This window comes from Trachemys scripta, chromosome 9 (assembly GCF_013100865.1).
Source record: "Trachemys scripta elegans isolate TJP31775 chromosome 9, CAS_Tse_1.0, whole genome shotgun sequence".
In the NCBI taxonomy this organism is placed as follows: Eukaryota; Metazoa; Chordata; order Testudines; family Emydidae; genus Trachemys; species Trachemys scripta.
The window spans coordinates 9,546,377-9,690,555 of record NC_048306.1 but is presented as its reverse complement, the minus strand read 5'-3'; the positions used below and the strand labels follow the sequence as shown (position 1 = coordinate 9,690,555).

At 41.0% G+C, this 144,179-nt stretch overlaps 1 protein-coding gene across 3 annotated transcripts; it reads right to left on the bottom strand.

The window, feature by feature from the left end:
• Positions 1-65,087: 65,087 nt before the first annotated feature.
• Positions 65,088-113,634, bottom strand: FMR1 (FMRP translational regulator 1). 3 transcript variants are annotated; one of them, XM_034781011.1, is made up of 16 exons: positions 113,250-113,631; positions 103,129-103,181; positions 101,476-101,569; positions 99,318-99,389; positions 98,870-99,018; positions 96,367-96,460; positions 96,163-96,279; positions 91,053-91,223; positions 90,885-90,963; positions 87,383-87,492; positions 85,832-85,894; positions 80,252-80,338; positions 78,691-78,886; positions 74,932-75,111; positions 73,158-73,240; positions 65,088-67,638 (listed from the first exon to the last, which is right to left on the bottom strand). In XM_034781011.1, the coding sequence occupies exons 1-16, from the start codon at positions 113,298-113,300 to the stop codon at positions 67,477-67,479; spliced, it is 1,761 nt and encodes a 586-aa protein (XP_034636902.1). In that variant the 5' UTR covers positions 113,301-113,631; the 3' UTR covers positions 65,088-67,476. The 3 variants fall into 3 exon arrangements, with proteins under 3 accessions (XP_034636902.1, XP_034636903.1, XP_034636904.1); XM_034781013.1 differs by having other exon boundaries at positions 67,499-67,633; positions 113,250-113,634; XM_034781012.1 differs by lacking the exon at positions 85,832-85,894 and having other exon boundaries at positions 113,250-113,630.
• Between the last annotated feature and the right edge of the window lie 30,545 nt (positions 113,635-144,179).

Sequence of the window (144,179 nt, the reverse complement as noted above, 5' to 3'; positions counted from 1 at the left end):
TATTTCTTTGAATAGGTAAGAGCTAATTATACTTTTTCCAGCAGGGGTCATGGAAAATGTAATATGGAATAATGCAAGTAACCTCAATTTTTTCATGCAGTGTTTTAATAGACAGCTCCCTCTTTGAAATATACAGATATCTTAAAAGACTGGAAAGGATTCAAATAAGAATAAACTCTTACCCCATGACAACTATGGAGGAATGATAAAGAGGGACAAAACCAGATTAGCTACAAATTTTCCAATCTCATTGTTTCCTGAAAAAAATAAAATGTTATAATGAACACACTCCATACAAGCTGTGCAGAGCAGGTCTCTCTTCCAAAGATGCACAGAGCAGTAGTAAAAATCAGGCCTGGACTCAAGGACATCTGCTGTGGCATTGTTATCAAATGCCATCATTTTTTGTCACAGATCTATAATAGTCTCAACTTTTTCAAAAAATATTAGTTTGTCTGCGGCATCTCAAAGCTGGCACACAACGACTGACAGATGCTTTAGTTTTACCTCATCTTCAACTTACATGGCTTCTCATTACACTAGCTACAGCTCGGCAAATTAGTCTTCTGCTTTGGAAAGTGGACAAAACGCCATCTGTCTCTGCATGGTTATCAAAACTAATACTGTAATGTGGAAAAACTATGATCTGAAATGGTACCTGGCAACTAGACAGTGAGATCAGTTATCCCATTAGAGTATACACATATATACAATTTTCAAGCTAACATATACCGAGCTATTGTATTGTGTGTATATCCTAAGTAATAGCCAGTCTCTGACCTTTGTGTATGTGTGTCTCTGATGCCACTGACACCTATTAATTATAGACTAGAATGAAAAACAAGGTGGTTTCTCAACAGCAGAGACTCCAAGGTCACTATGAGTCAAGAGTAGGTGGGGTTTTGGTTTTGTGTGTGTGTGTGTGTGTGTGTGTTATTAAAGGAAGATGGTTGGGTAAAAGGAGTTGAAAAGGGAAGGGAAAGAAGACAAGTTTCTTCTTTGCGGTTCAAAATGTAAACTGGTTGGTCCAACAGGAATAAAATCTTTCATTAAGGGAGTTTCCTCCCAAATCTTCAAAAAGAGAAAGAAACAATAACATTATTATATAAATAGAAAAGGGGTACAAAAAGGACAAGCTAGTCCTGCCCTTAAACTGCCAGGCATGGAGATTTGCCTCAGAGTCTCTTCCCAGCCCTCAAATAACATGGTTTGTTCTGACTGCCAGTGAGCGGATTGCAAGAGACCTGCTTTTACTCTTAACCCAACATACATACAGATACACAACAGACAGAACCCATTTTCTGCGTTGCATTCAGCATCCACACACCCACTCAAGAATGAGGTTTGGCTGACCACAAACTTGAGTATGCATTTCAAACAAACATTTCTTCCTCTGTTGACTAGCATGAAACTAAGTCTCCATATTGACTGCGCACTCTGAATCACTAGGGAAAGAAAAATTGGCCTTCTTCAATGTGCACAGGAATTTGTATCTGTTTTCATTGCCTGGGGTACAAAAGCACTGTCCATTTATGACAAGAGTATCGTTGCCACTTTCACTGCTACTTTACAACCTCAACAGTGAGAAAGTGTACACTGGAGTCTGGACTACGGCATTACTGTTGTACAGTGAGAAACGACAATGTTCAAACATCCAATTGAGCAAGTAGACACAAAGCTGATTGAGCAGGGTGTGCATCACTAAATTTTAAACCACATAAAACTATCAAAAGAATGTCACATTCCCTCTATTTAAAAGATATGTGGTGTCAAGTGTTCCTTCATTCATTCCAAAATGGCCTACAGTTAACAATACTTCATGTCAGAAAGACCCTGAGTCCATTTCTCCTGATGAACTTGGAGTTGATGACTTCGGTGGCTTTACTCCTGATTTGCCCTAGTGAGGACAATGTTAATGTTGGCAGAAGTGTTAAAACTCTCCAGGGCTGTCAAAACCTTAACATGAGAAATTACTACAATGGATTGAATTTTTTCAGTCCAGAAATATTTTAGACAAAAATGGACTTATGTTTTGGAGATGAATTTTTTTTAAATGGAAATTGTTTTTCTAAAATTTTTGGAAAAAAAAAAACCTCAAAAAACAAAAACAAAACCAGAAACAGAAAGCCAACAAGTTTTCTGGGATTTCTTAAAAACTGAAAAATTCCATTCCCGTTTTTCCATGAAATTGTCTCTTTTATTATGAATTTTTTCATAAAAATTTTTCACTTTCCATACAGCTCGAGAAGTGGATGCCAATGAGAAGGAATCTTCATGCTGTATGGAGCATCACTTTGGTGAAGGCCTTGGAAATGATTTTTCTTTAGGATATGTTCTGCTACCTTTTAGTGCCTGATTGTGGTCAATCCTATGCACCAGCATAAGGGAGTAAGGAGTCATAAGTCGCCCCTTTGCACCTCTGAAGCAGTGCACCGTGCCATTCGCTGCACACGAGAGTAGAAGCAGAGACTACAAAGCAGCTACATCCCCATCTCAAGCAGATGGGTAGGAAAGGGCAGGAAGGATGGGAGAGGGTGAAGCTTCTTCTCCCTTTCCTTCCAGGTTGGTTCCTTGACAGCACAACAACTTGCTGCCCCTTATTCGTGACTAGATTGTAACATCACAATCTATCCTCTAGACGGGGTTCTCAAACTGCATTGTACTGCAACCCCCTTCTGACAACAAAAATTACTACATGACCCCAAGAGGAAGGACTGAAGCCTGAGTCCACCCAAGCCCCACCACTCCAAGCTGGGGGGTGGTGGCAAAACCAAAGGGCTTCAGCCCCAGGCGGGGGTTAGTAACCTGAGCCCCATCACCCACGGCTGAATCCCTCAGGCTTGGGCCCCTGGCGGTGGGGCTCGGGCTTCAGCTTTGACCCTGGGCCCCAGCTAGTCTAACGCCAGCCCTGGTGAACCCATTAAAATGAGGTCCTGACCCACAGTTTGAGAACTGCTGCCTTAGACTAAGATCTTTGCGACAGGCACCTTGCCTTCCCACCGCTCTGTATAGCACTAGAACACAGGTAGTGCTACATAAATAATTCTTATTAACAGTAATTACATTTGGTCCTATAAATTGAATGAGATCCGTGTCAGAGTCTTTTGTGTTATTCCCTTGTATTTCACAAGCATGGGGGACATGGGGCTGTTTGGAGATATAGTATCTTATATCAGTTAGCACAGTGTGAAGTTAGACTGATTTTTGGTAATGAAAGCATCCTCCAAACTACAAATGAGGTTATCAACTAGCATGACTCCAGGCGACAGTCTTTCTGACCTTAACCAGACAAAGTAGCCAGGATTAAAGAAAACTTCTAAAGTAGTAGGCTAGGAAATACAAATCCAATTTAAATGTTGTGGAAAGCAAGACTTCACTCAGCTGTGGAACCAGGGTGCATAAGCAATCAAGATAAACAGACTCCGAGACCCAGCTATCCAATCCATAAACCAGTAACAGTCTATTATAGAAAAGCCAAGCACAAATAGCGAGGAAAAGGATGTATTAAGAATAACCCACCCCCCACGCATTGACAATTTTGCTCACTTTTGCTGACCATCACAGGCAAGCCAGTGCCAGTTACAACTGTATCTCAGCTACATGCATATAGCACTTCAGCTTGCACTGCTTGAGGGAAGAACCTACAGGACCACCAGCCAGAGGCTGAAGCTAGGACAGCAGCACATGGGGAAGGAAGTAAAATGGCTGGGGCCACCTCCTCCCAGTATCCCCTGGACCCAGAACCATGCATGCGAGATGCCCTGTCTGTCCTCCTCCCAAGCCTCCTTTCTTCTGAGCTGGGTTGATTCCTTTTCAAACCTTTCTCCAGGTGGAGAATGTTCGGCAGGGCTGGAGGAGCAGAGCTATCTGGGCCCAGGCCTGTCCTTTAATCCCTTCTGACCCAGTGTGGGGTTTGTACACCCCATCACAACCCTCCTAACATAACCCTACTGAAAGGATTTGAACAAACAAAAATTGTGGAACTAACATGAGCTTTGTGAGCCATCACATTGGTCACTCTGCTTGTGTGGTCTACCCCTTTCCCTACCATGTGTCGGTCTTGTCTATTTAGATTGTAAACTCTTTGGAACAGGAATTGTCTATTATTATGCATTTGTACTGTATCTAACAGCAGGAATTCAAAAAAACAAAAAAACCCAACACTTTTAAGATGGCTTCCCACATGCCTTAAAGCCACAAATCAAAAACAAATGAAATCCTCCAAAACATTATTTGCTTTTCAGGCCCTCAGTATTCATGCTTCACTAAGCATTTGTCAATCTCCTTTAAAACCTAAAATCCTCCAAATACAAAAGGCTGCAAAAAATGGCTTTACTCGAATAAATGAAACCTAACCATTGCAGTTGGGCTAGAACTTTGAGAGCAGACAAAATAGTGAAGCCATTGACTCTAGAAACAAAAACAGCCCTTAAAACTTTAGAGAGTGTGAGTGTGAGGTGTGGGGAACAGGGAGAAAGCAACACAATCTGAAACTGTTTGCATTGTTATAGCCATGCTGGTGCTAGGATACGAGAGAGAGTGGATAAGGTAATCTCTCTTATTGGATCAACTTCTGTTGGTGAATGAGACAAGCTTTGAGCTTACAGAGCTCTTCTGCAGGTCTGAAGCTTTAAAAGCTGTTGGTCTCTTTCACCAACAGAAGTTGGTCCAATAAGAGGTATTGCCTCATGCACCTTGTCACTCAACCTGAAAGACAAGACGTGTGTCTATGGTACTTATATGGTCCCACTACTATATAGTATTCCTTGAAGTATCTGAACACTTCACAGTCTATAATGTATTATCTTACATGTTGATGGTGATCTAAGACCCATTTCCAGTCATAAATAGGATGAAGCAAGAATGCGTCCTTGCTCCTAGCCTTTTTGGTCTTTTCTTCTCTATGATGCTAGAAGACGCTCTCCATGACTTTTTCCAATGCTGTCTATATTTTCACACTGGCAAGCTCTTTAATCAATCACTTTAATATTGCATGTAAACGAGAAAAGTGTTGATCCAGGAACTGCTCTATACATGGATGACCATGACTTGGTGGCACACCCTGAAGCAACACAAGATCTTACAAACTGCTTTGCTGTGGGCGCTCATAATTTTTGCCTTACTGTCAGCTGAACAAAAACTGAGACTATGTACCAGCCAGCTAATTAGAAAAAACTTACCAAGATCCATCAATAAGCTTGGAAGATACCATGCTCCAAGCCATCAAACAATTTACTTATCATGGCAGCACGTTAAACAATGAAGTGACAAGCCACAAAACAAATGCACAAATTAAGAGAGCTAGCCCAGGACAACGCTTTTATCACTGAATTTGGAAGCTGTTGTCCTCCTGACATTGCTTCAGGGGTGTGAAACGTGGACCCATTACCAATGGCACACTAAAATTCTTGACAGTTTCCATTTGCAACACCTATAAAGACTGCTGGGCATCAATTGGCAGGACTGGGTCTGCAACATGGAAGTCTTGGCAAAAGCCGGTTTGATTGAGATTGAGGCTCATTTGATTTGTGCCCAGGTAAGATGGACTGGACATGTAATTTGTATATATATGAGACCTATCAAAACAAAACTCTGTATTCTGAATTAAGCCCCAGCAACCATGGCAGACAGTTGAAAAGCTTCAAAAGATTCTCTGAAACAAGATCTGTGCAAGATGAATATTTCTAACTGTCTTCAGACAGCTGGCAACTGAGCATGGTGCCACGCCTTAAGGGTGGGTGCCCAGGACGTGAAGAACCACGTTGTACAGCTGGAAGCACAGTGCCAGGTACAGAAACAATACCCAGCTCAGTCAACACAGCCAGGCAAATGGCTCTGTAGTCAGTGCTGTAAATGTTGTTCTTCCTGAGTTGGTCTAGGGAGCCATGCAAAGGCCCATTTGTCCTGAAAATGGGGATGACTATTATTGCCTCAAGGCCCATGAGTTAGGGAAGAGCTATTATCTGTAGTATATAGCTGGGGAAATGAGGCACAGAGATTAAGTGACTTGCCCAAGATCATGTGGGAAGTCTGTGGCACAGAGGGAATTGAATTCCTGAATCTGACACAAGCGTCTTAACCAATAGACAGCCTTCCTTTATATTGACTGATCCTCCCCACTCTAAGAGTTAGCAAACCCTAGAAAAAACAGACAGCAGAACCGCTCCTGAAGACAGAGTTTAATATGGGTCAAACTTTCTGTACAGATGCCCTTTATGGCTCCCGTCAAGCCAGCAACACTTTAACATGGAAGTCAATGGAGCCAGGACGTCACACGAACATGAACATGGACCTCAGGCCTCCTTTGAAAATTGGGCCCCAAATCCAAAGCAGACTCTCCTCGAAAGTAGTTTTCTCCTTTTCCAAAAGCCTCCCTCAAAAAACAAAACGAACACACATCTACTGAAGATGGTGCCCATCCCATTAATAACGATGCCCCCTTCTCCCCCCGGTCAAGGAGGGAGGACTGTGTCAATGGCCAAACGAGTGCCAGAGGAGCTACGCTTCCTGCCTGCTGCTGTATGCTAACATGGAAATAAGTTTTCCAATTTTCAGAACACATTGCCATGTTCAACTGTCAGAAGGTGTTGATCTCCATGGTAACTGTATGGTTCTCATTATAATACTGGGACCATCTCCTTTTTTAGAAGCCTTATTCGTCAGGCTCTCTCTAACTACTAAAGAAGAAACCTAGTGAATCAAAGAATGATTTGGATTTTGCCTTTAGACTATCATCAGGCATTTATCTGGTTTTGTCCCTGGAGTTCTTTAGACTGCAATAAATCTATTGTGGGACTTGTGAGTAATTCCCTCTTCTCCCTCCCTTCCATCCCAATACTCTGATTTTCTCATTTTTACAAATAAGCAGAACCATAAATAAAATGACAAAAAGCATGGAACAAAAGCTTAGCTGAATCAGCTTGTTGAGAATCAGTTATCAGCTAGACCGCAGGAAGTTAGCTCTTTCATATTGGCTCCTTATAATGAAGGGGTAACATAATTAGCCATAAAGTGTGTGAGGGGGGTTAAGTCAGGACTCCTGGGTTCAGTTTCCCATCTTGCTGCTGATTTGCAATGGTCATAGGCAAGTTATTCAACCTTTTTGTATTTGAATGCATGCTTCTGCAAGATAGGTATAAAAATACCCATCTTACAAGGGTATTGAGAGACTTAATACATCAATACCGGTAAATTTGTTCTGAACTCTTTGCATGAAAGACACAATTATATAGTGTGTCTAACTACAAAGTTATGGGTCAATATATATCTGACTTGTATTCTGATTTATTGATCCCTCAATAAGTCCAGTTTACTTTGGGAGGCTGATTTCCTGTTATAGTGTGTGCTTGGGCACTTACAAAGCCCTACCACATTACTGCACTCCGATCATACAGAATGATAGAGCAATTTAATCAATTAACAGGAGGATTGGACTCGGTGCGTTCAGCTGCCACTGATTAGCTACAGATTTATATTAATCCAAAACAGTCACCTGATATTTGAACAAAGAATAACCAGAGATTTCAATGGCATTCCATAAAAAAAATTGGAATAGATCTGGTTTCGTAGACCACAGAGGCTCTAAAGGCTGCATGCTTTCAATATGTCTAGAAAATCTTAAAGATGTATTTGTTACATAAAATTCCATAGTTTCCAAAAGATATTCAATGACTTGACCTAAAAAGGGAGGTAAAAATGATAACGTTTCAAGAATCAATACTATCAAATCCATGGTTGGCTGGAGAAAGTTTCTAAAAACATCTTGAGAAGACCGGATTTTTTTACTATTTTAAAAATACATGTTGTCTAGCCCATGAAATAATTAATTAGACATCCTTAATGGCATAAGGATCTACCGGAGATATTCACTGAGCAGTAACTATGCCTTTCAGAATAAAAGAATCAGGGATAGTTCAGCTAATAAGGGCTGGGTTGAAGCCACAAGAATATTTGGTCAGACGACATCAGGGAGTACCCAGACCTTCCAAAGGGCTGTACCCTGAATATGGGGCAGCTAGCTCATACTTAGGCCTCAGGAGCAGACCAAAGGACTGAATCATGGTTCATTTATAATTAGCTCCATACTCCCCCCACTCATGCCAGCACAGCTGCACCAGTTGGGGTGAATCGCAGGTCTGTCTGCTCCCCACTCCTTCCCTCCACGCCCCACCCACCTGCACCGGAAAGATGGAATCTCTCTCCCTCCATGCTGCTACCCAAGCTACAGGTGGCCCATGCAGGGGATAAAGGGTCTCCTTCCCTCCCCCTGAGTGGGAGCCAGGGTCATGGTCTTTCCCTAAGTAAGTGCAATTTTGACTCAGTGCCCCACTTAGAGACACTTTCTCACTGTGCTCTGAGGAAACTAAGCAGAAGGCTTGGCTTACCAACAATCGCATTTCCCATTTCTCAGCAAGTTATGGACATGGAGTCAAGTTTTGTAATAATCAGAACAAATGAAACACAATAGTAGGAAAAGAATGATGACTGAACAGTCACAACACAGCTATAGTGCACACAAGCAACCCAACAACAAAGACTAATAATTATCAATCAATCCACATGCAGCTGCTCCCTGGAAAAATGCAGGGGGAGAAGCTCTATTTCCACAGATGAACATACCCACCTGCCTGTTAAGGGTCTGCTTAGACTGAAGAAAATGGAGTGTAATGGAAAGAGTCTTCTGGAAACCTAAGCAATGGTCTCACATCTCCCTTCCCTCCAGTTTTTGTTCATTTCTGGCACATGCCAGCTAGTTTCCCACTGCAGTGGTGGCTACACACGTTAGGTGCTCACTTTTTGAGGTAAAGATGGCAGCCAATCCAGAAAGACTGCCCTTATGTCCTCTTCTCTCTGCCAAATCTCCTGCTAGCACGGCAGATGCTTCTAATGCCAGCAGTGGGGCAGGGTTTCTCTTTTCTCATAGGGTGAAGAGCCTGTCAGTCAGTGAAAACGGGATGGCCAAAGCCCAACTCACCAAGAGATGATCTTCCAGTGCCACTTGTTGCTTAGTGCCTTAAAATGTGCTGTTACAAGATCCACTGTAACAGGGCTATTGATGTTCTAGAACGATGCAGCTTTTGAGAATTTTGCAGAAAGCGGGGAAGGCTTTCTCTCAGACATATTGCTGCAATAAGTACCCTAATAGATCAGCCCAAAGGACATGTACAAGGATGCTGGGATACTCAGAATACCCTATCATGGTTACTGCATAATATAAAGTCATACTCCTCCCCCCGATGATCATGCCACTGCATTTTCAATAGAAACCACTATCAAGGTCACCAGTACTTCGTAGGCACATGCTCATGTAACAGACCATGTTCACACATTCAGCACCCTGGCCAGCACTCACCATTTAACACATCAGCCCAGATGCATAGCACACAAATCACACCTAGCCCCAGAGTCACATTATTCTGTTCACACTAATACTATATAGCAAATATACTGTGTAATTCATATATACATTTCTCAGATGTTCCTGCAAGCTTTTTCTTTGCTAGTGGAGGGCCTCCACTTGTGCTCCATTGGCTGGGAGTGGCTTCTCTATCCCTTGTTGGGAGCACTTATAGTACAGTAGTACCTACAGATCAGGATCCCATTGTGTTAGGTGCTATACAAACACATAGTAGGAGACAATCCCAATCCCAAAGAAGACAAGGTAGGGGAGTGGAGAACAGAGAGAGGAGATGACTTGTCCAAGGTCACCCAGCAGGTTAGTGCCAGAGCTGAGAAGAGACCATAGATCTCCCTAGGCCCAGTCCAATACCCTGTTCACTTGACCACAGTCTCTCAAAGATTCTCTGCAAAGGTTCTTAGCTGGCAGGAATTCAATTTTACTAGTTAATACCACGGCAGGTGGAATGAGAAATTGGTAATGACGTGTATCACTCTTCTCCTTAAATTCAATGACTGAAGTTGTACATACCTGTGGTGGAATGGGCCGGAGGCCAGAGCCTAACCCTGACAGGGGAGGAGGTGTTTTTTTCCACTGCTGCACTCAAACAGCTATAAACAACTAAAATACCCTGCAATGTGACTGAAGAGTGTACAACAGAAAGGATTAAGTGAAGCTGGCAATAGACTCTGATTCCTGAAACGGGGAAAGAAACCAGAGGAAAGTGGATGTTTGATTTCCCCAGATTATTGGTCCCTGGACCACAACATAATGCTTCTGTGTCATCTTTGCAGAGGGAGACACAGCAGTGCAGGACAATAAACCACAAGACTCCTTGAGAGAAAGGCTATCAGCACTTCACAGCAACATAGACTTCCCGCAAAAATCTATCAGCTGAAGAGAGGGTAGAGACTTTGTTTGAGAAATTAACTGTGCGGGACAGCAGAGACAGTAAGAGAACTCCATCTGATCCTAAAATAAGCAGCAATAAAGAAAAGTCTGGAGAGTTAACCAAGCTCACCAAAAAAAGTTATAAGGCAATATACTGACAGAAAAAAAGTTATAAACACTGCAGAATCTGGTGATAGTAAGTAATGTACCAGTGTTGGGAATCCCTAATGGAAAAGGTACTGGAGGAATTGTCTGGATTTATGGAAGAATGCATTCTGAGTACAAGCTCTTTAAATGGAATTTCCTTCAATATTCTGTTTTTATAAAAAGGAACTTCAGAATTAATGTATTTAAAGTTCTATAGGAAGATAGAGGACAACACAATAATAGTGACTTTATTCAGCAGCAAAGAGAAGAAGAGGATGTTAAATATGGCCATAGCCACTGAGGGAAACAATCCTGTTTTTGTATTTTTTTTTTTTTGTATTTTCCCCAGATCTCAGTATGATGTCCAAAGCAAGGGGAAAATTCTTTAATTAAGTTTTCGAAGTTGGGTGCCTATATCTGTGTTTAACCAGCAGTAAAAGCAATAGACCCATTTTCTTTTATATTTATTGCACAACAACAAAAAAAAAAGATTTAATTTTAGTTTGTATGTAGATGATACATTTAATCTAATTAGAAATATTTTTTGTTCTTCCTGGAGAAGAAACATCACTTATTTTACAGACTATTAAGCATAGAGAATTTTTAGCACCTCATAGTTATTCAATTGCTAAGAAGGAGTTGAACTTTACATAACTAATTCTTGAATGTCTGCATTTGAATTCAATCATGCCTCTAACTTTGTTTGATTGACTCCTGTCCACGCAGAGGTTGCCCAGAGTATGTCACAAGAACCTGTCATTCAACATCAAGAATTTCCAAGAGACCCAAGGAAAGAACATCAGAAAGGCCAAACCCCAAGGGACATTTGAAAGGTTGAAAACAAAAGAGCCTGAACAGAAGGAAGAAAATTCCAACCTAACTTTGATTAAAGTATTCAAAGACTGCTGGCCTGCAAGGCAAAACTAAATAATTAGTTGTGTATTAGTTGAGAGAAGTTTTCTTAATTGGATGTTTTTGAAAAGATAATTTAAAGTCACTACAAGCTAGATGATGTCATTTGGGCACAGTCCTGCTTCGGGTGGGAATGCCTCCCAGAATCCCCAGTGAGCGAGGGAGCGCATAAACTTTGGCAGCCTTTAAGGGCTAATCTCCATGGAAGAAATAACACTGTAGTGTCACGGTTAATAATGCATCACCCTGGGGTGGGTCACAACCAGCGGACAGGGATTTAAATACTCCATGCTCTGTCTACACAGGGTGCTAAGCTGTATTCAACATGAGGTTAGGTAACATGTACTAGAACACAGTATCTTTTTCGAGGACAGACAAGCCTGTTGTGGTGTGGTTTACTCTCCTCCACTGGTTATGTATACATGGGGCGGAGCCATGACGCCTGCTAGTCCCCACCTCCTCCGGGACACCATGCTCCCCCACAGGAATCAGTCTGAGTAACAGCCCTACAATTCGCCCAAGCAGAGGGGCTGCTATTCTGACCAGCCCTTATGTACACCATACAAAGTAGGGAAACATCCTTACACCCCACCCCACAAGCACTGCAAGACACATGCCAGGTAGAGCTTGGCCCTCTCTTGGCAAAACAAAACAAAAAGTCATGGCAGTAGAGTTACACATACATCTAACCCTTGAAATAAGGTGCACTGTGCCAAAGTAGGCCCCAATCCAGAAATGGCCTCTGCACAGGCAGCCCCTTGTGTCTGCATGAAGGCTCATTGACTTCATGTCCTCCCTCACCACGTGACTTGTGAGAGGTCGTCCCTCCGCCTTCTGAGGCCCTTAAGCCTAGTCACCCTGTGTTCTGTCTTCTTGCAATTGACTTAGCTTTACGGCAGGGGCTGTGTCCTATTTTAGTCCATGGGGCTACATTCAATGTTCGATAATAGAAAAAAAAAACCCTTTAATAATAGAAACAGCTGCTATTCTTGGAAGAGGAAACTTGGTGTAAGCGTGGGATTAGCAGTCCAGAGACCTCTCCTCTGCCATTATTTCACTTTGATCTTAGCCAAATCACTTAACCTCTCTGGGCTTCCGTTTCCCCCTCTGCCTCGTTTTAAAATGCTTCCTTGTCTCACAAGGAAGTTGGGAGGCTTAATCCATTAGTGTTTGTGAAGGGCTGAGAGATCTTCTCGTGAAGAGCACCTAGGAAAAAGCAACTGATTAAATTAAGGGTTTACAGAAAATCCTTGCGACGAGGGGTGGGAGATGTGTAGAATTTCACGGAGGAATACCCTGAATAGGATGGGGAGTGTGGGTCAGTGGGAATCACTGGAGAACGTCAGAATACCGATGGATGGACTCAGCTAGAGCAGAGGGAACAGAAGGCATCTGGTTCAGAGGCCAGAGAGAGGAACTTAGCCAAAGGAGGGAGGAGTTAGTAAGAACCATTAGAAAGATTTAGGCTGGGGGAAGTATGTCTTCAGTGATACAGGAAAGAGGCTGCAGGGAAATGGCAATCACAGGTATTTCTTTCTTGGTCAGGTTACAAGTTCCTATGGAAAATTCCCTACAGGTCTGAGCTTAACGTGCTGTGACAATGAAGAAACCCATCCCAATTTAAAGCTACTAGAAGGAATACAAGAGCCACCAGGAAAGGAGGCATTCATGTTTCCTGTGAGTTACCAGTTATCGTACCCAGTATTTGTCACAATACCTTAGAAAGCATATAATTGTTCTAACAGGGCTTCTGCATAGTGCATTCTGAATGAGTGGGTTTTAAGGGAAGGGAAGAGATTGTTTCATGGCCGACATCAAGGATTCTTACATTTCAAAAGGAGTCAGTTTAACTGAGTCAAATAAACTTTTTGTACTTGGAATAGACACAAGGACAGCCCAGCTTATCTTTAGGTTTAGGAGTGTAGTCAGAGCCCTTGTACGCTTTTATATCCAGGGTAGTGGACAGAAACTCACAAAGGGATGGGTTAATTGTGGCTGCTCACGGTCAAATTACAGAGACTGGCCAATGGTGTGAACTTTGCAGGAGCACACTCAGTCACTCTGTGAGAGGAGCTTAGACGTATAAAGAAGAAATAAGGGATCCAGAATAAATGGATAAAAAACACAGTGTGAACCAGGCTGCTGGTCAGGGCCTAGAGCAGGGAGGAAAATCATGTGTTTTACTTAGAATGTAAGTTCTTTGGGGCTGGGACAATCTTCTTTGTTCTGGGTTTGTACAGCACCTAGCACAATGGAGTTCAGGTGCACGCCTAGGGCTCTCAGGGGTGACAACAAATAACAATTGTGTTTGCATAAATGTGGGGAGGGGAGACACACTCAGACACAGAAAATACAGGGGAAACATAGAACAAAAGAGATATGGCAGCTGCAGAAAGGTGCGCTCCCCACATGGGCAACACATCAAGGCTGCATATGGCAAAGCAATGATCTTCTCTCTAGCATCCCCTGGCATTGCTCTGGTCCTGGAGCGGTCTGCCTCCAGCCAGGTCACATTTTAGTCCTCCCCTTTTCAGGTGGAGAAAGAGTCCAATAAATAGCCCAACATTCCTTACAAAAGGTCTCAACCCCAGCTCCGGGCCCCATGTTCCTCAGTCCCTTCTCTCATGGCTCTTTGTTGTCCTTATCCCTCTCTCAGGGGGAACCCAGTCCCTCCTACTACACCAGGGACCCTATAACCACCAGCCAAGGTCTGCTCCTCCAGGCTCCTTATTGCTGCCTCCCTGGACTTCTCCCTACCATAGCCTATCAGCTGGTCTCTCTACATTCCCCTACTCTCAGAACCACAATTCTCAGGGCTCTCCCCCTGGAACCCACCAATAAATCTTGTTTAAAAAGTATAAACTTAACCTAATAAAAGGGCACAGAAAAGCCCTGGGACTGGAGGAACAGCAAGGGGAACTTAAAAGGTATGAAAAGTCAAGCCTCAGGAGGACAGAATTGGTTTTTCTCTCCACTGAGCCTGCTCCATCCCTAATGGCTTCTCTGCAGCTCTCCTGCCCTCCTGCCAGCCTTCTCTACTTAGGAGAAGATCCCAGAGCCAACTCTCCTATTGAGTGTCCTCTTTGGAGCTCCTGGTCTCTCTCGCTCTAAAGAATGACTGCAGAGTTTCTTCCTCCAGCCCAGCCCACTCCACTCCACAGACACTCAATTCTTTTCTTTAAGTCAGCAGCCAGCTCTTTCCCAAGCTGGGCTTCATCTTTAACTAATCCTGGCCACTCTCCAGGTGCAGCCAGGTAGCATAATTGACCTCCCCGGCTACCCTTAATCCTTTCATCTCATCACAGGAGCCTAAACCTAAAACCATGCAGAAGACTTCAGGCATTTTTCCCCACAGAAAAAGCAGGAGATAATATTGAATGAGTAGTTGCTGGGGCAGTGAATAGCTGATGAGATAGATAACAGGTCAAGTAGTGGTCTAGCAGGTTGAGCACTCAGGACTGAGAGCCAAGACCCTTTATGTGCTAACCCCAGCTCTGGAATCTTTGTGCGGCTTTTGCCAAATCTCTTAACCTTGTGTGGATCTCATTTGTGGACTAAAATAACCCTTGACAGACTCAGCTATGTCTTTACAGTGCGGTGACAAAGCTATAGATACTTGGTGATGAGTCCATTATAAAGACATCTAATAGAGCTATGGTATTACTCTCAAGGAGTTGTTAAATATTCCAAGTGGGAGCAGATTTAATGAACAAATAAAAAGGGGAAGGAAAGTAAAACTCGTGATGAACCTAGTGAATTCTCTTGTCTTTAAGGCTGGTTATGTTTTAAAAAACTCCATTCCAATGTTGCTCAGTGCTTTCTGCCGCACACTGCACCATCCCCTGTGATTGACACTCAGACATTTCACAGGGCAGTTTTGTCAGCAGGAACTCAGAGAAAAAGTGAAGCTGGACACCTCTGAATAAGTGTGCGCTTCTGAAAATGGCCATAATTTCCTCAAGCTTCTTCTATTGATACTGATAGGAGCAAAATTTTGAGATAAGCCTATAGGAAAAAACTGTAATTTTCTGGTTCTAAAAAAACCTTGCTTCATTCCCTACTGCTTTTGTGAGATGAGGAAGCCCCAGGCATCTGACTGCCAGCTCTCAGTCATCTTGTGACTTTGACCTACAATACATAATGCAGAGCAATCACACCTCCGTGGGGTAGCTATTCAGAGACATTCAAGCTGGTACAGGTGAGTTGGGTTCCTTAGCATTTTTTGAATCCCTCAGTCTGGGCCAAAGTGTTTCTCCTTTTTCATCTACTCTTCTCGTCCGCCCCCTCACATCTACATCAATCACTATCGCCAGTCAGAGCTGGCGAATCAAGGCTCCTTCAAGGTCAGTGTGTAAAAGGACCCACTTCTTGTCAGTACCACAGAATGGAACGCAGTCCTGTTTCTATCCATTCCTAGGGGTAACTCCATGTGTCATAGGAGGGAAGAGGGAGTCTGCATTGGGAGCTGGGTGTCTAAAAGGAGGTGGGATGTACATACAGGAACTCATAGATATGTTAATATTTAAGAGGGAACATTTGTCTGTATGCCGAAGAGAAGATGAATATGAATGAGGGAGACATGGAGGAGGCAGAGAGGATTCTGTAAGAGAAAGCAGGCCTCTAGAAGCCAGCTAACAATGATGCCACAGTCTGGGAAGGAGATAGCCCCAGAGAAAGTTAGCTCTAGTATATATTTCCTTCCTGGAAGTACAGTACTCCATTATAATGCACCAATCGTAAGTCTATAGTGCATTAACAACCCTAAATATACAAAAACATCACACCTTCCCTGTCCCAACTCAAGCCACACCTTCCAGAAAAGGCCTAAGTAAATAAACAAGCACTGGTAGTTAATAAATACTATGCCATCCTGTCACTAAAGGCTATGTTATAATGCATACGCACAAGGGACAGAGTAAAGGTTACATTTGTCATTTTCGGTCTTAACGGTGCAAACTCAATGTTCTCTTAGCACAGGGGGATTTTTTTGTATGAAATATTAGCTATAGATATGACATTTTATATTAAGTTTTACAATGTTTTTGGAGATGTAGACTTCAGAATTGACTGCACTTTCAAACTAGGGGACAATTGTTTCCCTGACAAGCTGAAGAGTCTGGTATATACTTGATTAATTTTTTTTTCTTTATCACTGTTCAGTAAGAAACCTGTTTTCAAAACACTAGTATAAATGCTCCATTGCACTACAAGGTGCGGAGGGGCGCAAAGGAGGAGGAAAACAGGCTACAAGGGCCTTTACCTTGTAGGAATAATGGCCACACAGCATGATCCTCCTTTCTCCATGAGCCCACAGTGCCTCTCCACATGAATAGTGAATATTTAACCATGCACTAACTTGAGGGATCATGTTGGGACAGAGCTGAAGAGCAGTTGCTACATATGGCATGCTTCTCTGACAATAATAATAATAGTAAATACGTCTGAAAACTGATGCTGGTAAAATATTAATATTTATTATTTTTGTCGCCTTAAGACATAGTCGCCTTAGTCATGGACTAAATTCCCATTGTGCCAGGTGCTGTACAGACGGTGGTGGGGGAAGACAGGCCCTACCCAAAAGAGTTTATCATCTTAGTTCCCTGTATAAGATGGAGGGGGAAAACGTTTCAACCCCCTCTCCCCGCAATACCAGATTTAAAAACCAAGTTCCTTCCTACAAACATTCTCATTTTATTGCACGTATAAATGTTTGTGCATCAGGATCAAGCTTTCCTGTTGGTGCCCTGAGCGCCCCACACCCATTAAAAAGCAAAGGAAAAAGTGCTGTTGTACACGGCTTTATTTTTTTAAATATATAAATGTAAAAGTCCAGGCACAGCACCAGAAAGGCCGGATTATTTGTGTTGCAAAGAGAAACAAAACAATGAGTGATTAATGACATGAAGACTCCTGAGCTTTTCATTTCCTCTTTAGTAATGTGATGTTTACTTTTTGTTTCCAAATTATTTTTACATTAGGCCATCACCGCAAGCCTCTCGTCTTTAATTTCGCAATCGTGAGGTAAAACATCTTCCAGCCAAGATAAGGAGTGTAAGCGCAGCCTGATGCCCCACTGGCCTCTATTTTAGGGAGTCTGTGCAGAGACGCCACCACCACAAGAGAGCTAAAAACAACAACACTGGAACCTGAGATATCAGCACTGAGAAAAATAGCAACTACATATTCTCATGGGATGAGGCTTGGCTGATGCTAAAGCAAGAAATACATGAAAGAAACAAGTGAACCGCACCCAAGAAATGACAGCTTCTGTTCAGTGATAAAGACTCAGATAGGCTTCTGCAAGCTTTCTCTCTGGCTCAGTTATTTATATCATTTAAGAGCTCTCAACTAGGAAAATGTTCTAATAAAACAAACAATAATAAAGCCTGGATGCAACAAGTGATTGGCAATTATTAATTTAATCTTCCTTTTAATATATACAGAATGTGCACGCTATTAGGAAATACTGGGGAAGGGTAAGAGTCCCTCTGTCAATCCAGTTTATACATAAATCCAAAGATAAGCACACCGGTACAAGGTTAAGGCCATACAGGTCAAATTAAAACAGGTCAGGGAATGTTAAAATGAGAGTTTCTTTCAGCATTGCTAACTCTGCCACATAGCACTTTTGGGGGTACTGTGTGCAAAGAAACAGTGCTGTATTACGCGTACCTTTTATAAATGATCGATGTAATAAGAAAGCCAGGAAGAGACGGTTTGATATATGCACAGTGTTGCCGTATGAGAGTGCTGTAAGAAACCGTGATAAGGCCAAGCCATGAACTGCACCTCTGGATCTGGATTTCTCCCAAACGAGGCGGTGTTGAGGTCTGAGCCTCTCTCTAACATGACCCTCAATGTTCACATTTTCTTTCTATGTGAACTGCGCTCCCTAATACCAGCAAGCGTACGTTAATTTTAATTTCCTGGATGTGATTTAAGACAATTAAAAAGAAGAATAAAAAACACATGGCTCTGACTTGTGCATTTCTTTAACTGGTGTTTATGTTATTTCATGGACTGCTGTATACAGAAGCCACTGGTAGCATGAAGATTTAATATACTGTGCACCTGATTCACATTTACCCAAAGTCTCCTCTTGCAACTCTGGCACCAGAAAGGAATTTTAAAGTGAGCTTTAATTCACTTAGCTTGAGACCCTTTTACACTGCCAGAGTGGTGTAAAAGGGACTTTGTGTAAAGAGCGAATCAGGCCCTCTATGTGCAAACACACCATTGTTTTCAAGACTAAATTATTCAACGTTGGAGAAATTGTCAGTGCCCATAATTTAACTTTGGCGAAAGCAAATTGCTTTAGAACTCTTGGGGTTGAGTAAAATTTGACCAAACCCAGAACTTTGTTGGAGTGGCGTTTTTACTAGCCTCAAATGACATAACAAATTGACTGTGGATAGACTGTTGGAGGAAAGAGTCATGCTGATTGTTCATACACTAATGAGAGTGCATTCGGTAGATGCCCGCTCTTTGCTTTACCACCCTTCTCATTTGTCCTACTCCCGGGCTTCTGAATAACCCCTATGAAACTGCCCCTTCCTCCCTCTCATATAACTAAACATAACCATTACCCTTTGCTGTTATTAAAGAGATCTATGTTTTAATTGGGATTTTTCCTATTTAGTGGATTCTATAGTGAAATTATGATGAGATAATACCACCTCATTCTCCAAATGATCAGTGAGGGTAGGACAAAGTCAACACGATGACTATATTGCAAGATGAAATAGAAAACAAAATGGGATTTGAAAGTGTCAGCTCTTATTTAAACACCAAAAGCTTACAGTAATTTGCAAATCTGGTGAAAAAAATATAACATGGACATGATTCCAATTCTGCTGCACTTCGAAGTTGCTCTTTAATATGTAGATTAATTTATTATGAACAGGAGGAGATTGAAAGTCAATACTTCAGTTTACTAATTTTGTGCAATGATTAGTATTTACTGGATCTTAAATGCTATGCATGGAGTTCCTGATGGAAAGTAGGCTTTATGTTTCTAATCTGAAAATTAATAAAAATAATTTAAGTAAACCGAAATGAAGGCAGCAATATAATGCTGTACTTGCTGTTAAAACCTGTTTTATACATTTGTTCTCAGATACAAGATCAGAAAGAAAAGTCAATGCCACACATTGTAAACTTTATTTACAACAGCTGCTCTTTTAAAGCAAGACATAAAGGGGAAAAATGCAAGATTAAATATTATCTGTGGTATTCAAACCTTTTTAAATTAAACTACATCTAGTGTTGTCAATTTTTAATTTTTAGATTACATGCAAATGCAAGTTTGAAATGTGTGCTCTCTAAAGAATCAATTGACAAAAATAAGCTACTTTTACAAGTACATATCATGCTTGCTTAAAATCAATCAATTTAATTCCACACTGTGTAATGTATTTGTGGTGCAGACATAATCCTTTCCTCATGGAAGACCTGCTATTAATTCTAATCTCATAGTGCTCTCTACTGGTAATAATTTATGTTAAAACGCATTAAATAGACACAGTACTAGAGCAATACCAAGGTCTGTACCTAATCTATGAATGAGTATGGGGATGGGAACCTTAAGGAGACAATATGGAGCCAAACTGATGGCTAAGTATAAATGCTAAGCGCAAGAGGCAATTTCGTTTAACGTTACATTTCACATGATGCAGGGAATGACAATCTAACTAGATCACGGACCCATTCCCACTCCCACTGAATTCAGTGCCAAAACACACAGCTTGACCTGGTTCCATATGCTATTTTGTATAGGCACAATCCTGCACACCTAGTGCATCTATATACTTTCCTCTGAACTCTATAATATTTGGGGTTTGCATGAAATATGCAATCTATTTCTAGATAAATTTCCACCTATTCTCTCTCTTTGTACTGCTCTCAACTGTCCAACTACAAAAACCAAGGGTAGTGATTTATTTATATACATAAATATTCAGTTATCAGGTACATAATGATCCACCAATTTGGTTTCACCATTTGACACTTTGACAAATTATTCTGCAATAACATAAGAATGGCCATATCGGGTCAGACCAATGGTCCATGGCCATATCGGGTCAGATCAATGGTCCATCTAGCCCAGTATCCTGTTTTCCGACAGCGGCCAGTGCCAGGTCCCCCAGAGGGAATGAACAGAACAGGTAACCATCAAGTGATCCATCCCATGTCGCCCATCCCAACTTTGGCAGTATAAGCCTACAACGTAGGCTAACTACCACGCGTTCTAGCAGTGGCATTTTTCTTTTCCAAGCAGCAGCTATGTAGTATGTTCAGTAACAACAGTATATTATGTTGTTCTAGGCATGACCTTGTTTTCACTGAAGTCAGTGGCAGAACACTCGTGCCCTTCAATGGGAAATGCACATGCTCAGTGTCAGAATTGCCAGGTGCCTGCTGAAGCAGGAGCAAATACAGGCTGGAGCAGGGGCCAGCTAGCATGGAAATAGGCCTCGGCTAGAACCGGAGCAGTCTGTCAGAACTACCAGTCAACAGAAGTGTTCCCAGCCAGGTAGTGATGTGGAGCAGACTGGAGAGACTACTTCCCTTAGGAGCGTATATACCTGCCTTGGGATCATCGGGGTGGGTCCTCACCTCTGGATTGGCTGAACTCTGGTTGAATGGCATGGACTCTATCACAACATCTGCAAGTCATTGCACATGCTCAGGCTCAGGGACAATTGATCAGGCTTAGGCAGTCTCAGAGGTAATTCAGGAGTGACTCATCATGGTGGAAAAAAATCAGGTCCCTTACGTAGGTGCCTATCTTCAGGCATTTCTATTTGAAAATTGGGTTCCAGTTTCTAGCCTTGTTGTTCATGAGATGTCAGACCTTAAAGTGGTCTCTGGTCCACCAAAACAAGCAAAAATATAGACCACACGAGCCAGGCTGATTTTCTGAATCTGTTCCTAGATCAGACTCTAATCCCTTGGTCCTACCACCTTCTAGCCCTTTTCCTTTGGCTCTCCTTTGCCTACGTGGCTGTTTCATCATCTCTTTCCATTCCTGCTCAAAGCTTTCCTCCTCCCACCCTTTTTCCACTTCATTTTCAATGCACTCTTCAATCATCCATCAGACCTAACTCTGACCCCTCTTCATCTTCCTGACATAGCTAAGTGGCCTAACTTTTTTGCCCTATTCTTTTCACACTTCTTTTGGGGCTAAATTAGCCCATTCAATTGGGGCTGATAGCTAAAATATACACTATTGTGTCAGTCTCCAATGTCTGAACCTATTTCAAATCATTTAAAAATATGATCTGAAATGAAAAACAGTGAACACTAACTTTAGCCTCAAAACAAATTAAAGGCAGAGAGTAAATAACTCATAATCAAGGTTACAATAGAAGTGCTGACAGATTCTTATTTGCTGCCCCTCTTATCATTGCTGTCAACATGCCAAATTAATCTGGTGTGTTAATTGCTTGTCAACATATGAATCACAGAAGGCCTAAACCTTTCTTAAACCCTCATACGGCAAAGGGGACCACTTACCTGGACCCCTTACTCTCCCTGAATTAAACTCATTGGGTGAGATTCACTGCCACATCTTTTAGAGAGCTAGCTCTCAGTCCAGTGATTACTTTAAGCCTGGGCTGCACCAATCCATGGTCCTTGAGTAATTTAGACAGCCCTAGGGGCCTGTCCAAGCCTAGCCTCCTCCAGCTCTACCCTCAACACATCCTCTTCCATCCACATCCCGCCTGGTATGCCACCCATGTTGGGCCTTATAAGGGGGCCCTCAAAGGCAGCCTTACTATTTGCCTTCCTCAATTCCTGTGTCAGAGGCATCCTCCCCAGGTGTAAACAGGGCTTTTAGAGCCGTTTTATGATACTCTGGCCCTTTTAGGTGGAGAAAAAGGGACCATAGTAGGGTGAAGGCCTCACCCATTAAGTTCAATAGGGCTCCCCACAGGAGATATGGTCCACACTTATGGATCCTTTTGCAGGCTCACACTCCTTCCCCACCATCAGTCCTTCTCCATATAGTTAGCCATCGGGGGGAGGGGGAGAGGTGCTATATTTCTTTCAACTCCAAGAGAAGAATAACTCAATATTCTTGTTGAACAATTGCATTCCCTGACCAGGAATCAAACCCAGGCTATAGCAATAAGAGCACTGACTCCTAACCACTAGACCACCAGTCCTCCTCAATCAATGAATTCCACAATCCTCCAACGTGTGCCCCAGAAGTTAATGGAACGAGCGTGATTTACACCAGCTGAGTATCTGGCCCTCACACTGTTAAGGCATTCCTGTCTCCAAACACTTCTTCCTCAGGGAAGCACTGGATTCATTCTGAAAACAATATAGGTGTTTAAACATCTCAGGCAATGTATTATTTTGCAAGGAGCTGTTTAAATGCCATTCAGAAAACCTGACAATGTGTAACTAAACATCAGTCACACAACAACCCGTGGTGCTACCAGTACATGGAACGTGATACATGATCTGGGAAATTTAAAACACATTAAAAAACACTACCACTAGGAAAACAATTCAGGTTGGGGGAATTTACTGCCCAATTATTATGCGACCAATTATTGGATAGAGTCGACAAATATTTCCTTCCCTTTCTTCCGCTCTTGTGTTGGCACGGCTACCCTGGGCTTGGAGAAGTTGGAATTCCTGCCAGGCTGCTTGGCACTTCTTTAATTGACAATTTTAGGGCAGTAAATTAGCAGGGTTTTTCATGTTGTTTTACTTCTAATTTTATCAGACATACAGCCACTTGGCACACTCAACTGCACTCTCTCTTCCATGCAAGTTCACAGTGCCTCCATAAAAATGCCCTCATTGAAATGTAACTTAACTTTAAAAGAGTTACATAAAGCAATGTGCTGACTAAATGTGCTAGTACAGCGCATTGAGAGACTGTGAATTCCAATTTCAGCCATGCCAGTCATTTGGCATTAAAATATGCACCAGCTGTGAGTGTTTGGATCTCGATAAGTCAGAGAGTGCTGGAAAGCTGACAAGATACTGCTGTGAAAATGTTTTCAGCCCCCTAATCTCTGCTCCGTCTCTCCTTTTTCATATTTTGCTACCCATGTTGGTGTATAATGTATGAAAAAATAAATGCGAAATCCCAGGAGGATGTGACACTGAGTGTTTATAGGGCTTGTGAGATAGAGTCCAGAACTGTGCAAGCAGCAACGCTGCTTTGATGGGTTCTCTATGGTCATCCTTTATAAATTGCTAATTTATTTTCTCACAAGAGAGAGACTTCCTATGAGCAAAACTGGGAGATGTAACAATGTCAAGGGGAGCAGAAGTGAAATTCCAAGCAGGGTCCTGCAGATTGGACTACACAGGTATAAACTGCAATTAGGTGGTCTGTAGGAAATTGTTCATACAGAAAAGGAAAAATGTTTTAATTTTATTGATTTATCAGTAAAACAAATAATCCTGTAAACTGTTTTGAGCGAAGACTCTCTCTCTCTTTCTGACATTAACTCTCCATATTCATAGCCACATTAACTCTCCTACACAAGCAGCCAGATTCTAACCTGCTGAGGAGGGCATAGCTGTATGCTTTCCATCTGTTCTACTTAGTCAACAAGATGCTCTGGGCCTTACTCTGCTGTTCTAGAATCAAATCTTCCTTTCCTATGGCAACTGTCCTCCCAGCTACGCAAGGGGGGTAAGCGAGAGGGGAAAACCTGCAACTGCAACTTCACAGCACAGCCTGAGCCTTCAGTAGCAGAAGCCAAATAGGGGCTGTTTATATGGCATGAACCACTGTGCTCTTCATGGTGTTTTATGCTGTTTTGGGGTTTAACACATCCCAGTGCAGAGGAGACGTACAAGGCTGTCCACACCATTTATCCCTTACGGTTAAATTCTGTACACTCCTTTGCCAGTTTGGAGAGCAGGACATATATGGTCCCACTGGGCTGACAGGAGGCAGCATTCCTTGATCTCACCACAGGAATACAACTTCTTTCCTAGGTAATCTTGCCCAGGTACTCTTTATATGCCAGCATGCATGGGAGTTTTAGGAGCTGGCCAATAGAGAACCAGGAGTTTGGTGACTACACAGGTCATTCCATCCTTCTCTCAACAAAGGGAAAGAATGATGTAGAAGGACCAGTTGGTGGGAATAGCTGCTGTGGATTCTGCAGCCAAGGAAGTGAAGACCACTGCAGAGTTCCTTAACATCCAGATGAGTTTCTTGGGGGGGGGTGAGGATTGGGGAGAGGATTTTGGCCATAATACAGGGCTCCCCTGAACTGGAGAGAATGCCATCCTTTAATGTGAACTACATAAGGATAAAAAATATGAGTGCATCCAAAAGGAGCAAATATATACCCACCTATTTATAACAACTCCATGTTATTTCTGTGAATGCAGCTTTGGCTAGCAAGACACTATTTTGATACAATATTATCTGATACTAAGTAGTAGGAGGATACTAATTACAGACCCTGGCATGAAAGAGAATCTGTCACAGTATGTCCTTGTTCTCAGATGAGCTACACGGGGTAAAAATACAAATAAAATAAATTAAAATATACACCCAGAATTGTCGGTCAGCAAAAGCACTGTTTTGAAATCAAAGCACCATGCCACCAATGCAAAGGTCATTTTGCATAAAACTGTGAGCAAAACTAGATGGAAGTTATTTTATCTGTCACGAACAGGAAACGATTTGTGTTTCTATGGAAGGAAAGAAAATATCTAACAGTCACCATTTAGAAGCAAAAATGTAATAAATTGCCACGGTTAGATCCAGAATAGTTTCCAATTTCAAGCCAAGGTCGTGCAGCCTTATATGGTAATCAGAGCAGACTAATGATGACGTAAATCCACAACGAAGGATGATGATGTTGTGTGCAAGGAAAACAATTACTTGGGACTTTCACATTTATATCAGCAGTGATCTGTTTTATACACTCCAGAAGTATGAAATTTAGAAATTATAACTCTGATATTCATGAGAACCCTTCACCTGTTAATCAGAGAGTGCATTATAGCATTTTCAGAAGCATGCCAGCCTCATTAATTAGTCCTCTTAAAAATGTAATAGATGAGTACATACATTTGTCTCTTACTTCGGACTGTAATTTCCATACCTAAAAAATAATATTATATTATTGTAGATGGGGCTGGCAGCATTACCTTCTGTTAAGGTTGTCTGATACTTTCCCATTATAAGTCCCTGTTTTCAATAGCTTAGAATTTTGCCATACAAACTGTTTGGGGTTAAATTTTCCAAGCTGGATGTTTGCCTCAGGCTGAATTGTTTTAGCAAATTAAGCTGAAAAGGGTCAACAGTTTCTAAGAACAAGGCTAAGGGATAATACATTATTTTGCCCACATTAAAAAATTCTGGTGACCTTTTTTTCCTGAAAAGCTCTAGCACTTCCATTCAGAGACTTGAAATTTGGCAGCTGGGTGGCCTTTATGTCAGGGATGCCACTTTTGTCAACCCTGTGAAAATCCACCCAAATTTGGCCAAGTTATAAGCCTTTTTTAAAAAAACAAATCACAATTTGCACATGCTCAGTAGAATTTAGATAGAGTTTTGCAACTTAAATCCCTGAAGATTCCTTATACAAAGGATTCCTGAGTCTCACCATTACTCTGCTGACAGCAAACAGGTGTACTCTGTGTACACGTCTAGCAAAGTATTCCATCCCTCTCTAGTGATGGTCCAAATAGTGGATGACAACCTACTACTGCCATCAGATACTCCATTAGCACAAGTGGCAGACATGTCTATAGTGAATCTAAAGGTTCCAACCCCGCTGATGACTCATGTGCATGTCAATATGAAGCCACATCTTGAAATGTCTGATTTTTCAGTTTTGTTATACCTAGGAAATGACACCCAAAAAATTACATTAACAGAACATTATTAAAGTTGCAAAATCAAGCATTCAAAAGTTAGAAAATGCCAGAACTAGGTTGGGTATGCAACTTTAATTCAGCCCCTTGTGTGTATGCATTGTGAGAGTCTTTCATTACACAATCACACCCTATTTTTTCCACTAATAGTGTCTTTTTGTGTCTATTATATATTAAGGGACAATCAGGCTTTACTCATAGTTAAAACTATATGAATACTGCAAATAAGTGGCCCTAGATGTCTAACGATTTGTTTGCATTCACAAATCAGGGAGTTATATCAATATCTAAGTGTTCCATTTGTACCCACAATTAACTGTAAGTGCAAGGATATGGGTACAGTTAATTGCAGACACTAAATAAAATGATAAGGAAAGTTCTGTGTCAAATCTAGAGGCCTGCTCTTTAGACCCCAGCCACCTCCTGAGTGTACACAAGTTTGCACAGACTCTTTTACAGCACTAATGTCTATTATTGCTGGGAAAAGGCGTGTGTAGGTGCTGCTACTCTAACAGGGTGTGCCAAGTTGAATGTGCACAAGGGCAGGCTGAAGGAGACATTTCCATGTGTACGTGCATACCCTGGGCGAGCTCCTCAGCTGCGCTATGCTGATTGACACCAGCTGAGGATCTGACCCAGTGGCAGCTCTAGGTGAAAGTGTTGGATGTGTTGTTTTAGCTCCATATGTACACAGTTAATTCAGGACACTTGAAAGCGTCCCGCTTTATTCTGCTAGGGCTGCCAGGTTTTAAACAAAGTCGTGCCACTGCTTTGGAGCCCCCTACTGGACTGTGAGGAAATGCACACTACAGACTGAAGGGCTGGAGCAGCGATCCTTTCCATGAGGAAAGGTAATTCCATTCAACTAACAGCTGTGACTGGTGCAGAGAATTTACTTTTCTCTGACTGTATATTCTGTGACAATATTCACTTACCTTTATTGAATACATTTATTTTACGTGGATTTTATTGTCTCATTCTGAAAGGGAGGGAGTTCCAGGTGCCCCAGTTGGAAGAGTCCTTATTGTACGTGTATATCTCAGATATTTATGAAAACCAAAGATCCAGCCTTAGATTTCTTGGTTCTAAATCAAACAAGGGAGTTCTTCTGCGGGGATAAACCATCACAGCAAGGGCCAGTTAGTTTGTAATAACATTAGTATCATAGATTAACTGACAACAGCGATACCCCCCAGTCCATTGTTAATATACACGGCACATATAAACATTCAGCATTTAGAAGTCAGAATACACAGTGCACTGCTGTGATATAATGCACTGGCTCCTTGTATGCTGTCAACACCGTCCCACTTACTACCTGCTGACAAGGGAGTAGCAACTGTAACACTGTGACACAGACGTGTCAAGATCACTGAAATTAATACTAGCAGGAATAGTATTTAGCTGGTTGACTCAGGTGTGTGTTATACGATCAGTGGAGTAAGGCAGTATGGCCAGTATTATTTACCATCGAAGAGAAGATATATTTATTCGGTAAGGTGTCAGGCTTTTATACAAGTATCTATACTTTACACTTACCATTCATCTGACGATCTCAAGTTCCTTTACAAAGGTGCACCTGTTACTATTCCCAGTTTTACAGATGGGAAAGAATGCGACAAAGTGAGATTAGGTGACTTAACCAAGATCAGACTGTGGAAAGTTGCTGATTTTGGAACACACCTGAGGATTCTTGACTCCCAGGCCCCCTGTTCTGACCACTACACACCTAGATGCCCAAAACAAAACCATTTTAATACTGTAACAAACCTGTGGCCATTTAGGGCTTCTCAGTTGTCAGTCTGCTGGATAACATGACCACTCAGAACATGATTGCGAGGTTGGGGAGATTCCACATCCTCCTGCACCAAAACCCCATGCTTCTATTGCTTAACTGAAAGGGAGAATCTTCCAAAGCCATTATAAGGCTTGTGACACAGCTGAGGAGTTCTGATTCCATCCAGGAGAGGCCAGTAATAGCCATTTATACCCTCCAGTTCTTCACAATACTTTTATCTACCAGATTGCTACGGCTTCTTTGGGCAAACACAGATGTGGTCTGCATAAGCTATAAAGGCACTTTATAGGAAGGTGGAGGTGACTAAATGAGATGATACTCTTATTCAAATATGTTTTTTTTTAAATAAAATGACATCACTTAATCGGATGTTCAAAATTCCTTGGGTATCCGCAGGTCAGTAAGTATACAGAGGTGACAGGGCCACTACGTAACTACAGACCAAATCATCCTTTCTCGAATTACTCCTATGTAGGGGAGAATAACCTGAGAAAATCTGGACTTGAAGTTTTTAAGATGATCATTTTCAAGGGAGCAGGTTGCCCCTCCCAGCAAAGAATTGCCCCTGAATTTGGCTCTCAAAACTCATGAATCTCTTGAGACCTGTGATGGATCTTGGGAAGCCTGCAGTAAGGCAGGGCCATCCGCACAAATTCTGTGTGTCTCTTGCAGAAGCTCTGCTCCCTGAGTGCTGAGTCCCAGACATCACCCTGAGGTACAGGGCGGGGTGGGGGGATCACATAGTAGTGGGGAAACTGGAATACGTTAATTCTGACAGGGTCAGCATTCATGTACTCCAAGGATTCCTTATGAGGCTGGAGGGTGAGTTGTGCTGCTACAAAGGATAGTCAAATCCTTTTGCCCCATCCCAATCTCCCTCCTTACCCACAAGGCACCAGTGGAGGGGTTTCCACAAGGCCAGAAGGGAAGGGTGCAGCTTACAACTGGGCTGTCGCTATTCCCATCTAACGACATAGGCTGCAAGTTCTCATGAAAACAGAAACCCCCGACAACTCAAAACGGTGTCTCTGGGCCTCGGGGCTCAGTTATCTGTTGGAGGAACTTACACGCTCCCCCATCACCATCACCACCACAATAGCTGAGTGACTCACAATTGTTGGTCACACAGGAAGTCTGCGGTGGAGCAGAGCATTGCACGCAGGTCGCACAAGTCCTAGGATAGTGCCCTAACCACCGGGTCATCCATTCCAAGAGCCTGACTCACTGTGTTGGAGAAAGAGAGAGAGAGAGAGAGAGCGCACCCATGCACAGTACCCAAGGGAGTGCCTGGAGGCATTTAGTGCAGGAAGCTTCTAAGCGGTGCTGGAAGAAGCAGACTTACTGCAGCAGCTACCTCTCCACACAGCCCTGCAGTTGCTTGCATAGAAGGAGGACCATACCCACACTCTACCCCTCCAAGACACTCCCCCATTGCTGCCAAGGAGAGTCACCGCTCCAAGTGGCTCTGAGGGCCTCATCCAAAGCTCGTTGGATTCAATGGCAGTTTTTCCCTGGATTGATGGACAATGGGTGTGGAAGCAGCCACGTTATAACTGTCTCCTATGCAGAACCATTAACAAGGGCTACCTGCTCCTAACTTCACCCTGCCTGACCTTCACAGCCTGACTCTGCATGCTTTGGAGCCAATGGCAAAACTCCCATTGGCCTCAGTGGGGGCCATTGTAATCTCGATATACTGCAATAGGATTGAAGTGGGACAACTGACCAAATCATAGAATATCAGGGTTGGAAGGGACCTCAGGAGGTCATCTAGTCCAACCTTCTACTCAAAGCAGGACCAATCCCCAGACAGATTTCTGCCCCAGTTCCCTAAATGGCCCCCTCAAGGATTGACCTCACAACCCTGGGTTTAGCAGGCCAATGCTCAAACCACTGAGCTATCGCTCCCCCACTATGAGGGAAGCACTAGCCATAAGAAGCATACCTCATTGCTGTTCAAGAAATCAAGTGGGAGTGGCACTGAACTGATTCACGGTAAATTGTGAGCATGTTTGTTTTTACATCAGAGACGAATTCAGAGTGCAAGGTTTTCACAGCTGCCGCTGCTGTTGCTTGTCGCTTGGAGAAAAGCTGTTCCACTTAACTCAATTTTTGGTTGTTGCTTAGTCCTGTCTCCAAAAAATTACCTCTGGTATTAAAATTTCTCATGAACAGCCTGAGCGAAAACGTAATTTGGAGCAGGCTGCAATCCCCATTCTTATCCCGGGCAGTACCTTGCTCCTATTAAAGCCAATGGGAATAAACCTGGTGTAAGAAACTGCTTAATATGGCCAAAATGTCAGAATCTTGTCCACAGGGTTTTGTTAAATAAAGTCTTATTAAAGGCTACTAGGACATTTTTAAGTTAACCAGACATAAAAGAAGCAATATGGGGTATTTTTCACTTGGTAGGGAATTGGTTCATTTCATGTTTCTTTCTTGCATCGATAAAGACCAGGATTTTTTTTTCCAGTTTCATCCTGGATCCCCCACCCCCCACACCTTTTTCTACTGCTAATGATAGAGCAGTGGGATATTTTAAAAAGAAAAAAACGCTAAAGCTTCTTAGTATCCCAGACAGACAAGACTAGGCACCTGTATTAGCCTTATCCTAGCATGTGCTTATGTTCAATGCGCCAGAAAAGTCACGTTTTGGTTTTAAGTACGTCTCTCTCATGGACAAAATCTGAGGTTGTCAGTTATTGTACATTCATGCTACCTGAACATCTTGCTTTTTGCTAAAGTTTTGATGCACAAGCAATATCAACATCTGTTTCAAGGATCTCTGCTGGAATTGCATGTTCATGCAGCCAAATTGCCTATGCTTCCACTGAGGAAACGGCTATTTATTTTATGCCGCCATCTGGGTTCTAAATAGTCTGTTTTGTCATTTGGTGGTCTTGTTTTCAAAGCTTATTTTTAAGTATAAAATTTGATGCCTACATAAGTAATTTCTTCTGTAAATGGCATATGGGTTTTTTATAATCAAACTCGTGAATAAATGTTTCAGAAGTGGTTTGCAATGTCAGAGTCAAGTCATAAATATTTTGGAACTAAATTTAATCCCCCAATTGCAATAGCTTGGATGTTTTACATTTACACTTTGTAGAAAAGCAACTTAAAGTCTACAGGGGACATCTGTAGTTGCCTACAGACTTATTGCAAGAATTTGCTTCCATAAAGAGAAGGGGTGTTCCAAAATATATTATGGTAGTGATGACCATGGTCAGGTCATCGGCAGGACTGAACCCAGGACCTCTGGGTCTAAAAAAAGCCTGGACTTTCTGAACTAAAGGGCCAGGGTCAGCAGCATGAAGGCAGTAGCAGACTCAAATCTTCCTGTGTGGCCTAGCTACTAGAGAAGAAAGGAGAGGGGAATCACATTGTTAGCTTGAGTTCCACTAGCAATGCATCTATGCTAACGTGACACGTGTATTCACCGCATCAAATCTGCTCATCAAATTGCTTCCAAAAACGCTACATCCCAGAGTCAAATATCCCAATTCTGGAAGCATCAGGAATCTTTCAAGGCCATTTACAGATGGCGGGAAGTGCAAAATCACAAATGAGAAGGGTGGAATCCCCCTAGTCCCTTCTTGGTTACACTCATAAATCCCGTCATACAGCCGGTAGCCACAGCACCAAAGGCCTACCCTCTGCATCCTCAAACCCACTCCCCCCTGCCTCACCACCGAGTTCCCAAACTCTTATGTGTGTTTGAGGGTGAGTGTCCCTTCTCACCATGACCCTCCCCTGCCCCCACATCTCCCTATCTCCTATGTGTGTGAGATGGGGTGGGGGTGTCTGTCCTCACCTCAACTTCAACCTTCCCCTGATGAGGTGCATTCTCTCTCTCCACCCTGCTGCAGTTCTCTGAAGGATGCTCTATCACTGCCCCCGCTGCTCAGTTGGGGCTCATTCTCTCCCCATATTTACCTGCTCTGTCGGTGACTCCCTGGGGAAGAGGAGGCAAGTCAGGAATCAGCCAGTGCTGTACAGGTTGGTTCCTCTCTGATTAATGGGGCAAGCAGCTGGCTAGACTAGAAGCAGAGGATTGCTATGGAGGAGTCAGTGGCTGATGGAGCTCTGCAGTATGGGTGGGACGGCTGTGGTAGCTTTTCCTGCCCCATCTCCTCCCACCCACAGCCAGTGACAGACAGGAGAAGCTGTGGTAGATTTGTTTTGGCTCCTTTTCCACAGCACTGGCTGTTCCCTGCTGTGCCCCCTCACAATTATAGACCTTCAACATGGGGGGGGCACGCAGGGACATGTTATCCCCAGACTATGTCCATCCCTGTGCCAAGGCCCTTTATCACGCTTGCCTTTTACTTCAATTTCAAGCTCTCTCTCCTCACTGACAAGCTCTGCTCAGCTCAGGCCTGACTCTCTGCATGCCCCTTGTTCACTCCACCCAATCCTCATGCCTAACTGCCACTTTATCCTCCTTCTTCCATGCCTTCGCCTGTGCAGCCCCCTACACCTTGAACTCCCTTTCGGACCACCACATTCCTCCTCAAAACATACTTTTTCCATGAAAGCCTTATGTCCTACTCGGCCCTCCAACAATCATTTGAAAACCTCAAGCCTATGGAATTGAGGGCACAGGCCAAAAATAATCTCCCGGTCACTTTGCTTCCCGCTGCCTCAGCTTTGTCCTAACTTTGCCTGTTCAGACAACGTTCCTTAGAGCAAGGGATTGTTCCTTCATCCATGTCAGTAATGCATCAAGCATATAGCATCAATGTATCTGAATAAAAAAAGGTGAGGGCACAGTACAAGGGGATCTCAAACAACACCCACCTGGTGGAGAGGGGGGAACCCACTACAAACCTGCAGTGCTGTAATAACTAGATGAGGATCCGGTAGTTTGTTGACAGCGCTGCATGGAGGGGCGTATATGACACCTGCCTGCATATCTCCAGGCTCAAGCACCAGCCAAAAGCCCTTCTTTCATTTTCATGAAAACTAAATTCCCTCTGAAACACCAAAAGTTCCCTGAAAGAACAGGTAAAAAAGAATGGAAGGGCAAATGTTTGGGTGCTTCCCCGTCAGTTGCTTATGTAACGGCAGCAGAATCAGATGGCCCCTTCATTAATCTCCAGTGATGAGGAAAACAAGGTTTCATTATTGATTAGACAATGTTTATAAAGCACTCTGACGAGGTAATGTGCCGTAGAAGGGCTAAGTATTGTTATGATCCACCCAGTCTATCCTTCCTTGTCATCAAGCTGCTGTACACTCAATAGGCCTGATAATGTGACTGGCTGTGAATTTGCTTCCCCAGTCTTTGATGGAAGAGAAAAAGTAGTAAATCACATACCCAACTCATAGGAGACAGCTAATGTCTACATGTGAGCAAGTCCCTCCCTGCCTGGAGAGATACTATTCAACTACAGAAGATTACATTAAAGTATCTGTAAGTGTCCTGACTTAAACCCATAAAAAGGAAATTCTGAGTTATAGATGAACCTAGCTGTATACCCGTTAACTCTAATTTTAAATGACACCAGCTGATATGTGGAAAGCCCATGTACCATGTGTATTGTAAATATCTTAGCACAATATGGTGAACTAAGGATGGCGTTTTAGATCCAACTTTGAATTTTCAGGTTCGTGTGGTCTTGACAGACTCTTAATATATCTTTACGTAGCCATTGTGGTTTACTTTCATTTTTTTTTTAACTGAATAAAAGAGAAAGGAGGATTTTTTTTTGTTAAATGTAGATTATTTTATTGAAGTAACTGAACATGAGAATTGCCACAATAGATCAAAGAAACTCCTGTGGGTTTACCCTGTGCATTCTTTACTATTCATATTGTTTAACCAATAGACCATAACAGCTCGTTTGGAGCCATTAGGTCTATTGTGTAAATATCTGGTTAGGGGCTCTTTAACGTGTGTTATCGACACTACAGATCGTAATGGCTGCTTTGGAGCTGTTCGTCTCTTTCATTTTTAATCTGTAAAGTCCTGACTGTTTTTGAAGGCACTTTATGGGCCCAGTAGGCTGTTTGAGCCTATGGTTTAGGGGTATTTGGGAATTGCTTATGAGAATTTGTGACATCATAGGCCATAAAGGACAAGATGCAAATATTTTTAGAACTATAATAGTTAGGGGACCAGATTTTCAGAGGTACGAGTCACATGTATAGGGGACAACTGGGCTAGAAGGGAGCTGTGAGGGGTTAGGACAGGAAGAGAGAAAAGGATGCCTATATCTTACACTTCTTGATGCAGTTCTGCAAAAGTCTACCATCCACTTTCCCGGGGTGAAAAATAAACACACAGCTGTGATGTCTTTGTTGGGGGGTGGAGAGGGGGCAGGGCTGGTGCTACCATTAAGGCGAACTAGGCGGTTGCCTAGAGTGCCAAGATTTGAGGGCGCCAAAAAGCGGTGCCCCCAATTTTTTTTTTTTTTTTACAGCGTTCCTCCCCGAGCGCACGGTCGCCGCTCCACTTCTCCCGCCTCCCAGGCTTGCAGCGCCAATCAGCTGTTTGGCGCCGCAAGCCTGGTAGGAGAATTAGAGCGGGGGCGGCGTGCTCGGGGAGGAGGCAGAGCAGAGGTGAGCTGGGGTGGGGAGATGCTGCACGGCTTCCCGGGCCAGGGGGATGGGGAGCTGCCATGGGGGTGCCTCAGGACGGGGGTGAGCTGCCGTAGGGCTCGCCACCCCTGCTAACCTCTGCTACGCCCCCTCCCCGAGCAGGCCGTCACCGCTCCACTTCTCCCACCTCCCAGGCTTGCAGCGCCAATCAGCTGTTCGGCGCCACAAGCCTGGGAGGGGAGGAGAATTAAAGCGGGGCTGGCATGCTGGGGGGAGGAGGTGGAGCAGAGGTGAGCTGGGGTGGGGAGCTGCTGCATGGCTCCCTGGGCGGGGCAGCTGCCGTGGGGGGGAGGCGCCTCAGGGCGGGGGGGGGGGGGCGGCCGCGGGGGGGGGGGGGGCGCAAGGTGGAAGTTTCGCCTAGGGCATGAAACTTCCTTGCACCGGCCCTGGGAGGGGGAGGATGTTGAGTTATTTCTCAAACAGAGGAAGGCTCCCCTCACCCAGGCAAGCAGCTAGCCCTTTCAAGGTAAGACCTTATAACTGATGATTTGAAAAGTTTTTCCTCCTGCCATGCTGTTCCGCTCCTGCATTCCTGTGGAGCCGACAGATGAAGCTGTAAGCCTGCTTGCCTCCCTGCATCTAATCTTGATACTCCTCAGCAGCAGGGAAGGCGGGCAAATGTTCGCTAGCAGTTGCTGGCAAAGAAGCGCAGCTTGATCTAAACTGGATGACGCCATTGCATGTGTAAAACAACCATTTGAGCAACTGCTAGTGTGGTAGGATTTTGAGTTGCTTTTAAGCTTTTGCTAGAGAACTAGCTGCAGTGGCTGGCTGGGATTCCGTGTGGCTCTGGTGTTTGACCAGTCTATTGCTAGGAATGACTAGCTCTATCTCATAGCTTATTGCAAGTTAGCAAGTGAGGTTTGAATGTCACCTTAACAAATAAGCAAAGTTCTGCCTCACTCTGCATGAGCATTAAATATCTCCTTACATTTTTTTTTAAGAGTAAGGATTTCTCCCTGTGGTTTTGGGCCAACATTTTTCTCTGTACGGTTGTGCAGCATGCCAATTATTGGAGGGTCTCCAGCCCAGAAATCACTGCATTTCTGCAGGTGCTACAGTAGTTTTCACGCAGTTCGGGAACTTGCACATCAAAGAACCAGTTCTTGAGAAAGCAGCTGGAAGCTGCTGGTCTGTCTCCTCAGCCCAGGAAGGACTAAACCCCACAACCGGCATCCATTCAGGTCCTTTCTTCACAGGTCCTTTGTTCGTTTGTGGCACCAACTATCCTTAGCAAACCCCAAAATAAAACCATTTGATATACTTCCAACAGCTACTTTCCCCGACCCAAGGCCTTCCTTGGGTCAATCTCCCTCCTTCTAGAAGTTTCTTCCTAGAGACAGTCTGTCTAGATACCAACATCTGCTTTCTGTAGCTCCCCTCCTCAATCTGAGTTCTTCCAATCTTTATGGGAATCAGGCACTCCTTGGGCAATCATCCGAACCCTTCCCAGCTATGTCTGAACATTCCCTCTTCCAGGCCCAAAGACTTGTTCTTAAAGGGGCTACATGTCAGGACAGGGCTGGCTGGCCCAAGACCCTTAATGGGACAAAGCACCCTGCTACAGGGCCTAAGTGAAATGATCTCCTAAATGGAAATGTCATAGAATTATCATGCAGGTGAAAGTCATCTGCATTTTCAGCAAAGGATTCCCCACACACAGAGACGTAGTGAACGCCCTCGGTACCCTCCGACCGGAGGGGGCCCCGCAAGGAAGGGGGCCCCTAAAAGTGGCAAAATAAATACCGCATTCCAGTTTCTGCATTGTAAGGGGCCCCGCCTGGACATATGTTTGGAGGGGGCCACGTTCTTTGTTGCTACGGCCCTGCCCACACATGTACATGTGATCTCTCCATCACCCTCTTTCCAGCTTAGAGGGGATGCGGAGAAAAATCTTGCTTGCTTGAGTAGTCCCATTAGCCAGATCTTCAAAAGTATTTAGGCATTGGGAGTGGGAGATAGGAGCCTAAATATATTTTGAGGATTTGGGCCATTGTCTTCACCAGTATTATTCACATGGGCATGCTGAGCAGGATTTAGCCAGTTACTTATACAAAAGTGGCAGGCCCAGTTGGGTCCTCAGTTTCATTCACATCCTCCTTGGCAGACATTGTCCTTTCTTCTACTGCCCACCACTCCCTCATGGGACCAGCCATCACAATTTATCAAACCCCATTTAATTCAGGAGACTGCCTTATATTAAAGCGACCAGCCCCCTTTAAAATAACATGAAGATAGAGTTTCTTAGGGCCTGTCTACATTAAAGAAAATTGCACTGGGGTAGCCATACAAAGTAATGTAGATACATTGGTTTAAACGCCTAATGTAGACAAGGCTTGCAGCAGCACAATTTACTCCAGCAACCATTTTACACCAGTGCAACATGTTCAATTTCACTGCTGCAGATTTCCCAATTATGCCCGGGTCCTTAGTGCAAAACATTATCTCTACTTTTGGAGTCTTGCCTTCTTTATTTTGCATTTAGAGCTTATGTGCAAGGGCTAGATCTTATGCATTGAATAAGAAAATGGAAAAATCTCCAAGAGTCAATAAGAATTGGCGCTAGTGTCTGGAGGCGGGCACAGTGGTAAGTGGTGGAGCAGACAGATGTATCAACCAAATATCTTTTTTTAAAGTCTGATCATTGTATTCGTTTCTTTTCATCTCAGCTGATGATGCAGCAGGACCTCTTATAAGAATTATAGCAAACTCCTAGTTTGGAGGGCAGCCCTCTGTCTAAGTTGCCATCAGCATAACGTGAGTGCCTTTGGTCACTACAGAGTCAAGCCTGTGCTGGAGCAGGTGAAGCAAAGCCACTGGCTGCAGAATGCTGCTCTACCCTGCATGGCTTCTTTTCCACACAGCACCTGCAAAACATCCACGTGGCTTGTTGGGCACACAGGAAAAGCAAGTCGGACAAGGGCCAAGTTGCTGAGATGGGAGCACACTCATCAGGAAGCTCTTACTGAAGAGACGTGGAAGATGTGTAGTAAAACTCACATAGCACCGCCATGGGCAGGGAACCAATGGCTGCATGGCTACTGGCCTTGTCCTGCTACCAAGGCAAGGTGGTGAGGTATTGCAGGAGAGCATGAATGGAAAATTCCTCTACATAAGTAGCCACGATCTATAGGAACAGGGCCCAGTGACTTGCAGATCCCCAAGACCATGCTTTATTCTCTGGTCCTAGCCTACTAGCACCATGGACCGAGGGGGGAAAATGAACAGATCCTGAAGCTGAGTTAAGGCCTGGAAGCTGTTTCTCCCCCTGGCTGTGCAGAAGGGAGCACAGGGCCTCTCTTCTCTTGGGCTGTGATTATTGGGTGGCTTGCTTTGCCAAGATGAAAAATGGGTCAGCTCGTTAGCAGGATTGATTGAGGTCCTGGACAAAAACTATGACATCTCATGAGAGCATGTCAATGCTCACAAGCTACTTTGCTGGACAACAAAAGTCTAGGGCCTCTGTGGACTTGGGTTCCAGCAGTTCCCGAGTGAGAGCCTGCAGCGTGCATCCTCCCTCTTCGGCGGTCCGCCCTGACTGAACTGGGCTGCTCCCTTTTATACTGATGCTCCAGTTGGAGTATGCCCAGCAGGGGCGAGGTGGCATGGCTTTCTCTGACCAAAGAACGGGGTTAACCCCTCCTTGTCCAGTGCAGTGCAAGTACACCCCATCACAGGAACATTCGGGCAATCGAGTTTCACTGGCACAAACGATCAGGAAAAGCAAATTTTAGTTTGGCACACCTACATTCTTTCTATGAACATTCACAAAAAGAACATGATTGTTATGCTCACCCAATCAGAGAATAGAAACAATATCATGTGTCTTAAGTGACCAATCACAATTAAGCAACACATCACTTCTCCTAAATAGTGAGTCATAGAATTAATAAAAAAAATTGGGAAACGTTTAATCAAACTAATAACCTTGAGACAACTGGAGTCCTTAGAAAAACAGGCAAATTCAAATAAATTGTAATGAATTATTTTTTTGTGCTATAGTTAATAAAAATGAAGGGCCACATCCTGAAAGGGGAGGAACCCTGCAACTCCCCTGGGATCAATATTTTGTTTGAGTTCAGTAGGTACTGCAGGAGCTCAGCACCTCTCCAGGTTTGGCACTATTACAGAGGACAATCCAATCGGACTAGCAATCTGTAAAATGGAGAGTCTTGTCTTCTTGAAATAACGTTATCTTCTTTTAAAGAGATACCGCACGGCTTTGGTGGTGAAATTAGAAACGACCTTTCTAAGATACCACAGCAGCCACAAAATACACACAGACAAATCTAGTTACATTTTCAGACTAGTTAACTCCGAATCAATATACAATATCAATGTACAGTTCTGATATCAGGGATTGGGGAGGACTGAAACGTGAAAATGCCATGTTGGATCAAATTATGAGTCAATGTCTGGTCTCCAATTTTGTACATAAGGCTAGATCCTGGCTGAGGGTTTTTTTTTTTTTTTTAACACCATATTTTGTCACAGATTGTCAATTTATTAGCCCATTGAGTTCAGTTAGACACAAACACCACATTTATAAAAAGAGATTGTGGGATCAACTGACGCAGATATGGCAAAGGAAGACATTGTTACTCAATTAGCCTTTTACATTAATATCTTCTCCATCCTGCCACTGTTCTCCAAGCCTCACAAGAACCCTGAGAATACCCACATTTCCCCATATTCTTCCACCTACCCATAGAGGCGTACGGCAGGTTGACAGTCTGCTCATTGTAACCAACAAGAGCTCAGCACGCCTGCCTCTAGAAATTAACGCCATTCTGGAACCTGCCAGCAAGGTTTTTGTAGAGGAACATTAAGCACTTCCTTCCCGCAAGGACCAAGCATCCCACCTCTGCATTGCTCTCAGTTTGTGCCAGAAAAGATCAAAGGACAGGTAGCATTTCAACCTTGTATCCCTGGCATGGTAACAAGATGGAAATAAGTATTTATTGTGTCTTTATACTGTGCCACTAATTATGTTCTTCTCTCTTCTCCGCTCTTTCTAAATTCACACGCAATCCAGTTAGGTGAAATTAACTAAGCAAAGCATCCTTTTCTCAGTATTGTCTACCTCATGCTTTCAACAATAACAAAAAAAAATCACAAATCAGGTCCCCAAAATCATGAGATTGGCTTAAAAATCATGAGGCTGTTTTTAAAAATGGAGTCTTATTTGCCTTTGAGTTTTTGTGCCTTTTTGGTTCATGTCTTCCAGGTTTTCTCTGCCACCCTCAGAGCAATGAGTTAGCCCTCATTTTTAAAAAACTGAAATGCTCATGACTCCAGGATCTGGGCCGTAAAGAAAAGCATCAAATACTGTGAGAGTTGGCATCACTGTTTATATTAGAAAGTCATAACTTGACTTTGCCCTCAACATTCCTTTTAACAAATGATTTGCAAAATCTTTTCAATTCTCTACATTAACATTAAAAAAATGAGGAGTCATTGAGTAGACTTGGTTATTGTAAAGTTAGGCAGCTGGCTTAGCTGTATATTTACATTAGCTTTATGAAGATGAGGAAACAATTAAGAGATGGTTTGGTTTGGTTCGGTTCACCTCCATAGAACAGACAGCAGACTTGATGCCACAAGCACGCATTTGCAAGTCTCCTAAAGCCTTGTCATCATATGCTGTATTAGGCTGTCTTTTTTTACTGCGTAACCATTGCTCTCCTGTACCATTTCTGCCTTCTTGTGACTTGATGAACCACGGTGTAAAAGCTAAAGATCAATAGAGATTTTCTTTTAAAGAGAGCAGCAGCAACTGCATTATACCCAGCAAAAGTAAAGCCTCAGAGAAAAGGTTTTCCTACAGTGCCATCTTGTGGCTCTTGATTATTCTAACATCTAAGACGTTTTCTAAGTGCCTGTAAATTCACTTGATGGAAGCTCTGTTCTTGAGGATGACACACGATTGTATCTGGGGAACTGTGCACACAATGTTTTACAGCTTCCGTCACATTCCACCACCGAGGTGTGGTGGGGGAAAATGTGTGTTGGAGGGATGGAGAAAACATTTCCAATCAATATGCATGCTTTGATTGCCTCCTAATCTATGCCATACCCCCTTCTTTGAGCAAAAAGGGGATTCAAGGCTGGTTCAACCCCATGCAGAATGGCTGGTATTGTTACGAATAGTTCTGTATTGCACAGAGGGAGACTCAGGGATACCAAGATGGTTTAGGGTAATAAGTAAGGTCAGAATCAGGCCCAGACAGGTTTACCGTGTTTACAGAAATGACCCTTACAAAATAGAATTGTAAATTTTTGATAGTCCGGATAATTAGCAAATGTGGGTGATCAATTTTTGTGACATATAACAACTGATCTAAGTATTTCTCTGTATGAGACTGCACTTAGGACAGGTACCATCACTGTCGTGGCTGTGAATGAATGTTGTGTAATGTGACATTCAAGTGACAGACCTGACCCTGGATAATAGTGAAACGGACATCATGACATGTTTGATACCGAAAGCAATTATCTGATTTCATTTTAACATATCTGAGAGCACAATATTGGTACTGGATAACTACTGATCCAATGTGGTCAAAGGAATCAAACTCGTGATTCGCTTTTTGAGAATGTTAGCCTTCCCCAGTTGGAAAGCAAAGGACCTTTTCAGAGCCAATTTGTAGCAAAAAGCCTTAAACTGTGTGAACGGCACAGAGAAACACGGTGTTTGTACAGTATCTAGCACAATCGGGTCCAGGTTCATGACTAGGGCTTCTATGTGCTACCACAATACAACTAATGAATTATAATACTAAAAACATGAATGATTAAGATAACACTAAACCACTAAGAGCCCGAGTCTACAGATATTTCCTACCAAGTATAGCGTTTAGTAGCCTGAAGGGGCATGCAACCTCAATGTCATTTTCAAAATGTGTTGCTATTTGAACTCACCCGTATTACAAAGCAAAGTTGTGAACAAGGGGGAAAAAAATCTTCTCCCAAACAAAGATTTTGAGCTTGTGATAAGTTGATGTCACTGAAGCATGGCCAAGTCCTAAGACTTTACTCTCCTACATGAGGTATTTGAGAGGAAGGAGGTTTAAATACAAATTCCCTTGTAAATCTACAGGAATCATTTTACACCTCCCATAAGTTCACAAGACCAAAACTTGAACAAAAAAGAAAAGTTGTTGCAAATTGTACTTGATAAAAGTAGGAAGTATTCAGCCAGTGCATGTGGGAAATGGCGAATCATCAACAAGCCAAAAGTAAACAGGCATCCTGCAACTCAAGAGGCTGTGACAGCCTGACAAATCTAAGGGCCATAAAAACCTAAAAATGGCCATAATGGGTCAGACTAATGGTCCCTCTAGCTCAGTTTCCTGTCTTCCAACAGTGGCCGGTGTCAGATGCTTCAGAGGGAATGAACAGAACAGAGCAATTATCAAGTGAGCCATCTCCCATCATCCAGTCCCAACTTCTGGCAGTCAGAGGTTTAGAGCCAAAATGTAAAGAAGCAGGACTGACTTCTTTTTAGAGCTAGATAAAGAAGAGAACGGTGAGAGTGATAGAGAAGATTAGAAGAATCTGAAGAGACAGATAACTTTTTGGGGGTGGGGGGGGAGGAATCAAAGCTGACTAGGGGATTTAGCTGCACAACTTTCAATTTCAGTGGGAGTTGTGCGGCTAAATTCCCTATGTGGCTTTGAAAATTCCAACTAAGATGTTTATGGTCCATCATGATAGGTGAAGCTTTTGAAGCAATGAGGGAATACATTCACCTTGGCTAAGATGAGACAGCAGGAGCAATAAAGAATTTATGCAGACAATGTGCCATTCACAAGTTCTGCAGCATGTACCTCACTCATGTGACAACTCCACAGGTTGGGCTGTCACATCTTTTCCTTGCACTCCTAGTTAATGCACTCTACACCAGACTAGTCAGACCAGGGAGAACAGAAACCCAACTGTACCACATTTCCATTCGTTGTTGTATCTGCCAGTGGCCTATATTTTTTGCTTCCATTCATTTGGGTATGGTGCTGCCAGACAGTTACTGCAGCTCCGCTGCTTGTTTGATGTTAAATAAAGTTGTTTCAACAGCGTGGCTCTTGTTCTCAAGACATTATGTGATACTGAAAGCAGCCGTACTGTCAATGATATGTAAACAAAAGGAATGTATTACTCTTCAAATCAAAATCATGATGCACCAAATGAAAGCCTAACTTTCTCCAAAGCACAGCTCTCTCCCCCATAATCAGCAACCATCAGGGTATATTTGATCTGTCACATGCATATTTCAGCAATGACAGTGCCCCTAAGTTCAGGAACAAAGAAATTCTTCTTCATTTTAGTCTAAATGCATTTTGCCAGACATCACAATTCATGAAAACAACATCTAGAACCAGCAAATACACCATATAGAAGTCAGCTCTAAAATGCAAACACTAGTCACTATCCTCCCCTGCGCAACATCAAAAGCATCACCAGCTCGTTTGTTTGCAAAATTAATACCTAAAGCAGCTCTGCCAAAGGTCCCTCACCTGGTACTGGCAATAGATGCAATATCAAGCTTTAAAGGGTCTGGGTACAGGTGTGCATAATCAGCAGCAAGGTCACGGATTGCACTCTCATTGCTTTGTAGCAGGCTACTTTCCCTTACCATAAGCTACCCAAATGCGTACGCCCACCCCACTCCCCGTCCAGCCACACACAAACTATTTTCCACCTGCTGCCTCTGCAGTTAAAGTGGTGTCTGTCTGTCATGACTGCTGTGATAATGGTATGATTTCAAGTCCCAGGAATCAATAGGTATGCAGTCTCCAAGAATCACGGTAAGGACGGAGACCACATTAATAGTTATTCTCTGGCTTGTGAAGAGTGCCCCATGCTGTCCTCTCCTGAAAAGAGCTGAGTTCTTCAAAATTCTGGCATTGTGCATTTTACGCACACCAAATGATGAAAATCTCCAAAAACTGGTTATGAGGGTCCACCAGTGCTTGCATCACCAGGGAGCAGTAATCCCTGATGTTCCCATCTTCTTTGGACTGACATGGCTGGCTCAGAATGGGCTTGGGGTTATTTCTCAATGTCACTTGCACATATGGGCAACTTAAGTGTTCAAAGCCCTCCAGTCACCTTAATCACACCTCTAGCAGCACCTGAAGTTTTGCCAGGCACACCTCCAGCACAACACCCTGAAGAATGAACTTCCCAACCCACAACTGGTGTCCAGTAAGCATCCAAGGTAGCCAGTTTCCATGGGGTGATCACCACGCTCATTTCCATTGTGATCAGAGTCCTCGTGCTGTAATATGGTTGAAAGTTCCTCAAATAGGCACAGAAATGTCTCCCATGCCTTGGAAATCCTGCAGTCGGTGTTACTCATTCCAAGTCCCAAGAACAACTTGCTCTACCAGTCAATGAGTCGTGGTCATGGCCCCCAAAGTATTGCTCTGCCTGGAGCTGGCTAGCATGAGGCAGAGAGAGCAAAGACTCCATCCAAGAGCTGTAGCTTGAAGTCCATGAACCCACGTGCTCTACACTGTTGCCTTTGGAACTCCTTGGACAATCTGTGCTGACCTTTAAGGTCTGCAGTCACCAAATGTGCTCACTTAGCAGAGAGCGAGCTCTGATCACTCCAGCCTGAGCTCCCTTTTTGGAATAAATTGCCAAAATGCTGGCAATTCTCCAGGAATTAAGGGACTTCCTTCCACAAATCCTTTAGGATGTCAGAACACCGTGCATGACTCCCCACAATTCAGTGCTTTAAGGAGCTGTGTCAAAATCCATAGGGTAAGTACCCAGGTGACTGTGCAATTGCATCACTTGATTCGGGTGCTGTGTCTGAACACAGGCGAGAACTGCACCTAAAGCAGGGTGGCCTTGTACACTGCACCACAGCTACTCACACTAGTTCAATCACATCAGTGCAACTTCTAATGGCACAATTCTCTAGGGTAGACATGGTGATTTAAGTTACTAGGCCACTGCTACCTCTAGTGGAGGTGAAATGTTAAGAAAAAATGTCGAGCATAGACACAACAGAAGCTGGTTCCAACTATTACACTTGGACATCTAGCAATACCTGCCCCTCAGGACACACGGGGCTTAATTAATTAATTATGCTAATCCAAAACCCAGGCCACATCAGCTGATTTGTCCTTCTAAATCTCCTGATTCCAGGGAAATTTTACATGTAGATTTTATACCTTCCAGTAAAGGATCATGAATTTAGCTGGCTATGTAAGTGTCTTAATTTAACTCTTCGTTGGGACAGTTGCTTAATTAGAGCTCTTACTTGCCTTGCTCAGGGGTATTACAGTTAAGAGGATTCTAGTATATTATTAATGGAGGACAGGCTTTAACATTGACTGAGGAACTGCCCCCCAGTAGAGTAAGCCTTCTTAGCAATGACGGTGCTCCTCCCAGGAGATATTTAAATGAAATGGAGGTGAATACGCTGATGAAGATGTAAGTTTATCAAATATTACGAATTTCTGGTGCAAAAACTCAGCATCGGTTATCACAGGATGTTGACACTAATAAAAAACAACTCGTTTTCTGACATACACTCAGGTTACACTGGCATCCTTGTCTTGCCCAGGCTGTTCAAGATCAGCTGGCATTTTCTCTATAAAGGAAAAAGAAATATCAAACACAGTGTAAAGGCAGAGTTAGGGTAGTGTTTAAAATCTCCTTTGCTCTAAGCTTTCAAGTTTTATCATGGCCCTTTTCACTCCATTGTTAAATGTTACTTATTAAGGGCCAGATTATGGTATCCTCACACAGGGGGAGCAGCGCTTTACTCCACCATCAGTCCCATTCATTTCAATGAGGCTACTCGTGAAGTAAAGTGCTTCTCCGTGCAAGATAGGGTGGCAGAATCTGACCCTATGTGATCATGCAGAGACCACAGAGCTAAATCCTGTCATCCTTCTCCATACTGGCCGGGCAGGATAGGATTTCTCAGGTCTTTGCAATGGATCCTCACCTCCTGTGAGCAGGTTAACCTGACTCTTCGGTTGGTTCCTCCATGCACCTAACACAATAGAGTTTTTCAGAGGTGGGGCTGACTGGAAGGAGCGGGGCCAGGGTCAGTGGATCCACCAGTGCACAGATCCATTTGAAGGAGCAGTGGGGGCTATTGCAAACTCAGGGCTGCAGTATGGGCCATTCCCTTTCATCCTAGGGAAGAGGAAAGGATTTTTCCTTCTCACCGTGCAGATCCCCTACTTCTCCCATGCCAAAAAATTGGGGTGATACCTAATAAATTGGGCCTGTTGACATAGTTTATTGATCTAGAGGCTGGCTGCCAGTGTTTATTACTATACAGTTAAGGAATAGGTACTAAGGCAGGGGTCGGCAACGTTTGGCACGCGGCTCGCCAGGGTAAGCACCCTAGCGGGCCGGGCCAGTTTATTTACCTGCTGATGTGGCAGGTTCGGCCGATCGCAGCCCCCTCTCGCCGCGGTTCACCGTCCCGGGCCAATGGGGTCGGTGGGAAGTGGCGCGGGCGAGGGATGTGCTGGCCGCGGCTTCCCACTGCCCCTATTGGCCCAGGACGGCGAACCTGCCGCGTCAGCAGGTAAATAAACTGGCCCGGCCCGCTAGGGTGCTTACCCTGGCGAGCCGTGTACCAAACGTTGCCGACCCCTGTACTAAGGCAACAACACTAACTGAAATACCGAGGTAATACTCAAACAATAGTTTAGGTTAACTTTTAAATCAAATCCCTACCTTTCTTCTTGTGCTTGCTTCTTTCCTTAGCATCTTCTCTAAGAAACTCCAGTAAATAGGCACCAATGTTTTCACTCGCATCTGTTTGCTTCTGAACAATTTGCTCAACTTCTTTGTTTGCTCTTAGCAAAGGGTTGGCACACTTACTGCAACACATTAAAACTGCAACTGAAATCGAGTCCTATCCAAAGGAGGAAAGATCACAAAGACCTAGGGTGAAATCCTGACTGGCAAAACTCCCATTGACTTGAGTAGGGCCAGGATTTCAGCCCTAGAAGTTAAAGGAGTTTCAGGCTAGGAAAAGCACCTGGATACACTTTGCCATCTCTGAGATTTTCTTCCAAGGACTTCTCTGCTTTTTCACCATATATTCCAAACCTCTTTCCTATTCTTCTCTAAAATCCATTTGCATCAACTACTTTAGTTACCATATTATCTTTGAACTAGAGATGGTCATATTTATCTTGCATAATTTTGAACCAGCTGGAACAATGTGAGTTCAGATGTTTCACTCAAATTTATTGGCTTCATATTTTACTAAGAAGAGATTGAACAATGGAAGCAAAAAGGAAGAAAGGAAAAAAATCTAATGAAAATGTTGATACTGTGGATCAAATCCTTGGTCCCATTAAATCTGTTTAAGTGGCCATCTGGGATCCCCCTTGTGTAGATCACATGGCCAAGGAAACGACCATGGAATTGCACTCTAACAGTCCCTGGTTGCTGGAATGACCCCTGAGGGGCTGTTGTAGCCAATGCAACTTAGACCAGCCCTGATGATCTGGCCTTCTGGTGTTAGCTTAGCATTTGGGGATTTTTCTATCCTTAACCACAGTATAGGTTTCCCCTTTAGCTAAATTAATTTTTGTATTTGATCACCCTTGATAAAACATGGCTATTACATGGGGGTGGGGGAGAGTCTCAACCTGGAGCTAATTTTGGGAGTTCCCAAAGATAGTTCATGAGGTTTGCAAAATTATGAACTCCACAAGGCTCAACCATCCCCAGTATGAATGAATGATTCTAGTAGGGCAAAAATGGCCAGCAAGTTCCTCCATAGCTACAAAACACCAAACCCTATCTTATAGCACCCCTTTAGGAATTCTGAAGTATGAAATGAAAGGTGCTCATTAAAGATCTATACCAGTAGGACTCAGCTGTAGACCATCCATGTATTTTTCAAGTATCTGCCCATTGGGTCACCTTTCCCACTAATTCTTGGCAGGAGGTGGGGTGGGTAAGCCAGAAGAGGAAACATCAGGGCAACAAAAGAGAGAAGCTCAGATACCATGGCAATGGGCATGGCATAAGAATCAGAACTCAAGGAAAGGAAAAATTATGTGAAATGGGGATGGGAACATCAAAAAAAGCCCTGGAGAGGGACAACAGAAAGGAGAGGAAAACAAAGTAGGGGAGAAATAACAGAAGTGTATCCTGTGTAGCTCAAATTTCCCACATGAGAGAAGGCAGAGACAGAGACCATTAGTGAGGAAGTATGAGCAACAAAAACCTATTGACTGTAGTGACTAATTAAAGCATTGACTAGAATGAGACATACTGTGGGCAAAAGCTCGGCAAGTATCTTAGCTATGTGCTGGGCATCTCCTGAGTAGACAAGCCATCGTCTCTAACTATGCCCAAATGTATGGTGGTCTGGAGAGATGTCTAGAACTAGGAAGACAACCAGAAAATTGGTGACCTGAGCTAGAACTGGGCCAGAGGAGAAGGCTAGAGTGCATATAAAGAAATCCAACCCCTCCCTTCTGCCTGTAGATGTGGAGGTCCCTAGATGCAGAACTGGTGCAAGCTCTGCTGTGCAAAATGGCATAATTAGTGGCAGCTGATGAGGAGCTCAGCTCTGCAGGGGCACTCTATGTACTCTTTTACTGGGAGGTTTGAGGCAGGCCTAGGAGAAGCATGGTGTTTTTGGTGAATCCACTGCCCGATGCCAGTTTTGCCAGCAGTCACAGAAGCCAATTTTTTGTAGCTCTAGAACATAATTATAACTCCCACCCCACCAGCTATATTACACACAGCATGCATGTTGAAGGCAGGACTCCACTGACAACCATTCTGCCATGTCTCTGGGATGCTGATGCAGCCATCAGAAATTCTTCCCAGGTACCCAGGTATGGCCCATTAGGAGAATGTTTGTTGAGGCCCCCTCCTCTATCAGCAGCCTTCTCAAACTACCAAAACTCTATCAAAGTTACTATGTTATAGATTTGCTTCTTTCCTACAATTCCAATATATGATGCTGAAAATTAAAACCATTTAGCATCTGGTTAATCACCACATTACAAAAAGCCCTCTTAGCAAAAGAGCAATATTCCTAGTTAAACTGTATAATGAAAAAAAACGCAAAAATGAGCATTTAAACTTTAACGCGAGTTCTCTCAAAAAGAACAAACATTAATTCATTTTCAAGCAATTTTTTGAAGATCATTTTATGCTAATTTTTTGCCTCCTGGTTCCAGAGTCACTGATAGCTCAGTGTGTCTCTCAGCATTCTGAACATCAGCTGTTGAGCACAGTGTAAGTTGTAATGTAGCAATTCGCACAGCAGGATGTCTAAATGTGGAACTCTCCAGCAAATAGCCATCTGGCGAGCCACAGCATTAACGGGAGGAGAGAGAGAGAGAGAGAGAGAGAGAGAGTGTGTGTGCGCGCGCGCCCTGACACAGCCTCCTGGTATCTTTTTAGTACAGCAAATTGCACACATGGAAAATATTCTTAAGAAAAAAATGGCAGTTTTGTCACCTTAACTGAGCCATTCATGTTATATGAAGTGTTATCCATTCAATATGAATGTCCACCTTAGGAGAATAAACCTTTCCCTATTATCATAACAGCATATATATTCTGAACGGCACCATAATATCAATACTGTAAACCATTCATATAACACTCACAATGTTTCATACCTTTCTGATCCATAGTTGCATGTCATTGCCTGTGCAGTAGCCATTTTTCTGCCATAAATAACTTCACCATTTTGCAGAAGTGCCCTCTAAGATTGAGGTGAAAGAAAAGGTTTTGCCCTCCCTCTACCGGTGAGGGGCAAATATGGGGCTGTTTTCTTGTTTCCTTCCACTTACCCTTATATTACAAAGAGCCATCAATCGCTCTTAACACTGGGGGAATATTCCCCCCCACCTTCACTGCTGTTTCTGAGTTTTCTCTGGATCGAGGATACCTGCCAGTGGACACCATGGTGGACCACCATCTAGACACCAGCCCAAGTTGGGTTGGGCAAGTGCTGGGTGAGTTACCAGAGCTGCTATTCATGCCCTCACCCCAGCTGGGTATGAAGCACTGCAGCTTCCCCTTGAAATAACTGAGGCACTGCCAGACTAAGATCGAGAGTGACAAAATTATTTAGGCACTTAACTCCATTGATTTCAATGGAAGTTAGGCGCCTACGTATCTGGCCCAAAGTGGTCATTTGGTTTGTTCTACTTCTTGTTTGTCAGCTTTGTGTTCACGACTGGTATGCGTTGGTGCCCTTTTACTCCGGGTTAGGGGAGGGTAATGGGGGAAAATAAGAACACAAGAACGGCCATACTGGGTCAGACCAATGGTCCATCTAGCCCAGTATCCTGTCTTCCAACGATGGCCAATGTCAGGTGCCCCAGAGGGAATGAACAGAACAGGTAATCATCAAGTGATCCATCCCCTATCCCCAGCTTCTGGCAAACAGAAATTCTGGCAAATTTCTTTTAATGGTTAAAACAATGGGGTACTGGGAAGGGCCTAGGTGGGTTGCTCCCCACTCACTCCCACCCCTGCATGTGTCCTGGAAGCACTCCCCCTGCCGTGCTCTCACTTCTGCTGGGCCAGGACAGCAGGCACTGGTATGAGGAGCAAGATCAAGGTAGTAGCAGCGTGGAGGAAGTTTCCGGAGCTAGTGAGCCAGCAGAGAGCAGGGAGAGGCTGGCTGGGGCTGCAGGAGGGGGCAAAGCTGGGAGAGCAAGTGCACTTGGTGGAGCCGAGCAGGGGTTGATGAGCTGAGAAGGGGAGGGGGAGCAGAGGGCTGGGGTAGGGAAAGGGGAAAGCAGGGGTTGGAATACCTCCTGCTCCAAGCAATCCTGCACAAAAGTCCTTGCAGGCAGATCTCTATGCCTACTTAAAACCCCATTAAAGTAAATGGGTTTCTGCACTGGTGCATGGGTCCTCCCAAGCAAAGACAGTTGCAAGATTAGGCTGTAAGGCTACAAACCTGGGTCTTTGGAAGGGGTGACTGTGTACAGACATAGTACCTGGAATTTGTTACCTGAACATTTTCCAAGTCAAATTATTTTTTACTTTTTATGGGGGATTTTAATATAAAAACATTCTTTTTTGATGTCTATACAATAGACTTGACTGCTTTCTGCCCTCTTCCCCCTTAATGGCTTTCAACAAGTCTACAGTCCACACGTCCAAGTTACTGCGGTAGTGTGATATGTGTTCAGTTTAGTGTCACACAATATTTTCCTACCTTCCCTGTAAATATGTACAGCAGAAAAGTGGCAGACACCCCAAAATAATCATTCCTCCTATTCCAAGTGCAAACAGTCGCAGTGTCAGCTGAAGTCCTGTTGGTTCAATAGAAGTATATATTAATTGGGTGTGATCTAGAGAGCTAGATTCAAACATACTTGACTGACGCAATAAAGAAAACAACATCTAAGAAAGCCAGATGTATTGAAATAGTCCTGTTATATGAGCAAAATAAGCAGATGTTAGAAATGAATCCAGATTTAAAAGTTCAAATCTGGAATCTAATCTGATTCCAAACATCACAGATATTTGATAGGTTCAGCTGGAAGCCTCAGTTTTTTTTAGAAGTAACTTGCAATTGTGTATGCCCAGAGCCTAAAAATGAGGCTCCTGTAAAGGTATTTTAAATTGGGCACCCAAAAATTAAGACACGTAAAATCACCAGCCAGTCATGAAAATTTAGGCTGCTGTTCCAGTTCCGAACCACCTCCCGGGGTGCTGGAACAATTTTTATAGTGGGGGTGCTGGAGACATTGAATCAAGCTGTAAACTCTGTATATAATGGAAACCACTTCAAGCCAGAGAGTGCGGCAGCACCCCCAAGACCCTTAGTTCCAGCACCTATGGCCACCTCTGCTAGAAATTACTTTTCACCGTTGCAGCATTGATGTCTCTAGTTTTTGCAACATTTTCTTAGGGACTGAGCTTGTTCCCATTAAAGTCAATGGCGAAACTCTCAAGATCAAGCCCTTGAGTCGCTTACAGAAATGTGAGTGCCCTGGGTCTAATGTCTGTTAAGTGTTTGTCTTTTGTCAACAGATTGATCTCTGCTGTTATGATGCACACAGCATGTGTTCCCAGGGCCATAAGCGTGTGTGTTTTCGTTGGACATATGTTGTACATCCTGGAATATTCACATAGCCAATTAATTTACAAACAGATAACTAGGTAAAATATTAGGCCCTTGATGTTTACTTCCAAACAATAAAAGCTTAAATTAAATGAGGAATCAAGCAGTTGCTGCTAAATAAGCATATTTAATGTTAACGTTGATTTCAGTCTGTGTCCTGAACTGAACTAGAGAGCTGTAATTCACTGTACATCTTTGCTCTCCACTATGGTGAACAGTCTTTTTACACATAACATAGCCAAATCATAGACAGAATATTATTAAAGACTTTATGACTGTGGCATGCCTCTCTCTAATTTAAAGATTCTGGTAGCTTGACTCACAATGAACAGTACCTTACTCTGTGAATAGTTCCCCCTCAAGCCAGTGGAATCGCTCCTGGAATAAGATGCTACTAAACTGGAGTAAAAGTATCAGAATTTGGTCTTACTTTGGGTTGCTGTTTCCATTATTAGTGCTGTGTGCTCAAATAAATGGAAATCGAATAGCAAAAATGTTAACCTATGAATATTTCTTTGGGGTTTCATGGAAATATGAGGCCAGATCTTAATATCAATACAGACACCCCAACTAAGGAAGACATCATTCAAGCCATCAAATCCTTAAAAAATGGGAAAGCTCCTGGCAAGGATAACTTTCATGCAGAATTGTTCAAGATAAATCCCAAGTTAGCTGCATCTATCCTGGCCCAGTCTGGGAAAGGGAAAAAGTGCCTGGTGAGAGGACCAATGGGGTTATAAGTGAAGTTAACAAAGAAAGGAACTCTCAGTGATAGTAACTGGCATGGTATCACACTTTTATCTGTGCCAAGCAAAATAATGTGTAAGATCACAGTCCAGCATATATCAGAGGCAGCCAATAGCGTTCTCAGAAGAGAGCAAGCCAGTTTTCAGAAAGGGCGTGGATGCACAGAGCAGATCTTCACTCTATGAAACATAATAGAACAATGCTTACAACGGCAACTCTACCTAAACTTCATAGGCTTTGAGAAGGCTTTTGATAGCATTCATAGGACCAGCCTATGGTGCATTCTGTGGCCATCAGGAATCCCTCTCCGTATAATCAACATCATTCAAAGCTTCTGTTCCCACTTTACATGCAGTGTTGATCACAGTGAGCTCAGTTTTGAAGTCAAATCAGGAGTACATCAGGGGTGTGTCATGTCTGAATCCTCTTCAACATTGCCATCGACTGGGTAATGTGGCATACAACAGAAGACATGCCAAGAGGCATTAAATGGACACCTTTCTCATCCCTTGAAGACCTGGGCTTTGCAGATGATCTTGCTCTCCTATTACATACTCAATACCATATACAAGAAAAAACAACTCGACTCAACACATTCAGCTAGCAAATTGGACTGAAAATCAGCAGCAATGAGACAGATGTCATGACCTTTAATATTGCCTCACCATCACCAGTACGGATAGAGGATTATGTTCTCACCAATGCAGAAACATTCACATATTTGGGCAGCACCATCAGCCAGGACGGTGGGACAAGCCAGGACATCTGAACAGAATCAATAAAGCCAGGAACACCGTCGGAGCTTAAATACAGTCTGGAAATCATCAAAATAAAACACCAAAAGCCAAATTCAAGATTTATCAGAGCTGTGTACTTTCAATATTACTTTATAGTGCAGAATGCTTGGGCATGAGAAAGTATGACCTGTCCAAACCAGTCTCAAAAATCCTCTGTATCTTTTGGCCCAGAACAATCTCAAACCAAGAATCAATGGCAAATCTCTCAGAACCACTGTAGTCTAGTATCTTGTCTTTGACAGTGCTCTGGATATAAACCCATATCCATTAGGGTTGTCAATTAATCACAATTAACTCACGCGATTAACTCAAAAAAATTAATCGTGATTAAAAAATTAGTCATGATTAATCACAGTTTTAAATCGCACTGTTAAACAATAAAATACCAATTGAAATGTATTAAATATTCTGGATATTTTTCTACATTTTCAAATATATTGATTTCAATTACAACACAGAATACAAAGTGTACAATGCTCACTTTATATTATTTTTATTACAAATATTTGCACTGTAAAAATGACAACCAAAGAAATAGTATTTTTCACTTCACCTCATACAAGAACTGTAGTGCAATCTCTTTATCAGGAAAGTGCAACTTAAAAATATAGATTTTTTTTTGGTTACATAACTGCACTCAAAAACAAAATAATGTAAAACTTTAGAGCCTACAAGTCCACTCAATCCTACTTCTTCAGCCAATCACTAAGAAAAACAAGTTTGTTTACATATACGGGAGATAATGCTGCCTGCTTATTTACAATGTAACCTGAAAGTGAGAACAGACATTCACATAGCACTTCTGTAGCCTGCACTACAAAGTATTTACGTGCCAGATATGAAGGGGCATACAAATTTTTAGCACATCTGGCATGTAAATATCTTGCAACGCCGGTGACAACAGTGCCATGCGAATGCCTGTTCTCACTTTCAGGTGACATTGTAAACAAGAAGCAGGCAGCATTATCTCCCGTAAATGTAAACAAACTTGTTTGTCTGAGCGATTGGCTGAATGAGAAGTAGGACTGAGTGGACTGGCAGGCTCTACATTTTTACATAGTTTTATTTTTGAATGCAAGTATTTTCATACATAATTCTACATTTGTAAGTTCAACCTTCATGATAAAGATATTGAACTACAGTACCTGTATTACGTGAATTGAAAAATATAATTTCTTGTTTTTTTACAGTGCAAATATTTTTAATCCAAAAATAATTATAAAGTGAGCACTATACCCTTTGTATTCTGTGTTGTAATTGAAGTAAATATATTTGAAAATGTAGAAAACATCCAAAATATTTAAATAAATGGTATTCTATTATTGTTTAAAGGTGTGATTAATCATGATTAATTGCAATTAACTTTTTTAATCGTGTGATTAATCACAGTTTTTTTAAATCACTTGACAGCCCTAATATCCATATAAATGTCCAATATTCTCTGAAGAAATAAGAGTATCCAATTTCCAGTAACTTTCATGTATAAGTGAAAGTTAGATTGATGAAGATGAAAAGTAACAACTATTGATTTCAATAGGAGTTAAGTGCCTAAATACCTTTGAGGATCACTCCCCCTGAGTCTTTCACTATAAGGTATGTTTTCCAGTCATTTAATCATTCCTGTGGCTTTTCTGTGAATTCTCTCAATTTTTCAATATCTTTCTTGAATTGTGGACACCAGAACTGGACACAGTATTCAATTAGTGGTCACACAAGTGACTAATACAGAGAGGCAATATAACCTCTCTATTCTTTCTTAATCTTCTCATTTATACTTCCAAGGGTTTATACATTAACCCTTTTGGCCACAGGGTCACACTAAGAGCTCATGTTTAGCTGATTACCCCCATGAACCCTCAATCTTTTTCAGATTGCTTCCCAGGATAGAATTCCCCATTCTGCAAATATGGTCTGCATTCTTTGTTCTTCGATGTATGCTCTTACATTTAGTTGTACTGAAACACACATTATTTGCTTGTGCCCAGCTTATCAAGCAAATCTAGATCATGCTGTATCAGTGATCTGACCTGTCTATTAACATTATATGCAACCAGGACAACAAGCTATAGCTTACCTGTCAGAGTGGTACACTGAAAAGTTAAGGTAATAAACAGAACAGAAGAACACAGGATCTGAGCAGATGATGCATTTGGCTAAGAGAATTCTGCAACAACTCACAGGACTTACTTACGGTCTTTGAGTGGGGTATAGCACTTCAGTTGACTGCTTTTTTTGGAAGAGTGACAACATCTATTTTTCAGACAAGTAGTCTTGTTAATATTCTCTCCTGCGTGGCAAGCAACTACTGTTTGATCTTCTTTGGGACGACATGCTTTTAAAAATTAAATAAAGCATGATGTTTCAGTTCTACGAACAATGCTCAAATAATTACACAATTATAATTTTATTGAATAATTATACATTTGTATATTTTATAATATGATAATTATATATATTCAGCATGTTTTGATGGGGAAAACATTCAAGGGAATGGTATAATCAATTTTTGGATATGGAACAATCACTCCATATTAGACTGTAAACTTCCTAGGGGCAGGTATCATCTCTTTGTTCTGTGTTTGTACAGCACCGAGCACAGTTCAGTACTGGCCCATGATTAGGATTTCTATGCGCTGTCGTGGTGATTAATAAATAAATAAATAAAACAACTAAAGCTAAATGGAAGCTTAGATCATATAACCTAAGACACCTTGAAAGAATTGTTGCTGTTTCAGGAACAGAAACATTTATAATATATTTAAGAAAAGTTTAATCTAAATAGCACAGTGTTGTGTGTTTCTCATTTTTAAAGTTTTGAAAAAGAACTAGAAATGGAGATTTTGTTTTCTAATCAGAGATCTTCTCAAAGAAAATTCAACACAAAAACCCTCACAAGTTTTAATTCTAGTGCAGGGGTCGGCAACGTTTGGCACGCGGCTCGCCAGGGTAAGCACCCTAGTGGGCCGGGCTAGTTTATTTACCTGCTGACGCGACAGGTTCGGCCGATCACGGCCCCCACTGGCCGCGATTCGCCGTGCCGGGCCAATGGGGGCAGCGGGAAGCTGTTGCCAGCACATCCCTCATCCGCGCCGCTTCTCACTGCCCCCATTGGCCTGGGACGGCAAACCGCGGCGAGTGGGGGGCCGCGATCAGCCGAACCTGCCGCGTCAGCAGGTAAATAAACTGGCCCGGCCCGCTAGGGTGCTTGCCCTGGCGAGATGTATGCCAAACGTTGCCGACCCCTGTTGTAGTGTATGGTTTTCTGAAAGACCCACCACACGGTATGCTGCATCTACCTATATATCTCTTTGCCTGATACTTAATGGTATGCTCCTACTGGGAAGTCATTTTCAGCCTGCAGGGACAAAAACCTAAGAAAATATCATCCAAATGGCTACAGTACATTTGAAATATATTTAAATTTGCTGTTTAATAATGAATTTATTCAGAAACTCTGTATAAAGGTCTTAAATGTATAAAATATTTATGAATAATGAGACATCTCCAACATGTTATCTGCAGTTTACTTTTCTGTAAAACTGGTATTTTCAGTGTTCAAGAGAGTAACTGTATTTCCCAAACAAAGCATATATACTTTTACATAAAAGAGTTAGATACCAATATAAACATTAGAAATTGTTAAAGGGGGCATGGGGAGAAGAGGGCATTCAATAAAACTACGACTACATACCTTCCCTTGGTTATATGACACTTACACAGCAATTGTGGGACATCATATAGATCCTACTAAATTCACTTACTGCATCCTCAATCCTGTACCCATTGAAGTAAATGGCTAGTTCAGTTAAATAATACAGGATCAGGCATTTAGATCAGTTACTCTATCACAGGGGTCGGCAACATTCGGCACGTGACTCGCTAGGGTAAGCACCCTGGGGGGCCGGGCCAGTTTTATTTACCTGCTGACGTGACAGGTTCGGCCGATCGCAGCGACCACTGGCCGCGGTTCACCGTCCTGGGCCAATGGGGGCGGCGAGAAGCAGCGCGGGCGAGCGATGTGCTGGCTGCAGCTTCCTGCCGCCTCCATTGGCCCAGGACGGCAAACCGCGGCCAGTGGGGGCTGCGATCAGCCGAATCTGCCGCATCAGCAGGTAAATAAAACTGGCCCGGACCGCCATGGTGCTTACCCTGGCGAGCCGCGTGCCGAACGTTGCCGACCCCTGGTCTACCATATCTATGGGGCTAGATCTTCAGCTGGTATAAATTGGTGTAGTGCTAATGACTTCCAGTGAGGTTATGCAGATTGACACCAGCTGAGGATCTGCATATCTATAGTGCTGCCCATAACAATTTTCCTTTTCCTTATTGCTCTCAGATCTCATTAGGGAACTACGCTTGCATTCCTTGCACATCTGAAAGTCCCATACTGAAATCAAAGGAGTACTGGGTGAGTGAAGACTGCAGAATCAGACCTTTTAGCATCAAGTATCTCATAATTAAGGTCTATAGCAATATTCATGGATAAATCACATCAACCATTTCCTTTCATGCACTGCTCTGCAAGTATCCAGTGTTACGTGGCATGTATATAACACTGCAAACATGAATATAACGTCATTTAGAGTGAAGGACCTTACAGCAGGCAATAATCATTCAACAATTAAAGCAAATCTATGTTCCAAATGTGGATATAGTGTCACATGGATATAATGCCACTTTTAATGAAACCTGCTAAATGACATTATAAAAAGGTTTTATAGATTGGGTTGAATGTTTCAAATACATTGAATGCAGGAAAAAAGAGAGATAACAATACAATGATCACAGCAACACTTACTCACTGGATTGAAGAAATTTAATAGAGCTTCCGATATATCTTCTAGCTTCGTTTTAGGTTTGTTGGGTGACACTTCACTTCTTTTTACAACATGCTGAAGTAGTGAAGCAAAACCTGAAAGCTCATAACGATTAGCTCATTACTATCAATATATGCATAATTAATTACATGCAATGACATTTTCATACTGATTATCTTTTATTACAAAGGCATTTATAGTCATTATGAATTGTGCCTACTGATAGCTAGCAGGGTTAAGTATAAATGTCTTTTTTGGCCGTATTCAATTATATTATTTCAATTTGCTTCATGAACCAGGATGAACAAGAACTATAGCTGTGAAATTTAAATTATACTAAAGAATCCTTTCAACCAGAAATTGTCAAGATCTAAAGCATTACTGTTCATATACAAGCTGTAGATTACTTAAAACCTGCACCATATAACAATAGATGTATTTCCTTTTCATTATTTATCTAACAGCAGCCCGTTAAGGCCTCACCTGAGATCAGAATCTCTTTGTGCACTGGACCAACACACCATAAGAACCAGTCTCTGCCCCACAGAGGTCACACTTTTAACAGCCATGTCTATACTTACAGCTAGATTGGCATTGCTGCAATCGATGTCGATTTAGTGGGTCTGGTAAAGACCTGCTAAGCCGATGGCAGAGCACTCTCCCGTTGACTTCTGTACTCCAGCTCCCCGAGAAGCATAAGGTAAGTTGGCAGCAAAGCATCTCCCGGTGACACAGTGCAGTGTAGTCACCGCTGTAAGTCTACCTAACTTATGTCGACTTCAGTTATGTAACTTAAGTAACTGAAGTAACGTAACTAAGGTCGACTTATAACTGTAGTGTAGACCAGTCCAAAAGGAAGTATCATCACTATCCACATTTGACAAGCAGTGAAATGAAGCACAGAGAGATTGCCAAGGCCACACAGGAAAGGCAGTGGTTGAATTCAGACTCCCTATGTCTCAGGCCAGGTTCTTAACCACACGACAATCCTCTTTCTTGGTACAACAAATAATTGAAAATGAAGAAATTCATTACACTATACCGCTAAGGCAATATCAACAACAGATGGATTAAAAGGAGAAGTGATGAAACCTGAGAAACAAAATGTAATGAATCACCAGGACTCATGAGTCAACACAAGGTTGAGTTCCAGCATTTCATAGCTGAGATATTAGTGGCAGATACTGCGGAAATGTTGGTTGGCTAGCAGTCATCTTACTTTTCAATAAAATTATTGGCCATATCTTGGAAAAACTGTGAAGTTACACGTTCCCCTCCAAAGGCTGGGCCACATAAGAGGATAAGATCCTACTATTACTAGCAGCTTATGGAGTTACTCCTTTAATCAAGTGGCAGGGGCAACTGCTTATACTGCTGATGGTCCTGGTCAAGCCCAGGTTTCCCCTTCTTCTGGAGAACTATCCAATCCTATTAAAGGAACATGCATGTGGCTCCATACTAAGAACAGAGAGCTGCGAAGCTGGAACTGCCCTGCACACAAATAGATCCCTGCACGGATACAAAATTTGGATTTGCATCCACCCGCAATCCACAAAAATGGTCTGTGAATATCTGCATTCGCATCCATAGCTGTAGATATAAAGCAGGTATCTGCAGTTTGGCAGGGCTCTACGCACAAACATAGCGGGTCCTATGGAAATTCTGAATGTGTGTATACATGGCTGGATGTAAACTCTCCATAGACTATTAGTTGAAGGTGATTAAAAAGTAATTTCCCCTCATGTTAGAGCAACGGGCTCTTCCAGATGTGTCTGAACCCTTTCAATATCACTCCTGAAAAGTACTCACAGCAGAGCAACCAGTGGCTCTTCATCTCCCCGCAGGCAAAGCGTGCTGCATTTGTGGTGTGGCATCTCAAGGAGCAAAGGGTGAAATGTGAGCGTGGATCCCTCATGTGTGCGTTGTTCTGTTACGCATGTTTGACGTTACAGGGTTTGCTTCTATTCATACCACACATTGCCTGACAACTTGGCTTGCCAAAAGTCCCCTTAACCCTTCTGTGCTACTCGCTGTGCAGGTCCCAAATACGTCACTTCTTAACAGGCTTTCTGGCTCTCCTGATTTCACCCTTTGACAGGCTGAGTCAGATTGTAAAATGGGAACACTATAAATTATTTCTTTAGGGTGGAAAAAAGAACTTATAAAAAAGGTAAAAAAAAGAATAAAATTCAGTACGAGGTATAAGACAACAGACAACTATTTCCCATCTAATGCCAGGACAGATAGGCAAAAGAGATGGGCTACAATTTGGGGGAGAGAAATACTTAATTTTTTAAAGTTTAACATAAATCAATTTGTAGCTTCCTGTGCAATTTGAAACACTGGAATTTCAATAGCACTTGGTGTATTGCAGCCAAAAATAACGTCGATGAGCCGATATTTTCTTTCCCAATAGTAAAATTACTTGCTATTTCTATTAAAATACTTTTCTCTTTGCAATACTCACTTGGACAGATGCTAGGAGACATCACCAAAATCACATAGTTCCCCCAAAACTGACTGCCAGTCGCCATTTGCATCATTACTGCAATAAATCAGAGTTATACGTTCATTTAAGTCAGCATACCTCAAAAGCCTTTCTGGAGTTTTCCTTTTTGCAGGTTTGTAAAAATCCAGCATAGGAAGTTGGACAGAGAGCTGCAGTAGAAGGAACCGTATCTTCCTCCATTAAAGAAACAGAAACAAACAAAGCATCTCCAAAACCTGATGGTCAGGGGTTTTGAAAAGTGACTAGAGATTTTGGGTGTCTGAAATGTTGGATGCTTAATGTGAGACATCTTAAAAGGGGACTGATTTTCAGAGGGAGGGCAGGGCACTCAGCACTTTTGGAAAACAGACTCTCTTTGAGGGAATCTCAGGGTGACTGTCTAAAACCGAGATAAACCCAATCTCTAGTCATTTTTAAAAATCGTGGCTTGGAGTTTTAGTCCAGGCTAAGAGGCCAAGATTGAAAAAGCAAAACCTTTGGGTCTTAAGATTCTAGTCAGAGCTCAGACGGTTAAAGCTTTTCATCCTTCCAAGCTTGGTCAACGAAGATCCAGTCAGAGTATGAGGTGCTTTCGGATGAAGGCATAAAAACTGAGGCCTTGTCCATCCTGCCTATTCATGAAAGATCTCATGGAACTTTAACAGTTGGTTTGGCCTGGTATCTTTAGACAACATTTTTCCTCCCCACTGCTCCATAGGTTGCTGTGCAACAGTTGGTCTGTCTGTTACCTATTTTCTCCCCTGCTGATGGCTCTCTCTTCAATTAATGCCATACAGATTAAGATTTTAAAGCATGCTGGGATCCTGAGGATGAAAGGCACATCATGATTATTATTTGTACTGTGGTAAAACCTAGGAGCTCCAGTCAAGGAGATCAGGACCCCATTGTGTTAGGTGCTGGAGAAACTGATATAAAAGTAAGATGGCATTTTATTCAGAGAGTCCCCCTTAAAATGGTTTTCTTTTCATTGATCAAGGAAACCCAGTGAGAAGCTGCTAAAGGAGAAGAAAAACACTTGTGCAGTGGGATGGATTAGTACTGTAGAATACTACAGAAATACATAAAAAATACATAGGTGGCCATTTTCTGGAAGCTCAGTAAAAAGTTCCACCAAGATTTGTGTGTGAATTCCTTACTTAGGGACAGATCAGGAAAGGCCTCAAAGGTGAATTGAGTGTTGTAACAAATTCATGAAAATACAATGGAAATTGCAGGACAGAGGGGAAAGAAAGAAAAGCATTCCCTGGGATTGGTGTCAGAACAGAAACGAAAGAGCCAGATTTCCCTGCTATAGACACATCTCTGCTCCCTATGTACCTTCTCCGCAGTCATTATAGCAGAAACAGGCAGATGTGTGAGGTTATGTCTCAGCCAAGAAGTCCTTGTGCAGGTATAATCACTGCAAAGCTGTCCAGGCCAGGTGAGGAAGGATAGTAAGGCAGCAATGTCCATGACAATAGGAACCTCTGTTACCAATGGGATAGGTCACAATAGAGACTACACTGGCAATTGCTGTGCCCCAGAGTGTTTTGTCAGAGATCTGGGGGAAGGGAGAAGTCAAGTCAGATGTGGGATAGGGAATTTTATTCCCCCAAGAAGCCAGTACCAACAGGAACAGAGTAAGTTATGGCCTTCTAATAACTTAAGACTGCTCCTGTCCTTGTGCTAGACTTAGAGGCACAGACCTTACCCTCACCCACCCCCGCAGCACCAACATTGGAAACAGCAGAACATAATCTGATAGTTTCAACTTCATTGTAAAAAGACTATATCTGAGCACTCCCAAACTCATGTATCAGTGGAGACCTGAGAGAGGACTTAACAGATATGAGTGAATTGAACTAAAACACAAATCCTTCTTTATTTTCTGAAGCCGTCTGACTAAAAGTGCCTTTCTGGAGCCTTTAAGATTGTAGGAGTTTCACCGTGGGCTGTAGGATTAGGGACATCTGCGTTTACCTGAAAACTTCCTTTCTTTGTGTAATAAGGTCCACAGACCATTTACAATAGGTACTGCAGCTTGCTTGCAGCTTGGAGGCAGCCGGACCTGTCAGTCCCTGAGACCAGTGAAATGCCCGAGCTCCTGAAGTTCCCTTCAGTTGAGAAAACTTCCATGGTCAGGCTAATTCAAATCTACTTTCCTACATTACAGATTGGTCACCAGCCCACCAAACTGATTTACAGTGAGTGATCTATTTCTGGGTGTTGGGGCCATTCTGCTAAACTGACTTCTGCCAGGCAAATCTTGGGTGATCATCTCCACTTGAGTGCGCTGTGCGCAGAGACATAGGACACTTTGCTCCATCCCTCAGGACAGGAGAATCATTGTGTTCCAACTGGTGAACACGGTGCTCTCTTTCTGGCACCCATTCCCATATCACCGTGTTTGACCGTTAGCTCTCTGTACAATACCCTAATCAAAACATTTATCCTGGAAGAGAGAAATGAATTCCCTTCTTCCCTAACAGCCAATATTATTGCTATCGTGATCCTGTACAGATGTCCTAGGGGCACGTGCAAGATCAAAAAAGTAATGATCAAAGTTGGGAAAATTAAAAAGGCTGCCATCCCATCCAGCTGCAAAGCATGGAAGGTCTGAGGCTGGTAAACTGGGAATGCTTTGAAGACAAGCCTCCTTTAGGAACTTTAGATGTTTCTGCTAGTCTCATTCTCTGAGGCTAGAAATAAGATTAGGAGCAGATTAAAATGCTCTGAAGTAGATGATGGATGATTTCATTCATGTTGTGACCTTTCCATGGGTTAAGAGGGGAATGGGACAAAGCTGTTCCTGAAATTCTTGCACAGCTGCACAGGGTACTCTCTGGATTATACCCAGGGACCTCATTTGATCAAAGCTATAGGTAGCCCTTTTGTTGCCCGACAGCCTGGCACTGACCATGGTTCTAACTCCAGCTCTGGGGTAAGAGTGCAGTTACTGATCCCACATTTGCCTTAGTGCCACATGTATAGTAGTATTTTCTATTGTTGTTCTTCACACACTGCTTCAAACTTGTCCAATCCCCTCTAATCCTTTTTATAAAGTCTGGCAAGGGTCAGGACTATAAGTTGACTTCTCTGATGACTGAATAGCCTCAGCTTTCCATAAAGCTTCCCACAGTATCACAAAGCTAGCTGGGAACTGATATCCTAGAACACCAGATCCCAAGGATCAAAGCCTCGTATACATGCATGAATCTGAATTGAATCCCATTATTCCTCCCCTCCCCCGTCTCTTTAGACCACGTGATTTTTAAGATTGAGACAGACCATACCTTGCAATGCCATCCACTCAAGTTAGCATTGCTTCTGAAAGGATCCCTGGGGCACTTGGGATATCAGCTGACTGTTCATATTTTTGTTGTTGTTCCCACTTCAGAGCTTTCATGGCCAAAAGAAGCATCTGAGATGACACCTTCCAGGCTGTAGCTACCGGGCAGAAGGGGCTCTGAATAGCAACTCTTTCAGTTAAAGTTCTCCCCTGCATAGTCCCTGGCCACCAGAGAAGATGGCCACATTTATCTTCAGTTGTGATACCACATTAAATTTTGACTCCTGCACAGTGAGGAACATCTTGGCCTTATAAAATGGAGACTGGCACAGAAATAAATAAATGGTATGCCAAAAGGACCCTTACTGCTTGCCTCTTCCACATCTGGGCTGCTGTCCCTCTCATGACTCCAGAGTCATCTGCTGGGGGGTGGAGGTGGTTGTCAGACATGGTAACCTGCAACAGAAACTGGGAACAATATGCTGTACATTGGGGCATGGTGACCCACAACATCTAGGGATGACAGCCTGATACTTCTCCAATCTTAAGTGTGGCAGGAAATCAGTCTCACACCTTCCCAGGCTGCATAAGGAGGAATATGTAACTATAGCTAGTCCAGGACAGCTGCAGACCTAATACTATATTGAGTACTCTCTTACCTGACAGTCTATCCTCTGGTGGTTTATATTTAAATATATTTTACTATTGGTTTCTCTAAATCTGATTTGGACTGCTGGCCTTCCTCTCCTGAGTAGAGAATTCCCTTTGTGTGGGTGTGTCGGTGCAAGCCCTGAGTACTCAGCATATCCCTAGTGCCTGGCAGTGATTCATCTGCCAGGTTGCACCCCGTGAGGGTAAACGGGGGAACGGAAAACTAAGGATTATACCCCAAGATGCACTCCGTGAAGGTGAGCAGGAGAACAGTGTTAGTTTTATTAGTCATTTGTTTTCCCTTTGGGGAATTTCCCCCGTCAATCTGCTAAGGGGGTGGTGGTGGTAAATCCTGTTTTACTAGGTTGAGTATGAGCAATAAATAGAACATCTATTCTCCTTGATAAGGCCACACACTAACTTTCATAATTTTTTAATCTCCCTCCCAATAAAAAACAGCTGGGGAGCGAAGAAAGGAAAAGTGATTTTCTCCTTATTTTTGAAGATACATTTGTTATTTTAGAGGGTTTGTGTTTAATCCTATTGAGCTTAAATCTTTGGCATCATTCACAAATACCTTTCACTGTTTAAAAAAAACTTTATTTTTTTAAAATAATTTTAATTCATTAGACCATACTTTATAAGTTACCAGTAGGACCTGAACCCAAGCATCAGACATGTTGCACTTTCAAGCTTTGTAACAATGCATGATTTTTCAAAATAAAATTTACATTTAGATTTACAATTTATGTTTCTGAAATTTACTAACACTTAAAAACATTGAAATTTGAAGGGAAAGGGATACATGTTTAACTTTAGCACACAGAAATACTGTAAAATATGCCATTACCCCAAAATGCATTTGAAAATGGAATGTGATTAGCCCATCAAATTGAAGTTTTAGTAATTAGTAATTCGCATATAACCTAGTTAGCACCTTATTGAACTCAGCCTTTGAGTGTAAAAAAATCTAGTGCATATTATAATAGCTCAACATGTATTGTACCATTTCACCAAAGAGGTTCTGTTTTTTAGCATTATCTGCCAATTTTTGAAAACTGGTAACGTTTCAGAAGCTTTCTACAACATATGGAACAATGGCTACAGTTAAACTTTAACAGAGAAATATAGGCTCTCTCTACTTGTTATAAGTTGACTGTTTTTAAAAGCAATCATTTATAAGGATTGCATCAACATCAGTTAGCAGAGGAAGATCAAACTTTATTGAAACTGCTTGCATACAAAATATATTGCACTATAACCAAACAAATGTCAACATAAAATCCAATCTGTTGTAGCTAATATGTACAGAGAATATTGCCCAAGAGCAGTTACATTACAAGGTCAGTCTACCTTGGTTAATTATCTACAGTATTTTAAACCAAACAGTTTACAGATGATGTGTGCAAGGTACCAATTTCTGTTTTCAAATACTATACATTCCCAAAATAAATAACTAGAAATCAACATTAATGTTTGGCAATACTTTTTAAGACATTTTTATATGTGTTAAATCATGTGCAGTTTGTTGCCATTTTTATATGCGTACTTGTATGCAAGGAAAAACAGTGGAATGAAAAAAGCAAAGAAACAAAACTCACAAAATACATCAGAGGCAAGATCATGTTTGTACAGTTCTGTACATAATCAGTGGCACTCCTACTGGAGTAATTTTAATAAAAATAGAATAGATTAAAATGAAAGTCCTCACACAGTTTTACCCAGTAAATTTAATTCATGATCAGAAATAAAAGAAAAAAGTACGTTTAATTCCCCCTTTATGTACTTTGCATCAAGTTCCCTAACTCCTTCCAAACCTGCTTGTGAATCAGACCTTGTACCTGAAAAAATTATGAATCTGTCCTGCCTCCAATGTTAGTTAGTTAAACTACTCCCTGCACTTAACAGGTTATCACATGTGGGAATGTTGTTCTTATCTCTCTTGAGATAAGCTCCAAATTAAAATTTTAAACCATTTCAAAAAACTTTTGGGAGGATGAAAAAAGGTTATTTTTAATTGGTCATCTGGCCAAAAAGCAGGCACACATTTCTAGCTTGTGAACAAGTTACATTTGTTCCCTCAGTAACGATGAATTTTAAGTTTCCCAGAAATGGAAAGATTTTTTTTTTAAACTTCTTGTACTGTCTACAAAAAAATTACACCCCCGTCTCAATAACACTATTTGCCAAATCTTCAGTGCAAAAGAAATTTCCTATTCTTATAACTGCCTAACCTGATGCTTATGTAAGGAAAAAATTATGGAAAGCATGCATTCTTCTATAAAGTACTAATGTCTGACAAGGTTTGCTACATATATTTTACATTTAGTGTTTCCAACTCATCTTCCCTGATTTCTGCATTCAAATATAATATTCCTACCTGCCAAGATATAAAAAAGGCACAGATCATACAACTTTTTTTGCTAATGAAAATGACAATTGTTACATCACACATATTTCAGAGTCCACTAAAATACTGAAAAAGTGGACCAAAACGTGAACTGACACAGGACATAAAACGACATAGCATTTCATGAAGAACTTGTAAGTTAGATTGAAAACAGAAGCCCAATTTATTACTGCAAACACTATTTATTCTGAAAATTGAAATTGAGCAGTGATTTTTGACCCAATGCGTTAAAATGGTACAACTGAACAAAAAGTATACCAATGCACAGCTCAGTATTTTTAAAACAAACAAAAAGAATCTTTCATTGTTTGAAGTGCAAGATGTACTTGAAAGCATTTTTCAGAAGTTCAGATATTTTTATGTAAATATTTGTATAACTTCTTATTCTGAAAACAACTGCATACTGCTGATGTTAAAAAAGGCTAACAGAACGTTTATGTTCATTTCATGCCCTGCGCCATTTTGCCTACTATTTGTCTTTGGCCTAACAAGTTTCTCTAACGTGGAATAAGAATCACTGAAACAGTATAGGAAATATGACTTTAGAATTATGCAGTTTAGGGTACTCCATTCACCAATGGTTGCTGACCATCCACACTGTCTGATTTCTCTTTCTTCTGATTACGATCTTTACCCGTGCGCAGTCGACTACCTTCATTGGAGGTATTCTGTAATGTTTTAGCGTGGACGCTCCTTTCATTATTGCAGTCAATTCTGATCTGAAACAAGTTACAGTTATATAAAGCATACCCTTTAAATATTCCTGAAGTTAACTGTTAAAATGGGGCGGTGTCAAATAATTTAGGTGCCATCTTTAAGATTTTATTTAAAAAGGAAGCTAGCTTTACAGAAGTAGGAAACAAAATGCCTTTATGATTTTAAAAAAAATATTTAAATGAACACCTGCTACTTTTAAAAACATATACATTTAATTAAGTGTTGGAAAGTCGATCATAATGCACCATATTAGTATAGGAGAACCAGAAAGTAAAATTGATCAGTCTACTATAAATTTGTTGTTCATGCAGAATTGAAAATATATATACATATATTGAAAGGTTTTAAACTTGTTTCAGTTTTAATAAATCAAGATATTCCTAGTCATACAGTTAAAGAAGCATTTTTGAAAATCAACATTGCAAAACTGTGATGCACCTATACTACTACTAATAAAATCCACTCTGCCACCCTTTGTCAAGATTGAATTTAATTAATCAAAAAGAGTTGTGGCTTTTGAAGTGGGCAAGAAGAATGTTACGTTTTAAATGCAAGATTTTTAGCTTGATAATAGCACACCTTTAAATCCATTTTTGGCATACTGTTTATTTGAAACTTTACACATTATTTACCTCCTGATTAGCCAGTAATTATCGAGGATTCATCAACATTCTGAAGCACTTATTTTATTTAAGAGTATCATCTCATACAGCTCTCAGAAGAGTAAGAATTCCTGATATGTTGATAAAATGGAGGCTACCTACCTGTAACTGGAGGTTCTTCAAGATGTGTGGTCCCTATTTGTATTTGACACGTGGGTCCGCATTTGCACAGTATGCCTGAATCTTGAGATATCTAGCAAGTAGTGTCTCTTGGTCCACACATGTGCACTTGTTCTCCTTGTGCTCCGGACTGAGGGTATAAAAGGCAGTGTGGACTGGTGTCTTTAGTTTCTCTTCTTACTGCAAATCCAGTCATGATCGGCAGCAGAGGGGATGGAGGGAGGGTAGTGGAATTAACTTATATTTCTTCTCTGAGTGCTAGTCCCTATATGTATTCTATATGTAGGAGATTGTTAAGCAGTAGTCAAACAGGAAGGAGTGCAAGGATACAATTGGTACAGAGATCTGCAGTACTGGCAGCAATATCAGCAGCAGCCTCTGCAACCTAAAGAGATGTTTTTGCTATTAGTTAGTTTTCCCTGATCAATAAGGGCTTAACATTGAGACTGTCCTCCTAGAGGAGTTTGTCCTTGAAGTCTTAACATTTGGCATAGTTGATTAAATCATATTTTGCTAACAGGGCCAGGCAGTTATCAATTCTAAATTGAAGACCTGTTGAAGAAAAAATGCGTCTCCCCAAGAAATCAAGGAGTTTGGTGCCCTTGTCTGAATGTGTTGCCTTGGGATGTAGCAGCCTAGATCTCTCAGTGGTTGCTTGTCAAGTGCTGGCTGAGAAAACAGGAACTTCTCTTCTTTGGCTGGAACAAACTAATGGCTCTCAGCCCTGAAGGTTGCAAAATGTCCAGCAGTTTATGCGGATGAGACCGCGCTTGGGACTGTCGGATCTGTCTCAGCTTTCTTCCTCATACTCAAACGGAGTTAGTAGGTGTTGGCTAGGAGAGGGTAAAGTTCATGCACGGATCCTACGGGCACCAATAATGCTAGTATGCCGGACTGATCCATTGGGGAGGACCCCGGGGCATGGGAAACCACTGGTTCGCTAGGAAGTTATATCTAGGTGGACGATGGAACCCAGATCTTCTAGAGCTCCTATCCAAACTAGTCTCCCTATGTGGGGATGATGGTTCACAGAATCACAGGACCGGAAGGGACCTTGAGAGGTCATCTAGTCCAGTCCCCTGCACTCATGGCAGGACTAAGTAGTATCTAGGCCATCCTGACAGGTGTTTGTGTTCATCTGGAACCTTCGAGAAGTCCAATGAGAAGGCAGGTTCCTGTTCAATTGATGGAGCTACCGGTCAAATGCTCTGGCTCATGGAGGGAACAGGGTGGTGACCCAGGGTTCTTGAATAATCTGCTTCAGGAACATTGACACACCAAAGGAACAAAGTCAGACCAGAGAGGAGAGGAGACTGAGAATAGAATGAAGGTCTCTGGGTACTGGTGAATGAGACTGTTGGATCTGACACTTCCCTGGTTATAGTGGACACTGGGTCCTTTTGGGAACATGCCTATACTGGCACAGAGTCTACTCTGGATCTCGTAGACTGTGCCCAGTGGGAGCCTATCCTCAGGTTTATGTGACTGAACTGAGACTGGTTACAATGGATCCTTACTTCTTCATGTTACACTCACATAAAGGAGGTTTAAGCGGGCCTAGGTCCTTAGGATCCACATACAAGGACTCACCGGACTTGGATGGAGTCACGGAAGGATCTTTACTTCTGGGAGAAGATTTTGAAGATCTGTCCTTGCCTGAGTGCCCCTTACTCTCATGAGACACCCCTGAGAGGGATTCTTAAGGTTTAGAACTTGTAGCCTTAGCTCCTGAACTCATACTTGCCTATCAACTGAGCTCGGTGTACAGGGGGGTCTCCCCACCCCAGATCCGACTGGGGTCACATGGTCTTTACCATGGGATGTTTACTCAGCTGGAGCTCTTGAACCTCACACGTTTGGGAAGGGAAGGAGTGGCAGATGCTGCACTTAGCGGAGATATGAGCCTTGCCAAGGCAATAAAGGCAACACTGATGTTTGTTGCCTACTGAAAAGAACTGTGTGGGGGGTGGGGCAGGATATGCAGTGTTTAAACCCCAAGACTCTCGGGTCCTCTCCACAGGGAAAAGCTTTCCAAGGTGGGGAAAAGCTAGCTAAGCTATACTAACTATGCTAAATAGAGTAATAAGGAACTGAAAAGACGATGGTCCACAGTGCCCCTTATAACCTTGGTTTGGAGCAAGAGGAGAACAGCTGTGCATGTGTATTCTAACAGAGGCTACTTGCTAGAAATCTCTGGACTTGGACCATGGTGCATATGCATACCAAAGTGTTGAATATCCAGAGGGACCAGCACTTGAACAGGTTAAGTGTCTTCCTGACAGAAAATTTCTCAGTTTTATTTCCTTCAAAAATATTATTTAGCAAAGAGAAAATGCACATTTGTAAATCATATATCATTGCAAAATTCCGCAAACAAATGTTTTATTCTTCATGTTTGTGTGGGGGAGAAGGCACCAACTCTACCAACTCCACTTCTCCCCATCCAGGAAATAGCTTTTTGGCCCCGGCTTCCCAAAACCTATTCACCTCACTCAGGAGTGGGAGCCTCTCAGAAATGGCTTTTTATTTCTTCAGAAGGGCCTTCCCAAGCAAAGTTGCCACAAACTCTCCAAGCAGAGACTTCACATATCGCCATGCAGGAGGAAGTAGAAGCAGTTCATCTTTTCCTTCTATTGGGGCAGCTCTTACTAAGTGGCAGAAGACTCTCTGCACATGCCTTAGGCCTGAAGTACACTGGAGGTGCTTCCAGAGAGGACACTACATACACAGGAAAATACACATTCGCAAGCTGGTGTTTTGTCAAACACCAGAAAGGGAACATTTACTTATCATAAAAGATTTGAAACAAAATTAAGTGTAGAGAGATTTTCTTAAATACTAAATATGAATTCAGTGTCCCTTTATGCGGATTTTAATTTGTTTTCTAAACAGTTACTCACTTCTTGACTAGTTCATTACAAATGTTTCATTTAATACTGTAACTAAATTTAAAGATCTACCTTGTCCCCTCTAGAAAGCTATACTGGTTTCTTACCACAGGGTACTAATTTTTCATGCATTCAATAATGCTTTTTCTAATTTTTTATAGTTCCTTCTCTTCTCCCCCGGTTATAGTACTTGTGTTCTAAGTAATAAGACACAAAGAGACAAAAGGTATTGATGAAAATTAGGAAAAGCCAAGAAAACTAAACTGAATTTAAAATGAAGAATGAGTTACAATTTTTTTTTTTTTTTAAAAGTACATCACAAACAGAAAGCCTGCCAAACAATCAGTGGGGCCACTGGATGATCAAGGCGCTAAAGTAGCACTCAAGGAAGACAAGGCCATTGCGGAGAAGCTAAATGAATTCTTTGCATCAGTCTTCACTGCAAAAGATATGAGGGAGATTCCCTCAGCCATTCTTTTTAGGTGACAAATCTGAGGAACTCTCCCAGATTGAGGTTTCCACAGAGGTGGTTTTGGAACCAAGTGATAAATTCAACAGTAATAAGTCACCAGGACCAGATGGTATTCACTCATGAGTTCTGAAGGAACTCAAGTATGAAACTGAAGAACTAATAATTGTGGTATGTTACCTATTATTTAAATGAGCTTCTTTACCAGATAACAGGAGGATAGCTAATGAGAGACCAATTTTGTAAAAAAGGCAACCCTGGCAATTATAGGCCAGTAAGCCTAACTTCAGTACCAGGCAAATTGGTTGAAACTGTAGCAAGGAACAGAATTATCAGACACAGATGAACACGATTTGTTGACAAAGAGTCAACATGGCTTTTGTAAAGGGAAATCATGCTTCACCAACCTATTAGAATTCTCTGAGGGGGTCAACAAACATGTGGACATGGGTGATCCAGTGGACATAGTGTACTTGGACTGTCAGAAAGCCTTTGACAAGGTCCCTCACCAAAGGCTCTTAAGCAAACTAAGCAGTCATAGGATAAGAGGGAATGTCCTCTCATGGATCAGTAACTGGTTAAAATACAGGAAACAAAGGAGAGGAATAAACGGTCAGTTTTCACAATAGAGAGAGGTTAATACTGGGGTGCTCCAAGGATCTGTACTGGGACCAGCGTTGTTCAACATATTCATAAATGATCTTGAAAAAGGGATAAAATAGTGTGATGGCAAAGCTTGCAGACTGTACAAAATTACTCAGGAGAGTTAAATCCAAAGCCAAGTGTTACAAAGGGATCTCATAAAACTGGGTGACTGGGCAAGAAAACAGAAGATAAAATTCAGTGTAGATAAATGCAAAGTAATGCACACTGGAAAACAAATCCAACTGTACATACAAAATTATGGGGTCTAAAGTAACTTACCACTCAAGAAATCTTGGAGTCACTGTAAATAGTTCTCTAAAAACATCTGCTCAATGTGCAGTGTCCGCCAAAAATAGCTAACTATGTTAGGAACCATTAGGAAACAGATAGATAATAAGACAGTAAATATTATAATGCCACTATATAAATCCAACACCTTGACTATTGAGAGTGGCTCTGGTCACCCATCTCAAAAAAGATACATTAGAAATGGAACAGAGAAGGGCAACAAACATGATTAAGGGGGTATGGAACAGCTTCCATATGAGTAGAGATTAAAAAGACCGACTATTCAGCTTGGAAAAGAGAAGACTGAGAGGGGATATGATAGAGGTCTATAAAATCATGAATGGTGTAGAAAAAGCAAATAGGCAAGAGTTATTTACCCCTTCACATAACCAGGGGTCACACAATGAAATTAATAGGCAGCAGGTTTTAAACAAAGGAAGAAAATTTACCTGAAGTGATCCATCTGCTGTTCTCCCTTTAGAATCTCTTGAATTACGTTGACGGTTATCTGTTCGTGACTGTTCATCATTTCCTATAAAGAGAACTTAATATTCAGCAAAGTTGCTTCTCAGCACTGATTTTGTAAATTTTCCCCCCTGATTTTTCTCTAAGCAGTTAAAAGTACACAGTCAGTATGGAGTTACTTTAAAGCTAAATAGCATGAAAAATATTCTTATTGCTTAGATAAAGTAGAGCAGAAGTTTGCAAACTATGGCCCATCATTGGTTCCCAGAATCTTTTGTGGAGATCTGTAAAATGGAAGAAAGAACCATCCCATGGATTGGGAAAGTGATACATAGAATGAGAAAGATGAAGAATCAATTTTTGTAGGGTATTCCCTATTTAATTTTTTCTACTGACTATTTATGTATTTTCCAAGCTCAGCTTTATTGTTCCCAAAAATATCATTATATGTGGCATGATTCCCTGCTCTTGATATGTCAAAGTAAACAAAAAGTAGCCCATGGAAAAGAAATATAAGAAAATCTCTATTCTAAAGACTTCAAGTTGTATGGTACATAACCAGAATGCTAAATTTATCAAACATTATTTAAAAGTGAGAATTCAAGTTAAGGTTTAGATTTCAAGTTTGTTTCTCGCACTTCACTCCTGCTAATTCTTTCCTACTGCATATATAAAGTACAACACTAAGTTTTAGTCATAGAAGGATATAAGAAGAAAAGACGGGCGTAGGGATCTCTCAGGCAATTGCTGCAAGATTACTGTATGTATTAGTGTTACATGGCCAAGAGTAGGACAAACATTGATTGACTCAAAAGGCTTGATCCAAATCCCATTGAAGTCTATTGGAATATTTCCACTAATTGCAATGTGCTTTGGATCAGATTTTCACTGGGAAGGTGAAGGATATACAGTGGAGTCCCTAGACAACTGAGTGGGGGAGGGAAGCCATGTGTGATATGTGGAATGTATAAGACTGAGATAATGTGATGTGTGGTCCATTAATGAGTATGTGAGATTGTGAGCCAATACGTGGCATTCGTTTTGGGTAGCAGTATTCAATATTCAAATGTTGGATGGAGAGTTATAAATTAGATTCTGCAACTTTTCAGTAAACTCCAGTACAGTCCGGAGAACAACTGTATTCTTACTTTTCACCTTCAAAATGATTTACGAACACTAAATAATCAGAGTACATCAAGTCCCCTTCAATGTTTTAGGTCTGAAACAAGGTGTTGCAATATATAAGCTGAACTGTCAGGAGAGCAACAAACTATAATCCAAGCTATTTATTAAAGGGGATAATTAACTTCTATAAATCAAACTACAGGGGAGTCGCATCTTACGCGGGAGTTAGGTTCTGAAGTCAGTGCGTAAGGCGAAAATCGTGTATAGTCAAACGCTCATTGAGTGGAATGGCGGGCAGAATCGCCCGCACTACAGGTACAGTATTTAAATTGTTATTTTTCTCTTTTTTGTTTTGTTTTGCCAAGTGCATATAGTTAAAACTGTGTAAGTTAAATGCGCCTATGATGCGACTCCACTGTATTGCAATCAGTGGGTCTCTAAAACAGTGGTTCTCATTTGTTTAGTAAAGCTAGTTTAATTAAATTATTTGGCAACCAGAACATGCCATATTTCACAATTCAGGAATACTACACAAAAGAATGATGAAATGAAGAAGTGAATGGAGCAGAATTCTTTATTCAAAAATCCAATATTGAATTACTTTTCTTTTTTGAAAACTAAATCTCAATTTACCTTTGAAACCTCCACGACCCCGCCCACCTTGGCCTCGTGCACCACCTCCACGTCTTCGTCCATCTCCTCTGCGAAGGTAATTGTCTCGTTCTTCTTCTGCTGGAGCTAACGACCAATCACTAAGCTCATCTCTGTGATCAGATTCTGTTTCAGAAGCATTTGATGCTTCAGAATTAGTTCCTATCAAGAGTTAAAAAAAGTAATTGTCTATTTTCATTAATGGACTATTGTAGAAATATCAACCAACTAACATTGCAACAAGATTCCTTTTATGAGTGAATTTAAAATTCTTGCTCTACTATCAGTAGAATTTGGTTGACAGAAATAAAGCTCTTAGTTACAGAGTTTATGTACCAATTTACCTAGGTAACATGAATGTCAACCTCAGAAGAAAATCTTCCAGTTCCCAGGGGCAAGTCATGTTCTATATTTACCCACCAGGCAGGGATAATTAAATTCAATTATCTTTAATGGTAAACTTATGAAGTTCAAAATTAAAGATCACACTCTGAACAGACAAAGCCAAGTTTGAATACAGCACTCATTTTTATCAAAAGGCTTTTGGGGTCCCAATATTTTGTATGTTATATTCATAATACATAAAATATACTCCAGTGAAGTTCAGTGGCACATTGCAGTAGCCATATTAAAAGTGACCTTAAAATGTAGAACTTTGGAGAAGTACTAAAAACTAGCTCATTCACTTTTTATCTGATATTGTACTGCTGAAGCTAGATTTTCAAACTTGACAAAAAGCATACCACTGCTGAATAAAGACTCAAATTAGCGGATGGGTGGAAATTCCATAAATCCACTTCAATTTCTCCCTGCCATGATATCCTCCATTTAAAATGAACTTGAATTCAGTTGGAGCTGATGAGTGCTCTGCACTTCTGAATATCAGACCATTTTTTTAGGTGTGGGTTTTAGGAGCCTACCTTTAGATTCCTATTTTTGAACTTCTTGGCCTATTAACCCCTGAATGGAGAAAGTAAAAAGAAGACAATGTGTGGTGGCCTGATGTGGGAAGCAGAAGTGGGTAAAGGACTAAAAGGAGTTTCTTAATCATATTTGCTGTTATTTTTTCCAACCCCCAAACACTGACCGTCTTGTATCCTCCCAACCCAGAAAATAGTAAAAAACCCAAAGAACCTCCCGCCCCAAAGCCTGAAAGGTATTATTAAATGAAACACAACAGTATATAATTCACTTCACTAGTGTATTTTTTCTTTGAACTGAAAAAAAGCACAAATCATCCAAAGTGAAAAGCTTGTAATTCTAAACACAATAGCAACATAAAGAGTACCGTTAGTTAAATCTTGGATAATATGCTTTTATCAACTTATTTGCTTTTTCCTCCCCCCCATTACCTAGCACAGTGGTTCTCAAACTTGGGCCGCCGCTTGTTCAGGGAAAGCCCCTGACGGTTTGTTTACCTGCCGCATCTGCAGGTCCGGCCGATCGTGGCGCCCAGTGGCCACGGTTCGCCGCTCCAGGCCAACAGGGGCTGCGGGAAGTGGCACGGGCTAAGGGACGTGCTGGTTGCCCTTCCCGCCACCCCCATTGGCCTGGAGTGGCGAACCACGGCCAATGGGAGCCGCAATCGGCCGAACCTGCAGACATGGCAGGAAAACAAACCGGCCCGGCCTGCCAGGTGCTTTCCCTGAACAAGCGGTGGCCCAAGTTTGAGAACCACTGACGTAGCATATTATGCAATTTTGACCAAACCATCTTAAATGTGCTAAGAACACACATGACTAATGCTTTGATGGCTGGACAAAAATGGAGGTCATTTAAAAAAATTTAGAAAATTCTGAATTAAACTCTCCTATCTTCCATGACTGTACTTTCACTTTTCTACCATTTTGAGGCAAACTAACAGTCTTCTTCAAAAACAGACTGAGCAGAAATCTGGATCTTGGATTCTAAATGCTACAAGGGAAGGAACAAACTCCAGACAGCTGTCCAGGTGCTATGTTCTGCCTCTTCCTATTCTGTGTTCAATATATGATCTCCATTTGCATTTAGAATCTGTAATGCTGGTTAAGCAACTGTAAAGTTCTATTAGAAAAGTGGTTATTACACACACACACACACACACACACACACAATATATATATATAACACACACACACACACCCCTATATCTATCTAACTAGATATATACAGGTTATAGATAAAAATTATCTCTGTGAGGTTATAGTTCTTTAATGAGAACAAGCCAAACTTCTTCAGAGACTACAACCAGCAGCCACCAGCCTGGAATCTGTCTAATCACACTGAACTTTCCCTTCTGTTGCTTTTATAAACTTAGGTACCTATCCATTCAAGCAAGTGTCATTGGGAAACTGGGACATCAATCCCTCTTTTTCAATCAACTAATTATGAGGCTGAAGATATGGAATATCTTCTCTCTCAAGAGCTTTTAAAGAGCATGCTGAACTTCCATATACCAAAAGTTTGGAATGATTTCACCTCAGAAGTTCTTCTCTTTTTCATTTTCTGTTACTTGTCCAAGTAAACGGCAAAGAGCTGTATTATACTTTTACTTGCATTCTTGGTAGAACCTTCTGCTACCTGGAATAATATTCCGCAGTTTTCTTTTCAGATGAACAATCAATATTAAGTAGGAAAAAAGTTTTCCTTGTATGGATGGTTGTAGGTATCATAAGGTCATTTATCGTGTTAACTAACCATTTGCACTAGTGTCAATGTTGATTCTTTTATTTATTTACCCCCGTTTATTTCTTCACTTGCAGCTTATAACAGTGGACTTGTGAGCATATCAGTCTAGCGTAGTATTAACCAGGGCAAAGTGCTTCAGTAATTGATTTTAAAAGTTAGTTCTGTGCTCCACTGAAGATGTTAGTATAAAAGAAGGCTGCAATGGTCTTATCAATTTCAAGTCTTTACCTTTCAGTTGTTATGGCATAATTACCAATTGATCTATGCTATTTTCTGGGTATGAAATGAACAGATTGCTTCTGAATGAACAAGATATTAAAGAGCTGCTGGGAGATGTGGCATGTGAGCTTTAAGTATCATTGTAGTTTCACTTTGAAGATTACACTTTTCCACTGAACACACAAGAGTTCCATTCAGTGGCACATTTGATCGTAAACAATCTGAAGAAAACACTTTTCTGTGCTTCTTGAGATAAGAACAAATTTGATGCCTATCTGATTAATATTTATATTATGGTAGTGCCTAAAACCCAAAATGAGAACTGGAGTCTCATTATCCTGGGTGCTGTACAAACACAAATACAAACACAGTTCCTGCCCTGGAAAGTTTACAATCTAAAGGACACAGACAATTGAAAGGTTAGGGATAGGAAAAACATATATAAGCAAATGAGCATGATGATGAATTACACAGTTTTGTTAGTTACCTGTAAAATCTTAAAGTTTACATTTTACTTTAGAAGGTTTCTGTTTTCAGTACTTCAGTCCATTTAATTGCTTCTTTTCTATTACTACCCTTCAACATATTAAGATAGATAACAGATATACAAGTTTGGTAATCACTGAACAATAATTACATGTTTTTTCCATGTAGGATATTGGGCAGCCTTCCTATAATTAGTACTCTTGATGAATAACAATTTTAGTCTAATTTTAAAAGCTCCACTACTAATCCCCGGAAACATCCAGTGCTCAAGCACTATGTTTTACTAGATTACAATTTCAGAAAATTATGACAACAAAGTCACTGTCCAGAAGACCAATCTTAAATTACAGACATACTGGTAGTTACTACCTGAAGCATAGCCTGGACCACGTCTGCTGTGCCCTCTGTTTCTGTAGGGTCGACTACCTCGCCCAAGTCCTGGACCATCATCAGTCATGTATCCTTTTTCCTTGTCAGTACGATTTGGTGGTGGTCTAGAAGTAGCTCCAATCTGTCGGAGCTGTTCATCGATTTGCAATCTTTCCAAACGCAGTTGGTCTACCTCCTATATAAAATAAACAAACAATTTGTCACATATAATTGCTATTCAATTATTACCCAAGGGTGGAAATGTATTAGAAATGTTTTCTAGTTTTTGAAAGTAAACCACAGAGCAACATGCCATGAAAGAGGTTTGTATTTGTTGTTTATAAACTCACTCCTGAGAAACAGAGATCAGTAACCTTCAAGTCAACATATTAGAAATATGCAAAATTAGTTGTTGCTAGAAAAGTCCGCAAGGCTGCTGCTTTTTCTTTCCGGCCCTAAATATTTCACATTTAAGTTAAGAGTCAAACAACCTGTTCAAAGGTGGAGGAAGTGAGGCACGTGCTTCCTCTAGCTCAGTGGTTCTTATTTTTCCTCTACCAGGCTCCAGAAATATGGGGAGGGCAAGGTAGTCACAAGCAGAAACTCAGAAACCACTTAGATGATTTAAAGATGAGATTATGCATGCTGTTCATCTGATCCTTGCAAAAGGTCAACAGAGAAAGTGCACTGGGAAGTTACCTTGGTTGAGTATCATTATCCCAAGAGTCCAACAATCAGATAGGATACCTGTTTCCTCAAACTTGTTACCACCCACTTAAGATTCTTAAGTAAAACTTTACCATCTTTGGAAACATTAATAGTTAAGTCAGATGGCAGCTATGTAAATGTTATGGATTTAACATTTGCTCCCACACTCTCCTTTTGTGAAGCAACTAGCTGAGAGTTGCAGTCCTGGTGCACCTCTCCTCTGGTCATTGCCAGCCCTGAGTGCTCCTTGTGCTCTGCTGTGGAGTCTAGGCTATTAAGTAGGTATGTAAGCAGAAGTCTGTCTTCCCTCTAATTTCTTTGGTTCTTAAGAGAGTATGCCTTGTGCTGAGGTATTTCTTTTCATGTTCCACCATTTTGTTCAAAAGGATATAGTGAGGAGCACAAAAGAGAACAATTCAGTGATGATTCTTGCACAGATCAAATCAATTCCATCCTCAAATATTAGCTCAGTTGTTTTATCCCACATTTGATCAATTAGCACAGCTTTCTAAAAAAATTGTAATTTTGTCAAGTTTATGTAGAAGACACTGTTTTTCAATCCTCACTAATATAGTCTACTTGTTCCAAATATTTTATCCAGCACTCAACCTCAAAAAACTAGGACAACTGTTCCCTCCCTGGTTTGGCAGTCTGACACCTTAATAGCATGGTAGGACCTATTGGAGAACGAACACGAACACATACACAATTTTTGAATCATCTCTACTAGATTTTTAAAATCACCTTTACTAGGAACCCTAAAGGTTCAAGTACTTAAGACCCTTTTTAATTGTTAAATTTCCTTGTCAACTATTACAAAAGCTTTGAAGTAGTGTAATATAATTTTCCTCACCTTTAAATAATTAAGGTGATAATCTAAAAGCACAGTTGCGTTAGTGATGCTGTCCTTGGTTCCCACAAATACAAATGGTACCATTCCCTGAAAAGCAATTACATATTTTGTAAATTCTTGCAAAGATATTTAGACAAATATTACAGTGATCCTAATAATAAATATTAAGGCATGATTACAAAATATATGAAGAACACCCTTCATAATGCCTACATTCAAACTCTAAATTTCAAACACAATTGACCTATCATCTATATTAACAGCAGTAAAAATATAATTACTTACTTGTACCTATAGAAAAATTGGCCTTACAATATTCCACTCATTCAAGGATAGTAATTTTATCTTGGAAGGGAAATGTAAATTCAGATCTCATTTTGTCCATTAACAGTCATCACAATAAAGGTGGGCAAGTAAGTTCTGTAGCTGGATAAGTAAATTCTAGACTAAGTTACATTTAGGGAATGTGCATCATAAAGCCACATTTTTAGATCATATTTTCTGAGCCATGTTAAAAAAATCAATTAGCAAAACTTTTCAGCCATCTTATCTTCCCTCAAACTCAACGTAAACAATGTTTTTCCATACAGTACCAGCTTCTAGGTGCCTGGTTCTTTTAATCTACAACCTCAGGAAAGAAAGCATTTAAGCACTTTAAAACATAAGGCCAATCAATCTGTGCATAAAATAGCACTTGTTTCTCCTGGATCTTAAAGTAATTTGTAAAGGTAAACGAATAAAAAGTCTTCATTAAGGTGAAGTTAGGACTGCAGGAACACCACCAGTGGTCTGAATGTTCATTACTTTTCAAAAACACCAATAGTTTAAACAATCATTTGTTAGACGCCTCGGAAATTCAATTATGAAGCTGAACACAATAATTCCAACATTTGAAAACACTGACATTTATAGGCAAGTTAAAAACTTAATTCTGTAGTTATAACAACGTAAGTCTCCCATCTTTCCTTCTGTTTCTTCTATAACTACTTTGTATCATGTATTACTTTTGGAACAAGGACTGTTCTTCAAGATGATTGTCCCTATGGGTGGCTCCACTTTAGGTGTCTTGATGCCCTGTGCTTGTAATTGGCTATTTGTGGTAACAGTACCCGGTTGGGCCACGCACGCACTGTAGCAGTCTCATGCCACACCAAGCGGTTACATAACGGTGTGCAACCAACCATCCCCATTCCTTCTCTAGCTCAGAGAATCAGCCTGAAACTCCGAAGTAGAGGGGAGATGGGAGGGTAGCGAACCTTCTCTTTCTCTTTGAGGAGTGTCCCTGTGGGTGCTCCAGTTTAGGTGACTGTTGAGTAGTGCCTCTCAGTGGAGGGGAGGGGCTTCGGAATTGATCTACTGATGGTGAATAACACCATAAATCCAAAGTGAGCATCTGATGCTGATTGTTGTTCTAAAGCATAGTGTTTAGTGAAAGTATGGACTGATGCCCAGGTAGCTGCTCTGCAAATGTCAGTGCTAGGCCACAGATGCTGCCAGCGGTCTGGTGGAGTGTGTGCAAACTCCCAGTGGAGGTTGTAGATTGTTGTTTTGGTAGCACAAATGGATACATCCAGATAGTCATTTGGATAGTCTCTGTTTTGAGATGATTTGACCCATCAAGCGTGTTTCTGTTATGTAAACAAATAGTCTAGGCGATTTTCTAAATGTTTTTGTTTTCAACGTAGAAAGCTAATGCTCTGAGAACATCCTAAGTGCATAACCAGTGTTGCCTGTATTTTTTCCAAAGCCACATGTGGACAGGAGGGAGGCCTCCCTCTCGTACACATGTGGCTTTGGAAAAAATACAGGTAAGTAAATGGGTTGATTTAAATGAAAGGGGGAGGCAACCATGGATATGAACTTAGGATGTGGTTGCAGGATTACTTTATCCTTTAAAGAATGTTGTATAAGGTAGGTGGTGCCATTAGGGCACCTAATTCTCCCACTCGTCTTGCAGACGTGATGGCAATGCAGAAGGCCACCTTAATGGATAAGTTCAACAAACAACAAGTTGCAAGGGGTTCAACCAGTTTTCCCACGAGTCCGCGTAGAACAAGGTTGAGGTCCCATATGGGTGGTAAGGTTTCTTAGTGTGGGATAAGTTTTTTTCAATGCCTTTAAGAAAGCATTTGTTGGGTGACCAAATAATGATCCCGTCCACCTTGTTGTGGAAGGAGGTAATAGCAGCCAAATGTACTATGATGGAGCTTGTGGATAGCCCCAATTTTTTAAGTCCTAATAAAGAGTCGAGGATCCTCGGTAGGGGGGACGACTGTGGTAAGATCTGTTTGTCTTGGCACCAGGTGCAGAATTGTTTCCACTTTCTTGTGCTTAGTTTTCAACTGTTCATTAATATATCTTTTACTTCCTCAGAACAGGCCCTGTCGACTAGGAATGTAAATACCATTTAAAAAGTTAACTGTTTAAACAATTAAAAATATTTAATTTAAATGGTTAACTGCTTAAAGGGCCGGCCAGGCCTGGTGTCGGTCTGGCTGGCATGGCTGGGGCCGAGTGGCGTGGTTGAAGCTACTCCGGCTGGCGTGGGGACCACTGGGGCCAGTCAGCTGGCCCAGGGGTTAACCAGTAAGACTAATGCTTACCGGTTAACCAGTTAACATTACATCCCTACTCTCGACCCCAGTCAGCCATGGAGTAACCAGGTCTTGAGGTGGAGTACTGGAAGGGTGGGGTGACGGACGTGTCCTGCATCCTGTGATAGGTGAGGTGAGGTTCGAGGCAGTTTCACTGCCATCTGATGCAGGTATGGGAACCGTGTTTGTCTGGGTCATGTGGGCGCAATGAGAATGACCCTGGACTTGTCCTGCCTGAACCCTGTTTGAGGCTAAGGCTGTATGCCTGCCGGAGAGACCGGGGAAGTAGAAGGGGAAAAAAATTATTTTCCCCCCAAATGAAATTAGAGTAGGGCAAGGGGATAGGGAAGCTAACTACAACTAAACATACATTACCACTGTGAATTATCTATTATAATTTTTTTCTGAAGGAGGAGAGGGTGCTGCTGATAGCTGCGACTCAAGTCTAAGGCGGTAGAGAAGGAACTGGGGGGCGGTTGGCTGCGCACCGCTATGTAACCGCTTGGCATGTGTGCGAGATTGCTAAGCATGTGCACAGCCCAACCGGGCACTGCTACCACAAATGTCCGATTACGAGCGCAGGATGTCAAGACACCTAAATGGAGCACCCACACAGACACTCCTCAAACAACAGATATTCATGGGGAGGTAGTATGCTATTTATCTAAACAGAAGTATTCTTTTTCATGTGGAATGTGTGCAACAAAGTAGTACAAAGCTGGCACAGCAAGTCTGATTAAAATAAAATGATTCTAATTTTGGTGGTAACTGTTAAATTGAAGTTATGATTAGATAAGTAACTGGAGATTACGATTTTCTCATCACATCACCGGGGGCAGAGTTAAAACTAAGTACACTATCTGTGAATTCTCTTTTCATACGTTTAGGTTTCTTGTAAATTTCATTTTAGCTATGGATGCATGAGTGTACACATTTTATGCAGAAGTGAGAATCCCCGTTCTCACTCCCAGGCTCTCTGCAAAATGCAGGAAGAGAAATATTCTGGCTTCTTCTGCTTTCCAACCTTGTATTTGGAGGCACTGATGAAATAATTCATAGGCTTCTGATAAACCATAGCAAGGCTAATAAAAATGTTAACTTACATAAAATAAAGTGACAAGTAATCTTTGACTTAGCGGAGATATTTTCTTCTATGGGCCACGGACCCTCAGCTATAATAAAAAAAGCTTTTCTTTGGAATAGAATTAATAATCTGATCCTGTCCTTAGTAATACATAAATGAGGGACCGCCAGTCTGGAACACAAAACCCAATAAGTACTTCAAGTCTGTGCCAGCACCAATGGGCCCATTGTGAAAAAACTGCCGAATTAAGTTCAAGACCTTACAAATATTTAAAGGATAGACAATCAATACAGAGGTTCTGTTACTGTAACTGAGTCATTCCCTTCTACGGCAGACAAGAAAGGTGTCTAGTTGTACTGTTGTAGTTGTTAGACACATGCTGCTATAATAAAGGGTTACCTTTTTGCAGGAGTGTCATCTCTCCCAGAAATCCAAATAAAAACTTGAAGAGACTCCATCACAAAAACTTTAGCTGATTGAAGTCATGAAGACAGGCCTCAAGACCAATGGCTTGTAATGTAAAAACTAGCATGGGTATAATCAGTGCAGAATCCCAGCACATTCACAAGGAATTTTAAACAGTGGCAACTACTCACTTGTGAAGAAGAACCTTAAAAGATTACTCAGGACATAAAAGCAAGCTATGAAGCTTGTTTAAACCCCCCCTAGTTTACTGAAAATGAGTAATTTCCAAAGAATTTAAGGATGATTTCAGTTCAAATACTCTTGATTTAGGGAGATGGGTTTCCAGGGGAGTCACCTGGATAGGTGAATAGGTAGGTAGATAATAGGTGAAACAAAGCTTAGCAATTAGAAAGCCTTAGAAACCAAAGCTAATGCCTGCATGCTCTGTGTGTGTGTGTGTGTGTGTGTGTGTTATCATTGACAGGTTGGAAGGAGAGGCAAGTTCATACATAATCTGTCATCGGTTTTATCAGTTTGGTAACTACTTTTAACTTACATGCCCATCACATCAGATGGGTACATTTATTTAAATCCAAATAATTAAAAACAAAACTAATAAGTTTAATTTGTTATCCTATCACCCCTATGCTCTGATCTAGTACCATCCTCAGAAATCCTCAAACCACAAAAACAGATGATTCAACTTGACTCTCTCAGTATCTGGAATATTTTCAAGTCTGATTATATTTAACTCTCAAATATACTGCATTGCCATTCTGGTTGCCCAGTACTTGATATTACATAGCAAAATATAACGATTGACTTAAAATTGCATTAAAGATAATAAAAACTGCCAGTTGTGGCTTTCGGCAGTGCATCTCTCTACCTGTACTGGCCTTTAACTTTTATAAAGTAGAAGAACTGGAATCCTTTCAAACTTCTGTTTCAACTGATACATATAAAGCTGTCACAACAGGAAGACAAGTATTTACTCACACAGGGTACCAGACCAATTTTAGTCTCTTAAATTGACTTAGATTTTTTTTTTAATTAACCGAACCTTGCTTCTGTATTCTAGGAAGAAACTCCACATCCTATCTTTGACATCATTGAAGGATTCTGCAGCGGGCAGACTTAAACGTACATTATTTTGTCCTGGTATTTTAGGGAGGACTACAAACTGTATGTAATCATATACCATGTATGTACTACAGTAAGACACCTACAACATCACTACTTCAAAATAAGACCTGTGGCTCTTGTTTATATAATCATAGGAGTTATAAAATGTTGTCAAGTAATTTGTGAACATCATTTTGGAATCACCGTAAGAATGAGAACCCAAAATTGCTTTTAAAGGTTTTAAAAATGAACTGAAATGCTACCCTACAAAATATAAATAAAAGCTATGGTATCCAAAATCTAATCAAGTATGCATTACGCAACATTACAAACAGTTTAAAAACAAGAGAGCTTAGAAGATTAAATGATTCTTACCTGCCTAGATTTGATCTCAGGTTTCTGTGTTTCCCCTGTTACAGTTGATGACACAACTAACACCTAAAGCAGTGTAAGGAATGCAAGTGTTAGTGATGTCGTTATCTATAAACAGGAGATACACAGAACTCTGAACTCAGGACTTGGCAGGTAAAAGCCTTTCAATTCACCTTTAACAGCTGTATTTTGGATTTGAAAATCATATGCAAATAAGCTTTTACAAGCTAAAAATGTACTAAATGTACTGATGTGGTCATAGCTACTCTCTTGCTTGAATTTTGCAGCTCCAATGGGACCTTATTTTTATATTTTATGCATCAGCCACACAAGAATGCCATTAAAGTTAAGGATGGAATTTTAGCTTGGAATAAAATATTGACCCTTTTTATTCATCCAAACAGTCCAAAACTTCACACTGTAAGAAGATTTTGTTACCAGAAGTAAAATGTGAAATATATAAAATTTAAAATTACAAGTGGAACTTTTAATTCTAAATGCTGGAGGTGGCTATCTTGGGTTGCAGTCAGATGAAAAACAGACTGCATTTAAATATTTTCATTCCATTAAATAGTTGTTCAAGCACTATTAAAAGCAGGTTAGAAATTGGGCTACTTGTTTCTTCTGTAACAATTTTGCTGTGCTAGTGTCAGAACTGGCTCAACTTTTCAGTAAGAATGTTCAAATTAAAAAAAAAGAAAAAGAAAATACATTTCACATCTTATTCTTAGTAGTAAAGGTTCCTTACTTGGTAAATTTTTAGATGCTAGGTAAATAAATGAGGGTTTAAACTTTTTAAAAAAAATTAACTATGCTTTTACTTTTGAAATTTGGGATGAAATCTTCATATTTTTTAAATATGGGTATTTTTGTGGTATAAATTTCCTTTGCCTGCCACCCCCTCTTCCCCAAAAGTCCAATTTTCAAGTTATGCAGTTCAAGGCTTCATTGAGACCCTATATCAGGTCAAAAGTCTATTTTAAATGTAAACAGAGTTTTATGCATTCTTCTTATAGCAGATCTGGCATACACCACTATACCAACTGTCCAAACATTTTTAAAAAATACAGATTAATACATACCCTAGCTATTGTGAGCTCATAATCTAATACCTGCAGTAAGGCATTTATAATGAAAGTGCAACCAGACTTAACTAATGCATCAAAAATATTAATATAAAAATGAGAATTGTGAAGAAGTTCAAGATAACAAATTTAAAGCAAATTACTGAGTGTGAAAATAAGTTTATATATATATTTCTGGGATATCATTACACTGTGAAACCAGTATTAATGCTTCTAACAGAAATAAAGAATGTATACATCACCAACTTAAAAGACTTGGACAAAGGGTTATCAATAGTGATATGTCATAAAAACCTGGGCCAATATGTGAAAATTTCCTTTTCAACTCCAGTGAGGAAAAATAAGCCCCATCAGAAAAAAAAACCACATTAATTGTACTCTCTTACCACCAAGAACTTATTTTACTGCTGGATATAGTAACATCACCACCAATTAACACAGACACAGAACACATTTACTATAAACATACCTCTTCTTGTGGAATATTTTTATCGTTTTCAGCTTCAATTCTCACTCTCACAACACCCGATTTGTCCACTATCTCCTGAATCAGTTTTCCATTTTTTCCTATTACTTTTCCTACAGAAAGAATATACAGAACATTCTACCTTTAGGCTTCTTCCCCAAAAATCTGAAAATATTACTATACGGAAATTTAGTAGTAGAATTCAATAACAATACAAAGGACTTGCTAACACTGATCTAACAGTTTATAACCAAGATTTAGTCAATGAGCCATGAACTAAAATGTCTATGTAACCTAAGGTATACATTTTGGTAACCACTCCAAAGCAGCCATATCATCCTATAGGTAAATAGTATTTAATTAAGCAAGTTTAAAATATTTAGATAGGCATATTTAACAAAAAAATCTAGGAAAACTAAGAGAACAAAGGAAATTCAATCACAAAAAACTAAATTTGTGTAATATGAATATTTAGTCTTAATGCTACATATCTTAGTCAAAGTGAAAGTTCACGCTGTTTTACATTCTCATTCTTCTTGCTTTTGTGGGCTTAATTTAGAAATTTAAAATTGCATACAAATATATTCTGGGGCTGAATGCAAATTTTCTCCTTTTACAGTACTACAAGTTTACCAGTGACAAAAGTGGTTAAACAAGCAAAGAGCAAAGCAAATTTGATTTGCTAGGTCTTCAAAATTTCGGTCAGTATTACGTTATTTTTTGATATCAGAGAGGAAGTTCAGATGGCAAGACTGATCAAATCCTCAGAAGCAAGTTTTGTTTTGATATATATGTTTGGCAAGATATTTCTGTCTATAATCAAAAAGTAATTTTTTAAAAGAGCTGAAAAGAACTATTCAGAATTAGTCTTACACAAAAGCTTTATAACCAAAAATGTGTATCTCAAATAGACTGGAGGAATAGAAATTTATCCAAGGAAACAGAAGTTTTAATTTGAGAATACTTAAAGCTAATTAAAAAACAAACAATGGAAAAAATCACTTAATGCTGCTCTTAATAACTAAAATAAGAAACTAAATATCCAAAGGCAGGCTAGTGCTGCGGTTTTATAAAAGTAATTAACAAGTTACCTACTGCTAGCCAGAATATTTAAAATTTTAATTAAAAACAGATTAATGCAAATGAGATAGTGTGTGTAACAAACAAAGAAGATGAGAACCTTTATCATAAACCAGCCTAAGAATTTAACTCTGTTTGTTAAATACATTCAACACACGAGTTTTAAAAATAAGGGCAAAAAATATCCAATCCAAGACAATTATTTATTTGTATTGCTGGTCTGATTTTATCCAGCAAGAACAAAGTGATTAAAACCCACTTTTAATCACACAGGACAGGGTTCATATCTTACAACATAATGGAAGTTTTGCTAATATTTTCTTAAATTCCTAGATATTAACCAGGGCCAGGTTTTTACGTTACATTCAAGTTATACATCGATTTTTATTTTAATTTGGCCCAAGTATTACTTATAAGTAATGATAATTTTAGGCTGATTTTCATATTTTCCATTTTAATTTGAAAATATTCAGAGAAAGCTTGACACAAGTATTGCTAATTTGTTCTTCTTGACCACGATGATTGCTCTAGGCCCATTACGAGCAAAGCTGAGTCAAAAGCTGCTTTTGAATACTTTAATAATTTATTTCATCTGTTGTAAATGTTAGCAAGTTACCGGTAAACATAATAAATGCATATGAAGAGAGCTACAAAAAAATCTTATTGGACATTTACAAATTTCCAAACACTATAAGAAACTAAGTAATTCAAAATGCAACTGCTTATTTCAACAACTAATAAAATGCTCATCTTCCCCCTTCTCTAAAACTTATATATTATTAATCAGTATGAAATATAGTCTCGTGTGCACAAATGGAATCTATGCTTCAGTCTTTAGAATTCATGTAGTCCTTAAGCAGGTAGTGTGTTTTCATATGGACTTAAACTCTTAAGAAATAACAGTTACTATAAAAAACTCAGTTTAAAATTGAATTTATAGTCTAAACAAAAGTTACAAAAATATTACTACATATAATTATATTTTAAAAAGAATTTAAGTGCTGACAGCAGATTTTAACCGAGACAGAAAATTTAGTTTTCTGTCAAGCTATGGGTAAACTAAGTGTGTACTTTGAAAGAGAAAAAAAAAGGAGTGCTAGTGTTCCTCCAAATATTACTTATTTTGGATATATATTAATAGGTACATTAACAAATGTATATTCTTTCTGTGGGATCTAGGTCAAGAAACAAGACATGAAGTAAAAAAGATTGCTCAAATATAAAATGTAGTTTATTTTTAAAATATTTTTATTTTTAAAGTCCTGAACACATGGAGCAGGAATCAATTAAAAATCCAAATTAAATTCAGTCAATCAGTTTACCCCTTCTGCTTATCATCAGTGTGAACTACAGTTGCGAGAAATTCACAGTAACATTTATTCAATCAATTAAACAGATGAGTAACATCCTGTTACTTGTCTAAAAGCTCATACAATTCAGACCATGCCGCTTCAGTATTGCTTCCAAAATCTGCTCAACATGCATTGAAGATGTCTGCCTTTACAAAGATTGGTGCACATATGTATCTCCAAAAACATATACACTTGTTATCCGTTATTTAAACTCATTCCAGCTAGCAAGCAAACCTAGATGACATTTTTCTGTTGATTTACAGCCATGGATATTGCTGAATTATTTTCAATAAGCTATTTCTTAACTGGGGGTTGATACATGTTTTAGAGTCTTAACACTTTTTATTGGAAAACTGCTATTAGATGGTATCTGGATCTTTTCCTAGTTCCACTGCTGTCCCTATATAAAAGCTTCACAGGTAAAGGGCAATAGAAAAGATAAATGTAGCAGGAAATTTTGTGAAAAAGCCCGTTAGCTTGTTGTATAGCAGAAGCCATATTTCTCAACATCGTTCAGGAAATTCATGTATATCCTTGACAATATAGAAACCAACCTACTTTTTTCACCCTTTTTCTAGTTGGAAAGCTCCTTTTTGGTTCAGAATACCAAAACAAGTGACAAGGAATATTAAAGTAACTGAATGGGTAATTGTAAACAAAGACTGTCTGCTAAATACAAATCTACAAAAAGGTCTGTTTTCTCTATACAATGGATTTTCACAATTGCAATCAAAAAGTGATTGTGGGAGAGTCATATTCCCTGGTGACTCATTTGATTGTTTAAGTCAAGGTTTCTCAACTTAATTTCTAGTAAACTTATGTACACTGAGGGCAAGTGAATCAGGATTCAGTTTCTTAGCAAAACCAATATATTTTAATAAAACTTTCCACAAGATTCTGTAGGGAGCTGAAAACTTCTATGCAATAAGAGTAACCAAAACCCAATCACAAAACAAAAGAACAAGCATCTCCAAAATGTTAGACTGTCCTCCTTGTATTGTTTCTAAAAGTTAAAACAATTCTCAACTAATGTTTTTCTATCATTTCAGAGCTAAACTCCAAAACTGACATACCTACTAAGTTTCTTGGGACTTGTATAACATCTTCAGCAAATTCAAGGTAGCTTCTTGCCTTTTTCACTGCATCTTGATCCTAAAAAATAGAAAAAAAACAAAAGGGGTTCAGTGTTTTCCAAGAGCATGTTAGTTTTATTAAATTGTATTATTTGTCTGGAAGCTTACCTCTCCATAAATATGGAATGTGCAGGTGTCTTCATCAAGATCAATAGCAGTCACACCAGGTACTTTTCTGGCTTGTTGAATATTAGCACCATGAGTGCCAATGGCCAGACCCATTAGGTCTTCACGTACCACAAACTGTTCATGAAATCGTGATGCAAGCTGCCTTGAGCTCTAAAGAAAGAATGCATTCCCAGTTAACTTTGATTTTTTTTAAAAAGTATAGCAGTTTACATTGATTTAGGTAACCAGATACATATCTAGGCTACCTCCCTATTTTCCACATCAGTTAATTTCTGAAGTTCAAGGAGAAACTGCCAAACATGTACAATTAAAAAAAAAAACAGACAAACTGACAGAAGCCTTCACCAAATTTTGAGCTAAGAAGGGTAGGGACAGTAATTCCAAAGGTAAGGAGAAGAAGAAAAATTACAGCTAAGTCTTCTTTTCTCCAAAAATACACATCTCTGCATGTATAATAATCCTAAAATAAATCTAGATACTAGTAGTATTAGAAATACTTTTTACCACTATATATATATATATATATATATATATATATATATATATATATTTGAAGTTGCCTCATAAATGGTTTGCATCTATCAAATGTGTCACTCAGTGGTAAAAAGTGGAATCTTTTTGCTTAATGTGTCATTTTCGGATACAGGTAAGAAATCAGATAGCGTGTTTTTACAAGATAGTAAAGTTGAAAGATCCAAAAAAAAAAAAAAAACCAAAACAAAACACAGAAAAAGTGCCCTCGTGAAAATCTGAGAAAAAAAATGGTAATTGCTCAAACAGTCCCCAGCTTCAAAGTTACGACCATGACAAAATAAACTGTATGAATACATACTGTCCACAAACAGCAAAAATGAAGAATCAATTTCTATGTAAGACAATGCAAAAATAGATGAGTTTGCAGAAGTGAACAAGAGTTTGACAGATGACAAAAGCCCTAGGGATTTTGGTACAGTAATCATTAGGACTGTCAAGCGATTAAAAAAAATTAATCACACTGTTAACAGAATACCATTTATTTAAATTTTTTTGGATATTTTCTACATTTTCAAAAATATGAATTTCAATTACAACACATAATACAAAGTGTACAGTGCTCACTTGATATTTATTTTTGATTACAAGTGTTTGCACTGTAAAAAGACAAAAGAAATAGTATTTTTCAGTTCACCTAATACAAGTATTGTAATGCAATCTTTATCATGAAAGTTGAACTTACAAATATAGAATTATGTACAAAAATACTGAATTCAAAAATAAAACAATGTAAAATTTTAGAGTTTGCAAGTCCAGTCAGTCCTACTTCTTGTTCAGCCAATCACTTAGACAAACAAGTTTGTGTACATTTGCAGGAGATAATGCTGCCCGCTTCTTGTTTACGTCACCTGAAAGTGAGAACAGGCATTCTCATGGCACTGTTAGCCAGCGTCACAAGATATTTACGTGCCAGATGCTCATGCTTCAACCACCATTCCAGGGGACATGCGTCCATGTTGATGATGGGTTCTGCTCAAAAACCGTTCAAAGCAGTGCGGACCGATGCATATTCATTTTCATTATCCAAGTCAGATGCCAACAGCAGAAGGCTGATTTTCTTTTTTGGTGGTTCAGATTCTGTAGTTTCTGCATCGGAGTGTTACTCTTTTAAGACTTCTGAAAGCATGCTTCCTACGTCGTTCGTCTCAGATTTTGGAAGCCACTTCAGAGTCTTAAATCTTGGGTTGAGTGCTGTAGTTATCTTTACAAATCTCACATTGGTACCTTCTTTGTGTTTTGTCAAATCTTCAGTGAAAGTGTTCTTAAAATGAACAACATGTGCTCAGTCATCATCCGAGACTGTTGTAAGATGAAATATATGGCAGAATGCGGGTAAAACAGAGCAGGGGACATACAGTTCTTCCCCACGCAGTTCAGTCACAAATTTAATTAACACTTTTTTTTTTTTTTTTTAAATAAGTGTCATCAGCATGGAAGCATATCTTCTGGAATGGTGGCCAAAGCATGAAGGGGCATACGAATGTTTAGCATATCTGGCACGTAAATAACTTGCAATGCTGGCTACGAAAGTGCCATGCAAATGCCTGATCTCACTTTCTGGTGACATTGTAAATAAGAAGAGAGCAGCATTCTCTCCCGTAAATGTAAACAAACTTGTTTGTCTTAGCGATTGGCCGAAGAAGTAGGACTGAGTGGACTTGTAGCCTCTGAAATTTTACACTGTTTTGTTTTTGAGTGCAGTTATGTAACAAACAAACAAAAACCCCTACATTTTTAAGTTGCACTTTCAGGACAAAGATTGCTGTGCAGTACTTGCATGAGGTGAACTGAAAATTACTATTTCTTCTGTTTATCATTTTTACAGTGCAAATATCTGTAATCAAAATATACATTCTGATTTCAATTACAACACAGAATACAAGATAAATATGAAAGTGTAGAAAAACATTCAAAATACTTAATCAATTTCAATTGGTAGTCTCTTGTTTAACAGTGCAATTAAAATTGCAATTAATTTTTTTTAGTTAATCGTGTGAGTTAACTGTGATTAATCGACAGCCCTAGTAATCACCCCTAGCACTTCCACAGATAAAGAAAGTCCAAACTCAGAGTAAAGAGCTGAGTGGTGCAATAGAGAATGTGAATAGCTTTATTCTGACAATCATGTACCATTAACAAGATAAAATGTGCACCCTGTCTCAGCAGGGGAGTAATAATGATTCTGTAGGCCAAATTGGGCCTTCAGTTACACCTGTGCAGAGCAAGTGTCTTCAGTTAACTACTGTTACATCTTTGCATGTCCCATTAGTTTTAAATGCAGCTATACAGGCGTAACTATTGGCATAAAATGGTCTGCAGATTTTAATTTATTTATTTTTTTAACTGGAGATTTTGCACAAAGAAAAACTAAAAATCAACTTTCAGATCTGAAGGCAAGTTTGCAGAACTGGGACTCAGGAAAACACAATTTCTACTGATAGTAAATTGGCTTTTTGATCTCTTGCAGTTCACTGAATTAGTCATATTAGCATATGATAGATCTTTAAGACAAATACAAAACAAATGAAACAATTCTTCTTCTTTATACATCACAGTTTATTTTGAGTTACTACCATGTTAATGGACGTGTACATGATAAGTAGCAATCCACAATACAAAACAAAAATAAATTTCCATGATAAAACTGTTTTAAGTAAGCACTGCCAAGAGATAGGATATTTATACTGGCAAAAAAAAGCATGGAAGAAGGTACATTCTGGTCACTTTAAATCATTTAAGCCATTTTAAAAAATAAACTGTTGATAGATATCACAGCCAAGTTTCATCCCACTATTATAGTGGATTCTCAACTGTTTTCCACCCAGGACCCCACATCCATTCATGGTTTCTTGTCAGGATTCACTGAAATTCGCCAATCCTTTGCGGTTGCAAAGAGCTTCAGAACTGAAGTAACAGCATGAGCCAATGGCTGGTTTTGAGTGGAAGCTGAAAGATGACAGTGATAGCTGGTGTGTGTAAGGAGGAGGGAGAATTAAGTTTAGGAACGAAGTGTTTCTGCTTCCTACCCATACAGTTATTAGCTCTGGGGAAGCACCACTTCCTCAGCACCTCACATTGCATGGGCAGGGGACAGAGAAAAAGAATGGAGCAGTGGGGCTGTAGCTGGCGTCAGGAAAGGTCAGCAGGACAGTGGGAGTTGAGTTGCTCTTTTCCTAACTCATGGCTTGGTGCTAGTGCCGTCAAAATTGTACGACTCTTAGGGCTGGTCTACATTGGGGTGTGTGTGTGTGTGTGGGGGGGGGGGGGGAGAATCGATCTAAGATACGCAACTTCAGCTACGCGAATAGCGTAGCTGAAGTCGAAGTATCTAAGATCGAATTACCTGGGGTCCACACGGCATGGGATCGATGGCCGCGGCTTCCCCGTCGACTGCGCTACCGCCGCTCGCTTTGGTGGAGTTCCGGAGTCGACGGTGAGCGCGTTCGGGGATCGATATATTGCGTCTTAACGAGACGTGATATATCGATCCCGGATAAATCGATTGCTACCCGCCGATATGGTAGTGAAGACGTACCCTTAGTTTCTCAACCTGTGGGATGTAACCCAACAGGAACATTCGTGTAATTCACTTGTCAGTTGAATCCCGTGAGTTGTGAAGTCCTGCACTATAATATGTTGCATGAGTTTCTTCTCACTTTAAGCTAAAATGAGAAATTAAAACCTCTGAAAATATAGGCTTCAATACAATAGAACAGAGGTGCCATTTGCCAATATGAAATTTGAAATAGTAATAATGATAATGATAAGTTCTTGTCAGTTCTCAAAATTCTTTACAAATGTGGGTATGAGCTTTGATTTACACTTAGGAAAGTAAGAAAATTTACTTTACAGTGAAATAAGTATTTGCTTGCCTACTCTTTTCCCATGTACAAACACAAGTGAGCTTCCAGACACTCAAAACATTCTTAAATCATAATATAGTATGTCATATTTGTTGTACGATGTTTTGTGAATGGTGTATCTACTGACTATAAATACTATACCCTTTGCTTTGCCAACATCATCAGTCTCACCACTTCCTTCATTTTCTTCTCCAATTCATTGTTGTGCTCTCTTTTATGCCACACTCTAAAGCCCTTCATATTCCAGAGTTCCTGGCTCCCACCCTCACCATTTTAAAACCCCATGTGGAAACCTGTTTTTTCTCCGAGGGCTTCAAACACTAACCCACATCAATGCCATGCTATAGCCACTCCCATCTATATTTAAAAACAAACGTTCTAAATTATCACAAATCTCTGGATTCCCCAGCATAGTGTTCTCAAATCTTGGCATTTTAGGGTCCAATGCTATGAAGCAATTATTCACTCCTACACATACCCCTGCTGACTCCAGTGGGACTGGATACCAGATTAGACCCTTAAATTGTAATCCCTCTGTCAGGGACATCTCTATCTGCACCTGGTACAACACTGAGAATACTGGTAGTACTTAATTATACCACCACCCAGGTAAAAAACTCCTGCCAGTTATAAATGCACAAGTGTTTTCAGTACAGTATTCGGGTTATCTGACGGAGTAACAGATAACATACCTCTAGCTGTTTACTAGCTTCTTCATTCCTCAATATCAGAGATAACTTGGTGCGAAGACTTCGAAAGTGCATATCAATCAGCATATTTGCTCGCTTTGTTGTTACTTCATTGATGGACTACATTATTGATAAAAAACAAAATAGTTGATAAATCCACTGTTCAAACAAACCCTTACAATAGGTAGTTAGGGAAATAGTACTTACCAAAATGATAAGCTGATAGTTTTCAGAATCATATATTACAGAAAATGCTCCAACTGCCTTTTTGAAGTCTTTATGTGCAGACTCTTTGGCACACCTAAGAATAAAAATGTTACATATTTACAGAATGTTTATTTGATGCATTTGTGGCTCAACCATAAAACGTATCATCTTTCAAACTATTAATGGTAAAATATTTTCTTTGTAGAACACAAGGGTAGTTCTGTAGGAATGCTAAGTTAATATCTGAAAACTATCATTCTACTGGCATGAGTAGATATGGCAACCAGAGTTAGCATCTTTATAGGAAAGATGTAAATAAAAAGCTAGTTCAAATCTGCTGTGTGAAGAAATCTAAACTTAAAGATACTCCTTTCTTCTGTAAAGGATGTAGACAATCTTTGGGGGAGGGGAGGTGGGAAACAAGGGGGGGAAGGCAAAACTTCCTTCCGAATTCAAATATAGAAAATAGTAAAAGGAGATATTCCAGTTGTCTTTCCAGACGTGCATGTATGTGTAATTTATGAAGATGCTAAGCAAGATTAAAAGATTAGTATTCCTCGTATTTTTTGGTCTTCACAAGTGTGGGTATGTGCACACTAAACTTGTTTAAAGGATAATATATTTCTATTAAATGAACATTACTGATAATTGATGGTAGAAATATAATTGATTATTTAAAGAAAAAATTAAGGAACTATTATTAATTCTATCGGGTATAGTAGATTTAAGACTACACACTTTGGATCCAATTCAGTCACATATCAATAAAGGCTTCCAACACAATGACTCATGACAACCATCAGAAAGTGTCATTAGAACCTTGAAATGTACGTCATTTCTTTGGTCTTATGTAAAATATATTTTTCTTCTGCATTTCTGAATGTTAAGTTTTGTCATTTACATTTTAATTATATCTGGCTACATGTCCATATTTCTGTGATAACCACCACATTTAATTTTGAACAATTTATCACTTGGGAAGAGGAGGATAGTTTTCACTAGATTCCTCTCACCACCTACTGTATTGATATAAGCAAACGCTGAATTCTTCATCAAGTGATTCAGGAGGGTTCTCTTCATAAAATAATCTAAGATAAGTGGTGGTATCTTATATAAATAATGGTTGAATAGTAAGATTTTTTTTCACCCATTTTTCCCATAACCAAGCTTTATAGTCTTAGCTTTGTACTTCAGAAAAATATTTACTAAACTTTATCTAAACTATATTAAATACAGTTATTCTGCATTTGATTGACCAGTTGAATTTTCAATTAAATTTAATAAAACAGAGAGCTTCAAGTAAGGAACTATTTCAGTAAAAGCGCTCAGGTTAAAATGTCAAAAGTTTATGATTCACCAGAAATCTGAGATGAAATTATTTCCATGTAATTCATTGTAGCTCATATGTTGTTCCTGCACATGATAGATTCATCTAACACTGCTTTCAAAAAGTGAAATGATGAGCTTTTTAGAAGAAAAAACATTAAGATCTTATCTTTTTAAAAGACTTGTTTAATCTTAAATACTTAAATAAATAAATAAATAGACCCTGAGCTGTCTTTTTTTTAAATGTATCTGTTAGGACCAAGGATTTAGGATTCTATATTTTGCTGCCAGAATTGATGATACAACAAATGAAAGCACTGTAAATGCATCCAGTTCTCTACTCAATAAAATGGGTGGCAGCAAGGTGCATAGGAGTTCACTAAGTGGACTACAGAACATTCCACTAAGCTTATAATTTTGAAGTTTCGAGAGTCTTATGCAATAGAATAGCTTCTTTCTATAAGACCCCCTTCTCCAGTTCTGTTTTGGGTTATCTTTTAAAGCTATAAAGGGAAGTCAGAGTTTCAACCAAGGTTTCTGAACTACAGTCTCTGGAATTCTCAGGTAATTTCATGTCAGTATTCTACAAGTCTCACAATTAGTTGTTCTTATTTCAAGCCAGTAGATAACTGAATAATAATCAGTAATGGCAGAAACTATTTCATCCATATATTCACCATTAAAATAACCTACCCTTAATATGCAACATGGCATTTTCCTCAGCCATTAAACATGTATTTATATAGACACTTGTCATATACAGTTGCTTATCAAGTTCAAAAAAGTATTTTCATGTAATTTTCAAATAACTTGATAAGATACATTCAATTCTTACCAAATTCATTTTTTCCCCTATTCATATCAGAAAACAGTAGAACAATGAAACAAAAATCAACACAAAATCTGTCTGGTTCTATACTGGTTCAAGACAATGAAAACCCAAAAGAAAAAAAATTCCTTATTTCTGCAGGCTTGCAGTACCACTTCAGACATTAATTCCTGAAATGGGTCCAAACTGTTACATTGTTAATGTCTACATTTTCTGCACTTTCATCTGATAATGTAGAAAAATCTCATTTAAACTATTAATGACAATTTTCAATTCCCTCTTCTCTGAGTTCTCATATTCAAGCAAAATTTCAAAATAAATTACGTATACAAACAGATTTGTACTTACATTTGCCTTAAATCTTCTGGCACTTCCAGTTTGATCTTGTGAAAAGTATCTTTTGTTGCAGGTTTGTTGGGATTCACAGATCTTAAACGCTCAATTGTGACAATTTCATTGTATGTAGCATCACAGGCTGCATATTCTATTACATAAAACTGATATAAAAAATAATAAAATCATCCAAGCTACATGTTTAATGACAAGAACAAGAATTGTGCTATGACTGCATTGAGTGTGAAGTATTCATTAATTGTGCAAATAAACTCTGCACTTTTTTAGTTTTAGGTAAAAAGACACTCCTAAATCAAACTTCCTACTAATGGGATAGCCTACATAGTTACTTAAGAATAAATTTAAAGAGAGAAACAAACAACTTCAAATCCGATGTCCAGACAGTTGCAAAAGAAAAGAGAAATACAAGAAAATTGAAGTGTGTATGTATATATATTCCTACCTCACCCTTTATCATTCTCACTTTAGCCAGCCACCAGCAACATGGTTCTTTTTCATTTGCTCTGGAATAAACCTAAACAAAAAAGTATAATGTACAACACTGAAGGATGAGAACTGTTAAAGAAACTTGTGTAGAATTTGCATAAAGCACATCACAAGTCATGACTGATATTACCACTAAATCTGTCCCTGCTATGCAAGAACTTTTCAAACCAGTCAATTATATAGGATCCATAAAGTGTAAACCAAGTGCCTCGTTCAAACACCACAGCAAATATAAAATTATAGCCTGTATGAATCTGCAAAAGTCAGGACAATCCTGAATGACTCAAAAAAAGCAAAGGAATTCAGACTTATACGCCAGCTAATATTTCATTTTCCTCTATAACTCTTCTAATTACGTGCAGGTACTGTACGGGTCATGCCAGTGCACAATCTTATAGTCAGCATTGACATATTGAACCTCTCTCATAACATCAATAAAGGCAGGTTTATACTAAAAAGTTTTGCCAGCATAGCAATGTCAAATAGGGATGTGATGATTTTATGTTATCGTTTTTTATACATCACAGCTATGTGGCAAAAGCCCTAGTGCAGACAGTTTTATCAGCAAAGAAGTGGTTTTGCTGGCATAGTTTATTTTGCTCTCTGAACCAGAATAAGCTATATTGCCATACCAGCAAAACTTTTAAATTTAGACAACATTTAAGAAAGGAGTAAGAAGTTTAAACTTGTAAAATAAGGAAGTTGGATGGGTAATATTAGAGTGACCTTAATTTTTGTATATTACGTTTTCTAAATTGTAATTCTGTAAGACTGAAAGAAGAAGTAGTAGTATGTTTAATCAGCCAACTGTTAACTCTGGCTTCAAAACACGAATTGGAGTCAGGTACCCAACTTCTACTGATTGTTGCTCTTTGTGCCTTTGAAAATTCCCCCACTCAATAATACCATGCTATAACCCAATGGTTCTCAAACTGTGGGTTGGGACCCCAAAGTGGGTTGCGATCCCATTTTAATGGGGTCACCGAGGCCAGCATTAGACTTGAAGGGGCCCAGGACTGAAGCCAAAGCCCGAGGCCCACCGCCCAGGACTGAAGCCGAAGCCAGAGTACTCCAGCCTTCCCTCCCTCAACTCGGGGCGGTGGGGCTCGGGCTCCCTCTGCCCTCCCCACACTCTGGGCAGCGGGGCTCCAGCTCCCCCATACACACTTGGGGCAGCAGGGCTCGGGCTCCAGCCCCCACCCACCCATCCGGGGTCATGTAGTAATTTTTGTTTTCAGAAAAAGGTGCAATGGAGTTTGAGAACCGCTGCATAATCTATCACATTACTGCCAACATCCTGTACAAAAACAAGTTTTAATTTGCATTCAATTACATGAATTTGAACAAAATACTGCCCAATTGTGCAAATGGCTCCAGTTTCCCCATAAACCCTGAAATGAATAGTTCTGTGCCCCTTCAGCAACAGATCTGTCTATCCCCAGCTGTACGTCAATGATGCAATCCAAGAGCTGACCCTGGGTCAATTAAATGTGCGCTTCCCAGCTCCACATCAATTAATTCTCACTCTGTCAGTCACACAATTATTTCTGGGGCCCCTGCCCAAAAATCAACTCTGCATTCCCAGTCAATCAACTGGGGAAGTGAGGAAGACAGCTAAATCACAAGCAGATGGGTTTCCCCCAGAGATCTATAGGAAGGTCTGAAAACCCATCAAGTTGGCAGGTCTGTTATCAATGGGCACCGAGGGTATTTTTTAGTACATATTACAAAGTTGCTTATTTATCTTGAGGTTTTACTTTATATGTATAGGCCCTGTCTATACTACAGCTGAAACAGTTCTGGCTAACATGATTCAAACCCAAGAACATACTAACACACACACTTTTCTTCATCAATGAAGACATGAGGATCTAATTTACAGCACTGTTTGTAAGCCAATTGCTATCATTACCATGGAGGTCAGGGAAATAACTATAGCATACAAATCCCTCAAGTGTCACGGATGTGGTTTACAACTGTCAAAAGAAGCTCTTAAGTAGACTCAACATTATCTTCTCTAATGTCTGATATCAATCAGATGGCATAGTGTTGTACTTATTCCTAGTTACTTAGTACCTTTTTAGAATATCAGCTATTTAAAACATAATACATACCTCTACTTCATCACTTTCATTTATGTCTTTATTATAGCCTGCAGGTGGTGGAAACCTCACATCATGGAATGGAATTTGTCTCTCTGGCTGCCAGCTGAAAACAAAAATACAGTGATAGACTGGCCCAGGTACTTTCACTTTCTTTTTAAAAGGATGACCACAAGTGTTTTCTACCTGTAAAATTCACATCTTTACTTTCCATACATTTTCACACAAAAACATCATGAAATTTAAACTAACAGAATCTACTATAGAAATGTTGCAGAAAAAGTTTTTAAAATGTAGTTAAGCATCTTAAAACTAATAGAAGTATTAAAACTGTATCAGGGACCTTCTTGAAGTCTGGAGGCAGCAGAAAAATCTTTTGGTTCCCTTACCACAAAATAATTCTTCCCAAAAATCAGTATTTTGCTTACAATACTGCCAAACACCTAGAAGTTCTATTTTTATACTAAACAAATTCCAAATTCTTCTATTTTTCTATCTTCTATTTAAAAAATAACACAAACTTTACTAAGTAGAACATATCAATAACACTGACAATTTAAAGGTGTGCAGTAAAGTATTGAAGATTTCATCAACTTAAGAAATATGTGCTGTATGCATGTTATAACCAGGCTAACATGGATATTCAAGCACAATAGCTTAAAGAAAAAGACAGCTTGAAAATCTAGCTAAGTTTCAGATTTTATAACTTATTATAGTTTAACAATCACATTTTTCTTTATCTTTAAAAAATGTGTTTTTCACTTCCCTGTTGCTATTTGAAAGAACCAAACAAATTAATAGGGGAAGTTGAATGACTTTATAGGAGAAATAGTAAAATTGACTATACACAGAGTATTGAACAAAGTAAAAACAGAAGAAGAATTCTTTCTAATTTCAGTTAACAGTGATAGTATGAAGAACGAGGAGTACGTAAATTCTTTTTTCAGACATAAGTATAACAAGTTAAAAGCATCCCTTCAAAATGCTCTCTTTCCTCGGATCTTATGACACCCGTAGTTTTAACAGACGCTAGCAAGGAATGTCCCAGCATACACTTAGTGATGTCACCTCAACCACAAATATATGCTGGAGAAGGTTTATAGAGGTGTACATTATTTTCCTCCATTAAAAAAAAACAACAGATATATAAATACAGAATATTACAAAGATTTTCTCTTTTATATGCCTCTAAGGGCATGTATTCTTAAAAAAATGGAAAGGGGTGGCTAGCACATGGATTTCTTGCAAGGAGGCTGCCATAGGCCTCAGTGTTGATGCTGCTATATTTTAAAATCAACTCAGAATAACTTCTGTAATAATTTGGTGTGTCTAACATCTCCATTAACAAGAGATACTGGTTGAACTCATGGAACTGCGTTTGAGCCATCCAGACACAATACATAATATTAGTAATGCAGCAATGTTTACCTTTGCCTTTAACAAAACAAACTTATTTTATTACATCTTTCCTAGGTAAAATTTTTAAATAAAATACTATCGTTTTTATTGTGAAGAGCAATAGCATAAGCGTTCAGATTTTAAATGTTTTACATTTTTTTTACCCATACCCAAAAAAAGCACTATTTATGTATTACTAAGTTAGACACATTAAATAAACACAGTATTAGATTTAAACATTGTGAAAAACATCAACAGTACACTTACTTGTTTTCAAATGCAACTGTTATTGAATCTTCATGTACATCCTTTACAAATGCCTGTATGAAAAAAATAGTACAATTATGGATAGCGCCTATAGTTTAAAAATATTGCCATCTTAAAACTTATTTTTTCCACTGACACCACTGAAACATAAAAAATTAAGTCTGTTTTAAAATCAGCTGCTCTCTCTAATTTTGCAGTATTTTCCTAGAAGATGGCAATATAGAGACAAAGTTGCTGACATCTTTGTACTCCCCTGGTTTATGGGCACCACACAGTACATTGATATGCTTATGCAGTACTCAAATCATACATGCACTATTTTCTTTTCACATCTTAAAAGGAACAGTGTGTAATACAAACAGAATGTATGAATGTTAAAAGCATTATGTTATGTTGCGTTAATAAGGTTTGCCTAAAATTCTACATTTCCTGTAGTTCTGACTGTAGAACTGTGGCGTAAATCAAAAATCCCAACAAATTTTTATTCCCCACCCCCATATCCCAGTACTAAGCTCTCTCAGCTCCCTCCCCATCTCTCTTTTCACCCCAAAACAAATTCCAGTAACACCAACAAGACCCAGTTATACTCAATTCACCCAAGCTTTAGCCAGATCCCCTTCAATCCTATTGCCTGGCGCTCAGCAACTCTGCCTTTCAAATTAATTCAAGTGGGACATCCTTCCCTCTATTTCCTCCCAAGGTGGTGGCTCTGTACATTTTTCATCCCTAAGATTCTCCTTTGGTATAAGAAGGAAAAGACTTTAGTGGGCCTACTGAACTGTGACTCAGGAAATCTGGATTCTATTCCCATCTCCACCACCAGCCTGCTGGGTGACCATGGGAAAGTATCTCTGCCTTTCCGTGCTTCACAGTGTTTCCGTGTCCCCATCTGTAAAATTATGATATTGATACTCATCACTTTTGTAAAGCACTTTAAAGATGTACTGATGAAAAGTGTTATATAAAAAGTTAGATAGTATTATTCAGAGCCTCCAGATAATCGTGGTTATGTGGAAGGGAGAGGGGTAGAAATTTTGAAATTTCTTCCACTAACTAAATGCTTACAAAAGAACTTTTGCAAGTGTCTAAAATAGAAATAAATAAACGTAATTGTGTCAAAAAACTATGATAATTGATAGGTTTTCTGCTTGCATGTGTCCATATAAGAAGTTGATTCATGTGTGTATTCAGGAGCGTAGATGGGGAAAAGGGACATGAATGAAAGGACTATGCTAGTTTGTTCTACTAGAAGTAAAGGTATTTTTAGCACATCCGTAAAATGAAAATAAACTAGATCATTGAAAGCGTTAACGATTATTTACACCAAATATGTGGAATATTTAATCTTCCCCCAATTTTGAGACTTCTAGTGAAATGAGGGGACACTTTTATACTTCAGATTCCATAGTAACTTCACTTTTCTTCCAATATTTGTCTTTTAGAAAATACTCCCAAGTATTTTCTTACGAACAGAAGCACCTAAGTATCAAACAAGACCCTCAAGAGCGACTACTGCTAAAATGAAGCGCCATAGGTGTACATGAGTACAACCGTGGGTCTAGCAGGAAGTTCAATACTGACTCAATAACCTGCAATGAACTAATAATCTCTTTTGAGCTGAGGTCAATGCAAAGTGAAAAAGAGCTCCTTTCACAGCATGCCCACCCTTTAAAGCACTCAAGGAACATTAAAGGAAGCATTAAAGTTATTTATATCGAAGTACCTTCAGAAAGGACACAAATTGGTTATAAAATTGGGCCATATCACTTACAAAGCCTCCCTTTCTATACATACCAAAATTACAGTTAATATTTTTCTCTGGCATGACAGAAAACAAATCTAACATCAGAGCTCAGCGTCTCACACATGTTAAGATAGGTACAGAAATAGTATTTATTTAAAACAACAGAACTTTAGGTTCACATACACCCATGCAGGTATTGCAAATTTTGCATACATCTCATATCCCTCTTTCCTCTGTCTTGGCTTATGATAAGCTCAGGGCCGCAGCAATTAAGGATATGCACTTGACAAATATTAGGATAGACTTGCCCCATTCTGAAACAGTGAACACATTTTCAAATGTTTGACATGTGCAGGTCTGAACCAGCTATTGATCTAGATATTAACAGACATGGATGCCTTGACATCTGAAGTATACTGCAATTACTACCAAACATTTTGTATAAACTTATAATTCTGCAGAAAGGCAAAAGAGCAGGTCTATGTACTATTAGTAATAGTCACCTATGCAAAAGCAAAGATAATCTTATCAAAATTATCTGATTACATCATGAAAATATACATCTTAAATCAAGAGCTGCAAACTAGTCTTGAGGGGAAAAGTAAGAATGACAGATGCTAGTGCCAGCAGGAAGAACTTGAACTTCTTAATTAATCTTTTTGGTTTTCTTTGAACCATAACAGGATGAATGCTATATGTCTTTTTTAGTATGAAGAAACACTCTGAGTAGAAGTCTTTCCCTTTACAATGCTAAGCACTTCACCATCTTTAAGGACTCCTGAAGCTGTTCTAAGCACTGAACATGGTCCGTGAAAAATACAGGAAATGGCATGGAGTGAACTGGGATAGGGTTGGGTGGGTAGCAGAAAGAGTAACTGGCTCTTCTATCCACACTCAATAATTGCCAGAACAATGTGTTAATTCCACCACATCCCATAAGGAAACGGCCCAAATGGCCCTAGAAAGGGAATTACAGAAAGAAGGGTAGTCAAATTGAAGACAAGCTCTGTGTTCTTAAAACAATCCACCAAATGTTTTGTTTGGAAAAAGTGAAGGTCACATGAGCAACTAATTAGGACGATAACCTTTGGAGGGATGTTTTTCCCTTTCTTCTCATAGCCTTTAGTCTGAAGTTCCAGTAGATTGAATGGTAACCCCCTGCCATAGTTACTGTCTGTGGTAGCAGAAAGAGGAGGTTGTTGAACCTTTCTAGCTTGGCTGAAGATGACTCAGAGATTGTGCAGAGGATTTAGCATCAATTATTTTCTAAGAGTCTCATCTGTTTTCTTACCATACAAATTTTCCACAGAAAGGAAATCTTCAATGTGGCTTGAGCCTCCACCAAGAGACATGAATGCTTAAGCCAGGAACACTGATGAAGAGCAATACCCAGATGCAACTGCTCTTGCTGTGATGTCCAATGAAGCATGAAGAGTATGTGTGGATGCCACATCTCTCTAATGTCTATCACTGTCTTCCCCTGTTCCTCTATCAGATGGTCCAGAGGAAAAAGCACCTAATCCCAAAGCTGATATAAAGTTAAATGTTGAGTGTACCTGCACAACAGCAAGCACTGTTGAGAATTATATGAATTGGTATGAATCAATTCAGTTCATACCTGGTTTAAAAGAGTTAGTCATGGGAATAAATTCAATTAAAAATTAGGTTTTGCCACAGCATAAACAAGCAGCTCCAGCTAAGTTATGATAGTCTGAATTTTTTTTCTTTAATTTTCAGTATTATAGAACTTATAAAGAGAAAAATGCTTGACAAAATATTTTAGCTGGGACCACAAAACCTCTGCCCAAGCACAGAATGGCAGGGTTTCTTAAAATGCATGTCAGCTTAAACACAGCAGTATGATATACACGGTACATGTACTGATGTACTAATATGTTAAAAAATGAAGAGTTTAAGTCTAGTTCCAAATTTCAGTGGCAGTGGGGCCATGGAGGATAGTAACTGATGCATTCTAGTGCAAGGAACTAATAAAATCCATTCCCATTGAAAACAGAGTAGGTAGGCTTTGCGAGAACAGTGCAGAGAGAGTTTCCACACTGTTCACAGATCAATAAGTTGCAGGGATGGATTGGGAAAACTGGAATATAAAGATGCAGAGATATGTATATCTCAGGCTCATAGGTGTATGGGTAAGGAGGGATGGCAGACTAGCCTGAGCAAACATGCATGACAGATAGCAGAGTGTGAAACATACTAAAGGTAGAGGGAGACTAAGATGAGGGAAAACAGGGAGAAGATAAAAGGTTGGAGTAGATATAACATCAAGAGGAATGATGTTTAGAAAGAAGTTAGGGGAGGGAGGAACAGAGCATGAGAAAAACATTTAGATCATTATTAGTGGCCGTATCAATTTTTTTTTTCCAGAAGTTCATGAGCAGAAAGGTTTGCCCTTACTGTCATAGAGCACAAAAACAGAAAGCGCATAATAAATAACTAAAGTTGTTCACTCTACCCTACATGAAAAACTTAAATGTGGTGCACTTTCATCATGGCAACTGAATAACATTAAATCCCTGAGCTTCACACTAGTAACATCAATAAAATAAATAAATAAAACCTGTCCCTGCAACATATTGTGATGTTACGAGGTCTCAAATATGTCAACATTCCCAAACTCTGCAAAATAAAGCTTTACTTTCAGTGATCCAAATAGTATGGCCTAAATTTCATTATTAGTCATTTTACAAATGTAAATGTTATGCTACTGTAAACACCAATATATTTATTATTTCAGTGCTCAAGAGTAGGCAAATGAACAATTAAAGATATGGTACCTGTCCCAAGGAGTTTAAAGTGTAAAATCAGATGTAATAACTGGAGATCAGAAGAGGGTAAGGGGTCCAAGAGAAAGAGAAGAGCAGAGATAAAGGTTATAGTAAGAAAAATGGTCAGTTACTCAGTATGGCATATGCACATATTGACCATACTATTACATTAAGTGTTAGGGGGGTTAAATTTATCATTTAATTCGCTGTTCATGGATGGCTGAAGTACTTTTTTTTCTTCAAAGGAATCAAAGAGAAAAGTGAGCCAATTTGGCTAACAAGCCTGGGAAAGGCATTCCACATAAGAGTAGCAGAATGGCAAAAAGTCACAAAGAAGCAGCAGGGGAAGGAAACAAAGGGAATGTCCAGGCTGGCACCATTAGAAGGATGGAGGGGATGGGAATTGACATAAACGGAGACAAGGTTGGAGATATCTGTTGGGGATGAATTATGTAACCTTGAAAGAAAGGACAAGGAACTACAATGGGGAGCCGGGGGGAATTCTGCAGGATGTGACGGGATTAAAACAACAAATGACAAAGATGATTTTAACATCAGCAGTATGGATGGAGACAAGTTAAATATCCAGAAATCCAAAATAAAAACTGTAGTCATTGAGACAATGGACAAGCAATTGAACCATTGGGAAATTTTAAAAAGGGGCAGATTTTAATAATGTTATGGAAAAAGAAATGGCAAGATTTGGCCACAGACAGGAAGTGGATGGAGAGGTCAAAAATGGATCTACATTGCAGACTGACAGGATGCTAATAGTATATCAACAGCAAGAGATAATGGAAGAAGTGGAGTGTCTTTCAGGGAATATCCTGACTGCTTTTCAACCCCACTTGCACAGGATTGATCCCATTAAACAGCTGCATACAACATTTTCTTATCTAATTACAATAATTGAATATGCTCACAGTATATCCTAAGTGGTTTTTTAAGTGACCTCTTTGGTCCTTGCAACAGAAGTCCCAAAGACACACCTACTTTAGGAGAAAAACTTAGCCACTTTTAATCAACATATTATGTTGGTATCAATTTTACATGTGAGACTAATATTATGGGAGATGGGATTAAGCAATAATAGTTTTATAATGCATTTAAAGATTATGAACACAGTAAAAGACCTAACACTGGTAATTTTCAGTAAAACTAAAAAAAAACTGAAACAAGTACACTACTGAATGTCTTACTTTGTATATTGTATTGTGCCTTCTACTGCATTTGTATTCATTACAGAAAAATACTTATGGATAGGCATCATGCTTTTCAAGATTGAACATAGAACTGGAAGCCAAGAACTCCTTAGTTCTAAATCATATTTCTGTCAATAGCTCAGGGAGCAGCCTTCAACAAGTCACTTATCCTAATTTTGTAGATAGGGTAATAAAAATTATCTACCTACTTCGTGGAGGTGTTAAAGGGCATTAATATTTGTACGATTCTTTGAAAATATAAAGTACTAAGATATTATACTAAAATCAGTTCTCTAATATACTGTAGAAAAATTAACTATAGATATATTATCAGCATCCTTTATATTTTCTGTATGTAACTGAAATGAACACAATTTTCTAAAACTGTCACTGTCCTCAAGTGCAATTTTTACTTCTTAAAGTACGTTGACAGGGAATAAATGTTTAGAGGGAAGGACATTAAAACATCACCAATTATTTTGTATATCAGGCTGCAGAACAAGTGGGTTAAACCCGATTAATTTGTTCCCTAGTATAAATTTTCCATTAGATAACGCCCCACACTGAAACACACAAAATTCAAAAACTGTAAGTGTACTTAAGTATTCCTCTCTTAAAATAAAAGAACACTGTACAGCACACATATATTAGTGATGTCCATGTGATGAAATGCATTTATCTTGCATCTTTGACTATTTTACCTGCACTATGCCCCTTAACGCCATATCAGCCAGCACTTAACATTTTTAACCTTCCAAAGAGATTCAGGTCCAAGCCACAAAAGTCAGGCTGATTTCAAATATGCCTAAAGTTCATAGATTTTCAAAAACTGAGGTTTTGGGTCAGGCTCTTCTCCAGCTACAAACCTCTGAACAGCTTTAAAACAGCCACTGAAAAAGAAATATACACACAACGTAGTGTAAAAAACGCTTTCTATCCACAAACATGGAACATCCACCCACAATTGAACGGGTCTGAGTGACAATATTAGATCTGGGACCAGCAACTGTTCTAAGTTCAACATCTCATGTCAACAAGGATCTCTAGAAATAAGCATCCTACATTTCAGATGTGCTGGGCACTCTCAGCTCCCATTGCAATGTGAATAAGAGCTCAGAGTGCTCATCACTTCTGAAAAAAACAGGCCAGAGAGCTTTACCCATTTGAAAGCTGGAAATCCTACCTTTTAAATGTGATTTGGTACTCGTTTCTAGCTAGGACAAGCTATGAGGTATCTGCCCTTAAATTTGTGACAGTAAGATTTATAAAACCTATTTTAGATCATTAAACAGTGTGTATACTGAAGTAAATATTAGATGCCAAACAGACCAAGGCCCCACTGTAATAGACACAGCACAAACAAAAGCTTCCCCAATTTTAAGTTACCTTCTCCCCCTCCACTAATACAACTGGTATTAAAAACAACCTTGGCTTCGTAAAGGGATAAAAAATATCCAACATTTTTAAAAGCTCTCCAGAATATTACTAAAACATTTTATTTTAATATATATGGCATAAAAGTAGTATTACTAATAGCTGGTATTACTGATATGATGGTACTACTGACCTTCATTTGGAATGACCTAAATAATTCTTTGTAAGCTTTGCCACCATAAATAACATGGCCATTCCCTAACTCATGCCAGTAAGTGTCTTTATCCTTTGTCTTGTACTCCATACATATTAGCATGTATCCTGATTTAATGTATTTACAGTATTTTTGCTAAGGGTTTTCCAATCATAGTGAATTAAGGTGACTTTATAGTACTAATTTTAGGATGATCACTAGATATTAACATACCATAAAATGAAATGAGATGATGAACAGTTTTACAATATTATAACTCTAGAGGGATCCATCAAGATGCTGTTTAAATACATTTCTTATTTTCCCATTGGGATAGTCTTGTGTTTAAGCTGTTCTGTTCCTGGCGCCCATCACAAACTTAACATGATGTTAGGCAAGCCAGTTCATTCAGTGCCTCAGTTTCCCCATCTGTAATATAGGGATAATACTGACATCTGACAGGACAGCATGTAAAATTAATCAATAAGTGCAAGGGGCTCAGATATTATGGTAATATAAAGAGGCTATAACTAGATTGGATAAACTATGACTTTTCTGTTAAATACTAATCCTTAAACATTTGAGAATAACTTTCTATTTAAGAACTGGTTTCTACATTTATAATATATGTATTGTTTCCTCTAAGTAACCTTTGGGTCAGAGTTGATCATTTTGCTTGCCATTTTAAACCTTTCTTATTTACCCTTCCTATTTGCTAAAGAGTTTATATGAATTCTAAATTATAAGAAAAATATAATTCTCTGTTAAGAGAAATGTTTGTAAAATAATCTGGATGTACTAAATGATATTCACATTTAGTAAACAAACTCTGAGTTTATGGAACAGAGTAAGTTATGAACCAACGAAACCTTTCATTCATCATCATACACCTAACTTGTTCTGGGACCAGAAATGTTGGTAATATAAAAATATATATTTTTATATATCAGGTGATCAAGTAACCCAGCACATTTTATTTTATTTCTCTAGTGTAAAAAAAAAATAAAAAATTGAAGGGATCATGAAATTTACAATATTTCTCAAACTGAGAACTTTCTGCACTGATCTCATTCAAATAAAGTACATGAAATTGGCTTTATTTCTTCTCAGTAATCTTGTCACAGCAGTATATACTTTTAATCAGTTACTAACCAGAGAGAATATATGTTTTAAATGACCTCATTCTACAAAGCCTGCCTACTGTATATAATGTATTTAATTACTGGTACACAACTAGATACAAAACTACAGTCATTTAAAAACCCTACATCTTTAATTCCTAAAATCCATACTTCATATTTTCAGTTATCTTTTGAACAATCATCAACCCCATAAAGAAAAGAAAGAAAAGAAAAAAGGGACTTTTGTGAGTGCTCAATATTTTATTTCCTGGTACCTATATACAGATCTGGGATTTCAACTGGAACACTGCAAACCCAACAGATGCTCTATTTAGCACTCATAGTCTCTTCTCACTATGAAAACACATGAGATGGCACCAATTATTAAAACATCCCCCTCCAGATATTTTAAGGAAAAAAACCAAAGATTTTAAACAGAATGAACTTTTAAAAACCTGTATATATTTGCATCATTTTAGATCACTAGAACTCAATATTATCTAGGTCCCTGAGCTTCCTTCCTACCTCTTTCATGCTATAATATGTGAAGAACTATTCAGTTCTATCCATCTCCAGTTTATTAACAAACACAGGACACTACTGAATACTAGGCCCAATTCTTGAAGGCACTAAGAACATTCAACACCCATATGAATGGAGTGCTCAGCACCTTGCAGGAACAGACCAGGCCCATTATGGTTAACTATATTTTGACAAAGCAACAAAGGGTCCTGTGGCACTCTTTGAGTCTCAAAGGTGCCACAGGACCCTCTATTGCTTTTTACAGATTCAGACTAACACGGCTACCCCTCTGATAGTTGTATTTTGACAAAGGCCTGAATCCACTATAGTTGACTCTAATAGGAACAGGACCTAACCCAGTTTTACTAATGGTTTGGTGGTTTTTTTTAATCTTCTGGATCACAGACCATTACAACCCAAACGATGACCTATTGTATACTGACCAATGCTCATTTCATGTAACAACAGGGGCAATACTAGCCGCTGTAACCATCAACAGGAATAGCTGGCAGTGTGTGTGTCTCCCCGCTCAGTGAAGGCTCTCCCCAACACCCAACACACACCCGCCACCACGTATACATCAAATAGGCAAAACCCCATTTTCAATGGGAGCCGTATTGGTCAGTAACGTTTCCAGGAACTCGGGGCAGGCCTGAAGGCCAAGGGATGCTCCAACCCAGGTCGGGACGGGCATCCCCGGCCGCGGCATTAGCAGCGCCACTGGGGGGGGGGGGGGGGGGGGGGGGGGGGTTTCCCCCCGAATGCCCCGTTAACGAGCTTCCGGGGGCCCGCCCGGCAGGGGCTCGCCGGGGTAGGCCCCTCGCGCTGAGGCTCTACTCGGCCGCTGATCCCCGCAGCGCTAGGAGGGGAGCAGCCCCAGCCGTGCCCCCTTCATCTTCCCCGCACCCCGGGAGCGGCGAGCCCAGGCCTCCCTACCCCCACAGGGCGAAGGTCTCATAGGCCCGAAGCCTCCGGGCCCCTGAGCTCCCTCGGTCCAAGGCGGCTTCCCTCCTCCGTCCCCCTCCCCTCAGGTACGGGGCGGGAGGAACCGGCTCTCCCAGGCCGCTGTCTAGCCCAGGCCTCTCTCCTTTCCTCATAGGCGGGAGGAGCCGCCGCCTCCTGCCCAAGCCCCCCCCCCCCGCGCTCCCCCCGCGGAGGCCCGGCCCGGACGCGTGGTACCTTGTAGAAGGCCCCATTGGAGCCCCGCACCTCCACCACCAGCTCCTCCATGTTGTGCCGCGGCGGCTCGGTGCGGGATGCCCAGGCCCGGCACCGCCTCTCTCGCTCGGCGGGAGGGGGGAGGGGAGCCGCGGTTCGCTCCGTAACCGGACGGGTGGGGGCGGGGGCTCGTCGGCTCCGTTCCTCGCCCGCGCCTGGCCGGAAATGAAAGCGAAACGGTCGCCACCCGGCGGCGCGCGGGGAAGAAGGGAGAGGGGCGCCCGCTTAGAATGTAAACATTAAACCCACATCACGTGACGGGCTCCGACGGAGGGGGGGAGGGGCGGGGAATTAACTCGCGCGAGCACACACCCCGCTCGCGGCCACCTAACGGCCAGCCGGCCGCACCCCGCCCTCACACACACACACACACACAGGCGCGCTAGCGGCGGCAAGCAACCTAACCTCACGGCGCTACGGCGCCCCGCCCGCGCCCTGAGCGACTGCCTCGCCACCCAATGGCGGTACGCCATCGACGTGTGCGGCGGCCAATGGGAACGCCCGCTGAGGAGGCCCTGTGACTCGGGAAGGCGCGGGTTACCATGGCTTTCAAAGGAGCCCCTCGGCTCGGTGACCGGCCCGGCTCTCCGGGGGGGCCTTGCGTCGAAGGAGAGGGGCGGGGGGATAGTCCAGAGAAATCCCGGTGACGGGGGGGCGCGTGGGGGAAGGGCGGCTGGTGATGCGGCCGCCCGGAGGGAGGGGACGGCTAACGGGAGATGGCGGCTGAGGAAGGAGGCGTCGCTGTGGAGCCGCACGGCTGGTGAAGCGCCGTGTCTGTGCGGGGGAGCCCGGGGCTAGGAGAAGGCCCTTTGCAGCACCTCGGGCGCGTGGACTGATAAGGGGGTTCGCACTTCCGGTTTGGCCTGAATTAAACCCTGGCAGGTGCTGTTAAGGCCCTGATGGGGCTTTCACCCCCTCTCAGTGCCTCATGGAGGGGGGACCCCGAGTCTGGTCTCTGCCATTTCTCAGGGGCTGTTTCTCCGTCTGGGATAGTTCAAAATGTTCCGCAGATCAAATCAGCAAGGGATTGTCAGGAGCCGCTGTTCCATACAGGTGGCGTTGTTGGGGAACAAAGTGGTAGTGGTGTTAAGTCATTTCCACTCTCGTTGCTTGGATGTTAGTTGGGAGCACAACACATGGATATGTTTAATACAAACTGCATCCCAAAATAGTAGGTAAAAATGTATGCCGACTGTTCAAGGCAAATAATGTCTGTTGCTTCCACAGAGCTTGACTGTACACAGATGGTCTGGAGGAATCTTCGTGACTTAGGGGATATGGTCTTGGTGCTGTTCAGTAATCCTACATCAAGACAATCCGTCTTGATAGTACAGAAATCTCATGTTTTGCAAATATTCCTTTTGATTCAATGGCTTCCTTTGAGAGTTACAGAAATACTGTCTCTGTCTTGTCTTAGTGCTGTATCTGATTTTACCTCCTACAAGCTGTAGGATTTATTTAAAAGTGTAGGGTGTGCTGTTTAAATTATGTACAATAGAACCTCAGAGTTATGAACACCAGAGTTTCGAACTGATCAGTCAACCACACACCTAATTTGGAACCGAAAGTACACGATCAGGCAGCACCAGAGACCCCTCCCCCCCTCAAAAAAAGGGAGATACATTTAACCCAATACGGTAGTGTAAGCTATTAACAAAAGGGAAAGTTTAAAAAAAAATTCACAAGGTAAGGAAACTTTCTGTGCCTGTTTCATTTAAATTAAGATGATTAAAAGCAGCATTTTTCTTCTGTATAGTAAAGTTTCAAAGCTGTGTTAAGTCAATGTTCAATTGCAAACTTTTGAAAGAACAACCCTAATGTTTTATTCAGAGTTACGAACATTTCAGATTTCAGAGTAGCAGCCGTGTTAGTCTGTATCCGCAAAAAGAACAGGAGTACTTGTGGCACCTTAGAGACTAACAAATTTATTAGAGCATAAGCTTTCGTGGACTACAGCCCACTTCTTCGTCTGTAGTCCACGAAAGCTTATGCTCTAATAAATTTGTTAGTCTCCAAGGTGCCACAAGTACTCCTGTTCTTTTTGCGAACATTTCAGACTTACAAACAACCTCCATTCCCAAGTGTTTGTAAGTGAGGTGCTACTGTACTTTGGATGTACATGCACAATAGGGCCTGAAATTTGATTTATAAATATTAAATGAGACACTCCATTCACATTCATCCAGGGGAGAAGGGAGAACCAGCAGCCAGAGAGGGAATAATTTGTTTTTTTTCAGCAATACATGGCTTGTGGGCTTAATTTTAGAGTAGGTTGGGCAAGGTACTTGCTTGCAATTTGGCCATCATAGTAACAAGGATCTAGTATTTAAAAAATAGGCTTTTAAGGATTATTAAATCAGCTATTAATATTAGCCTCCAGATAACATGGCGATATAGGTGAATTATAAATAGGTTATATAAAACCACACTAAAAGCACATTAAGATTGCAATGTAAAGCACTCAAACGTTAGGAAATGCCAGAAGTAAGGTTGCATGAGTGTAAGCATTATGACAGTCTTATTACATTGATCACATACTATTTGCGGCATTCTGTTGTTTTTTCTGCTAAAACACAAGAAGAAAAGGAGGGAAAAAAACCTCAACTATTTTGATAAGAGTTTTTTCCAGAACATTTAAGTTTGTCATGGTTATGACTTCTGTGACAAAACTTTGACTCTCTCACAAGTTTTTGCACAAAAGTCATGCATTGAAATCCTGGCCCCTTTGAAATCAGTGATAAAACTGTTGATGTCTGTAGGTCCAGGATTTCACCCATTGTCTCTTTCATCTTAACCAGCCTGTTCTTGAACACAACACTTCCATGAATGTTTACAAATTTCTGTGTATATACTCAGTGTAGCATGCAGGCAGGGGGTAGTTGTTGATATTCAACATTTAAATATTTTATTAAAAGATTTAAACAAATTTTGATGTAAAAATGTTTAATATCTCATGAGAAACAATGTTTACCAGGACTTGTCTTTTTAAACTAATTTGTTTTGTCATGCTGAGATGGATTTGGAATTGTCTGTAACTTATGAATATTAGGTCATGACCTAGTTACTGTAATGTTTACTGTCTGTCTATATTGAAGGACTTTAAAAAGAACTCTCTGGTAAGCTCATCTCTCTCACCAACAGAAGTTGGTCCAATAAAAGATTACATCACCCACCTTGTCTCTCTGCATATAATATTTCAGTAGCAGGATTGTTAGGAAATGCACTCAGGAAGGGAGAGTCAATCCTGATATACTCTTCTCAGGAAATACCTGAGGGACAATGCAAGGGCCATTCACATTGATGCAGAGACTCAGCCTGTTCCTGGTTTTCCTATGAGTAACTCTCGGGTATCAAACGATACAGGTGAGCTGAAAGAGAGCATGTGAGAGGTTAGACCCATCAGGAGGACGGTTAGACTCTAGGTAAGATACACAGGCATCTAGACTTTTTTGTTATAAAATCCTTTTCCCCCTTATGCTGTGCTTTATTCCTAAGATTTAATTAACAAGACTTCTGTGTTAAGGCTCTTTTGGGTCACTAAATCTCTAATTATAGGCTCCTGAAAGGAAGAACTGCGAGTTTCTGAATCCATTTGGACCTGTTTGGGTATGCAGTGTATTGTAGCTCAGGGCCTGGTCTGGGAATCATAAGAACGGCCCTACTAGGTCAGACCAAAGGTCCATCTAGCCCAGTGTCCTGTCTTCCAACTGGCCAGTGCCAGGTGCCCCAGAGGGAATGAACAGAACAGGTAATCATCAAGTGATCCATCTGCTGTTGCTTATTCCAAGCTTCTGGCAAACAGGCTAGAGACACCATGTGATTCTACCCCTTGAATGGTAAAAGTACAAAGTCTAACACTTAAGCAGCTGCACTGAGAGACCAGAGAAGGATCAGAGGAGCAGCTAGCCTGTAGCCATTACACACGGATTTTCTCATCTCTGTCTTTGACAAACAATCAGCCTCTGTCACTAAAGGCCAACTTGTGGCCCCATAAATGAGGCACAGTGGGACAAATATTTGACCTTTGCTGTAACTCTTATTTTAATTGTATAATAAAAAATAGATTATAAAGACATTTTAAAATAAAGGTTCTTTTTCAGTGAGACCTAGGGGTAATCCTATATATATACACACACATTTTGTGTTGCCTTAACATCAGGATTACATAGAGCATCGCATTGGGAGTCCTTAATATTCAAGTTCAAAGTAACTGTTCTTATGACATGTCTTTTATCAAACTACTGTATGTGCTTGTAATATAGTGTAAAAAAAGCTGCAGTAGGTCAGTAGATATAGAACTATATGATATCCTTTTCATTGCTGTCTTTTAATACTGCCAGTCTGTTTACAAAAATGGACTGAAACAAAGCATGCATAGTTGGGAATAGGTTTTATGGGGTGTCTGAACTTTTGTGTTCAGCTGTCACTTGCAACAGGTAAATGTCAGGCCATAAAGACAAGAATGAGAAGTTTGTATTTACTTATAGTTGCATTACTGACTGTACTTGAACAGAGTTGGAATAAATTGTTCATACTTAGTAGTGGGAGACAGATTTTTTGTGTGTGAACATGTTTTCTGCATTTGACTGGTGATTTAATCTGACTACATATTTATTCTCTTATTTGCTTTTCCACTACAATTTGTGACTTCCTTTCAGATGTGAGGGGAGGAATCTATTTGTATGAATATTGCTATTCATGAATGAACATGTGTGCAAACATTGAATTTTTGTGTGAATGAGTTTATTTGCATGAGAAATGCTGTGAATCCATCCTTATCTTTTTACCTGGTATCCCCTCTGAGATTACTTACTACATGTAGGACTCTGCCAAAAGAAAGTCAAAACTAATAAAACTGGTATTTGGACCATGTAGCCAGGATCTGTACTACTTGTATAAAAGAGGACAGGAAAAGATGTTAAAATGTCTTAAATTTCTAGTCCAGCTAATCTCCACCCCCACTCTGAAGTGCTGCTGTCTCTACCAGAAATTCTTCCTTAACACTTGCTAGCCTGTGAATTTATCCTCTTGGCTTATGAGACGCTCCGTGGAAATTTCTCTTTTTTGCTTTTTACCACCTTTCCCCTTCTCAGAGAAAAGAAACTCTCCCTGCAGTTTGCAGAACACCAGCATGAGGCGCCCACCATCAGTCCCATTACTACAGAACATTCAGATTCCACTCTTCTGTCTCTGTGAGGGCAGGCCTTCAGTTGCTAAGGAACAGTCTAATTCCAAAACATTCCCTCCCTTATCTTGTTAAAGATATATTACCTAAAACATTCTACTAGCATTTCCTTTACAATGTGGCTATCGCCTACTAATTAAACATCTTTATTAAACAGTAAATCATGCACATTGGCATATGAAAGCTATACCTTCAAAAAAAGTAAACATTTGTGTATGTATCTAAAGAGCTTTCCAGTTAATCTAAGAAATGCACCATTATGCTGCATGTTTTGACTCCTGTTCTCAATTATGGGGCTCAAGTGAGACATTTAAAAATAGATCTAAAGAAAATGGAATGGTATAAGCTAGGGCTGGCCAACCTGAGCCTGAGAAGGAGCCATAATTTACCAATGTACATTGCCAAAGAGCCACAGTAATACATCAGCAGGCCCCCAACTCCAAGTGCCTCCCGCCCACTGGCAGACCTGCCAATCAACACCTCCCTCCCTCCCAATCAGCTGTTTCATAGCATGCAGGGGTGGGGGGAGAGAGAGGAGTGAGGGCACTGCAGGCTCAGGGGAGGGGGCAGGAAAGGGTGGAGTGGGGGCAGGGCCTGTGGCAGAGCCAGGGGTTGAGCAGTGAGCACCCCCGGCACATTGGAAAGTTGGCACCTGTAGCTTCAGTCCTGCAGTTGGTGCCTATACAAGAAGCCACATATTAACTTCTGAAGAGCCACATGTGGCTCCAGAGCCAGAAGTCGGCCACCCCTGGTATAAGCCTTTAGGTGCAAGGACATCCTAACACAGGTAATAGAATTTCTGAGGCCTGGTCTACACTACGGGTTTAGGTCGACTTTAGCAGCGTTAAACCGAATTAAGCCTGGACACGTCCACACAACGAGGCCCTTTCTTTCGACTTAAAGGGCCCTTTAAACCGGTTTCTTTACACCACCTCCGACGAGGGGATTAGCGATAAAACCGGCCTTTGCGGGTCGGAATTGGGGTAGTGTGGACGGAATTCGATGTTATTGGCCTCCGGGAGCTATCCCACAGTGCTTCATTGTGACCGCTCTGGACAGCGCTCTCAACTCAGATGCACTGACCAGGTAGACAGGAAAAGACCCGCGAAGGTTTGAATTTCATTTCCTGTTTGCCCAGCGTGGAGAGCACAGGTGACCACGCAGAGCTCATCAGCACAGGTAACCGTCATGGAGTCCTCCCAGGATCGCAAAAGAGCTCCAGCATGGACCGAACGGGAGGTACGAGATCTGCTCGCCATATGGGGAGATGAAGCAGTGATAGCTGAACTCCGTAGCAGTAAAAGAAATGGAAAAGTATTAGAAAAGATCTCCAAGGCCATGAAGGACCGAGGCCATAACAGGGACACACAGCAGTGCCGCGTGAAAATTAAGGAGCTAAGGCAAGCCTACCACAAAGCCAGAGAAGCAAACGGAAGGTCCGGGGCAGAGCCGCAAACTTGCCGCTACTACGCGGAGCTGCATGCGATCCTAGGGGGTGCAGCCACCACTACCCCAACCGTGTGCTATGACTCTCTCACTGGAGAAACACACAGGGAAGACGGTTCGGGGAACGAGGAAGATGACGATGGAGGTACTGTAGGTAGCTCACAGCAGCAAGGAAGCGGAGAAACCGGTTTCCCCAACAGCCAGGATCTGTTTGTTACCCTGGACCTGGAACCAGTAACCTCCGAACTCACCCAAGACCCTCAGGGCACACAGGAGACCTCTGGTGAGTGTACCTTTGTAAATATTTGTAAACATTACACATGGTTTAAAAGCAAGCGTGCTTAATGATTAATTTGCCCTGGCAATCGCGGCCAGTACATCTACTGGAAAAGTCTGTTAACGTGTATGGGGATGGAGCGGAAATCCTCCAGGGACATCTCCAGAAAGCTCTCCTTTATGTACTCCCAAAGCCTTTGCAAAAGGTTTCTGGGGAGGGCTGCCTTATCCCGTCCGCCATGGTAGGACACTTTACCACGCCAGGCCAGTAGCATGCAGAAATGTTCCCCGCTGTTAACCATGCGGTGGAGGGGAGGGGTGAAGTGATCATCCCAGAGAATCGTGTGTGTGTGTGTGTGGGGGGGGTGGTTTACTTGTGTTTGTGCCGCATGTTAACCGGGAAACTGCAGCCCCCTCCTTTTACATTGAAACCCCATTTTAAATGGACAACCCAATTCATCCTTGAGATGGGAAATGCGCTGCTGTTTGCAACCTTTCCCGCATGTTAAGAAGGTTAAATAAGCCAAAACACTGTGGCCTACGATGGCTGCCTGCAAGCCGAAATATGCGACCTTGTAATGAAAGAGTGTACCCATTGTTCCCTAAAATGTGTCTTTTTTAACCACCTCTCCCTTCTCCTCCACCAGCTGCAAATGTTTCTCCTTCGCAGAGGCTCGTGAACATTAGAAAGAGAAAACGTAAGACGAGGGACGAGATGTTCACGGAGCTGCAGATGTCCTCCCACGCTGATAGAGCACAGCAGAATGCATGGAGGCAGTCAATGTCGGAGATGAGAAAAGTCCAACATGAACGAGAGGAGAGGTGGCGGGCTGAAGACGATAGGTGGCGTCAGCTTGCAGACAGACGGCAAGAGGCAATGCTCCGTCTGCTGGAGCATCAAAGTGATATGCTCAAGCGTATGGTTGAGTTGCAGGAAAGGCAGCAGGAGCAGAGACCGCCGCTACAGCCCCTGTGTAACCAACAGCCCTCCTCCCCAAGTTCCATAGCCTCGTCACCCAGACGCCCAAGAACACGGTGGGGGGGGCCTCCGTCCACCCAGTCACTCCACCCCAGATGATCGCCCAAGCATCAGAAGGCTGGGCTTCAATAAGAGTTAAAGTTTTAAAATGCAGTGTGTCCTTTTCCATCCCTCCTCCCCCACCCATCCCTGCTACCTTGGCAATTATCCCCCTACCTCTGTAAGGAACTAATAAAGAATGCATGAATGTGAAAAAACAATGACTTTATTGCCTCTGCAAGCGGGAGGGGAGGGGAGGGTGGGGTGGGGTGGTTGGTTTACAGGGAAGTAGAGTGAAGCGGGTCGGGGGGGGGGTTGGAGGGTTCATCAAGGAGAAACAAACAGAAGTTTCACACAGTAGCCTGGCCAGTCACAAAACTCGTTTTCAAAGCTTCTCTGATGCGCACCGCGCCCTGCTGTGCTCCTCTAACCGCCCTGGTGTCTGGCTGCGCGTAATCAGCGGCCAGGCGAGTTGCCTCAACCTCCCACCCCGCCATAAATGTCTCCCCCTTACTCTCACAGATATTGTGGAGCGCACAGCAAGCAGCAATAACAATGGGGATATTCTTTTCGCTGAGGTCTGAGCGAGTCAGTAAGCTGCGCCAGCGCGCTTTTAAACGTCCAAATGCACATTCCACCACCATTCGGCACTTGCTCAGCCTGTAGTTGAACAGGTCCTGACTCCTGTCCAGGCTGCCTGTGTATGGCTTCATGAGCCATGGCATTAAGGGGTAGGCTGGGTCCCCAAGGATCACGATAGGCATTTCAACATCCCCAATGGTCACTTTCTGGTCCGGGAAGAAAGTCCCTTCCTCCAGCTTTCGAAACAGAGCAGAGTTCCTGAAGACGCGAGCATCATGTACCTTTCCCGGCCATCCCACGTTGATGTTGGTGAAACGTCCCTTGTGATCCACCAGGGCTTGCAGCAGCATTGAAAAGTACCCCTTGCGGTTTATGTAGTCGGTGGCTTGGTGCTCCGGTGACAAGATAGGGATATGGGTTCCGTCTATGGCCCCGCCACAGTTTGGGAATCCCATTTCAGCAAAACCATCCACTATTGACTGCACGTTGCCCAGAGTCACTACCCTTGCTATCACCAGGTCTTTCATTGCCCTGGCAAATTGGATCACAGCAGCCCCCACAGTAGATTTGCCCACTCCAAATTGATTCCCGACTGACCGGTAGCTGTCTGGCGTTGCAAGCTTCCACAGGGCTATTGCCACTCGCTTCTCAACTGTGAGGGCTGCTCTCATCTTGGTATCCTGGCGTTTCAGGGCAGGGGAAAGCAAGTCACAAAGTTCCATGAAAGTGCCCTTACGCATGCGAAAGTTTCGCAGCCACTGGGAATCGTCCCATACCTGCAGCACGATGCGGTCCCACCAGTCTGTGCTTGTTTCCCGGGCCCAGAATCGGCGTTCCACGGTATCAACCTGCCCCAGTAACACCATGATTTCCACATTGCTGGGGCCTGTGCCTTGTGAGAGGTCTATGGCCATGTCAATTTCCTCATCACTCTCGTCGCCGCGCTGCAATCGCCTCCTCGCCTGGTCCGGGTTTCGCCTTGGCATGTTCTGGCTCTGCATGTACTCCAGGACAATGCGCGTGGTGTTCATAGTGCTCATAATTGCCGCGGTGATCTGAGCGGGCTCCATGATCCCAGTGCTAGCTATGGCGCCTGGTCAGAAAAAAGGCGCGAAAGTAGTATCTGATGGACCAGGAGAAGGAGGGCGGGAGGGAGGGAGGGCCGAGTGACGACATGGCGTACAGGTACAGGAACAGGGAGAAACACAAACAACTGTCACACAGAATGGTCCCCCCAAAGATTAAACTGGAAACCCTGGGCTTAGCAGGCCGTTGATTTCACGGAGGAAGGGGAAGCAAATGAACACAGAACAAATCTATTTTTTACATCTTAAGGTGGCAGCCGACGCTGCAGCATGAGTGACAGCCATACCAGTATGACGATGACGGATACCAATCATAATATGCCATCATCTGCCAAAAGGCAAGGGGCTGCTGCTGTGTAGCAATGCAGCCCCACGTCTGCCAGCCCCACGTCCGCCAGCACCCAGCATCGCCCTCGGCCTCTTCTGGGTGCTTAGCAGACAATATTGGGCAATTGGCAGAAAATAGTATATTATGACTGGTAACCGTCATCATCGAAACAGTAGCATGTCTGCCCAGGTGGCCATGATTGACAGCCATACCAGTACGACGACGACGGGTACCAGTCATAATATACCATCGCCTGCAAGGGGCTGGTGCAATGCAGCACTACGGCTGCCAGCCCCACGGCTATCACTCATGCTACACCGTCTACCGCCAAAAGGCAGTTAGCAGCTGCTGCTGTGTAGCAATGCAGTCCCACGTCTGCCGGCACCCAGAGGACATATGGTGACGGTGAGCTCAGCTGAGCTGAGCGGGCTCCATGCTTGCCGTGGTATGTTGTCTGCACAGGTAACCCAGGTAAAAAGGCGCGAATCTATTGTCTGCCGTTGCTGTGACGAGGGGGGAGGGGCCTGACGACATGTACCCAGAACCGCCCGCGACACTGTTTTGCATCATCCGGGCATTGGGATCTCAACCCAGAATTCAAAGAAAAGGCGCGAACCGCTTCTCGGCTCGAGCTGTGGCGCAAACGTAGTATCTGACGGCCTAGGGGAAGGAGGGAGGGGGGCCGAGTGACGACATGGCGTACAGGCACAGGGAATTAAAATAAAGAACGGTGGCTGTGCATCAGGGAGAGACACAAACAACTGTCACAGACTGGTCCCCCCCAAAGATTAAACTGAAAACCCTGTTGACGGAGGGAGGGGGAAGCAAATGAATACAGAGAAAATCTATTTTTTACATCTTAAGACGACGGTGCAGCGTGACTGATAGCCCTCGGCATCTTTCTGGGTGCTTGGCAGCAAATACTGGGCGGTGTATGACGATGGTCTTCAGGCCTATTGCACGAGCTGCTGCTCAGGGAAGACTCTGCTAACGTGCGATGACCCGACTTGTAATAGGCCGGCTAACAGTCATAATACACCATTTACTGCCAAAAGGCAAGCCCCACGGCTGCCAGCACCCAGATTGCCGATGAAGGCTACCAGTCTACTGCACCGTCTACCGCCAAAAGGCAGTTAGCAGCTGCTGCTGTGTAGCAATGCAGTCCCACGTCTGCCGGCACCCAGAGGACATATGGTGATGGTGAGCTCAGCTGTGCTGAGCGGGCTCCATGTTGTCTGCACAGGTAACCCAGATAAAAAGGCGCGAATCTATTGTCTGCCGTTGCTGTGACGGGGGAGGGAGGGGCCTGACGACATGTACCCAGAACCGCCCGCGACACTGTTTTGCATCATCCGGGCATTGGGATCTCAACCCAGAATTCCAAGGGGCGGCAGAGACTGCGGGAACTGTGGGATAGCTGTGGGATAGCTACCCATAGTGCAATGCTCCGGAAGTCGACGCTAGCCTCGTACTGTGGACGAGGTCTGCCGACTAGAGCACCTAGAGCATTTTATTGTGTGGACATACACAATCGGCTGTATACAACCGATTTCAATAAAACCGGCTTCTATAAATTCGAACTAATTTCGTAGTGTAGACATACCCTGAAAGACTTGGGAGAGGGATTCTCACTGATTGCAGTCTGTGTGGGAGCAAGTGCTAGCAGCAAAGGAAGACTTGATATAATCAAACAATTACTTAAAGGACCTGTGAAGCAAACAAGAGGAGATAAATGTAGGTAATATTTTCAGAGATTCTTCTGGTGCCAAGTGTAAACAAAGGGAGGAAGAATTTAATACAGAAAATCACATCACAGCTTTCCTGTGTCTTTTAGACCTCCTCCTAAAAAAACCAAACCCAAACCATGTTAGTCACAATGATTTTTGAAAGCAGCTGTCAGCTATGGTTCAGTTTAACACTGTTTGTGTGTCTGCCCTGCAGAATCCTGTTAAATAAATATGTCTTAATCTGAATCACACCATAAAAATGATTACACAGGCCTAGCTGACAGATACTCCTGTTCCTTATAAGAAAGGACAGAGACAGCCATTTGGATCCCAGACAGTCTGATTCTAGAGCACAGGGGGAAACACAATTATTGACTCCAAAATAGCTGGTTTCATAAACAAATGGTTTGTAACTGTGGGAGGGACTGTCTCCTCTTATGTAGTACCCATTGCATAGAATATCAGGGTTGGAAGGGACCTCAGGAGATCATCTAGTCTAACCCCCTGCTCAAAGCAGGACCAATCCCCAATTAAATCATCCAACCAATTTTTGCCCCATATCCCTAAGTGGCCCCCTCAAAGGTTGAAATTACAACCCTGGGTTTAGCAGGCCAATGCTCAAACCACTGAGCTATCCCTCCCCCTTCCTCTAAGTTCACACCTCTGATGCATGGTTTCAGGCTGTGAACTCAGAAAGAAAATTGTATTTGGTTACATTTGGTTCACATGTTTTCTTCATAAACATGACAGCTAGAAACCTACTTTAAAAACTCATTTAGATTCTGTATAAGCTGTTTGTGTCACATGGGCCATGCAAGTAGGCTAGGTTGGGCTAGGGGTTTGACACCCAGATTTAGAACAATGCTGTCCCTGCTAGCCATAATTTATTAGTCTCCCTTTACCATGGTGGTATTGATTTTATTTTTTCTAAAGCATGCAGAATAGATAAATGTATGATTTAGCTCTGACCATCAGCCACAAATGAGAATTTCACAACATTCCTTGAGCTGGAATGGAACCTTGCCATACTATTTATCTTCTTCCCTACCACCCTAACATTCATCACTTCTTATTCTGTCACCATTAACTAGTGAAAATATTTAATCCCTATCTTCCAACTTGCATATTTGCAGACAGTTGTTTTAGTCTTATTTTCTTCAAATGACATCTCTTAACCTTTCCTCATGGATCTTATTTTTCCAAATGAACATTTTTGTTGCTCTCTTTGAACGGTCTCTACTTTGTCCTTTTTTAAAATGTAGTGGTCACCATAGATTAGCACTTTATCAAAGCCACCTTTCAAAAGAAGACTGCTGTTTATTGACCCTTTTGAAACACACCCATTAAAACGCTTAGGGACTCTATCAAAATAGATCTTTTACAATAATTGTGTAAAGAGTGCTTCTCCCTTGACTTCTGTATGTGAAGTATATTGTGTGAAATGTTTTAAGTAAAATATATCCATACACTAAAGAAAGGAGTGGTAATATTTAATTAAAATACACTATAGTACCCCTTTGCTTTCTGAATTCTTCCATAGCCTCTGGCAGTTTTCCAACTCATCTACCTACTCCAGGTTATGGGCTTAATCCTGCAAGGTTCCTCATCTTCCATTCAAATCTGTGGCTCTGACAGTGCTCACAGGAATAAGTTCTACATTATTTTCTGGCACAGCACATTTGGACTACCTTGCTCTTGTCAGCAGGAATGGTATAAAAGACACCTGTTTTAAGGAATCTCTAAAGCACTTCTTGTTCAGTGGTGTCATCTCAAAAGGAGTTCTTTAGTATGTGAGAAAAGTTTCTTTTTAACCTTGCTCTAGGTTGGGGATGAGCTAAAATGCTATTTATCTTCAGACTCTGCACCTTTCCCAACATTCTTACACTGTGGTCTGTATGAAGAGACTTTTTTTATGGATCCAGGGTAAAGATGGAAGATGTAATATTACCCTCTTTGTTGTCATTCTGAAAAGCCAATGTTGATAGTTTGATTTTAAAGTGTTTGTCCAGTGGACAAGTTACTATATCTCACCTAAAGCAGAACTATTCAATAGTATCTCAAATATAAAACAAATATTTGTAAAATTAGAAATAGAGAAATAAAGTTCATGGTAATGGCTATTCTCTTCCAGGAAAACTTTTAACAAAAGGACCGGTACATGGAAAACGATATGCAATAGATATAGGTTTAGAAAAACTACTGTGAGTTCTTCACATAAGGGCCAGAGTAGAGCCCACTGTTGATGTGTACTTATCTCATGCATGCAATATCAGATTTAAAAATCTAACAGCAGTAGCCATTGGGGTTGCACACATGTCCTATGCTGCCTCATGCTCCAGTGCAAAGGGATGAAGGGTAGAGTGGCCATGACCCTCCCTCAGTTCCTTCTTAGTGTCTTTGGCAGCAAGATTGAACCCAGCGAGTGTCCAATGTACTGTTTTCTCCAAGCTTCAAACATATCTTCTGCTCTAGTTTTGTGGTGAGGAGGAACAAAAAACCCCACAAACAAACCAAAAAACCCACATCCCCTGTACAGTGGGGCCTCATGCCAACTGCTATGGTGAACTCTTAAACCATAAGAGTAGGGGTTTAAATCCTGTCTGAGCTGTGATCGACTCCTTCCTTCAGTTGATAGGCACAACAATGTCTTTTTTGTCTGAGGGACAGCCATAGCCCCTAAGGCCCCTTTTGTTCTTGCTCGGGTTGTTCTATTGCCTGGCATAGACAATTTATTTTTAAAGGATCATGTCTAATGCCTAAGTTTGGACAGTAAGGCTGGCTTTGGTCTAGTTTGAGTGAAATGTTGCCTTAGTGACCTTGTTATTAAGTCAACTTGTTTATAGGTGCTTTATAGCCACAGGATGTGCTTAAGTGGGAGAATATTACATGGAATGGAGTTACTGGCAGACAACGGATACATAAAATATGATATCAAGAGGCAATTAGAGAAAAACAGGCAAAAAAGTTCCTATGCAGAGAAACAGGTCAAAGTGACCCGGCCAGAGTATGTACGAGTGCCTAAGCAGTGGTAATAAACCAATCAAAAAAGAAATATTAACATGAATATAGCAAAGACAGCAAAAATTGTCATTCAAAGTTCACACGTGTCTTGTAGAAGTTACATAATGGTGACTGGAAAAGAGCTAATAAATATCTAATTTGGATGTGTATAATATGTGGAAGGTTGTAAGAGGCAGTTGGATTTCTCCTATGAAGTTCCATCATGACCCACCTGTGCTCCAGAAGAAGGTAACAGGCCACTGCTTTTTTCTCTGTCATTTCTTACTTTAATAATAATTGTAATCACAAGGAATGATTGTGGTTAAAATCAAGGTTTGAATTAATAAACCGAGTGTCTCAGACCTGAGTGTGGCATTCTCATCAAAACTAGAGAGACATCTCAGGCTTTGTTTATGTACATTTATAACCCATTTTAAAAATGCCCATCCAGAGCTTTAGTCATCTTTGACATGGTTAAAAATACAATGCAAAGAAAGAAAACCAAGAGTTTCTCCTCATGAAACCAAATGCCAACAAGACCCTGCCTCAGTCACAAATGCCAGCCCTCATCACATCACTCCCTGGGCAAAAATATTAGCTTTTCAATGTTCCCTGAAAGTTAACACCTTTAGGCAATTTTGGACCAATGTGGATAGCAGGTCCCAAAACTGAGGGCTCTTCATAGGAGGATCCCTTCCAGCAGCTCCCTCTTTCATACCAAGGGGACTCCAGTTGGAGTGCTTCTGCTGACCACAACAATGAAAAAATACACCAGGTGATATGAGACCTGCTATAATCTGCACCAATTTCAGATGCTTTGTTTATTTGAAATGTGGTCCCAAATATAGTCTTTTGTAGTAATTTAATCTTGATGCGACAAAGGCTAGATTATAGTAACAAGGTTAGCAACAAAGCCACAGTCTCCAGGCCATATAAAATGTGGGGCTGGGAGGCAGTCTTCTTAGACATGATTATCCAATAGTACCTGTAAAAAGCAACAAAGGGTCCTGTGGCACCTTTGAGACTAACAGAAGTATTGGAGCATAAGCTTTCCTGAGTGAATGCCCACTTCAGACGCAAGTACCTGGACATTCAACAGTATTACATACTAGTCGCACAACCTTATGGACAGGATCCAAAATATTTCCAAGTGTCCCTAGGGAGGCACTAGACTCAAGCAGAGAAGACTTCCAAATGTTGCCCTGTATGCACCACATCAGACCATTCCATCCACGTCTGTTCAATTTTATCCTCCAGCCAGGTAACTTAAAACCTTTTGATACAGTATCTGACAAAATCCTAGTGTAAGCACAAAAAGCGCAAAGGAAAGTTGCTAGAGTTAATCTAACCAACAATGTTAGAAACAAAAATCCTACAGACGCCATTTGACACATGGGTAATGATTTTGTGTTCTCATTGCTCTAGGTACTCTTTAATTAAAAGATTCATTGCTCCTCATGTGTGCAGCTCCACTTCCACTTCTCACCCATTTCATACAATTACGCCTACAATAAGCTGGGGATTGGTATGCACTGGCTGGGCTTTATTTTGCCACAAATCCTTTTGTTGTATCAACATTGCTTCCCACCAACCGTTTTCAGTCTTTTTCAGCGTGCTGTGTCTTCCTGATCCAGGTGGCTTTTTAGGAAATCCTTTTGGATTTAAAGCCACTTCTGCTCACTTTGCAGCTGCAATTCAAGAGATCTCTCTCTTTCTGAAACGGAGCAAAGGAAGTGACAGTATGAGTCCAAGATTCACAAGATTGAATTCAACAATTTATGGAAACATTCTTTTTTTAAAAAAATACCCTGGAAAATACCTTGACTGTTGCCTAATCGCAAGGCTACTCAGTTATCCTGTTAAAAAAAATCATTCTGTCATGCTGTTTCCTTATGAAATAATTGTCCAGCTGTGTTCCTGCCTTTCTATTTGCTCTCCATGTGTTAGAATAATGGGTCTTAATAGTTATTTCCTTCTCACCAAACAATTTTAATATACTTCTGTTGATTCATTAACTCTGATTTCCTTTTTTGGAAGTTGGTGAGAAGTATAAAATTTAATTTTAAAAATATCCCATACCATTTGGCTGGTTCTTTCCGTTTCTTGGATCATTAGTACGTTAAGCCTATGTGTTATATCAGCAGCAAACAGCATGTTGCTGTCACAAACCAGAGTCCTCTCTATACCAATAGCTAGTATTCCTGCATTAAAATGTAAACTTTGAGTTAATGAATAATAAACATTCAATTAAAAATTAACTAAATGACAATGATGATATGGAAATGAAAATGGTTCACATAGTATAGCATTTACCATCAACAAGGAGAAATCAATTCCTCAGGTAGTCTTCATAGCAAAGATACACCACTGCCCTCGTAACAGTGATGAGAATTACACTGCAACTAAATACGACAGTGTGACGGGGTGATCTACTGACCACAAGATGGCACCTCCTCCTGGTCATTCTGGGGATTAGCGCTGCATGGCCAATGTCCCTTCCTACAGTTTAACGCCATCTTTTTAGCCCCTGCTCCAGGAACTGCAGCCTCTGTTTCATGACTAAGTCCTCCAGCCAGGTCACTGTGTGGCTTTCCCTTCTGGGGATGTGTATCAAAGTCCCCGCTCACAAGTGGTTTGAGGCAGTCCTCCCATTCACTGCCCCAGCTGCCACTCTTTCAGTGGCTGGTAGGGGAACCCGGGTCTGCCCTGTATCCTGGGTTCTAGCTCAGTGACCCTCTAAACAGCAGCCCAGGTGTGGTTCCCTCCTGCACCTTGCTGCCTTTCCCTGAGCCTCTTCCTTAACTGCTAGCCCTCCCCATTCCTCTGGGTTTGCCAGCCTCGCAACTCCCTTCTCCCAGGGAGTAACCATGGGCTACTTGTCTCTGTAGTCCCCCCCAAAACACCTCCCTCCTCCCAGGGAGTGACTGCAGACTACCTCCCTATAGCTTCCAATGTCCTGTCTTTATATAAACCCCACCTGTTCCCACACAGGTGAGATTTCCCTACGTAAGGTTCTCCCCTCCTCCCCCCAAGGCCTAATTCTCCCAGATTGCAGCCTAATTGGCTGATTGGGCCCAGTGGGCCCAATTCAGCTATTGCAGGGACATTGTGGGGAGTACACTCCATCTGTGACAGGCATCCCCGGGTTACAGCCTGCAACTGTGGGACTGCTGTGCCCCTTTAACTCTCCAGCCTGGGCTCTCACCATGCTTTGCTAGTGGCAGAGAAAACACCTTCAGGTAATGTTTTCACTCAGCCACCAGCATACAGAGACACACCCTGCTAAGTTGCATGAGTGTTCTCTAAACTATTCATGAACTGTACAGAGAGAGAGATACCAATAAATACCCCCAACCCCCAGCCTTGCACCCCAGAAATGTATTGTTTTACACTGCTCAAGACCTTCTCTTCAACAATGTAAGCTTATTAGTTAGTTCACCACTTCGTCAAAGGATAGTGGACATGCACCAGCCCATGTAATCTGAACAGATTCCCCAAGCACGTCAGACAAACTCACTGGTAAAGATAAAACATTAAAATAAGTTCATTAACTACAGAAAGATGGATTTTAAGTTATTATAAGTGATAGTTACCTATCTCTGACCTTTTTGCCTAAGAAAATAAAAAGTAAAACTGCAGTCTAAATACTAAACTCTAGTAGTCTAAACAAGATTTGAATCAAATGGCTTCTCACCCCACTGGATGTTGCAGGCATGTTATAGTTCCTGAATTTCCTTCTCTGCCTGGGACCAATCTCCTCAGTTCAAAGTCGGTCTTCTCAGCATTCTTGTTGCCTTCAGAATAGGTTGGGGAGAAGAGAGGTGGTCTCATGATGCCACTGTCTTATTTTAAAGAAGACCAGAAGTACTTGTGGCACCTTAGAGACTAACAAATTTATTAGAGCATAAGCTTTCGTGGACTACAGCACACTTCTTCGGATGCATATAGAATGGAACATATATTGAGGAGATATATATACACACATACAGAGAGCATAAACAGGTGGTAGACAACTCCCACCTGTTTATGCCCTCTGTATGTGTGTATATATATCTCCTCAATATATGTTCCATTCTATATGCATCCGAAGAAGTGGGCTGTAGTCCACGAAAGCTTATGCTCTAATAAATTTGTTAGTCTCTAAGGTGCCACAAGTACTCCTGTTCTTCTTTTTGCGGATACAGACTAACACGGCTGCTACTCCGAAACCTGTCTTATTTTATACTCTCAATTCATGTTCCAGGTACTGGCCCAAACAGGTCCTGGTGGGCCTTGTTGTGTCACAGAGTTGAGCAATCCCCATTGTGTGGTGCTTGCATGACGGTCTCTTACAGAATTGTAAATCTTTTGTTTACAATTCCCCTGCTGGTCAATAGCTCGCAATGGTCGCTTAATGCCCGTTTGGATGTGGTCAATGGCTCGTGATGGTTGCTTAATGCCCGTTTGGATGTGGGTCACCATCTTTGTTGTCACTGGAGAGCTAGGTATCTTCCAAATTCGCAACATATTTCAGTAGATAGAAAAATCTCATAACTTCATACACACTAAGGAGATACATATTTTGACAGAACAATGAGTTTCAGCATATGGTATCGTACATGGCATGCTTTGTATGAAATATCACAGCCATATACAAATGATGACTATGGGGGTTTACAGGATGCTACTTTTGAGGTTCAGTGCATCACACCCATCACAGACAAGTTGTCACATTTCACTCCCTATTAAAAGGGGATAGAAGCAGGAAGATTTGTATTTTTGTTCTATATTGTTGCAGGAAACAAAGTTGTGATCTTGTATTGTGGCTGTAGATAGAGAATATAAAGTAAGTAAGGAACAAAAGAAGCAATCAAACTATATAGGGTGCTTTTAGTCCTGATTTCAGTTTTATTTTCAGCTACATTTAACATTCTCCACACAATCCCATTTTCAAAAACACAGTTCTTGACATTTCAGTTACATGCTCATACATGTACATTGATGCTGTAGATGTTTTGACCCTTCCATGTTGTGGTTTTCAAAAGCCACTTTATTTTCTTTAACTTTACAAGCCATGCATGAGGGTTTGGAAGGTGGATCAATAGAATAAGTCCATAAAATCCATCCAGATTTTAAATGCAATAGTTGAGTCTTACCACAAGAGGACATCCAAAGACAGTTTGTCTTGTAATGTACTCACTACATTACAATATTAAAGTGAAAGGTAATATGGAAAAATGAGGAAATACATATTTGGCTTCAGAGTGCCAATGTCTCCCATACACTTCATTATGTTCTAGAATAGGTAATATATTTTACTCTAATGTAGAATTAGCATATATGATGCCATAAAGGATAGCTATAGACTTGTTTAGGATTAACAATATTTGAGGCAGACCCAAGTAATCTATAAACACTCCTAATGCCCTCTACAGGAAATCTTTCCCCTATTACATTGTGCTGGGGCATTTTTAAGCAGTATTATAATATGGTTAAACATATCTGAATAATGGAAACTGCCCCAGAAACCAGGATCTAGATTGCTCTTTCATAGTACTCTTCAAGTCAGGTGAAGAATCAGAAAACTAAAAGTCTATAAACACATGCATCAAACCTTTAAGGTGACTTATTAACCCTTTAATTAAGCAACACACATGCTACTCTAATGTTAGTGACTCTTTCACTTTAATAGATTTTTAATTCCCACAGAATTTCAAGACAGTATCATATGTATTGAAAGTGGAACATAGGGTGTCACTTTCTCTTGTCCTAATGAAAATTAGATTTTAGCATCCCCTTTTCCCCAAGATTGGCTTTGATTCTATCATCGCTTACTTCTGAAAGGTCTCACTTTAATGATTCCCTTCATTCTCAAATCAAACTATATTTTCAACAAAACTATCTGACACCAGTTGTGACATTAGACGGGAAGTTTTCAAAGCGATGATCTGGAATAACTTAATCTTGTATATAGCATTAAAAAAAGAATAATATTCATAGCAAAGACCAGAAAGGACCATTGTGATCATCTAGTCTGACCGCCTGCATTACAGGTCATGCTAACTCTCTGAATTAAAATAGTGTTCCAGGAGAGACTTATACTCACAGCCTTGGCATTGCTCCACCCAGTACAGCTTTATAAGTTCATGGACTAACCAACGGTGCCACTGGAGCACCCCCCAACTATATAGTATAGAATTACCCCAACCCCTCAATCTTCTTCAAGTTAGGCTTGTTCCACTTCCATCTTTTCTCAAACACCAGAAAACACAAAGGCCAAGATTTTAAAATGTGGCCTGCTTAGTACTTAGTGCTTTTGAAAATCAGGCAGCTTACTTAGATGCCAGAATATAGATTTAGGAGCCTAACTTTAGGAAACCTTTTTAATCTATCAAAAAATCCTAGAAACACCTTGCAAAAGTGTGAGTTGTCCCTGTGGCTAAGTGTAGCACTGCAGTTGAACCTTGCCTTACTTTTCCCAATTGGGCATCAGTAAATTCATGTTCATATACTGGGGCAATAAGGAACCAAAACAAAGTAATCAAAATAATTGTCTCCCCTTTAATAAACCCTCAGGGAAGGAGAACTTGGAATAGCAGTTTCCAAAACCAAAGTCTCTGCACCTGGTCAAGCTAGTCTTCCAGAGCAGGAGAGAGCTCACCCGCCCTTGCAATCTGTATGGCTTCTTCCCCCTCTCTCCTGTTCCTGTTAAAATAGGCAGCCCTTGCACAGAGCCAGAAGCCATCTTAATTGCATCCAGGCTGTTTTTGTTGAGAATCCCAGGCTGTCTTTCAAAGGGGTAGGACACTCCTTTACCAACCTAACAGAAATTGGTTTCCAAAAGAACTAAATCTACCTGCCCAAAACCCAGGTTATAAATGGGGACTCTTACCAAGACTTCAGGCAGCACAAAAGTGTACATACTGTACAGTACCTGACATATCACTGAATGATGTTTCAGCCAAATATAACCCCATAGAAATTAACAAAACATTGATACTATAAAAAAACTGCAACAATCCATTCAAGTTTACAGTAACAATCAAGATAAACACATGTTCCATCATCCACTGGAACATCAAATCTTCCTAGGTGGAGGCTTCTGTAACAGCACCATGCCCAAGAAAAGCTCTAGGCCTGATGACCTACTGGTGGAAATATACAAGCAATATTCTCAGGAACTTTGCAAACCATTTTTAGTTATTACCTGTGTATTCACCAAAAACATCTTCCCCAAACCCTTTGATCTGGACATTAAAATATTAGCAAAATATCCTTGCAGCTAGACTGCACTGATCACTTAACCAAAGACACAAATACAATTAGCTAGATTATTCAGTATTAGTCCTTATCCCTTCAGTAATGAGGATCATGAAAGATTAACAGCAGTCTGTTATTCTCTAACTAGGAGAAATCATCATTGCAATATGAAAGCAGATTCTTATGTGCATAGAACTGGTGAAAGCAATTGACTCCACTGAATGGTCCTTCCTTTTTGCCATGTTGAAAAATGGCAAACAGAACACTGCTGGAGCCAATTTAAAATGGTCAAAACAACAACTTCCTTAATTAATTACAATATTATACTTTAAGTGTACTCAGACCCAGACTTTATATTTGTATCAACAAATAAGAATTCAGATATCCAAGTACCTGATTTGTAAGTTCAGTTGCAAGCCCAAATTCAGTTATATGTTAGCATAAATTATTGCAATTGAAAAACTGAAAGTGCAAATATAAAATTGCTGCAACACAATTGTTTGTTGTGTGACAGATCAACAATGATATGAGTATAATGTGATCTTGGAAATGTTCTTCATTTGCAGATAATGAACCCAGATACGTTAAATAACAGATAATATCTGTATATTTAGATTTGTCACACCCAGCTCCATTATATTCCCTTTTCTTGTATATTTGACCCCTTTTCTTTTTCTACTTAAGAAAATAACTTGTACTGTCAACAATTGTGTTTATCTTTAATAAAAAGAGTATTTGAAATATTTGGCATATATCCAAAATGTAAGGAACGGTACAGCATTGTAAACACCATTATTGTTCTGGAAGTCATTTTTTTTACATGGAGACAGAGGATTAAAAAAGGATTGTGAGAGATGGAGATTTCTTTGTTGTCTGATAGGGTATGTCTACACTTCATGCTGGGTGTATGATGCCCATATCAAAGAGACAGTCATGCTAGCTCCCATTAAGCTAGTGCACTACAAATAGAATGTAGCCATGGCAGTACAAGTTGCAAAACTACCAATGGGAGCAATATTGGTCCCGTGGTGCTTTGTGTTGATTACTCTAACCTGCTTGCAAATCCTGTACTTCAGTTTTTGCTAGTTAGTGACTAACACAGAGTAGGGCAATGAGTATTAGTAATGGGCAGATCAGGAAAAGCACTTTTTCATTAACCAACACCTCATTTAAACAGAAAATTATGAGGTGGTTCTTACAGTCTCTAGGGAGGCCCACCAATAGCAGTGGACCCACCAATAACAGTTCTTTGCTGGTCATTCTAACTTCATAAATCATTTTAATTTTAAAATGTGTCCCAACTCTATCCTAAGAATTTTTGTTTTCCGTTCAGATATATTGGGCTATATGCACTCTCTGGATGAAGAAATTTCTGTCCTTTCTCCAGCATAGATCATACCTGCATGCTTTCATGACTGCTTGTCTCTAAATATTAAACTTTGTGCTTTAATAAAAAAAACAAATTCAAAGTCAAGACTACACATCAACCACAGCTGATCACTATATGGCAGAAGCTTAGGAGGCCTATCAATGTATACAGTACCATTGGTCTAATCCTGCTCCCATTGAAGTCAGTGGCAAAACTCCATTATGAACAGAATTATTAGATAGTAATATTATAGTAACACCTGATAGTACAATGGACCAATTATTCTGTCTTGCACAAAAATATATGAAGACATAGTCCCCGTTTCAAAGAGCTTACAGTCTAAAAATGCCCCATACATGTTGCAGTTTCCAAACACAACGGGACAAATTAAAGATGGAGACAGCAAATCCAGAATAGAGTGTTAGCCTTAACTTGCCTTCTCCTTCATTTTGTGACAATCTTACTCTTCTTTCTCCTCATTGTGAACTTTGAGGTCTCTTATAGTCTTTTCACTTCTAACCCTTCCATCTGTCTCAGTGATCACATTTGTTCCTGACTCCTTATTTCAGTTTCCCCTCTTTTTCACCTTCCTTCTCAACCTTTCATTGTCCTCTGATTCCTTCCCTTTATGAAAAACATCTGGTATTCCCTATCCTCAGAAAGCCATCCCTCGTCCTACCTGCCTCTCCTACTATTGTCCCATCTACCACTTCTGAACATCAAAACTCAGTGGGTGAAATCCTAGCCCCATTGAAGACAAGGACCATTCCTGCATTGATATCAATGTGGGTGGTTGGAAGGGGGGGGGGAGAGGAGGCGGGTGTTAGGATTTCATTGACTATGCAGTTTACAACCAGTGTGTTGACTTCATGTCCTTTCCAAGCTGGCTTCTGACATTTTCACGCTAGTGAAACAGTTTTCACTGTCTCTAATGTGACCTGTGGAACTCTTTGCCAGAGCATGTTGCGAAAGCCAAGACTATAACAGGGTTCAAAAAAGAACTAGATAAATTCATGGAAGACAGGTTCACCAATGGCTATATGCCAGGATGGGCAGGGATGGTGTCCTTAGCCTCTGCTTGCCAGAAGCTGGGAATGGGCGACAGGGGATGGATCACTTGGTGATTATCTATTCTGTTCGTTCCCTCTGGGGCACCTGGCATTGGCCACTGTCAGCAGACCGGATACTGGGCTAGATGGACCTTTGGTCTGACCCAGTATGGCAGTTATGTTCTTAATGACATCTTCCTGGCCAGATCGCAAGGCCTCCACGCCAGCCTCATCTTAAAAACATAATCGCATAAGAATGGCCACACTGGGTCAGACAAATGGTCCCTGTAGCCCAGTATTCTGTCCTCTGACAGTGGCCAGTGCCAGATGATTGGAAGAACCTGCTATTTACCTCTTTCTATTGTGAAAACTGACCATTTATACCTATATTTGGTTTCTTATCTTTTAACCGGTTACTGTTCCATAAGAGGATCTTTCCTCTTATCCCATGGCTGATTGCTTAAGAGCCTTTGATGTGGGATCTTGTCAAAGAGCGGATCAAGAGTGACTACAGGGCTCTGGGAGTACGGGTGAAGGAGTTTGGAGCGCAGGTGGTATTCTCTTCGATTCTTCCTGTCAAAGGTAGGGGCCCGGGCAGAGACAGATGCATCATGGAGGTGAATGCCTGGCTGCGAAGATGGTGTCGCCAGGAGGGCTTTGGCTTCCTAGACCACGGGATGCTATTCGAGGAAGGACTGCTAGGCAGAGATGGAGTTCACCTTTCGAGGAGAGGAAAGACCCTATTCGGACACAGACTGGCTAACCTAGTGAGGAGGGCTTTAAACTAGGTTCGACGGGGACAGGTGAGCAAAGCCCACAGGTAAGTGGGGAACATGGAGACCGGGGAGATGGGTCGGAAACAAGAGGGAGTGTGGGCTATATTGGCAGAGAGAAAGGAGAGTCAGGACAAAACTGGGAGGAAAGATCAAACCAGTATCTTAGATGCCTATATACAAATGCGAGAAGTATGGGGAATAAGCAGGAAGAACTGGAAGTGCTAATAAATAAATACAACTATGACATTGTTGGCATCACTGAAACTTGGTGGGATAATACACATGATTGGAATGTTGGTGTGGATGGGTACAGCTTGCTCAGGAAGGATAGACAGGGGAAAAAGGGAGGAGGTGTTGCCTTATATATTAAAAATGTACACACTTGGACTGAGGTAGAGATGGACATAGGAGACGGAAGTGTTGACAGTCTCTGGGTTAGGCTAAAAGGGGCAAAAAACAAGGGAGATGTCATGCTAGGAGTCTACTACAGGTCACCTAACCAGGTGGAAGAGGTGGATGAGGCTTTTTTCAAGCCACTAACAAAATCATCCAAAGCCCAAGATTTAGTGGTGATGGGGGACTTCAACTATCCGGATATATGTTGGGAAAATAACACAGCGGGGCACAGACTATCCAACAAATTCTTGGACTGCATTGGAGACAACTTTTTATTTCAGAAGTTTGAAAAAGCTACTGGGGGGAAGCTGTTCTAGACTTGATTTTAACAAATAGGGAGGAACTCGTTGAGAATGTGAAAGTAGAAGGCAGCCTGGGTGAAAGTGATCATGAAATCATAGAGTTTGCAATTCTAAGGAAGGGTAGAAGGGAGAACAGCAAAATAGAGACAATGGATTTCAGGAAGGCAGATTTTGGGAAGCTCAGAGAGCTGATAAGTAAGGTCCCATGGGAATCAAGACTGAGGGGAAAAACAACTGAGGAGAGTTGGCAGTTTTTCAAAGGGACACTATTAAGGGCCCAAAAGCAAGCTATTCCGCTGATTAGGAAAGATAGAAAATGTGGCAAAAGACCACCTTGGCTTAACCACGAGATCTTGCACGATCTAAAAAATAAAAAGGAGTCATAAAAAATGGAAACTAGGACAGATTACAAAGGATGAATATAGGCAAACAACACAGTAATGCAGGGGCAAGATTAGAAAGGCAAAGGCACAAAATGAGCTGAAACTAGCTACGGGAATAAAAGGAAACAAGACGACTTTTTATCAATACATTAGAAGCAAGAGGAAGACCAAAGACAGGGTAGGCCCACTGCTTAGTGAAGAGGGAGAAACAGTAACAGGAAACTTGGAAATGGCAGAGATGCTTAATGACTTCTTTGTTTCGGTCTTCACCGAGAAGTCTGAAGGAATGCCTAACATAGTGAATACTAATGGGAAGGGGGTAGGTTTAGCGGATAAAATAAAAAAAGAACAAGTTAAAAATCACTTAGAAAAGCTAGATGCCTGCAAGTCACCCGGGCCTGATGAAATGCATCCGAGAATACTCAAGGAGCTAATAGAGGAGGTATCTGAGCCTCTAGCTATTATCTTTGGAAAGTCATGGGAGACGGGAGAGATTCCAGAAGACTGGAAAAGAGCAAATATAGTGCCCATCTATAAAAAGGGAAATAAAAACAACCCAGGTAACTACAGACCAGTTAGTTTAACTTCTGTGCCAGGGAAGATAATGGAGCAAGTAATTAAGGAAATCATCTGCAAACACTTGGAAGGTGGTAAGGTGATAGGGAACAGCCAGCATGGATTTGTGAAGAACAAATCATGTCAAACCAATCTGATAGCTTTCTTTGATAGGATAACGAGCCTTGTGGATAAGGGTGAAGCGGTGGATGTGGTATACCTAGACTTTAGTAAGGCATTTGATACGGTCTCGCATGATATTCTTATCGATAAACTAGGCAAATACAAATTAGATGGGGCTACTATAAGGTGGGTGCATAACTGGCTGGATAACCGTACTCAGAGAGTTGTTATTAATGGTTCCCAATCCTGCTGGAAAGGCGTAACGAGTGGGGTACCGCAGGGGTCTGTTTTGGGACCGGCTCTGTTCAATATCTTCATCAACGACTTAGATATTGGCATAGAAAGTACGCTTATTAAGTTTGCGGATGATACCAAACTGGGAGGGATTGCAACTACTTTGGAGGACAGGGTCATAATTCAAAATGATCTGGACAAATTGGAGAAATGGTCTGAGTTAAACAGGATGAAGTTTAACAAAGACAAATGCAAAGTGCTCCACTTAGGAAGGAAAAATCAATTTCACACATACAGAATGGGAAAAGACTGTCTAGGAAGGAGTACGGCAGAAAGGGATCTAGGGGTTATAGTGGACCACAAGCTAAATATGAGTCAACAGTGTGATGCTGTTGCAAAAAAAGCAAACATGATTCTGGGATGCATTAACAGGTGTGTTGTGAGCAAGACACGAGAAGTCATTCTTCCGCTCTACTCTGCTCTGGTTAGGCCTCAGCTGGAGTATTGTGTCCAGTTCTGGGCGCCGCATTTTAAAAAAGATGTGGAGAAATTGGAAAGGGTCCAAAGAAGAGCAACAAGAATGATTAAAGGTCTTGAGAACATGACCTATGAAGGAAGGCTGAAAGAACTGGGTTTGTTTAGTTTGGACAAGAGAAGACTGAGAGGGGACATGATAGCAGTTTTCAGGTATCTAAAAGGGTGTCATAAGGAGGAGGGAGAGAACTTGTTCACCTTAGCCTCTAAGGATAGAACCAGAAACAATGGGTTTAAACTGCAGCAAGGGAGGTCTAGGTTGGACATTAGGAAAAAGTTCCTAACTGTCAGGGTGGTTAAACACTGGAACAAATTGCCTAGGGAGGTTGTGGAATCTCCGTCTCTGGAGATATTTAAGAGTAGGTTAGATAAATGTCTATCAGGGATGGTCTAGACAGTATTTGGTCCTGCCATGCGGGCAGGGGACTGGACTCGATGACCTCTCGAGGTCCCTTCCAGTCCTATAATCTATGAATCTATGAAAATCTTTCGGAAAATCCAAGGACATTGTATCAACTGGATCACCCTTATTAACATGCTTGTTGACACCCTCAAAGAATTCTAACAGAATTCTGTTAGAATCTTCCAGTATATCTCTGCTGCTTTTGATATTGAAGAGCTTTCTCCTCTTAGCATCTTATCCTCACTGAGATTAGCAATATTGTCCTACCCTGATTCTTCTACCTCCTGTCCTTCAGAATCTTTCAGTGGGTCTTCCTCTACTTCTTTCTCACTCTGTGGGATTCCCCAGGGTCCTTGGCCCTCTGCTCTTCTTACTTTAGAACCTATCTTGGAGTGGGAAGGAAAGAGGGCATGCCTCATCAGCTCTCACAGTTTCAGCTATCCTCTCTATATTGATGACTCAAATCTATCTGTTCACCATAACCTGTCTCTATGACTTGTCCTCTTGGATATCATGTCATCATTTTAATCTTAATATGTCCAGAGCAGAAGTTAAGATTTCTTGTGAAAAATAGAGAAAAGATGAAAATCCTGCACATAGTATTTCTTCAGACTTTAGAAGGCTTATGACTGACTGTGCAGAGAGAAGTCATCGGGTGGCATGTGAGTATTAAACAGATACCTGAAGACTATATCAAACTTCTCTAGGACATGCACAAGGGGGCTTTTACCAGAGTCAGAAGGCCATGTGGAGAAACAGAACAGTTTCTAGGAAGAGTCAGAGTACATCAAGGCTTGGCACTAAGCCCTTTCTTGTTCATGTTGGCGCTTGATGCACCTACATAAAACATCTGGAGAGTGGCATTCCGGTACATGCTTTTTACAGATGATTTAGTACTCATGGGGGAGAGCAAAGACGAAGTGGTAGAAGATTTAGAGGATGGAAGTGCATACTTGAAATAAATGGCAGGACAGTCAGAAGTAAAACAGAGTGTATGGTTTGTAGGTTTGATGATACAATCTTTGTCTTCCTGCAAGGTAAGTGGGGGGGGGGGGGGGAGGCAGCTACTACCAAGATACTAAGTTCAAGTACATAGGTTTGACAGGATAATGGAGAACTCAACAATGAATTTATAAGCAGAACAGGAAAGGCATGAACTAAGTGGAGAGAAGTAAGCAGAGTGATCTGTGATAAGAGAATGCCTAACAATTGATAAGTAAGATCTACAAAATGGTGATTAGGCTGCATTTTTATATGGCTCCAAATGCTGAACACCAAAGAAGAGACGGGAGTAGATCTTGAAAACTTAAAATGAAAGCTTGTAGTTATATGGATAGACCACGTTTGGAACAGACAAGTTAGGGGAAGCGTGAAGGCAGTATCAATTATAGAAAAGCTGAGGGAATCTAGGCATAGATCAGTGATTCCCAAACTTGTTCTGCTACTTGTGCGGGGAAAGCCCCTGGTGGGCCGGTTTGTGTACCTGCCACATCTACAGGTTCGGCCGATCGTGGCTCCCAGTGGCCGCGGTTCGCTGCTCCAGGCCAATGGGAGCTGCTGGAAGCAGCGCGGGCCGAGGGATGTACTGGCTGCCGCTTCCAGCAGCCTCCTGACCGCTTGAACAAAAGGAAGAATCTCTATCAGATAACAGCCTAAGTGAACAAACAGATATAACAAACCATAGTTGGGCACAGTAAAAAAAAGGCTGGTTTTGTGTCCTCTGAAAAAGTCCAGGTTTAAATTTCCTTTTCTTCTATTAGGCCATAAAATAGAACCAATTCTATAACCTTAATAAAAATAGCTTACACAAGCTCTTTCTCCATCACCACCATGGTTTCAGATGAAGTCATAAAGCTGCAACACTGATTTTCCCATCATTTGTGTGAAAACATGCAATTAACAAGTGATTATTCAATTTGCTTTTGCATTTTCCCCAAAACCGTGGCATGAGCACTCCAATCTTTAACTCAAGTCAAACAAACTAATTATACCTTTCAGTAGATGCAGTGTTGAAGATACTTTTGCCCTCTTTGAAAAGCTAAGGATGCTTGATGGTATTGCTATAGAGATGGCAGATGGACTTATGCAATTAATTGAAGATTTTTATGGAAAATTGCAATATTGAATGCATCTAAGCATTTCTCATTGTGTCTCTATGAACTTTGGTAATAGGGGTTAGTGGAACGTTTTTAACCCTGTTAGGCTAATATAAATCATGCAAAACAGGGATCAGTTTATTTCCAGTAAATTGTGGTTTTGACTTTGTTCTGAACCACAGGTTATAATGATAATAACAAGGTAGATAATTGTGTATTGCATCATCTGCAGGAAATGTAATGAAATAGCTACCAGAGGAAATGTGTTCGGGATCATTGTATTCCAAGATCTCTTTCTTGAGTCGTAATTGCTAATTTAGACCCATCATTTTGTATGTATAGCTCAGATGTTTTCCAATATTCATTCCTTTACATTTATCAACATTGGATTTAATCTGCCATTTTGTTGCCCACTCACTGGAGTCTGGTTTGGACTTAACTATCTTGGGTCATTTTGTATCATCTGTAAACTTTGCTGCATCACTGTTTACCCCTTTCCTCAATCATTTATGAATATATTGAACAGCACTAGTCCCAGTACAGAACCCTGAGGGACACCCCTATTTATCTCTCTCCATTGGGAAAAATGACCATTTATTCTTACCCTTTGTTTCCTATCTTTTAACCAGTTACCGATTCATGGGATAAGAGGGATGGTCCTCTCATGTCTGCTTAAGAGCCTTTGTTGAGGGACTTTGTCAAAGGCAATCTGCAAGTCCAAGTACACTATATCTACTGGCTCACCCTTTTCCATGTTTGTTGACCCCCGTCAAAGAATTCTAATA

Bases quoted from the DNA above. Each gene is read 5' to 3' on its own strand.
- FMR1 (XM_034781011.1), bottom strand. From the start codon at position 113,300: ATGGAGGAGCTGGTGGTGGAGGTGCGGGGCTCCAATGGGGCCTTCTAC. The intron at 85,895-87,382 runs GTATGTTTATAG...ACACTGCTTTAG, and splicing joins AAAATATTCCACAAGAAGAG to GTGTTAGTTGTGTCATCAAC. The intron at 67,639-73,157 runs GTAAATTTTCTT...AACTTGTTTCAG, and splicing joins CAGCAGATGGATCACTTCAG to ATCAGAATTGACTGCAATAA.